General features: G+C 53.5%; 3 protein-coding genes across 4 annotated transcripts in view; 2 read left to right on the top strand and 1 right to left on the bottom strand.

Annotated features, from left to right (window-relative positions):
• Window positions 1–22059: 22059 nt before the first annotated feature.
• AP2S1 (adaptor related protein complex 2 subunit sigma 1) lies at window positions 22060–28759 on the bottom strand. 2 transcript variants are annotated; one of them, XM_056137087.1, is made up of 5 exons: window positions 28537–28759; window positions 26243–26392; window positions 23959–24115; window positions 22605–22664; window positions 22060–22397 (listed from the first exon to the last, which is right to left on the bottom strand). In XM_056137087.1, the coding sequence occupies exons 2-5, from the start codon at window positions 26287–26289 to the stop codon at window positions 22296–22298; spliced, it is 366 nt and encodes a 121-aa protein (XP_055993062.1). In that variant the 5' UTR covers window positions 26290–26392; window positions 28537–28759; the 3' UTR covers window positions 22060–22295. The 2 variants fall into 2 exon arrangements, with proteins under 2 accessions (XP_055993062.1, XP_055993061.1); XM_056137086.1 differs by having other exon boundaries at window positions 23959–24072; window positions 28537–28744.
• A 12708-nt stretch (window positions 28760–41467) lies between these two features.
• On the top strand, window positions 41468–124151 carry ARHGAP35 (Rho GTPase activating protein 35). The gene is made up of 7 exons (XM_056137072.1): window positions 41468–41920; window positions 77736–81589; window positions 92416–92560; window positions 120060–120137; window positions 120880–121011; window positions 123501–123606; window positions 123676–124151. The coding sequence occupies exons 2-7, from the start codon at window positions 77906–77908 to the stop codon at window positions 124031–124033; spliced, it is 4503 nt and encodes a 1500-aa protein (XP_055993047.1). The 5' UTR covers window positions 41468–41920; window positions 77736–77905; the 3' UTR covers window positions 124034–124151.
• A 10132-nt stretch (window positions 124152–134283) lies between these two features.
• Window positions 134284–140843, top strand: part of NPAS1 (neuronal PAS domain protein 1) — a 15810-nt gene continuing 9250 nt past the window's right edge. Inside the window, exons 1-3 of the mRNA XM_056135545.1 lie at window positions 134284–134440; window positions 135392–135579; window positions 136086–136321. Of these exons, the coding sequence (XP_055991520.1) occupies window positions 135458–135579; window positions 136086–136321 (358 nt within the window). The 5' untranslated portion in view covers window positions 134284–134440; window positions 135392–135457. The remainder of the gene's footprint in view (window positions 134441–135391; window positions 135580–136085; window positions 136322–140843) is intronic.

Below are 140843 nucleotides of genomic sequence, written 5' to 3'. Positions count from 1 at the left end.
ACTGGTAGGGCCCACAACATCCAGCCAACTAGCATCAGGAGAGGCCCCTGGGTTCTTGAGCCTTACTCAGAAGGGCCCCCATAAAACATTTTTTTAGTGCCAAGTATGTGACTCAGTGAGTTCTGGGTTCCATCCCTGACACCACAAAATAAAATTTATTTGCTTAGATGCATCTAGAATGTCAACAAAACAAATGCAATTGTGTGTGTGTGTGTGAGCATGCATGCATGTACATGTGTAGGTTGATGGAACATGGAATCTAATACAGGCAAAGCAAATGCTCTGGAGGGGAGTCACATCCCCAGTTCCTACAATACTATGATGATGATTTTTGGGGTTTGATTTTGGGCCACACTCAATGATGCTCAGGGGTTACTCCTGGCTCTGCATGCAGGAATCACTCCTGGAGGTGCTTGGGGGACCATATAGGGTGTCAGGGATCAAACTCAGGTCAGCTTTGTGCAAAGAAATGCCCTCCCCACTGTACTATGGCTCCAGTCCCAAATAATGCTAATCTTAATATAACTTGGACATGGCTATCGAAGAGATTTGAGTAGAAGTCATGGATAGACTTCTCCATTGCCGTTCTGGAGGATGTGATGGATCCATCAGGACGTCGGAGGGCAGTCATCTTGGCCTTGTAGTTGGCGAAGGACAGGTGGGTGTTACGAATACTTTTCCCGGCTTCTGCCGCATCTACCAGCACTTCTGCTCTTCTCTCTTTGAGGTCTTCCTTGATCGCATCTCTGCACTGCTTTGCGAGCTCGGACGTTTGCTTGCGGTTGCCTGAGGCATGCGCCAAACTACGCTGGCAAATAAGCTCAAGAGTTTTCAAAGACAGGCATTTTTTTGTGGCTCTCTCTCTCTTGGCGTTCTTCGCACAATCATGGAGGTGCTGAACCAGTCGATCCTATTCGACCTGGGCCCTATGCAAACAGGATGAGAACGTTATTCGGGTCTCCCAAAGAGGAATTGAAAGAGCTATGCTTGGAATATCACGTTTCACTCAAATGAGAGAAAGAATCCAGAGTTCTGACCTCCGTCGATGATCAAGAATCAGGGACGCTGTCTCGTTTGCCAAGGCATCAAAAATCAGATGGGCTGGTCACGTAATGAGATTTAAAGATGACCGCTGGACTAGAGCTGTTGCCGACTGGATTCCACGGGATGTCAAAAGACCACGTGGCCGCCCACCTAACAGATGGTCAGACTTCTTCATCAAGATCATGAACGATCGGTTTGAGGCTCTTCATGTTCCTAGAGCGAACAGACGCCATTGGGCTACACTAGCACGCGACAGGGACAAATGGAGACGTTACTGGCGCCCGCTCGAGCAAATCAACGATTAACGGGAAGTCAAGTGATCAAGTGAATATAACTTGAAGATTTGTTTCACATTTTTGGATTTTGTGGGGGTGTTGACCCATCCTGTGATGCTCAGGGGTTACTCCTGTCTCTGACCTCAGGAATTGATTCCACAGGGACCAGACAGAACGCTGGGGATCAAACCCCTGTTAGCTGCTTACAAGGCAAATGCCCTCCCCACTGTGCTACTGCTCCCGTCCCCATTATTATGATTTTTCATGAGATGATGACTAATTTTCAGTTACCGAGTGGAATTCCATGAATGGGAGGATTTCTCCTCTACACTGCTTTAAGGACGCTGAGAGACCACCATATTCCAGTAATTCCTTATGCGTTAACCAGGACCTATGCTGCATTGCCCAGTCCATGGCCACCTCCATCCCAGGCCAGGCCAGATCAGAGGTTTGCCAGAGACCCGTGGGATGGGGCAATCCAAAGACACATTCCAGGCAGGCTGTGAGGCCAAGAAAAACCCTATGCAAGCTGGCAGCAAACCACACATGCCTCCGTATCCCTTTCATTCCTGAAAAGGAATAAGTTGTGTGCAAGGGAGGGGATGTTCAAGATGATTTATAAGAAAAACAAAAGGTAACATTGCTAGGGGCTGGCGCCGTCTACTGCTGGGAGGGCATGTACCTCTTGCCTTCTCCCAACTGTGGTTTGGTCCCTGGCACTCATGAAGTTCCCCAAGTACCACCAGGAGTGATCCCCAAACAAAGAGATAAGAGTAAGCCCTGAGCACTGCCAGGAGTGGCCTCAAATCTGAAAATGAAAAATAAATATTGGGGGGGAAAATACCCACAAAAACGAATGGCAGGGGCTGGAGCGATAATATAGCGGGTAGGGTGTTCACCTTGCACACAGTCAATCTGAGTTCAATTCCCAGCATCCCATATGGTTCCCTGAGCACTGCCAGGACTAATTCCTGAGTGCACAGGGTGTAGCCCCTGTGCATCTCTGGGTGTGACCCAAAAAAGCGAAAAAAAAAAAAAGAATGGCAGGACCAGAGAAATAGTACAGTGGGTAGGGTGTTTGCATGGTACACGTTCAACCCAAGTTCGATTACTGGCATCCCATATGGTCCCCCTGATTCCACTGTTCTGCCTGCATTAACATACGCCGCCCTGAACACAGAGCCAGGAGTCAGTCATGAGGACTGCAGGAGTAGCCCAATATTTCAAAAACAACTTTTTTTTTTGCTTTTTGGGTCACACCTGGCAATGTACAGTGGTTATTCCTGGCTCTGCATTCAGGAATTACTCCTGGCAGTGCTCAGGGGACCCTATGGGATGCTGGGAATCGAACCAGGCTCGGTCGCGTGCAAGGCAAATGCCCTACCCGCTGTGCTATCACCCCCCTCAAAAATAAGTTTTCTTTTTTTTTAATTTTGTGGGGGTTGACCTGGCCATTCTCAGCAAACACTCCCAGGAATCAGTGATGGGGGACCAAGTGGTCCCAGAGATGGAGTCCAGGCCGCCTACGTACGCAGCCTGGACACAATCCACTGAGCCCCTGCCACCTCCCCATCTCCCCGCTTTAGCCCCCCATCCAAGGGCCTTCAAAGACAGGGCATGTTTGATGTGAAATTCCCACAACCCCAAAATAAGTTGTTTCGTGAGGTCCTTGGGGAGCAGAACAGAGTGTCTGTGCGCGCGTGAGGATCTGGGCTCTGTCCCCAGCACCACGCTGAGTAAACAGAAGCATGGACACAGCCCGCACAGAAAATCAGTCCCAGTGTTGTACAAGATTCCGGATCACTTCCTCATTCCCAGAGGAAACGTCACCCCATTAACCAGCTCCCCCCCACCCATATGCCCTAGCTCTTGTCCCCGGGATTGGCCTCATCTGAGTTTTGTCCCCAGATGCAATTGTCTGGCTCAGGACTTTGAAGTTCTGAATGTGTGTCCCTTACACTGCCAGCCCAAACCCCATTTTAGGGACTGAAACCTCGGCCCCAAGGGATGCTTGCGTGCATGTGGGATTCTTTAGGAAATGATTCATTTATTTTCTCTTTTGCTTTTTGGGTCACACCCGGTGATGCACAGGGGTTACTCCTGGCTCTGCACTCAGGAATTACTCCTGGCGGTGCTCAGGGAACCATATGGGATGCCGGGAATCGAACCTGGGTTGGCTGAGTGGAAGGCAAAGGCCTTACCTGCTGTGCTATCGCTCCAGCCCCCAGGAAATGATTCTTTTCTGGAGCCTTTGTAAAGGGGCCAAAGAGACAGTACATGGAGTGGGGCACTGGCCAGGCACCGGGCTGAGATCCCTTCCATCCCTGCCACCCTACATGGTCTACCAAGCACCACCAGGAGGCGCTCCTGAGCACAGAGCTTGGAGTGAGCCCTGAGCGCCGCTGGGTGTGACCCCCAAACTAAGACAAGCTCCAAGGACTAGAGAACATACTTTGCATATGGGAGCCCCATGTTTGATTCCAGATGCACTGAGTGAGTGAGCCAGGAGTCAGGCACTACTGGTGTGTGTGGCAAAAATTTAAAAGAGAGGTTCCGGGGGGCTGGAGAGAGAGTACAGCAGATAGGATGCTTGCCTTGCACATGCCTGACCCAGGTTCGATCCCTGACATCCCATATGGTCTCCCAAGCACCACCAAGAGGGATTCTTGAGTGCAGAGCCAAGAGTAACCCCTTAGCATCACCAGATGTGAGCCTCCTCCCACCCCCACCCCCCATAAAAAGAGGTTCCAGGGCTGGGGTGATGGCTCCATGGAAAAATACATACTTGTTCTTTTTCAAATGTTGGTTTGGGGGCCACATCTGCAGGTTCACAGAGCTTACTCCTGACTCTGTGATCTGGGATCATACCTGGCAGTGCTCAGGGAACCATACTAGGTGCCAGGGATTGAACCTGGGTCAGCTGCATGCAAAGCAAATGCCCTACCTACTGTACTGTCACTCTGGCCCCGCACAAACTTTCTTTTTGGATTTTGTTTGTGGGCCACACATATTGATGGTCAGTTCTTACTCCTGGCTCTGTGCTCAGGGATCACTCTTGGCGGTACTTGGGGAAATACTCTGGGGTGCTGGGTATAGAACCTGGGTTGGCCATGTGCAAGGCAAGCGCCCTTCCTGCTGTCCTATTGCTCTGGGTCCTCCTCCTCCTCCTTCTTCTCCTCTTTCTTCTCCTTCTCCTTCCCCTTGTCCTTCTTCTTCTTCTTTCTTCATTTCTAATCACCTTTCTTGACTCCCCACTGGGGTCTGAGTCTGCTGGTCTGAGTAAGAAAAGTACGAGGTATAAAAGTACAGAAGTGCGTGGCTGGCCCAGAGGACATCAAAACCTCTGTGCTTCCCTTTAATGAATGATCCCGGAGAGCACCAGGTTGCTGGAGACCCAGGGCCCCCAGGGGCTCGAGGGAGAGAGCGGGCAAGGCTTTCTCTGCACCCCTTGGAGCCCATGCCTCATGCTCTTATTAACAGGCACTTTTTCTCAGGGTGCCTTTTGGAAGTGCTGTCTGGGGCTGTGGCGGGGAGGAGAGAGGCTGACAGGGGTGTTGCCAAGCCTTTGCAGCCGGTCCAGAAGGTCAGGCCCTGGAATGTTCTACATGAAGCCCTGAGAGGCCTTCAGGAGGCCAAGTCCTTGGCTCATGCCCCTCCCTCTGGCTAGGCCTCAGCAAACCAACCACCCGCATCCTGAGTAGCCTACAAAGTCCCTCAGCTTACCACTCCCACCAAAAGGAAAAGCCCTACAAAGATCCCCACTGCCTCCTGCTGTCCAGGCAAGAAACCTCCTGAGGGTTCTTCATGCCCTGAGTGGTCTACATGAACCACTGAGTGGCATCCCATCCTCCTCAGCCCTTCCTGGACCCGCACTCCTCCCTCTCCTCTTCCCTTTCCTCTTCTCTCTCCTCCTCTCTCCCCTCCCTCCTCCTTCCCAAGCTATCTTCCTGGTCCCCCTTCCACTCTTTCTTCTTCTTCTCTGATCCCTGACTTCCCCCAGGGCCCCCCGGTTCCCTTCCTTTGCCATGCTATTCCCCCCTTCACTGATGCTGTTCCCTCCCTTTGTTGTAACCGAGCCTTCGCTGAACCAAACACCCTAAGTCAGTCTAGGGTGGGTGAACAAGGAGGTTTGATTTCCCCAGCGGGCAGCGTCCAGACAGCAAGAGTGTCTGTGAATATCAGCCAGAAGTGGCGATGTCACAAGCCTTTTTATCATACATTATTGCAAACTCATTATTACTTTGCTTCGAGCTCAGGCAACGTGGCAGGGTGGCAGGGTGTGTGTGTGTGCTTGATGCCTGCATATCACTCTGGTTCCAGGGAGTTTCCTGCTTTGTTGTTCTTTCAGCTTAAAATGGGGAAGTTCATCCTGAGCGCAGACAGGATGGACATTTGAAAAACGTGCTACCCAGGGGTATGGTGCCACCAGCAGGTCAACCTGTACCTGTGAGGCGAGTGCATCAGCAGCCTGATGGCACCTTCAGACTTCCAGATACTCCAAAATTGCTGCTGTGCCTTTGGCCAGACCCCAAAATCTTGGGGAAAAGTTTACCAAGAAAGTAAACGGCCAAAAGTTGGGTATGTGGGAAACACACCCACAAACCACCTCCGGCTCAGCTATATAATTGGAGGCATGGCCTCTCTGGTTTCTGATTGAACTGCTTAATGGCCATAATCCCAGAGACTCAGAAACAAATCTTGAAACCCAGCGGCTTTTGGCAGAAATGCATCCAGTCCCTGCAGTAGGTTACCGGCGCTGGGCCAACCCAGGTGGGAATAGGTTTCATGCCTTGGCCTGTTCGCCCCGGCAGCCCAGTGGCCGCCATCCTTCAGAGGCCACTGGACAGTCAGGTATGGGCCCCCAGTGACGAGACACGCAGGGCCTCACGGGATGGGGATGGAGCCGGTCCTGTCCTCCCCACCCCAATGAGACCCCAAGTCATCGCCCACGAATGGCCTCTCTGGCTCCTGATCAAGCTGCTTAACGGCCATGATCCCAGAGACTCAGAAACAAATCTCCAAACCCAGTGGCTTTTGGCAGAAATGCGTGCGGATCCCACAGTACGTTATTGTCGCCAGGCAACACCAGGGAGGAAGGGTGTTGTCCCTCCACCTGCTCCCCCTTGACGGCTCAGTGGCCGTCATCCTCCAGAGGCCATTGAACAGTCAGGCTTGGGCCCGCAGTGACGAAACTTGTTGGGCCTCAGGGGATGGGGGTGGAGCCGGGCCTGTCCTTCCCACCCCAACAAGACCCCAAGTCATCGCCCACGAACGGCCTCTCTGGCCCCTGATCAAGCTGCTCAACGGCCATGATCCCAGAGACTCAGGAGCAAATCTCGAAACCCAGTGGCTTTTGGCAGAAATCCCTCCAGATTTAAGTGTTAAAATTCAGAATTTCAAAATCACATGGCCCTACTGCAGCCACACGACATCATATGTTATTCATAACCAGCAACAGAACACAAATTGCCTACTGTTGCCTTTTCAGCAGATCTGAGTATTGGGGTAAAATCTCAAATAATAATGGTGGGTCTGGTGTCGAAATATTGAATGTGATCAAAGTAGAGAGAGAGAGTAATGTGGAAATCATCTGCCCCACAGGTAGGGGAGGGTGTGGGATGGGGGTATACTGGTGTTTTTGATGGTGGAGAATGGGCACTGGTGAAGGTACGGGTGTTTCATTGTACGACTGAGACTTAGACCTGAAAGCTTTGTAACTGCTCTCATGGTGATTCAATAAATAAAATTATAAAAAATGAAAAAAAAGAAAAAAGAAAAACGTGCTACCCACAAGCGAAATCATCTTTCTCAAAGCATAAGCTGAGACCTATCATAAAGGCTGGAGCAATAGCACAGCGGGTAGGGTTTGACAATCAGAGTTTGGCACCCCCTCCTCCAAGAAGCCCTCCTTGATTACATCAGACTCCCCACTTCACCCCCACTTTTGTTCATTCTGTTACTCTGGTCATTGACCTATCTACCCCACTGTTCTCCAAAGGCAGGAGCAGCCACCACTGTGCCTTGTCTCAGGTACAGAGCAGGTGTTTAGTAGCCACCCTGTCTGCCTCCCTCCCTCTAACTTCTTACCCATCCAGTCTCTTTTGCTCGTTGTGTGGTCACTCATGATGGCTTCGGCCCAGCCCCTTTCATCCCAGCCTCAAAGGCTGTCCTGGGCGGATCCCAGCGTGGTGTCTCTGACAGGGTGCAGGCCCAGGGAAGATGCTCTGAAGTGGCCACATCCAGTGAGTCTGCAGGTGTCGTGGGTGGGTCAGCATGGGGAGGATCAGAGGCTCAGCTTTGCCCAGCATGAGTGTTCAGGGTGCAAAATCATGAGAGCCAGGCAGGGCTTGGGCCAGCAAGAGCACCCTTTCACCTCGCTCACTGTCCAGTGAAGCCTCCCTGAGCTTATTGCTACATTATTACTTTTTTTCTTTTTGGGTCACATCCGGCGATGCTCAGGGGTTACTCCTGGCTCATGCATTCAGGAATTACTCCTGGCGGTGCTCGGGGGACCATATGGGATGCTGGGAATCAAACCCGGGTCAGCTGCGTGCAAGGCAAACGCTCTACCAGTTGTGCTATCGCTCCAGCCCCCTCAATTCTGTTGTTTGTTTTGGGGTTTGATTCCCAGCATCCCATATGGTTCCCTGAGCACCGCCAGGAGTAATTCAGTAACGCCTGTGCATCACCGGGTGTGACCCAAAAAGAAAAAAAAAAGAACTGAGAGACCAGTGACATGCTCAATGGGCCAAATGAAGCTGCCCTGGGTTTAATTCCTGTCACTTTGTGGCCCCCGGAGCACCAACAGGAGCAACCATAGAGGACAGAGCCCCCCACACTACCAGATGTGGCCCTTCCAAAAATAGACAAAACAACAGTAGCCCAGGGGCCAGAGCGATAGTCCATCAGGCAGGGCATTAGCCTCGCATATTGCCCACCTTGGTTTGGTCCCCGGCATCCATAGGGTCCCCTGAGTAACGCCAGGAGTAATTCCTGAGTGCAGAGCTAGGTGTAACCCCTGAGCATCACTGGATGTGACCTGAAAGACAAAACAAAACAACAAAAACAGCCCATGGACATGCTTTTCTCATATGAAGTCCTGTGTCTGAGCTTTGGTTTATTTATTTTTTTTTCTTTTTGGGTCACACCCAACAATGCTCAGAGGTTCCTCCTGGCTCTGCACTCAGGAATTACTCCTGGTGGTGCTCAGGGAACCATACGGGATGCTGGGAATCGAACCTGGGTCAGCTGCATGTAAGACAAACACCCTAACCGCTGTGCTATCGCTCCAGCCCCTGTGTGTCTAAGCTCTGGGATCAGTACCCCACACAAAAAAAAAATTACTACATTCTGCAGATGGGGGTACACAGCGGTGCTCAGCTCTTACTCCTGGCTCTGTGTTCAGGGATCACTCCTGGCAGAGCTCAGGGGACCAACAGGGATGCCAGGGTTCAAACCCAGTCAGCCACGTGCAAAGCAAGCGCCCTCTCCACTGCACTCTGGCTCCCCAAACAATGCTTTCTGGAGCAGCTACTCCACGCCAGCCGCTGACCAGCAGGCCAAGTATGTGGTGGAACAGAGCGGCGAGATCGCAGGTCCCTGGAGCCGGCCCAGGCCATTCTCAGCAGCACCCGTGCTGGCTTCTCGGAAGCTGGGAGGTAAAATGAGATGAGGTGCAGGCTGCCAGAACTGCTGTCCTCTGCTCAGTGTCAGAACGGGTGACATGTTGCACCAGGGCACTGTTGTAGTCATCCAAGGCTTCCCGGATTCTAAGAAGCAGAGATGAGCACCAAACTGGGAGCAGAGGGCGTGAGCTAAGTGGTAGCATTATGATGGAAATAGACTTTATGTATCTTTGGTTTTAGAATTGGTTTATAGAGTGTACTGTAAAGAGATGATGATGATTTTGCTTGTGGGGGGAGGTTTTTCTTTTTCTTTCTTTTTTTTTTCTTTTTGGGTCACATCCGGTGATGCTTAGGGGTTACTCCAGCTCTGCACTCAGGAATTACTCCTGGAAGTGCTCAGGGGACCATATGGGATGCTGGGAATCGAACCTGGGTCGGCCACATGCAAGGCAAATGCCCTACCCGCTATGCTATCCCTCCGGCCCTGGAAAGTTGAAAAAAGTTGCCCAACTTGTCTGCGCTGGGGATAAACTTCCATATTCAAAGCTAAGAAAAGGCTGAAACTTTTAGGGGAAATTTTTTAGGGAAACTCCCTTAGTCATACCCATAAGCTGCCATCCTGTGCGTGTGCCCATGTGTTACTTGAGCAGGAAGCAAAGTAATGATGAGTTTGTGGTCATGCCTGATTAAAAACAGATTCTGGGACCCCTGAGCTTTCTCTGAGGCCCAGTAGTCTGGTCAGCTGGTATAATAAAGACCTTCTTCCCCTGTCACGATTGTCCCAGTGAGCTTGGTAAAGGGAATGCCCTGTTACAGCAGTGGAAAGTCTGTGGGAGGGTGAATAAATGTGGGGGCGCTGGTGAAGGGGCTGAAGAGTCAGGGTTTTTTTGTGAGGAACCATACGCAGCAGTGCTCAGGGTTTATTCCTGACTCTGTACTCAGAGATCGCTCCTGGTGGGGCTTGGGGATCCCTATGGGGTACCAAAGAGCCAGGGACCAAACTGGAGTCAGCTTCCTGCAAGATACACTGTATCTCTTTTCCTAGGTTTGTGGGCCACCCCCAATGATCAGGAGTTACTTCTGGCTCTGTGCTCAGGGATCACTCCTGGTGGTGCTTGGGGGAACCTATGGGATTCCTGGGGATCGAACCAGGTCGGCCACATGCTAGTACTATTCGCTATACTGTCTCTCGAGTCCCAACCTGTACCTCTACCTCCCCGTATTCCTCCCTTCACCCCCTTCCCCCCCCCCCACACACACCTGCCAGTGCTCAGGTGCTTTTCTTAGTTTTGAGCTCAGGAGCTACCCCTGGTGGTGGTCAGGGGATGGTGTGTTGCAGGGATTGGTGGAGAATGGGGGGGAGGGGGAGGGGGGGTGAGAAGTGGGTGGGGATCGGTGAGGGATTGAACCAGAACCGGCTGCATGCAAGACCATTCATTGTCTGTCCTCCTGTGCCATCTCTCCATTCTGTCAGATCCGAACTGCAATAAGCAAGCGTGGTTCCTCTGGCTACTTAGAGGTTATCGCTGTTCACTGAGCCAGTGACGCTGGGAACTGGGAACTGAGACTTCAGTCTTGTGGTTTCCCTGCGCTGATGCCCAGCTGGCAAAATGAAGCAAGAGGAGACAAAGCAAAGACAGGTGGGGACAGAAACAGGGCTCAAAGGGCTGGGAAAGCCGGGAGGGAGCTTGCCTTACACACAGCCTACCTGGATTCCATCCCTGGCACCACATATGGTTCCCTGAACCCCTCCAGGAGTGATCCCTGAACAAGAGCTAGGAGTACGTTCTCAGCACCTGGGTGTAGCCCCTCACAACAACCCCTCCAAAAAAAACAAAAGGGCTGAAGGAGCCGGAGTAATAGTACAATGGGTAAGGTATTTTCCTTGCATGCGGCCAACCTGGCTTCAATCCCTGGCATGCCATATGGTCATTTGAGCACTGTCAGTAGTAATTCCTGAGTACAGAGCCAGGAGTAATGCCCAAGCATCTCCGGGCGTGATCCAAAAAGCACTGTAGCACTGTCCTCCCATTGTTCATCAATTTGCTTGAGCGGGCACTGGTAATGTCTTCATTGTGAGACTTGTTACTGTTTTTGGCATATTGAATATGACACAGGGAGCTTTCCAGGCTCTGCTGTGTGGGCGGGATACTCTCCGTAGCTTGCTGGGCTCTCTGAGAGGGACGGAGGAATCGAACCCGGGTCAGCCGTATGCAAGGCAAACGCCCGACCCGCTGTGCTATCGCTCTAGCCCGACCCAAAAGGCAAAATAAATAATCAAAGGGCTGGAGCATAGGCTTTGCAAGCGGGAGCAGCATCTCATAGTCCCCCAACCATTCCTGGAAGCAACTCCAAACACCAAGCTGGGAGTAGCCTCCTACATTGTGGCCCCCAAAGCAAAAGACAAGTGCCTAAGGGGCTGGAGCGATAGCACAGCGGGTAGGGCGTTTGCCCTGCACGCAGCCGACCCAGGTTTGATTCCCAGCACCCCATATGGTCCCCACCCCCCCACCCCCGAGCACCACCAGGAGTAATTCCTGAGTGCAGAGCCAGGAGTAACCCCTGAACATCGCCGGGTGTGACCCAAAAAAGAAAAAAAAGACAAATGCCTAAGAGGGAAATCCTGGACTTTGGACTTGGGGACGCACCACCCACAGACAGGGAGGTGTCTCTGAGAGAGAAACAGGATTGATGTTGGGGCCCGAGGATTTGTGCAGGGGGGAGGACACTAGTCTTGCATGTGGAGTTTAATCCTCCCCATTTGAGCCCTGATGTGGTCCCCTGAGCATTTCTGGGAAGGATCCATGAGCTGGGGGTAGCCCCTGAAAACCATCGGGGGGTGACCTTCCCCATAAAGGATCAAAGTTATGACCACCTGCTCCCGCGGTAGATGAGCTTACAAATATTCTGCCCCATGAAGCCAGCCAGGCACAGGCAAATATTGCAGAGTCCAGAAGGACCTAAAGAGGCAAATTCACGGAGAAAGTAGATGAGAGGTGACACGGGCTGGGGCAGGGGGAAGGAAGAGTTTCCCTCTGCTGGGGCTGATGGGAAAATTCTGGGTATGGACAGTTGCACAATGTAGTAAGCATGCTAAGTGCCAGGAAAATGTGCATTTTGAAAAAACAGTCCCAAAAGGCAAGTGTAATATTAATAAGTGAAAGTGCATTGTAGCACTCTCCTCCCGTTGTTCATCCGTTTGCTCAAGGGGGCCCAGTAACGTCTCCATTGTGAGACTTGTTGTTACTGTGTTTGGCATATTGAATATGCTTGCCGTGCAGGCTAGATACTCTCAGTACCTTGCCGGGCTCTCTGAGAGGGGAGAGGGGTGGAGGAATCAAACCCGGCTCGGCCGGGCCAGCCGTGTGCAAGGCAAACGCTCTACCACTGTGCTATTGCTCTGTATTTCTGTTCTGCTTTTTTTGTTTCGAGGCCACACCCGTTGGTGCTCAGGGCTTACTCCTAGTTCTGCTCTCAAGGATCATTCCAGGCAGGCTTGGGAAACTTTGGGATACTAGGGAGGGACTCAACCTGGGTTGGCAGGTGCAAGGCAAGTGCTCTTCCTGCTGTCAAATATACTGGGTTGTGTTTTGTTGGATATCAACCCAAAGTGTTTTAGGCTTCACCAGTGAATTGCCCCTTTCCTCCTCCCAGAGAAGCTTACCATGCTCTTGGCTAACATCCCTAATTTGGTTAAAGTCTATCTTCAACCTTTCCTTTGTGTTGGATATTGATCCTAAGTGCTTTAGGCTTCATCAGTGAATTGCCTCCTTTCTTCCTCCCAGAGAAGTGTAACATGATCTTGCTAGCATCTCTATCTTAAAGTTTATCTTTAACCTTTCCCTTATATTTTACCTCTCATTGTCACAGTTCCCCAAGTCAGTCTTGATTAATTGTAAGCCAAAATGTTCTGGTAATTCTGAACTTGTATTTGTACTGCTTTGTATTTGAAGTGCTGTGTATTTGTACCTGCTTTTCTATTTCCCCTATAGCCTTTTTATATTTTACTATAGAGCAATGTTCTTTGGTTAAACACAGAAAGACCATTAATGCTGTGCTTCTAATATTTGGGAGTTGATTGATTCTGAAAAACATCTGTTCCTTGGCATAATTACTTACTCATAATTACTTGACTCAGGCTTAAGTTGCTGCAGTACCTAACACCCCAAAAGGGAGGTCTCGCCGTGGGACTGGGATGGACCTGGGGCGAGTGGCAAAGCTACCTGGCATCAAAATGGGACAGTCTAGAAAACATAAATACATGGTCTTGATGCAAGCTGTTACAATTTAAGAGACAGGACCCCCATGGGGAAGGACAAGCTGAACTGGCCTGAGGACTTAGTCTGAGATTTACGGTAAAAGCCTTGCTTGCTCTCAGAGTCCAGAGAACTAAGTGTTAAAAACCTTGTTTGCTCTCAGCCCAGAGAACTAAGTGTTTGGATTTTTGTCTCTTACTGTGTTTATCCAAACAACTGCAAGTATTGATAACTTGTACAACTAGAGGGAAAGATAAAAGCAATGTAGATGTCCCTGGGAAGCAGAATATCTTCTTGATTTGATCTCCTTGAGAGAACTTCCTCTGCTAAATGTTTATCTATGTAAATGACCAATCACACCAGTCCTTACCTCAACCCCCCTTCAGATGTTCTATAAGTATGTTAGCAACTCTGCATTAAACGGGCCATTCTCACCATCAGGCTGTGGGGGAGGCAGCTCAGGGCCACTGAATGCACAAGTGTGTCGGAGCAGCAGCACCTGCAGTTTATTGTGTGAACTCACATTTTTTTGCTTGTTTGTTTGTTTGTTTGTTTTTTCTTTTTGGGTCATGCCCAGCGATGCTCAGTGGTCACTACTGACTCTGCACTCAGGAATTATTCCTGGAGGTAGGGATGGAACCTGGGTTGGCCCTCTGGACTATCGCTCTAGCCAGGAGTGTACTGTACTTTTGATGATCATGTGTAAAGTCTATTGCAGGCAGTTCAAAGGCTGGAGCACAGACTTTGCCTGCAGGGGGCTTGGGTTTGATCTCAGCATCGTGTGCTCCCCTGAGCACTACCGGGTGCAGCCTCCTGAGCACTGAGGCTGGGGTCTCCTCTGAGCATGGTCAGTGTGGTCCCCAAATTAAGAGTAGCAATGTGGCTCCACATAGACTGCATGCCTGAGGAATGTGAAACCAGGGGTTTGGTCCCTGCCAACACACACAAATCAGAGGTTGGTGGGGCCAGAGCGATAGTTCCGCCATGAGGGAACTTCCCTTGCATGCAGCTGTCCTAGGTCTGATCCCAGCATCCCAGATGGTCCCCTGAGGACTGCTAGGATTAATTCCTTAGTGCAAACTCAGGAATAACCCCTGAGCATAGCCAGATGTGGCCCAAAAACAAGACAAAAAAGTTAAGGGTAGTGGGAGAGTGGAGGGGTAAGAGGGTTAGAGGGAAATGTCAGGCACTTTAGCGTCCCCTAGAGCTTGAGGTTCCAGAAGGCCAAGTGAGGAACCTGAGCGATAGTCCAGTGGGGAGGGCATTTGCCTTATACACATCTGACCCAGGTTCGATTCCCAGCATCCCATAAGGTCTCTCGAGCACTGCCAGGAGTAATTCCTGAGTTCAGAGTCAGGAGTAACCCCTGAGCACCACCAGATACGATGCAAAAAGGCCAACAACAAAAAAACAAACCAGAAGACCAAGTGATCCCCGTGTGTGTGTGTGTGTGTGTGTGTGTGTGTGTGTGTGTGTTTCTCCTAGCCCTGTGGGGGCATCTTTTCCTCAGATGGGGGCTGAGGCCACGAGGAGTGGGTGCAAAATTGCCCGTTGCCCAGCACTCTGTCCTGGGCGAGGGCCTGGGCGGGTTGGGCCTGCAGGAGGGCTCTGAGGCTGGGCCCGCCAGCATCTGGGAGTCAGGACACCAGCCAGACCCATCTGGAGAGTGCCAGAGGGTGGTGCCGGCTGTGAAAAGGGTGGAGGTCTTGGAAAAAGTGAGGGAGGAAGTCAGCTGGGACCAGGGGCCTGTTTCAATGACGGGTGAGTGAGAGCAGTGACGTCAGAGGCCGGAGCCTGAGGGCAGTGGGGAGATCCAGGCTCTAGGGGCCTGAGCTTTTCTCTGATCCACCGCAAGGCCTCAGAAGCAGGATCGGAAAATCTGAGAAATTGAAGGCCTAAGGGCTGACAGCTGGGGTCAACCCTGCATCAGGGGCTGGTGAGGCGCAGAGCAGGCTTTGCTCTATTTTTATCCCACATCAGTCTAATTCCACCCAAAGGGCATCTGGCAAGAATAGACCTTGGTTCTGGGATGCCACATCACCATGGCGACCACATCTTCATCACTTTGGGCTGAGGGTGGGGCCTGGCAATTATCTCCATGGCAACAGCCAGGCCTGCCTCCTGGAGGGGGATAGCAGTATCTTCACCTGGACCAGCTGGGGTTTCTGCTACCCACTGACCCTCCTCCCTCCTCCAGGAAGTCTTCCTGGATTGTTCCCAATTCTCTCCTCTTTCCCCCCAGTGTGGCATCTAACCTGGACCCTGGCTCAGGAGCAGAGGGGAGCCATGTGGGGGAGGTGGGAGTAGAGGCTGTCCGAGAGATCATTCGAGAGCTAGAGCAGCAGAAAAAACATCTATACGATTTGATTAACTCAACAAGCATGTATTGAGCCCTCCTCCCCCCACTGCCAGGTACCATGAAATACTCCAACACTAAACACAGTGATAAAGAAATACACCCCAGGGGCCTGGACATAGTTCACCTGCCTGCAAATGTGAGGCCCTGAGTTTGATCCCTGCTGCAGCCCACATGTGCTGAGGATGGTCCTCAAGGGCCAGTAGCTCTACAGTGTGGGACCTCCCAGCCCTGCTACAAAAAAGTGTGTGACAGGGGGCTGGAGCGATAGTACAGCGGGTAGGGCGTCTGCCTTGCACACAGCTGAGCTGGGTTCGATTCCCAGCATCTTATAGGGTCCCCTGAGCACCACCAGGAGTAATTCCTGAGTGCAGAGCCAGAAGTAACCTCTGTGCATCGCCGGGTGTGACCCAAAAATCAAAAAAAAAAAGTGTGTGTAACAGCCTCACCCCTGGAACACTGCCATCAAGTCTGTGACTGCAACAACCGGGACTGCTCTGGGGTATTACAACAGTGTGGCTTCAGGTTATTGCAATAAGAAGAGCAGCAAAGGGAAGGAACAGAAAAAAAAAGGGGGGGGGGGAGAGAGAGAGAGAGAGTAAGGGGCAAGAGATGGGACAAAGGGTAGAGCATTTGCCTCACAGGCAGCCGACTCAGGTTGGAAGCCCAGCACTCACCTAGGGGCTCCTGAGCACTGCCAGGAGAGGTCTCTGAGCACAGAGCCAGGAGTAAGCCCTGAGCACTGCCAGGGGTAGTCTCCCACCCACCCACCCCCAATAAAAAACAAAAGAAATGAGACAGAACCCTAGTCTTCTCAGAGCCTATACTGAAAGGGGGAGGTCGAGAGGCCACAAAAAAAAACAAGCAGTGACTACATTTTTTTGTGGGGGGGTGGGGGGTATCACACCTGGCAGTGCTCAGGGCTTACTCCTGGCTCTGCACTCTGGTGGTGTTCATGGGACTATATGGGATGCCGAGGATGGAACTCGGATTGGCCACTTGCAAGGCAAATGTCCTCCCTGCTGGACTATTGCTCTGACCCCAGCGGCTACTGTTTTGACAGCAACACTGAAAGAACACGAAGCAGGTGAATGGGAGTTTGAGTTACATTTCAGCCAATTATGGTGAGCAGGATAATGGCCCAGATGTGCAGAGGCTGAATCCCCAGCTCCGGGGAAGGTTTCCTAAGATGCCCAGGCCGTCTTTGCTGCTGCGATTAATTTAGGCTCAGGAGATAGAGCTCTGATCCCGGCCCATGAGGCAGCGAGAGGTGGCTGAGGAAGGAGAGGTTGGTGCAATTCGAAGGCAATGTCGAGTCCAGGCGTGTGGGTGGATTCTAGAATCTGGAAAAGGCCAGAATGTCTGCCTTGAGTTTGAGCGCATGGCTGTGTAACAGAGCACAAGCCCTGCTTCCTCCCAGGCTCAGCATGGCCAATGGCTCAGGTCGCACACTGTACAACACAGCCCAGCTCTGGCTGCTGCATGTAATCATATTTTTAACCATTGTCCAGCAGATGACACTGAAATGTCTTGATGAAATAAAATTACTACATGCTGACCCTTTCCTGAGAACAGAGGTCTGGCATCTTGAGGAAGGAATATCATTTTAAAAGTGCTTAAAGAGCCATCTGCTTAACTACTCCAAAAGGCTGGTGCTACTATCTATCTGGAATTACCACAGCACTGAGTAACAAATGGCCTCACCAAAAGAGAATCCTGACAAGAAAAAGCAGGCTCTGTCTTACTGGGAGTGAGTTTTTCTCTGAAGTGGAGAAGCCAGAATTTGAAAAGACAGATTTTCTTATATTATTATTTTATTTGTGGGGGCCCTTATATAGTGCTAGGAAACAAACTGGAATCATCCACATGCAAGATAAACGCTTGATTTGCTCTGTCCTGCATTCATCTTAACCCCTGAAACTGAAAATGTTCATCTCTATTAGAAATTATCACTCTGGGGGCTGGACCGATAGCACAGTGGGTAGGGCATTTGCCTTGCTCGAGGCCAACCTGAGTTCAATTCCTGGCAACCCATATGGTCCCCTGAGCACTGCCAGGACAAATTCCTGAGTGCAGAGCCAGGAGTAACCCCTGAGCATTGCTGGGTGTGACCTAAAAAGCTAAAAAAAAAAAAAAAAAAAAAAAAAAGTGACCACTGATTACTCTGGACAAGAACTGAGAGTTGAAACTAGGTAAAGGAATATCCATGACAATTTTTCAGTATCTGTATTGCAAACCATAATGCCCTAGCCAGAGAGAGAGAGAGAGAGCGAGAGAGAGAGAGAGGAGAAAAGTGCCTGTTATAGGAGGGACAGGAGGGAAACTGGGGACATTGGTGGTGAGAAATGTACACTGGTGAAGGGACAGGGACAGGTGTTAAAACATTTTATGACTAGGGGCTGGAACAATAGCACAGCGGATTTGCCTTGCACGCGGCCGACCCGAGTTCGATTCCCAGCATCCCATATGGTCCCCTGAGCACCACCAGGGGTAATTCCTGAGCACAGAGCCAGGAGTAACCCCTGTACATTGCCGGGTGTGACCCAAAAAGCAAAAAAAAAAAAAACAAATTTTATGACTAAAATCCAATCATTAAAAAAAAACAAAAAACCTTGTAACTGTGTATCTCACTGTGATTCAATAAAAAAAAATTTTTTTTTAAAGTTCATCTCCAACTCTAAACCTGGCCACATTAAAACAGAAAACAAGGGTCAGGGAGATAGTACAGAAGTTAGGGCACTTGCTCATGGATGATCCAGCTTCCATCCCCGACACCCCAGAGGGTCCCCTGTGTCCCACCAGGAGGAATCCGTGAGAACAGGGTCAGGAGTAAGCTCTGAGCACAGGCAGATGTGGTTCAAACTCCCCCAAACAAACGAAACTCCACAAAAGCATAGATTGTGAGCTTCTCAAAATTAGTAAGAGAAAAAATTCAGAGGAAATGTGGAGAGAGAGCCAAGAGAGTTGTTAGGTATCTGTGTGTATCTCCGGTCTGGGAGTGGAGCAATGGAACAATGGAAAGGACACCTGTCTTGCAAGTGACCAATCAGGGTCAACCCTGGGTACCAAGTAAGGTTAGTTCCTTGAGTCCCCAGAGATAGGAGTGAGCCCAGAGTACAGCTGGTGTGTCCCTCAAAATTAATTTTTTTCCTTTATTTTTTTTGCGGGGGGGGGTCACACCTGTCGATGCACAGAGGTTACTCCTGACTCTTGCACTCCAGAATTATTCCTGGTGGTGCCCAGGGGACCATATGGGATGTTGGGAATTGAACCCAGGTTGGCTGCGTGCAAGGCAAATGCCCTCCCCGCTGTACTATAGCTCCAGCCCCTCAAAATTAATTAAAAAAAAAATCATGAGTCTGGGAAGACATGCTCTTTTTGTATTTATTTATTTATTTAGGGTTTGGGGCCACACCTAGCTGTGCTCAGGACTGACTTCTGGCTCTGCTGAGGGGTCACTCCTGGCAGACTCAGAGAACCGTATAGGGTGCCGGGGATCAAGTGCCCTCTGTACTGCAGTTACTCTTTCTCTGGCCCCAGGACATGCTCCCTCTTATCTCCTCCCATACGGTACCCTTTGTACTTGGCCATTTTGGGAGAGCAACACAGACACACTGGCATCATCTGTGGCTCAGCGGGACTTGGAGGCTCACAGGCTCCATCACCATTTGGGCTGGAGCCCAATGCAGCTTCTGACCATATTTGACCTCTTAGCCCCTTTCCCTGTTTTTTATTTATTTTTTTGGTGGGGGAACAACATCCCTGAATGCTGCACGACAAGCCTGTTTTCCAGTGCTGCTGCTTTGGGGTTGTTTCTGAGCCACACCCATCTGTGCTCAGGACTTCCTCTTGGCTCTACCTTCAGGAATCACTCCTGATATGGCTCAGGGGACCGTCTGGGGGGCCAGGGCTTGAACCAGAGTCAGCTACCTGCAAGGCAAGTGCCCTGCCTACTGACCTATGGCTCTGGCCCCAGAAACTTTCTTTTGAGATGCCTGTTGTTGGAGTCATCGACAATCTCGGAGGGTGGGGGGTAGTGAGGAGGGGAGCAACAGGATGGCGGGAAAGTCGTTTGCATGTGGCCAACTTGCTGGGTTTAATCCCTGGCACCCCATATGGTCCCCTGAGCACTGACAAGAGTGATCCCAGAGCACAGAGCCAGGAGTAAACCTTGAGCATTGCTGGGTGTGGCCCCCAAATTCCAAAACCATGTTATAGGAGAGGTGGGGGCTCAGGTAGTGTTTGGGGTAGTGCCTAACACGGCTGACTGGGCCTAGCTTCAGAAGCACAAAGTCCCCTCAGGAGCTGGAGCGATAGTACAGTGGGGTGGGCATTTGCCTGGCACGTGGCCAATCTGGGTTCAATCCCCAACATCCCATAGGGTCCCCTGAGCACCGCCAGGAGTGATTCCTAAGTGCAGAGACAGGAGTAACCCCTGAGCATCACCAGGTGTGACCCAAAACAAACAAAACCCATAAAGTCCCCTGAGCATCTCCAGTGTGTTGGGCGGGGGGGCGGGGGGGGGCGGGCTGAACCATAGGCCTGAGCAGTTCATTCCTTGGCAATGAACTGACCAAGAATCTCCAGTGGGTCCCCTAGGTCTCCTGAGCAACAAATGGGAACTCCCCACCCCACAATAAGAGAGAATGTCATGGGGTAGGAGAGATAGTACAGTGGGTAGGGCACATGCCGTGTCTCTGGCTGAGTCTGATCCCTGTCACTGTATATAGTGCCCCGAGGCCCTCCAGGAATGAGCCCCAGGTGCAGAGCCAAAAGGGATCCCTGAGCCATGGCCAGAGTGAGGGCCAAAAAAAAAAAAAAATCACAAAAGTAAAAAAATTGAATGAAGGATTGGAAAGATAATACAGCAGGGAGGGCATTTGGCTTGCATGCAGATGACCTGGGTTTGACCATAGGGTCCCCCAAGCACTGCCAGGAGTAATTCCTGAGTGCAGAACCAGGAGTAAACCAAAAATGACAACAAGCAAAATAAATAAATCAATAAATAAAAGAAGAGACATCTTCCACATTATAGCTTTGCTCATATACATTGTTGCTTTTCTTGTGATTCTGTCTAGCTACCTTGTATCAAACAGATGTTGCTTTGCTTCAAGTATATTTCCATTTAAAGACACTTTAGATAATATACATTGTTATTTTTCACATATACAGTGTTGCTTTTTTTCATGTATGTTTCTATTTAAAGATTCTTCATATGAGGCTGGAGAGACAGTATAGCCAGGAAGGTGCTTGGTTTACAGGCAACCAATCTGGTTCAATTACTGGCATCCCACAGGGTCCCCTGAGCACTGCCAGGAATAATTCTGAGTGCAGAGCCCAGGAGTCAGCCCTCAGCAACCCGGGGTGTGGTCCAAAAACTGAAAAAAAGTCTTATGAATCATATTGTTTCTTATTGCTGTATTTCACAGTTCTATTTAAAGGCTTCTATTTAAAGACTTATTTGAGGTATTGCTATTTTGCTCACATATACATTGTTTCTTTGTTTCATGTGTATTTCTATTTAAAAGCACTTTATAGGGTCAGGGATAATACAGTGGTTAACTGTGGTTCCATCCCAGCACTCCATATGGGCCCCCTGAGCCCTGCCAGAAGTAATGAGTACAGAGCTTGGAGTAAGCCCTGAGCACTGTGGGGTGTAGCCCCAAAGCAAAACAAAAACAAAACCAACTCTCACTATTCAAGTGCTCAGACTGCAGCTAGGCCACTGCCTCCCTTTTGAGGAGGGTGACAAGCTTGAGGAGGGTGACAAGCTTGTTGTTTCATGATGAGACTATTCACAGAGAGCAGAGATGGAGACTCTCCAACGAAGATCACTGAGTGGCCTCCCATCATCTACCCACCCACCCATCCCCCCTCCCACCCCCCCATCATCCATCCACGCACCCACCTACCCTTCCATCCCCCCATCATCCATCCACCCACCCATCCATCCACCAAATACCACTATTCCATTCCCCTGTCTAATGAACATAACAGTCACCTGTCTGGCCACCTGACTTCCCACCCATCTCTCTCCATCCTCTCTTCCTGCTTCCTTCCAGGCCTCGTCTTTCTGTGCTCTCCTGTTAAGGTACTCAGGCAAATCCCCACACTCCCAAGAAAGGCAGGGTATCTCACCACTAGTGTGATGTGAGGTGTTGCCAGGTCCCTTTGGCTCATGGGGGCTGGGTTGTTTTCTTAGCTATGACATGGGGGCAGGCACTGTCTGAGGCGCTGCTGCAGGGATAGTCCCTCCCAACAAGGGGATGACTCCATGGGGACCCGAGGCCACTGGGCACTGACAGATAATGGCTTCAGGCATGAGTGCTCTGGGTGCCTCTGAGCGGCCCCGAACTGGGAGTGTGGGGGCTATGGGGGGGACTGATGGAGGGGAGCTGTGTAGTCAGGTTAGGAAGGAGGGGAGTTGGGGGATTGTCTGTGGATGGGGGGCGCGACAAGGGCTGCAGGGTCCTTGGGGGACACAGGCAAGGGTGCAGAGATGCGACCAGGCAGGACCACGGGTTTATTGGGGGCTCCACGCAGCACATCACGGCATCACACCACAACGGCACAGCGACTCGGCACAGACAGGGCAGCCTCGGCCCACTCGGGGCGGGGGGACCCCGACTGCTCCCATGTGACCCAGGCCCAGCTGGGATCCCTCCTCCGGGGCAGCTGAGGGAGGGGGAAGCAGGCAGGCGAGTCTGGGCAGGGGCGGAGGTGGGGGGGCCCCGGCGGGTCACTCCAGCGACTGCAGCATCAGCAGCTGCTTCAGCACCTTAGTCTGGCTCGTCTCGCGGATCTCGCCCGCCAGGAACATCTCGTCCACGACCGTGTAGACCTGGGGGTGGGAAGACCGAGGGGTGCGCGTGCCTGACCGTATGCCCGGGCCTGCACCATCCCCGGCACTGAGCCACCTGTCGGCCGGGCATGATCCCTGGGCCCCCTATTCGGAAGACCCCCATCACCTCCAAAGACATAAAAGTGGCAAACCCAGGTGGGAGGTGACCAGCACCCTACCCAGCCACCCCTCTCCCCAGATGCCCACCTTGTAGAAGTTGAAGACCAGGTCCAGTTCACAGACGTTGTGGAAATACTCATTGAGGACCTGTGGGAGGAAGGGGTAGGAGGCATGAAGAGGGGAGGGAGAGAGGGAGAGGGTAAGGGAGAAGGGGGGGGAGAGAGAGAGAGGGAGAGAGAGAGAGGAGAGCAATGGGCAAGGGAGGCTGGAACTCAGCGTGCGCGAGAGAGAGTGAACAAGAACGAAAGTTACCCTGAAGGAGAGCCAGGCAGAGGCCTCAGGGAGAGAGGATGTGAGAACCCCGAGTTTGACCTGCACCAGGGGCCCCCAAGTATCACCAAGGAGTGACACCCCCCAAAAGGATACTGCCATTGTCCTCCCGTTGTTCATTGATTTGCTCGAGCGGGCCCAGTAACGTTTCCATTTTGAGACTTGTTGTTACTGTGTTTGGCATGTTGAATACATCATGGGTAGCTTGCCAAGCTTTGCTGTGCGGGTGAGATACTCTCGGTAGCTTGCCGGGTTCTCCGAGAGGGGCGGAGGAATTGAACTCAGCTCAGCCGGGCTGGCTGCCTGCAAGGCAAGTGCCCCACCGCTGTGCTTTTGCAAAAGATACAAAAAGATACTAAAAGAAAAAAAAAGGGCCAAAACAGGGCTCTCTGGAGAGATAGTACAGGGGTTAAGACTTTGCCTTGAGGATCCAGAGAGGTAGTGTATAGAGAGGAAAGCACTTGCCTTGCACACGGCAGACCCGGGTTCGATCCCTGTAGGGTCCCCTGAGCCCGTTTGAAGTGATCACTGAGTGCAGAGCCAGGAGTAAGCCCTGAGCACTGCTGGATGTGACCCCAACAGATAAAACAAGGGGCCAGAGTGATAGTACAGCAGGGAGGGTATTTGCTTTGTGTGCAGTTGAGTTGGGTTCAATCTTTGGCATCCCATACAACCCGGGTTTGATCCCTGACACCCCATATGGTTCCCGAGTCCCACCAGGAGTAATTCCTGAATGCAGAGCCAGGAGAAATCCCTGAACACTGCGAGGTGTGGCCCCCCAAACAAAAATCAAAAAGAGACTTGCCTTGCAGGAAGCAGATCCCGGTCCCCCCGCCCCTCCAGGGGCTCCTACTGAGCCTGCAGTAGCCCCTGAGCATAGGCAGGTGTGACCGAAATTAACCCAGGTCCCCATCCCAGACAGTGAAAAAGAGACTGAGGCACAGGGAGAGAGGCTGGGGCAGGGGGCGAGAGCACTGCAGGCAGGAAGGGGCACTGTGTGCAGGCGGGAGGAGCAGAGGTGCAGGCAGGGAGCACTGTGCATACCGGGGGAGAAGCAGGAGTGCAGGCGGGGAGCACCCCCCACACAGGCGGGGAGCACCAACACACATACCTCCACGAAGTTGTGGATGGCCTCCAGGTAGGCCAGATTGTTGTCATTGACGTCCACACAGATGCAGAAGTAGAGGCCAGCGTAGCGGCGGTAAATGATCTTGAAGTTTCTGAACTGTGGGCCGGAGAGACTGTCAGAGGCAGGAAAGGACCAGGACCTGCCGAGCCAGGCAGCGCGGGGCCTGAGGACAGAGGCCTGCTGTCCTCCTGGGCTCCCAGAGGCCTGGCCCTGCGTGTGGGATCTGATAGGAAGGGAGGCTGTTGGGGCCCAGGACCCTGCTCTCGTGAGATACCAGTCCAGGGGAGTTGTCCAGGGACACTGGCTCCACTCCACCTAGCCTAAGCATCTGGGAGGGCTTTCTGGAGGAGGGGGCATCTGAACTGAGTTCTGGACACTCAGACAGGAGCTTGGGAGCAGGAAGACCCTGAGCAGGGTGATCAGAGCCTGGGGTGGTGCAGGTAGCAGGTGCAAAGACAGGCTGACTGACTGCCAAGGCACAGGGTCTCCCACTAACATCTGAATGAGAAGCCAGAGTGATAGGACAGTAGGGAGGGTGTTGGCCTTGCATTCAGTCAACCTGTGTTCAGTCCCCGGCATCTCAAAGGGTCCCCTGAGCACCACCAGGTGTGATTCATGGTGCAGAGCCGGGAGTAAGTCCTTAGCAACACCAGGTTTTGGCCGCAAAACAAAATAAATAAATAAAAATAAAATTTAGAAAACTTAAATTAAAAAAATTGAAACAAAATCTGAACCACAATCACTGTTGCTTGTTGCCACCTGGTGGCCACCACAGGAGCCAACATGCATCTTTAAATCCACCACGGGTGGATGGTGGGAGTGCTCTTGAACACGCTTGGGGGCTAGATATCACGCATAGAAAGTGGGAATCAGTCATGCCGGAGACCCCAGGGCCAGCTCTGTGGTACTCAGGGACTTTTCGCTTTTTTTTGTTTGGAGGGTTTTGGGGTCCTACCCAATGTGGGAGACTCTAAAGTTTCAAGGGATGGAAATTGGGTGTCCCACGTGTAAAGTCTGGCTAACTCCAGTTTGATCCCCGGCACCACAGAAGGTCCCCTGACACAGAGTCAGTAGCATGTCCTCCCCCAGCTCTGGTGATCACCGTAACCTGGCAGGCAGCCCCAGCGGGAGCACTTCAGTCAGCCGGGCGCAACCCCCCCATCAAGCAGCCCCAGGGGCAGGGAAGGCAAATACCCTAGGCTTAAAGGTGGGACCTGCTCCAAGGAAAGTGGGGGGGCTCCCAGGGCCTCTGCCTGCAAGCCTGAGGCTGGTGAGGCTGAGCTGGGATGAGTCAGCTCTGGGGTACCGCCACCCCATGTGACCCCGGCAGGGAATCAAGACAGGATAAAGAACAGACAGGACATCTGAGAGGGGTGCAGGGAGCCGGGCGTGACTGCTGTGACATCGAGGGGAGGAGACAGTGAAGGTTCACATCGGGGCTGGAGCTGGACCCCAGGGCCCCACGGTCTCAGGGGGCCTGAGACAAGGTTCAAAGGACAAAAATGTGGACCAGGCATGTGGAGACCCTGGGTTCCATCCCTGCATCGAGCCAAGACTTTCCCCTAACTCAGGGCTGCCATATGTGACCACAAATCCAGAAAGTAATTGTGTGCGTGTGAGTGTGAACCTGGACAGGTACCACCATCCCACATTTCACCATGGGAGACCCCCAAGCTCGCAGGCACCACTATGGGAGGCCAATACCCCCTCAAAAAAATAAAAATAAAAACCACATAGAAATGCTGTGTGCATGAGTTTTCTGTGTGCAGGATGGGAGGGTGATGGCAGTTGGGACCTGGACAGGTGACCCGGCGCAGGGGTGCGGGGCATAGTGGTTCAGCAGACGTGGTGTGGGGCACACAGGGATGGGGGTGACGATGGAAGTGGCAAGGGGCATCCCTTGGTGAGCACCAGGAGCAGGGATGGGGGTGGCACGGGTGCAGGGGTGTACTGGCAGTGGGGGTGGAGGTGGTGTGGGGCACAGGGGTGCACGGGAGTGGGGATGGGGTTAACACAGGGCACAGGGGTGCACCAGGGGCAGGGATGGGGGCAGCACGGGGCTCAGAGGTGCACCAAAAATAGGGGTGGAGGTGGTGTGAGGCACAGGGGTTCACCTGGGGTGGGGACTGGACGGCGCAGGGTGCAGGGGTGCACCGGAAGTAGCGGTGGAGGTGGTGTGGGGACACAGGGGTAATCCTGGGATGGAGACTGGTGGGTACGGATGCAGGGGTGCGCCGGAAGCCGAGCCGGGGGTGGCGGGGCTCACCTCCACAAAGTTGGTGTGTTTGGCGTCCCGGACAGTGACCACCGCATGCACCTCCTCGATGAGCTTCTGCTTCTCGTCGTCGTCGAACTGCATGTACCACTTGGCCAGGCGTGTCTTGCCCGCCCGGTTCTGGATGAGGATGAAGCGGATCTGGGAGGGTGCAGCAAGGGGTGGAAGGCATGATGGGGACAGGCCACATGGGTGGGGCGGCCTCACCCCCCAGCCCCACCCAGCCTAGCCTTTCTAGCATGGTCCTGATGGCCAGGGGAGTCCCTAAAACTCCAGGGGAGCACAGGCCACAGGTGGCCGAAGCCCGTGCCCCAGCCACTGGACGAATGGCCTCAAGCAGGAGAACCTCCCCCCAAGCGTCTGTTTCCCGATCTAGCAAAACCAGGTTCCTTAGAAGGCCCAGGACCCTCACCCTGGCACGTGGCCTCAGGCTCAGCTCTCCCAGGCCATAGTACAGCAGGGAGGACGTTTGCCTTGTACACAGCTGACCCAGGTACCATCCTTGGCATCCCATATGTTCTCCCGAGCACCACCAGGAGTAATTTCGGAGTGCAGAGACAGGAGTAAGCCCTGAGCATCCCTGGGTGTGACTCAAAAAGCAAACCAAACAAACAAAAATCCCTAAGTTCTCCCAGCTTTGCACCACACTTGATGCAGAGTTCTGAAGGCTGACTCACTTCACAAACCTTGTTCCGTAGCTCATCCTTTGCAGGACTTTAAAAAAATAAGTGCCTTGGGGTAGAAGAGAAAGGGCTCAGGGCTTCCTCCTGGCTCTGTGTTCAGGGATCATTCCTGGAGATGCTGGGGGAGGGGGGGCTATGGGATGCTGAAGATCAAGTCTGGGTCGACAGCAAGTCTGGAAAGCATGCCTTGGGTACAGTTCTGGTTGAAGGCTCTGAGGAAAGGCGCCCTCAGGAACAGAGCTGGGAACTGCTCCAGAATGCCCCACTGTCCTCCTGGGGGAAAGTCCCATCCTTCCCTGAGCCTCAGGCACTTTCCCAGCCTCATTCTCCACATACTCGGGCCTCCCCTCCCCCAGCAAGAAACAGGAAGTTACACTTGACTTCCAAGAACCCCTGAGCCAGGGAAAATGCTGAGCCAGGGGAAAAGTTCTTCCTAGCAGACCCAGGCATGCTGGCCAGGAAGGAAAGGGCATGGATTGGGGCAGGATGGGTGACTGCCTGGCTGCAGCAGACAAACGCACACAGAAGACAATCACAAGCACGACTGCAGAGATAGCATAAAGGGGGGCTCTGTATCCTGCCCCCCTCCATGGCTTTTGCTCCCCTCTTCCTGCCTCTCTCCCAGTCACTGACTCTCCACTTCAGGGTCTCTGTCCTGAGAAGCCTCATTCCTCCCACAGCCTCGGGATCCAAGGCCCCCTGCCCTGGGATGGGTTCCTTTCCACCCTCTGCTTGCTGTTTCCAGCCGTCTCTCTGGGCTCAGAGGAGCGTCTGAGCCCCGAGATTTTATGGTGCTGGGGATGGAGCCCTGAACCCCCTGCCTGGCCCTCGATCAATTGAGGCGCTCCCTTCTCTGACTTCAGGCTTGCCTCCCCACCCCTCGTTCCTGTCTCAAAGGTCACATCTGGCTTCCAAAGACCAAACTTGAGGAGACTTCCCCGTGTCGTGATAAACTGCCCCGTTCACCCCTTCTCCCGGATCCTTGATCAAAGAATCCTTTCTCCAACACCGAGGGGGGAACGAGGGTACGCATGCCAAGGCAACGTCCTGATCTTCGAAACTGCCCCCTTAGCTCCTTTCATGTCTGCGCCTCAATCTCTACCTACAGCCTTCCCGACCCTGGTCCTGGGCCCTGCAACTGCTACTTCCGGTCTCCAGTGCCCACCTGGCTCCTCCTCCGTGGATTCGAGATCTAGCCACTCTCCCGCCCATCCCTGCTTTTAGCCTGCTTCGCGCCAACCCGGGGTCTGCCATCCTCCAAGGTTCGGGCCACACACTTCTGGGGGTGTCCCCTCTTCTCCGTTTCCTCCGGTTCACCCCCGGGACCCTGCCTCTCACGTCTCCCGGCCGCCCGGCCTTGCCCCCCGCATCGGCATCTGGTCTCCAATGTGCCCCTCGCCTCGAGGCCCCCTCGGGGCACCCCTGCGTCCCAGAATCACCGCGCAGTTCCCGGCCTTTCAATGGGCTCCGAGCCCGAGAGCCCACGCCCGGCCACACCAACGCACAGCGGCAGGGGGGCTTGTCCAGCAGCCCGCAGAGTTTCGGGTCGCCGCACGTGGACCCACCCTCTGCCCGTCCCCGGCGTGGGCGCGCCCCCGTTACCATGGCGACCCCTGTCCGGACCCCAGCGGCCCAGGTCCCACGGCTTCTGGGCGGCTCCGGCTCAGGCTGCAGTTGGGGGACCCGGGGCTAGAGCGGACTTCCGACAACGGAACCCGCCGGCCTCTGGCGCACAGCCCTCTGGGAATTGTAGTCTCAAGGATGGGCGCGCTCGTTGGGCTGGCGCCTCGGGGAAGCTGCCCGACCCCACTTCCCAACATGAAGCGCGACAGTCTCTGCCCACCTAGTGCATGCTGGGGGTTGTGGCGGACGCTCTGCTCAGGTCAGGGGCGGCCGCCGGCCTGGAGTGCGTTGCATTCTGGGAATCGTAGTTCCCATCTCGTCTCCCGGACGATGGCACGCTCCGAACTCTACTCTTTTTTATTTCTACTTCTTTTTAGCTTTTGGACCACGCCCGCTAGTGCGAACTGTAATATTAAATAACGGACATGGTCCAGGGCGATAGTACAGTGGGTAAGGCTTTGCATCCCGTATGGTCCCCCGAGCAACGCCGGGAATGATTCCTGAGAGCAAAGCCAGGTATCTCCCTGAGCATCTCCGGGTGTGGCCCCAAAACAAAAAACTAACTAAATAATTAACAACTGAGAAATTGAGATTGGCATTTTTCTGCTCACCCTACACTCTCTGTTCTCCTCACCTCCATTTTTTTTTTCTTTTTGGTTTTTGGACCACTCCCAACTATGCTCAGGGCTTACTCCTGGGGCTCGATGTTCAGGGATTGCTCCTGGCTCTGTACTCAGGAATTACTCCTGGCGGGTCGGAGAGATATTACAGCGGGTCCGGTGCTTGCTTGGGTTCAGCTGACCTGGTTCGATCCCCAACACCTTTTAGGATGCCCCCAAAACTTCCAGGAGTGATTCCTGAGCAGAGAGCTGGTAGTAAGCCCTGAGCATTGCCTGGTGTGGCCAAAAAAATTAACCAGTAGCAAATACTTAGCAAAGAACAAAAGCATGTTAATCATGCCGTACTACTGCGGGTCAGGAATGTGGGAGCAACGTAGCTTGGTTGTGGCTTGGAGTCTCTCAGGAGTAAGCTGTCAGCCAGCTGTCAGCTTTGGTGCAATCACTTATTTTTTAAAGGGGCCACAGCCTGGCACTATCAAAATCAAGATCTTGCAGGTATTTGACATGTACTCCAATATTTGAGCCCCCTAGCGGGGCAGGAATAATAGTACAGTCGATAAGGCACTTGCCTTGCGTGCTGGGTTTGGGTCCCCAGCATTCCAGATGGTCGCTGAGCACCACCAGGGAGTGATTCCTGAGCGCAAAGGCAGGAGTAACCCCTGAGAGAATCCTGCAGAGATTCTCCCCTTTGCAATGTCATTGCAAAACATGCTTGTCATGAGAAACAAACGGAAAGAAAATAGGGCAGGAGTGATAGTACAGTGGGGAAGGTTGTTTGCCTTGCATGTAGCCAACCTATGGTTGGTCCCCGGCATCCCCATATGGTTCCTGAGCACAGCTTAGAGTAATTCCTGAGTGCAGAGTAACCCCTGAGCATCGCCAGGTGTGGGCCAAAACCAAACAACCGCCACTGCCACCTCCCCCAAAAAAGAATGGTAAGAGACAGAAATTGGTCAGAAGTAAGTACTTGGGGGCTGGAGTGATAGCACAGTGGTAGGGCACTTGCCTTGCATGCAGCCGACCCAGGTTCGATTCCCAGCATCCCATATGATCCCCCTGAGCACCGCCAGGAGTAATTCCTGAGTGCAGAGCTAGGAGTAACCCCTGTGCATCACTGGGTGTGACCCAAAAAGCCAAAAAAAAAAAATAATAAGCACTTAATGCAATACTCAGCAATTAAAAGGAATGAAAGATATGTAGGGACCAGAGAGATAGTATAGGAGGCAATGTGCTTGCCTTACATACTGCAGACCCTACGTTTGATCCCTGGTACCACATATGACTCTGAAGCACTCCCAGGGTCACTCTTGAACACAAAACTAGAAGGATCCTTTGAGTATCACCAGATGTGACCCAACATCCTACCCCCTGAAAAAAGAAGTATCAGGGGCTAGAGCGATAGAACTGTGGGTAGGGCATTTGCCTTGAACGTGGCCAACCCAGGTTTGATCCCCAGCATCTCATCAGGTTCCCTGAGCAGCACCAGGAGGAATTCCTGAGCGCAGAGCCAGAAGCAATGCCTGAGCAGTGCTGGGATGGCTCAAAAACAAAAATGAATAGAAAAAGAAGTATCTATGCATTGGCATGGAATATCCCTAAAATATCAAAAGCAGTTCCATAGTGATACCTACCTTATGTCTGTCATGTGATTTTTCCTCCCTTATCTATATTTTTGTGGGGGGGTTGTTTGTTTTGTTTTATGGATTCATTCTCCAGTGCTCAGGGATCACTCCTAGTAGAACTCAGGTATAAAACACAGGTTGGCCTTGTGCAAGGCAAGCACCCTACCCAATGTACTAATCCCTGCAGTCCCTTTTTCTTTATCTCCGCTAAAATTTTGTTTGTTTTTTGTTTTTTGTTTCTATCCCGTTAAGCTCAGGTTTTACTTCTGATTCTGCACTCAGGAATCAGCCCTGGTGAGGCTCAGGAGACCATAGGGAATATTGGGGATCAAACTTGTATTTGAAGTCAATGGAAGGATGAAATCAATGTTTTGAAATCAATGTTTGGCTGGGTGCAAGGCAAGCACCTTACTCACTATACTAGTGCTCTTGCTTCTCTGTCTAAAAAAAAGGGGCGGCTTGTTGGACCACACCTGAAAATGATTGAATAGATGATAATTCTTTTAAAATATAGAGAGGGCTGGAGAGATAGCACAGCGGGTTGGGCGTTTGCCTTGCACGCGACCGACCCGGGTTTGATTCCCAGCATCCCATATGGTCCCCTGAGCACCGCCAGGGGTAACTCCTGAGTGCAGAGCCAGGACTAACCCCTGTGCACCGCCAGGTGTGACCCAAAAAGCAAAATAAAGAGATAATAAATATTTTTGTCTACACAAGAGCCTTTTTTTGGCACCATGACTCACACATCCAGCTGTGCACTCAGGCGCCAGGCAGTGCCAAGGCTTGCGCTCCATGTACCCTAGGTGTCACTCTTGAGCACCAAACAAGGAAAGTCCCTGAGCACCACAGGTCAGTTCCAATCCCACTCCACACCCAGTGATGCTATTGAAATGACTTGTGTGAAGTTGAAGGATTGAAGTCATAGTCCAGCAGGTAGGATATTTGCCTTGCAAACGGCTGATCCAGTTTTGATCCCTAATATCACATATGATCCCCAAGTCAGGAATGATCCCTGAGAACAGAGTCAGGAGTAAGCCCTGAGCATTGCAAGGTGTGGCCCAAATACTCTCCCTTGAAGATGGATGAAATCAATGTTTAGAAAAGCATGGAACAGCGAAAAACTTGGGATTAGGGAGGTTTGGGACTCATCTAGGGGGACCAAGGAGTTACTACTGGCTCTCAAATATGGTTCACTACTAGTGGTGCTTGGGGTATTCAACCTGGTCTGCCGTATGCAAGCAAAGTGCTATACTACCCCTTTGGCCCCGAGAAGCTGAAATTTGGGGGGGGGGGGCGAAGAGACCAAGTTATGCTCAGGACTTAATCTTGGCTCTGCACTCAGAGATCACTTTTGGTGAGTTTGGGGGGCCATATGGGGTTCCAAGAATTGAGCCCAGATCAGCTCTTTGCAAGGCAAGTGCCCCCTATCTCTGTACTATTGCTCTGGCCCCTCAACAGTTGAAATTCTTTTCTTTTTGGGTCATACCCGGTGATAAACTGGGGTTACTCCTGGCTCTACACTCAGGAATTAACCCTGGCAGTTCTTGGGGGACCATATGGGATGCTGGGAATCAAACCATGTGCAAGAAAAATGTTCTACCTACTGTGCTATTGCTCCAGCCCCAACAACTGAAATTCTTTTTTTTTAAATTTTATTGAATCACTGTGTGATAGTTACAAGCTTTCATGTTTGGGTTACAGTCACACAATGATCAAACACCTATCCCTCCACCAGTGCACATTCCCCACCACCAATATCCCCAGTATACCTCCCCTTTCCCACCCTCCCCCTGCCTCCATGGCAGACATGATTCCCCATAATCTCTCTCTACTTTGGGGCATTATGGTTTGCAATACAGACCCTGAGAGGTTATCATGTTTCGTCCTTTATCTACTTTCTGCACACATCTGCCATCCCGACCGATTCCTCCAGCCATCTTTTTCTCAGTGATCCCTTCTCTATTCCAGCTGCGTTCTCCCCTTTGCTCAGGAGGCAGGTTTTCAGCTATGGAGCAATCTATCTGTTCTGTGTACCTACTATCCTTAGGCGTCAGCCTCAGGTTATGTTGAACAACTGAAATTCTTTTTTTTTTTTTTGCTTTTTGGGTCACACCCGGCAATGCTCAGGGGTTACTCCTGGCTTTGCACTCAGGAATCACTCCTGGCGGTGCTTAGGGGACCATATGGGATGCTGGAAATTGAACCTGGTTCAGCCACGTGCAAGGAAAATGCCCTACTCGCTGTGCTATTGCTCCAGCCCCCAAACAACTGAAATTCTTTTTTTTTTTTTTTTTTGCTTTTTGGGCCACACCCGGCAATGCACAGGGGTTACTCCTGGCTCTGCACTCAGGAATTACTCCTGGCAGTGCTCAGGGGACCATATGGGATGCTGGAAATCGAATCTGGTTCAGCCGCGTGCAAGGCAAACGCCCTACCCGCTGTGCTATCGCTCCAGCCCCATAAACAACTGAAATTCTTATACCTGAATCAGGAGAGCTGATGGTGACGTTCACTTTAGGAAACTGCTTGGGAAAGTTGAACACACATCAGTCTTTTGTTTGTTTTTGGGCCACACTCAGTGTTGCTTAGAAGTTACGACTGATTTTGCACACAGTAACCAGAAGTTACTCCTAGTTTTGCAGTGGTGGTTCTTGGGAATTATATGGGATTCTGGGATTGAACCTGGGTCAACCATGTGCAAGGCAAACACCCTACCTGTTGTATTATCTCTCCGGCCTCCATACTTCAGTCTTAGCTGCATAAATCAAAGGTAGAATTTGTGTGTATTAAAGGAGAATATTCATCTGAGTCAAACGTAAAAACTAACCAGATGCTCATCAACAGTAGAATTGGTCGATACATGGTCCATGCACACAGTTAAGCCAAGAATTATCTGCATTTCTATTCAATAAAACGGACATCTCTTTTGTGCTGAAAATAGATAAAGGACCAAACATGATGACCTCTCATTATCTGTATTGCAAACCATAATAACCATAAGTAGAGAGAGAGAGTAAGAGGGAAATTGCTTGCCACGGGGGAGGGGGGTTGTGTTTGGGGGAAGATACTGGAGATATTGGTGGTGGAAAATATTCACTGGTGGACGGATGGGTATTCAATTATTGTATGACTGAAACTGTAAATGAAAGCTTTGTAACTGTAGCTCATGGTGATTCAATTTAAAAAATTTAAAAATTAAAAAAATTTAAAAAACAAAACAGACATCTTCATTTTTGTTGATGAAAATAAAACCACTCACTCTATAATTCAATTTAATAAAAAGTCAGAACTAGAGCCATAGAAATCAGAATCTGGAGCTGGAGCGATAGCACAGAGGGTAGGGCGTTTGCCTTGCATGCAGCCAACATGGCCGACACAGGTTCGATTCCCAGCATCCCATATGCTCCCTCGAGCACCGCCAGGAGTGATTCCTGAGTGCATGAGCCAGGAGTAACCCCTGAGCATCAAAAAGCAAAAAAAAAAAAAAAAATTAGAATCTAAGTTCTCCTAGTGGAGGTTGGGCTGGACTCACAATGAGGAAACTGGGGGATTTCTCAGACACTAATTATGTTCTTCATTTCGTTTTCTTTCTTCCTTTCCTTTTTTTTTAAGGGGCCACACCTGGCAATGCTCAGAGTTTACTCCTGGTTTTACATTTAGGAATTACTCCCAACAGTGCTCTGTAGACCATATGGAATGTTAGAGGTTGAATCCGTGTTAATCATAGGCAAAGCAAACACCCTACCTGCTTTACTGTCACTCCAGCCCTTATATTTTTTCTTGTTTGGTTTATGTTCGGGAGGGCATGCTTGGTAGTGCTCAGAGTTTCCTCCTGGCTCTGTGCTCAGGGTCATTCCTGACTGGACTCTGAGGATCATATGGGGTGCCAGGGACCCAACCAGGTCGGCCAAGTGCAAGGCAAGCTCCCAAACCGCTATACTATCTCTCCAGCCTCTGATTGTATTGTTTCTTAAACTGAGATCTGGTTGCAGAGGTATGTGGTCTTTGTGGATACGAACTACTGAGTTGCAGGCTTGTGCACTTTTTGGACAATATCACTTTTGGGGGGATGTGGGGTGGCTTTGGAGGAACACGTGTTGATGCTCTGAAATCACTCATAGGGCTGTGCCTACGAAACATAAGCGGTTCTGGGGATCAAACAAGGGCCGGCCCCATACAAGGCAAGCGCTCTGAACCACGTACTACCTCTCCGTCCCAGCACACTCCGTTTCAGTGATGGCATTTGAGAGATTCATCAACAATAGGACAGTGCACCAGCTATTTAGCGTTTGTTCCTTCTGTGTCAAGCCTCCGCCAGGCCCGGGAATGAGGTAGAGAATCCAAGCATCCCCGCCTCCCGTTTCTTCCTCGTGATTGGCTGCCCATCTGGCCAATGACAGAGAGTTCACAGCTCTGACCACGCCGCGGCAGCCACGGACTGCACGAACGCCGCAGTGGCTTTGCTGGCGGCGCTGTTAGTCTACCACCACCACCGCGGTCCATCGGTCCATCGGGTCGCAATCCTCTCTGATTCTTCTTGATTCTGAAGAAGGAAGCGAGATTATGCTCCAGCATTTTTTTTTTTAGTAAGACAATTTTGTGTATTGTTCTGCCAATGCATCTCTCCCATGAGGGTTCATACCTCCTGGGCGGGACTCTGTAACTTATCCTGCAGTTGATCCAGACCATCAGGACCCCAAGTGCGATACTTGGGAAGTCTTAATAGGTCCAGGCTGGCGGTCGGTGCTTTGCTCAGTGGGCTGATTGTTTTTGTCGGTTGTTTATGTATCCTGGAGTGGAAGCTAGCCGACTGAGCTGCGGGTGGAGAAGACTGCTTCCTGGGATCGGCTGGCTCTGTTAATGACCCTCTTCTTGCACGTTGCAAAGAATTGTCGAGCTGGGAAATCCCTCCTGGCACAGTCCTTTCTTCTAAGGGAACCCTGCCGCCCCCAACCGCTAGTGCCACTCTGCTTTAGGCCTGGCTCTGCGCTGTGGACATCAGCAGGGACTGACACAGACCTGCACCAGAACACACAAGGCTCATAGACCAGTGGAAAAGGCCTGCACCCACAGGGCCAACCCAGGCCGGTCTGCATGGATGACTCCTCAGGATAGTGTAATGCCGAAGGATGCAACTAATCCAGTTTGGAGGACGTCCTGGAAGAGGTGACATATGCACTAACACCTGAAAAAGGTGTAGGAGTTGGTCATTGGCCAAAGATGATCTTTGTTTTTGTTTTGTGGGCCACAACCAGTGGTGTTCAGGGCTTACTAGTGGCTCTGTGCTCAGGAATCAGTCCTTGGGGGTGGGGGTGGGGCTCAGGAGACCATATGTGTTGCTGGGGATTGAACCCATGTTAGCTGCATGCAAAGCAAAGTGCCCAACCTTCTGTACCATGGCTCTGGTCCCAGAGATGTTTTCTTTGGGCTACATGGTTGCCAATGCCTTCTATCCTATTTTTTGGGGGGGGGGGTCATTGGGACACATATTGCAGTGCTTGGGGGCTATTCTCTGCTTGGGGGTCAAGTTTGTGCTCAGAGACTCTGGGGATTGAACCAGGTTCAGTGGCACATAAGGCTGGTGTCTTAAGTCCTCTCTGGCCCCATCTGCTGTTACCTTTGTTCAACGCTGGATTTTCTCATGTGTGTTATCTAGTATTTATTGTGGGCCACTGGCCAAACTGAAGAACTAGCTGGTGAACCCTTGCCTTAAAGAACTCACATACAAAATGGTGAGACCAATGTAGACTTTTGACCCTGGATAGAGTACTGTGAAGTGCTACGTATGTCCTCATCTGATCCTGGGAGAATGGGTTTAAATTATGTATCTGATATTTCCTTGCTGTGCAACCTCTCTGAGCCTCACTCCGTTAGAATAGCAACCACAGCTTACTCAGATGTTGTGAGGGAGGCTGGAGCGATAGTACAGCAGGGAGGGTGTTTACCTTGTACGCAGCTGACCCCAGGTTTGGTCCTTGGCATCCAATATGGTCCCCCCCACCCCAGGAGTAACACCTGAACATTATTGAGTGTGGTAAAAAAAAAAGGTGTGGTGAATATTAAACAAATGAATGAAACTTTGGGATCCATACCCAGTGTTGCTGAGGGGAGCAGCACAATGCTGGGGAGGGGGTCACTCTGGGCAGAGCTCTGTGACCATGAGATGCCAGGGATCAAAGTATGTTTTCTGAGTGCCTTGCACACAGCTGACCCAGGTTTGATCTCTGGCATCCCATATGGTTCCCTGAGCACTGCCAAGAGTGATTCCTAAGTGCAGAGCCAGGAGTAGGCCCTGGCCATCACTGAGTATGGCCCAAGAACCAAAGGGAAAAAAAAGAATATTGAAAAGAAAAAAAAGAAAAAGAAAAGAAAGAATATTGCCTTTATTTGGTTGGGGGAACCACACCTGAGGGTGTTAAGGGGCTCTGTGCTTAGGAGTGATCCCTGGTGATGCTCAGCAGGGGATTTGAACTACAGTTGGCAGGATGTGTACGTACTGTCTGTACTATCTTTTCAGGTCAAAGGTACCCTTTTTTTTTTAACCTCTGTACTAGCTGGAGCAATAGCACAGCGGTAGGGCGTTTGCCTTGCGAGGCTGGCCCTCTTGGAGAGCTTGGCAAGCTACCGAGAGTATCTAGCCTGTACGGCAAAGCCTGGCAAGCTACCCATGATGTATTCAATATGCCAAACACAATAACAACAAGTCTCATAATGGAGACATTACTGGACCCGCTCGAGCAAATCAATGAACAACGGGAGGACAGTGCGACAGTACTACAGTGCTACTATCTCTTCAGGTCAAAGGTACCCAGTTTTTTTTCTTTTTGGGTCACACCCGGTGATGCACAGGGGTTACTCCTGGCTGTGCACTCAGGAATTACTCCTGGTGGTGCTCGGGAGATCATATGGGATGCTGGGAATCGAACCAGATTGGCTGCATGCAAGACAAATGCCCTACCCTCTGTGCTATTGCTCCAGCCCCTCAAAGGTACCCATTTTATTAAAGAATCAGAGGACAAGAAAAATCTAGGGACAGGAAAAATTCTGAAAAAAAGTAACTTCCAGCAAGGTTTGCAAAAGTGGGGTTATCTAGGACCAATCTTTTCTTTTCCTTTTTCTGTTTTGTTTTTGCTTTTGTTTTTGTGTCACACCCAGTGATGCTCAGGGTCTACTCTTGGCTCTGTACTCAAGAATTACTCCTGGAAGTACTCGGATGAACCATATAGGATGCTGGAAATTGAACCTGGGTTAGTCTCATGAAAGCATATGCCCTCCCCTCTGCATTATCTGTCCAGCCCTCAGTAGTCTCTTCAAAAATTTTCAATGGGGAAATGGGCCAGGAATAGCCTTCAAGCACTGCTGGGTGTGGCCTCCACCCAATTTCTTAAGGCGGAAGGACCTAGGATATTGCACTAAAGTTATAGGGACATGTTAATTTCAGGTAGAATGCAATGTGATATTCCCTCCCTCGGTCTTCCTCTGCTTCCCTAAAGTCATCTCAAAAGTTACAAACTAGGGCTTTCAGTTTAAAGAAAGAAAAGAACATGACAGTTGATTTGTTTGATCCAAAGTGCTTACTTTTTTCTTTTTTTTCTCCCTTTCTTTTTGGGTCACACCCGGTGATGCACAGGGGTCACTCCTGGCTCTGCACTCAGGAATTACCCCTGGCGGTACTCAGGGAACCATATGGGATGCTGGGAATCAAACCAGGGTCAGCCACGTGCAAAGCAAACGCCCTACCCACTGTGCTATCACTCCAGCCCCCCTTTTTTCTTTTGAGGGCCCACACCTGGATGTACTTAGGGCTTATTCCTGGCTCTTCACTCAGGGATCACTCCTGGAGTGCTCTGGGTACTGAATGTGATGCTGGGGATTGAACCCAGGTTGGCTGCACGCAAGGCAAGTGTCCTATTCACTCTACTATCACTACAGCCCAAACTGTTTAAACTTTAAAAAATGTTTGTGGATTCAAACTGAACAGTGGCTTAAAATATAGTTATTTAATAGGTTTTTTTAAAAAAATATTTACTTTGGTTTCATTTTGGTTTGGGGGCCACACCTAGCGATGTTCAGGGGTTTTTCTTGGCTCTCCACTCAGGAATTAGTCCTGGCGATGCTCAGGGGACCATAGGGGATGCCGGGGATAGAATCTGGGTCAGCTGAATGTGAGGCAAGTACTATTGCTCCAGCTCTTAATAGGTGTTTTTAAAGTTTGAGAGCTAACAGTGATGTAGAGGTGTAGTACATGTAATATCTAAATCACATATTTGGACATGTATGTCATTGTCACTGTCCTCCCGTTGTTCATCAATTTGCTCCAGTGGGCCCAGTAACAGTGTGAGACTTGTTACTGTGTTTGGCATATCGAATACACCATGGGTAGCTTGTCAGGCTTTGTTGTGCGGGCAAGATACTCTTGGTAGTTTGCTGGGCTCTCCAAGAGGGGCGGAGGAATTGAACTTGGGTCGGCCATGTTGGCTGCGTGCAAGGCAAACGCCCTACCCACTGTACTATTGCTCCAGTCCTTGGACATGTATATATCTAAATATACATATACAGAGCCACTAATATTTTAAGCATGGAGCACAAATCACAATAATTAAACTTAAAAATGTGTCTGGGGTTGAAATGATAGAACAGTGAGTAGGGTGATTGCCTTACACAGGGTTGACCTGGCTTTAAGCCCCAGAACCACATATGGCTCCCTAAGCCCTGCAAGGAATGATTCCTAAGCATAGAGCCAGAAATAAATCGTGAGCACCACTGGGTGTAGCTCCAAAACAAAAAACTCAAACAAATAACCAAAAAGGAAAACAAAAAATGTTCCTGTTAAGGAGGCTGACTGGGGGGTGGGAGGGAACCTGAGGATCATGGTGGAGGAAAATTGACACTGGGGGAGGGGTTGATTCAGGAACATTGTATGCCTGAAACTATTATGGGCACATTTGTAAATCAAGTGCCTAAATTAAAAAAAAAAGTTTGGGTTTTTTTTTTTTTTTGCTTTTTTGGGTCATACCCGGCGATGCACAGGGATTATTCCTGGCTCATGCACTCAGGAATTACTCCTGGCGGTGCTCGGGGGACCATATGGAATGCTGGGAATTGAACCGGCGTTGGCCGCGTGCAAGGCAAATGCCCTACCCGCTGTGTTATTGTTCCAGCCCCCTAAATAAAAATATTTTGAAAAAAAACTTGAGAGTTGAAGAGGTGTTAGAACACTGAATGAAGACATGTTCTGCAAGCAAGAGGCCCAGGTTTGATCTCTGGCACTGCATGGTCTTCTGAGCATCCTTGGGAGAGATCAGTGAGCCCAGAACTGGGAATAGACCCCAGTCTAAAACCAGTAAGCTTGAGTACACACATGTGATTTTTTAAATCCCCAGACATAATTTGCAATGTCTTACAAATAAAGCATTTATTTTTTTCTTTTTTGGGTCACACCCAGCAATGCTCAGGGGTTACTCCTGGCTCTGCACTCAGGAACTACTCCTGGCGGTGCTCGGGGGACCATATGGGACATATGGGATGCCGGGGATTGAACCCCGGGTCGGCCGCATGCAAGGCAAACACCCTACATACTGTACTACCGCTTCAGCCCCATAAAGCATTTAATTCTTATAGAAACCCTGAGAGCAATAGAATGATTCCGTTTTACAGATAACACTGGGAAAGAAGAGCAAAGGGCGATCTGAAATCCAGCCTTTTTGTGTATTCCATATACATTGACATGGGACCCTGAACGTTCATCGCCCACCATCCATACTTCCGGAGAGGGGGGCAGTCCCAGAGGAAGCTCTCCTAAATTCTGCGGAATTCAAGGGTTAACCTCGGGCACCCCAGCCCATCCCTACCGTTTCCCTCCCAGGTGTCTGAACTGGCACTTGACTTGCAGCTGTTTGCAGCCATTGTTTAATGCTGACTTGGAGGCCGGGGCTGCACCCAGGAGTAGCCCTTCGCCCCTCTCACCGGCAAGAGGCGATCACACAATCAAGAGAAAGTTGTATTAACGCGCGTGATGCCCGCAGATTTTCTTCCCTGCCAAGGGGAAGGAGCACGCGCTCCTCGACCCCGCCCCTTCTCCCGAAACGACCAATGGCGAGGCCCCGATGGGGCTGAGGCGGGCCACGCCTCCTCGTGCCCCCCAATCAACTCCCTTGCTGGGTGCGCCCCCCACCTCCTCTGCCCCTTCCCACCGCCCCATTTTACGTCCTTCCCTCTCTCCTCCTCCGTTATCCCGGGGGCCGCGGCTCGCGCCGCCATCCCACCTCCCCTGGCCTTCTATTGGCTGGCCGGGTCCCGCGCGAGCGGGATCGCGCCCCGCGCCCCCCGCCCCCCAGGCCGCCCCAATTCTCTCGCCTCCCGCGTTCTCGCCGCGACTCGGTGCCGAGGAGGGGGCTCGCTGCTACTGCGCTCAGCCTGCCAGACCCCCACCCCCCGCCGCTCCGCCCGGCGCCCGCGGCCCACAGCAGCCCCCGCGCCCCCTGCCCGCGCACGCGCACGGCCCGCCCCAGCCCCGCGGCTCCCGGCGCGCCCGCTCGCGCCGCAGCCGCCGCAGTTTCTCGGGGCGCACGCGCACTGCGGTCTCCGAGCCCGTGTCTTGGCCCCCCTCCTCAGGCTCGCCGGCGGCGGCGGGGAGCGCCCCTCACCCACCCCCAGTCCCGGGCTCGCCGGGCACGCACGGGGCAGGCCCCTCGCGGCGCGCGCCTCAGGGGCCGTTATCCCGCGGGCCACGCACGCGCAGCAGTGAGGGGGCGCGCGCGCGGGAGCGGCGGCCGCAGGAAGGAGGCGCCGCCGCCGCCGCCATTGCGAGCAGGCGGCAGGCGGGGAGCGCGCGAGGCCGGTCCGCCCGCCCCCCGGCGCCCGCCCCTCCCCCCCGTCCCCTCCCCGCCCCCCGCCCCGAGGGAGCGCCGCGGCCGGCGGGAGGAGGAGGTGGAGGAGGCGGAGGAGGGAGCCCGCGAGGGAGGGTCCGCCCGGCCCCCCGCCGCCGCCACCGCCGCCTCAGCCGCCTCAGCCGCCTCAGCCGCCGCCGCGGGACGACGAGCCGCAGAAACATGGCGCCGGGGCCGCCGTCGCCGCGGCCGGGATCCCCGCGGCCCGGGCCGCGCTGAGGGCGCCCCGCCGGTGAGTGTGCGAGTTCGCGGGCCCCGGCGGGCGGGCGGGCGGGCGGGCCGGGCGCCGCCCCGCTGCGGGGTCCGGGCGGGGGGAGGCGGCGGCGGCGGCGGGGCCCGGAGCCCGCGAACAATGGAGGAGCCGGAGGGGGAGGGGAGGGAGCGGTCCCCCCCGGCCCCCCGGGCCCCGCCGGCCCCGCCGCTCGGCGCTGCGGCCCGACGCGGCGCGGGGCCCGCCGGCGGCACCCCCGGCCGCCTACTCGCGGAACCTCGGGGGTCTGGCGCGGGCGCCCTGCCCGTCCCCTCCCCTGCAGCCACTCTGCTCCCAATTTTGTGTCACCCCCCCCCCCCCCCCCCCCGCATTCCCTCTTCCGCTGCCCGGCAATGCCCTCCGCCCCTCCTGGACTCCGCAGTGCGCGCGGGACCCCACCTCCTCCGTTGACCCCTCCGCGCATCGTCAGATTCCCAGACCCCTGTTTGGCGATTCGGGGGCGCCTCCTGCTTCCCCCATCCTGCGATCGGGGCTCGGCTCCCCTGGTCCTCGCGGCCGGCCGGGCGCTGTCTCTCTGCCTCCTGCGGTCCCTTCCCCGGGGAACAGACCCCCCGACCTCCACCCCTCCCCGACATCCCGTGTCTTGGACCGCCGCCCCCCCCAGGTCTCCGCCTGGGACTTGCCGCCTCTCTCGCCGCCCCGAGCGGGCACCGGCTCGATACCCCCCCGCGACCCTTCCCGACCACAGTTCACGCCGGGCGCTGGTTTCCTCCCGCTGCAGCATCCCGCGCCTCCGTGCCATTCACACCCTTCCAGACTTTTCTGCCCGCCAGCCCTGCGCGGCCCCGCGCCCGGGTGGCTGGCGGGGTGTGCCTTCACCTGCATTCCCGCTCTACAAGGGCTGCCCCCCCTCCCACGCTCCCCGCAGCCCCTGCCCTTCGCTTTGCTGCCCTGCGCTTGCTTCTCCTACCTCGCCTCTGCGCTGCCCTGACCCCACCCCCCCAGCCCCGCGCCACCGCCCTTCGAGAGAGAGTTCACCTCTGTTGGTACACTTTTGGGGCCATCGTAGGCACTGGCTCTCCTGCAGGCTTTCCCTTTCAGCCCCTGTTGGCCCTGCCTATGACCTCATGCAACCAAGTCACTCCCTTCCCATCCCTTCCCTGTTCCCGTTGCCTGTATCTGCAGGCACGTTTGGCCTCTGACTCCTGGTTCAGTGCTGGGGAAACCTCACCCCCCCCCCCCAGCTCCGCTCCATTTGGAGCTGTCCACTTGCCTCCTTGATTTCTTGACCCACTGAGCTCTTGTGCTGCTGGTAGCTCTTTGGGGCTACCCTCTGCTCTAGTGGGACTCATGACCGTATTCCCCTCCTCCCCTCCCAAGCTCCCCATGACCATGTGGATGCTGTTCTCAGCCTTCGTGCTCACCTTGCCCTCCCTCTTATTAACTCATACCACCTTTCAGCTCTGCTGCCCGCGCTGCTAAGGGTCTCCTCTCATTCATTTCTGACATCTCCCTGAGTGCCTTCCCAGGCTGGGGTCACCCACCTGCTTCATTTCTCCTGCTCTTCTTTCTGCTCTCATCTTGTCAGCCCCCCCTTCCACTCTGCCAGTTTTCTCTACCCAGTTCCTCTCCCAACTGCCCCCTGGCCTGCACTGGTCCTGCCTTCCCTTCTCCCCCTTTCTGGGCCTGGGTCGGGCACTGCTGGAGGCGCAGTCTCTCAGCGTGCCTCCTGAGGCTCTGCCCCCTAAGGAGCCTATGAGAGCTGCAAGGTAACTTGAGGCGGGGTTGCCTGAATGGTAACTATCCTCCTCGGATCTGGGAGTGTCACCCCCACTTCCCCCCAGCATCCCCTGGGGGGTGTGGTCCAGGCATGCGCTCCCTGGGCTTTGCAGCTGCTGGACCGCTTTCGTCTCCGCCTGCTCCCCGCTCTCCTCCAAGCCCTCAGACACTTGTACCTTGGAGCCGATACCTCAGATACCTCAAGGGACTACTCAGGCCTGTTCTTGCTGGGTTCCTTCCAGCTGACAAATTGTCTCTTTGGGCTACTCCTGGCTGGTGATGTGCCAGCTCGCCAGAGCTCCTCTGTCCCACTGGGGTGTGGGCCACACTTGGTGTTTATTTCTCTGGGTCTGCGGATCCCTCGCCCCTATACTTGTCTGCATTGTGGCCTCCTGGAGGACCAGTGGGCTTCTTGCCTTCTTTCCCTGTCTACCTCAAGGAGGCTTTGCCACCTGCCCTCCTGGTGAGGACTGGGTCTGGCTCTGTCGGCTGTCACTCAGGTTTCTGCTCTCTGGTACTACTCCAGACAGCTGGGCTGGAAGGGGAATTGGGGAGATCAGCCCTTGGTGTGTGTGCGGGGGAGAGGTGGGTGGGAGGGGGCTTTCAGCTGCCTGAGTGATCCTAAGAAAGGGACTTGGGAGTTTGGTTCCATCCTTGGGACCCCATACCTTCCCTGGGAGTTGGGCTTGAGGAAATTCATTGATTCAGAGGAGGTAGTTTGTTTGTTGTTCTGTGTTTTTGGGGTCACACCTGGAGATGCTCAAGGCTTACTCCTGGCTCTGTGCTCAGGGATCACTCCTTGTGGGGTTAGAAAGGGAGAAGGGGTGTCAGAAATTGAACCCCGGTGTAAAGTAAGCACCCTCTATGCTGTACTATCTCTCCAGCCCCAGAGGAGGTGGTTTTCACTGTCAGCTTCCAACCTTTTTCTTCTTTAACTTGGAAGAAGGAAATATTTTGCATGGTATTAGTTTATTTATTTTATTTCTTAAGTAAATCAGAAGTCTGATTTCCCCCACCCCCTTCCTGTGGCCTAGGGCAATTGCATATTAAAGTGGCCGGCCAGCTGTGAAGGGGCCTTTACTGGAAATACTCTTTATTTCCTAACTGGACTGCCATCAAACTTTGTTTACTTAGCACTTGTGTAGAAATGGTTCTTTGTGGACAGATTGGAAATTGGGGACATTGGTTCTCCTCCTCCATCATCGTTGGACCCTGGAGTGGCCAGACACTAGGGCTTAGGGGTAGGGCCCGGGCCTGTCACCATCGCTAGACTCCATTACTCTAGGCTGTTCTTTGAGTGAGCTCTGACCCGTGTCTTCACTGCTGGTGCCTGCAGGAGTTAGGATCCTTCCTGTTGCTTTTTGACCACTGCTGTATTTTAGCCTTGCCCATCAGGGTCCACTCATTTCAGGCTTCTCAGTGTGCAAAAGAGTAGGGATGATCTGAAGTCAGGGCTGGGGCATGCATGCAGTGTGTGGGGCTGCAGGCCCAGTGGCCGAATTGACACCAGAGAGAGAGAGAGACGACAAGGAAAGAACAAAGAACCACTTTCTCTTCCTAAACTGGGAAGTGATGTGCTGGAAACTGTCAGCTTTCTTGGTCGATGGCAGAGGCCCCAGTGTCAGCATGTGCTGGGCTGATGGGATTGGGGGGCTGCAGAAATCTGAAGTGGCAGCCTTGGCCTTCTGGAGTGGTTCATGTGCCAGTTGGGGGGTGGGGAGCAGGAGCTGGAGCCAGACAACTGTTCACCTCCTCCCGACGCTCTCCCAGGTCCGTTCTGAATTTGTGAACACGGGTCCTCACAGTCCTGCACTCGCTTCTTCGTGGTCCTCTCCTCTCCCTGATCGTCTCCACCCTTTTCTCAGCATTGAAAACAAAGCATCAGGGTAGAGTTTTTCCTCAATGTCAGCCTTGTGGAGCAGGTTATCCTGGGTGCAGGTGCCAGGGTGAGGGGGCCCTGTGAGGTGCCCTATGTGGCGGGGCACAGTTGCCTTCTCCCACCTTCAAGTTCTTCGGGGCTGCTCTCCCCCTTTTGCTGTGGTGGACTGGGAGATGTGGGACCCCTTACAGGGCTTGACTGTTACCTGCCTGACCACTCTCTGTCATTCACCCAGTGGCAGGCCAAGTGGTGTTTTAATTGACCCAGTTGGTATCATTTGTGGTGGTCATCTGGCCCAGTTGTTGCCATTTCTTTTTTTGCACACAAATAGATTATTGGCGTGAGGAGGGAAGGGAAGGAGCGGACATTCGTGGGGCTGGAGCAGGGCAGTACTCAGGTGACAGGCTTCCTGTCCTCATTGGCAAAGTGCTGGAGGTCCAGTTGGGATTCTTGCCCCTGGATGAGCCACTGTACTGTGACTCTCAGCTCCTAGGAGGATGCAGGCTGGATGGGGAGGGGTGCTGCTGCCCCTGTGCTCTGGTGTCGGTGGCCCAGCACTTTTGGGTGTGGTGTTGTAAAATGAACATGTCACCTCTGTCCTGTGTCCGCTTCTCCAGATAGAAAATAACACTGCCCTGGGGCTGGAGTGATAGTACAGTGGGGAGGGTGTTTGCCTTGCATGCTGCCAAGCTGGGTTCCATCTTGACATCCCATGTGGTCCCCGAGCATCACCAGGAGTGATTCCTGAGTACAGAGCCAGGAGGAAGCCCTTAGCATCACTGGGCGTGACCTCCCAAAAAAGAAAAGAAAAGAAATGGTGTTCTGTTTACAGTCATTCATGAGCAGTAGAATTTATAATGGGGTGGTGGGGAGTCCCAAGTGCATTGGTTACTCGCTCAGATCAGGCACCTCCAATGCTGCATTTCCCAGAGCTGAGTCACTGTTGACCTAGGAGCTCCAATAGCAGTGGTCTGAATTGCTTTTGAATTGCTGGTATTAAGAAATGCAAACAAATCGTTCTTGTTCATCTTCTCAAAAGTTTATCTTTTATCATTTTCTTTAAAAAAATGTTTTATTAGGCTTCATCTGTGGTGAATGCTTGAAAGTCACTTGGCATTGTATAGTCGAATTTGCATCAAGTTGAAGCTCCGATGTTCAGTGGCGGTCAGTGCCGAGAGACAGACCCTGGTGCCTGGAGCTCCCAGGAGAAGTCTGAATGGAGACTAGTCCGAGTTGCATGGCCCTCTCAGCATTCTCTGTTGAAACATGCACCTTCATTTGATGAACTTCACAGCTGGGGTTGACTTGGATCCTGCATCCCGCTTATGTTGTGTTTCTGTTTTCCTTGACTGTCTTTGTTCTCATTTCAAAAGTGTCTTCTTGCTGACCACTGTAGAGATGATTTGTACCTGGGAATTGAATTTGTTTATCCAAGAGGCATCTTTCTATGGTATAAAGAGAATTGGAATTGATAGTGGAGAATCATGGGTGCCATGCTGGCCCTGCCCTTTGCTGTGACTGCAGCCAAATTCTTCCTCTTTGGGTTACTGTTTGTTTGAAAAATGAAAGGAAGGGGCTGGAAAGAGGACAGTGGGAGAGCGCTTGTAATGCACATTGCCTACCTGGGACCTGTTTAGTCCCCTGACACCCTGTTTAGTCCCCTATGTACCACCAGGAGTAAACCCTGAACACTGCTGGGTGTGGCCCCCCATTTCCCCCTCCCAAATAAAGGGAAAGTGTGATGAAGGGATTATGCTAGTTGGTACTTATTCTGCTTGATGGTTGTCAATACTCATTTTCTCTGGAGCTAGTAAATACCTTTGAGCAGAAGGCCCCTCTCATTTCGTTTTTATTTTCCAGCACGTCTAACAAAACACCTACATGTAGTAAACCCACTTCCCACATTGTTGGTTGATTAGACCCACACAAGTGCCAGAGCAGCCTGTGTGTTGGTGGGTGGGGAGAGGAATCGTGTGCTCCAGCTGCAGTGGTCACGGCCGCATTCGGGTGCTGACCTCTCAGAGGGCATCCCCTCTGGGCTGGCATTTCACTCTTGTTCTTTCCTTGGCGGGGGGCCATCTCAGGCGGGGTTACCCAGCTACTAGTGGGCGAACAGTGTTACAGCTCTGAGTCGGCCTGATTCCAAAATGCATGTGTTAGTAGGCGACACAGTGTGCTCCCTGAGAAATCACCAGCTGGAAACAGGGTTGAGAGTGTCTGTCTGTGGCATCAGCCGGGGCCAGGGAGTCAACGATGGCCAGCCTCTTCTGATTTTTTGTTTCTACTTTTGGGCATACCTGGTGGTGTTTAGGGCTTACTTTTGGCTCTCTGCTCAGGGATCATTCCTGGGGGGGGTGGCGGCACCCCGATAAGGTGCCAGGGATTAAATCTGCACATACATAGTAGGTGCTGCCCCCACTGGCCTGTTCCTCTGGGCTCCCCAGATCATTCTGATGGCCTTCTAGTCTTTGGAAGGTGCTCTCAGAGCCATCAGAAAGATTTTCCTCTTCAGTGGAACATGCAGGAGTTTTTCTTCCTGACACAGTATCAGAGAAGACTCTAAGCCACAAGTACCAGCTCGCCTTTATAGTCAGTTTATAGGAAAAGTTGAGCATTTTAGCTCCTTTTTTTCCCCTTTTTGGTTTTGGGGTCACATCTGGTGGTGCTCAAGGGTGTGGGATGTTCGGGGGACCTTGTGCCAGGAATCAAACAGGGGCTGAACTCATGCCAGGCAAGTATCTTAACTCTTGTACTATCTCTGTCCCTTCATTTCTGACTTGGGTTCAAACCCAGGTAGAATGAAACTTATATACAAGTTAACTTGGCCAACCGAAAGTAGATGGAAGTATTTGATCGTAGAATGATTCCTCAAATCTTCCTTTGCTGTGGCTGGAGAGAGTGTGCAGTTGGCAAGATGCTTGCTGGCCTTCCATCCTGGCACCATGGAGGGTCCCTAGCCCCACCAAGAGTGATCTCAGAGCAGAGGGCCGGAAGTAAGCCCTGAGCACAACCAGTGTGCCCCCCCCCAAAAAAAAAGCATATAAAAACACCTTACTTTCGTGGCAAATAGGAAAGTAGCTGAGTAGCTTTCAATTGTGAGGTTTATTGGTCTGAGGAAACTCTTAGAAACTAGAAATGTGTGGCTAAAAGTACCCTCTGCTGGGACTGAGGGACTAAGAGACGTGGTAGAGATGGGAGCATGAGCCTTGCATGTGGTTGGAACCAACGCATAAGGCTCAGTGGGCACAAGAGTAGGCCCTCCCCGAGTACCGCTGGGTTTGCGGCCTCCCAAATATGCTTTGCTCCTTGACTTAGTAATGTGGAGCTCATGATAATAATATTCAATGAATTTTCGTATGGCAGTTTAAAAAAGCATTGCAGGGGCTGGAGCACAGCAGGTAGGGCATTTGCCTTGCACGCAGCCGACCCAGGTTCGATTCCCAGCATCCCTTATGGTCCCCTGAGCACCACCTGGAGTAATGCCTAAGTGCAGAGCCAGGAGTAACCCCTGTGCATCGCTAGGTGTGACCCAAAAGGTTAAAAAAAAAAAAAGCATTGCAGTAAAAAAGTAAGGGGCCAGAGTGATGGTGAACTGTGGGGAGGGCTCTTGATTTGTACGCAACTGATCCAGGTTCAATCCTTGGCACGCCATATGGTACCCCAAGTCTGCCAGGAGTAATGTCTGAGCACAGAGCCAGGAGTAAGCCCTGAGCACTGCCAGGTGTGGTTCAGAAATCCAAAACAAAAACAAAACAGAAAAAAAAGTAAGTAGGCCAACTGCAGTTAGTAGCCTTCTGAAGTATTTAAAAAAAAAAAGAGAGAAAAATACGTTTTAGTTTACATACAACTTGCAGTTGCCTGGTATTTCACTTGAAAGAAGGGTTTAAACCTATCTATTGTAGCATGAACCACTTCACAGTAAGACAAAGGAAAATGATTACTGTTAATTGCCACACACAATTAAAAAGGATTCTTTGTTCAGTAACAAATTGATTATGTACAAGTGAAAGTCGGCATTGCATTAATACAAGATTATTTGATTCTTGAAATCTCTTTAGTTAGAGTAGCTTTCACTTCAAGGGAATCTGCTCTCTGGGAATAGAATACCAGCTTAGCAGTAAAGCTTAGCAGTAAAAAGTATTTATTTTTATTTCCCAAAATTCTTGTTGAACTGCTTTTGTCATATCATTTGTAATGACCTGAATCATTGAAGATTTTTGTTGTTGTTGTTTGTTTTTGTGCCTAACCTGGCAGTGCTCAGGGTTTCTCCTGGCTCTGTGCTCAGCAGTTATTCCTGGCGGTGTTGGTGGACCATATGGAATACCAGCGGTCAAATGCGGGTTGGCCACATGCAAGGCAAGCACCCTCCCTGTCGTCGTACTGTCTCCAGCTTTGTTGTTGTTTGGGGGCCACTCCTGGCTCTGCGCTCAGGGATCACTTTTGGTGCTGGCCCTGTGTGGTGCTGGGGAATCCAGGTCGGCAGTGAGCAAGGCCAGCACCCTACCTGTTGTCTCTCTGGCCTCTTTGAAGAGTTTCTAATGTGACAGGATGCCTGACAGTTGTGGCCTCTGCTGTGTCAATTAGGGAATGCAGATAGAACCTTGTGCCGGAAAAGGGGGAAAGGCCCCAGATTGATCTGAGAGTGGGGCCTCGCACTTGGTACGTGCCCGGTTGTGGGTTTGAAGAAGATATTCAGGGGGCTGAAGCACAGGCTTTGTATGCAGGGTCCTGACTTCCATTCCCAGCACCTCAGGGGGCCCTAACATGGCTGGGGTAGTAAAACAATTTTTTTTCCTTTTTGGGTCACACCAGGCAATGCACAGGGATTACTCCTGGCTCCTGCACTCAGGAATTACTCCTGGCAGTGCTTGGGGGACCATAGGGGATGCTGGGAATCGAACCCAGGTCGGAAGCGTGCAAGGCAGACGCCCTACCCTCTATGCTATCGCTCCAGCCCCGGTGATAAAAAAATCTTTAAGATAGACTTTGGCGGGGGGGGGGAACCCTAAGGTGCAACTTAATGTGAAAAGTGTCTAAGTCTAAATGTAAATATCTCACTTTATGTCAGACTCATCTTTTCATATAGTTTCCTTTTCTACATAATTTTCTTTTGCTTTTCTTTTTTTCCTTTCTTTTACCTTTTTCCAAGCTACCGAGAGTATCTTGCCTGCACGGCAAAGTCTGGCAAGCTACCCATGATGTATTCGATATGCCAAAAACAGTAACAAGTCTCACAATGGAGACATTACTGGTGCCCGTTCGAGCAAATGAACAACGGGAGGACAGTGCTACAGTGCAGTGCTACCTTTTTTCACTTTTTGGTTCATACCCAGCGGTGCTCAGGGCTTGCTTACTCTGTGCTCAGGGGTCACTGCTAACGGGCTCAGGGGACGTGTGGGGTGTTGGGGCTTGAACAACCACACCTGCTGTACTATGACTGCATGTCTTCCACATAGTTCTCTTTTTTTGTGGGTGTTTTTGGTTTAGTTTTGGGGCCACGACTGATTGTGCTGATGGGTTCCTCCTGACTTTGCACTCAGGAGACTCAGGGGACCCTATGGGGCAGGGGGGGGTCAAGTCCACGGTGGCAGTGCTTAAGGCAAATGCCCTTCCCTCTGTACTACCACTCTGTTGCCTACACACAATTCTTAGTAAATTGGAAATGATTGGATCATTCAGATGTAAGTCTCTTCCATCTTGATTTTAATCTCCAAATGTGAATGTGTCTGACTTATTTATAACCTGTCCAAGGTCACTTGAGGTCACATGCCTGATAAGGAAGGGGCTCATTGTACAAATCACCTCAGGGGTTGAGAGCATTCTTTCCACAGCAGGTCTTCCCTGTTTGTGCTGTAATTGCCGGTGCTTTGGGTCTGTTTGCTGGGAGCAAGAGGAAATAGTTAGATCAGGCAGTGAGATGGTGATGAGGCTGAGACTGGTGTGAACTTCCTGAAAGGCTCTGGGCTGTATTTTGGGGACCTGTGTTTTGAAGACCCGTTGCTTACCCGGCTCTCTGTGAGGGGTACAGGAGGGAAGGCACCAGCCTTACATGTGACTGTGGTGGCTAAGACCCAATACTGCATTTGGTCCCCTGAGCACTGCCAGGGGTTACTCCTGAGGACATCTGGGTAGGGTGTGCCTGCCCTCCCCACCGCAAGTCTATATTGGAAAGAAACAGATGAGGATTAAGATCGTATACAAAGCTGCAAACTAGAGTAAGGTGTGCTTGCCCCCAAAAAGCCAAAGTACAGAATCTGCATAAGTGTTTAAACCTTAGGGAGATATTGTTTTGTAGAAAAGAGGAAAATTATTTAAAAAAAGACAAGTTGGGCGGGGGAGTTCCATTTTGTAGGTTGTACCTCGTATACATGGGGACCAGACTCTTGGCTTTGTCTGGGGTGGGGGCTGTCACTTCCTGAGATGCTTATGGAATGGTTTGGTGGCAGGTAGTGAGCCAGGACCCCCTACGTGCAGAGCCCACACACCAGCCTTACCAAGCTGTTGGTTCAACCCTGGGGGCGTTTCTGAGGGGAGAGCCAGAGAAGATATGTGCAAGATAGTTATGCAGATGCATACTGGATTACAAACGGTGTGATCCTGCTGGTGTGATCCTGCTTAAGCGTGGGAGGGGGCTGGAGAGACAGTGCCAGGAGCCAGCCTAGGCCGGAGCTGACTCCAGACCTGGAGAGGCCCCAGCACTTGGAGCTGCAGCTAAATTCTCCCTCCTTCTCTTTCCCCCCTGAGTTTTCCACAATGATTTTGATTCAGAATAAAGAATGTTAAATCATTTGTGGGGCAGTGTCATCTCTCTCTCTCCTTCTCTCCCCCATCCTTCTCCCACTCTCTTCCTCTCTCCCTCCCTACCCCAAGCCCCAAGCCTAAGGGGGAAACTTTGAGCTGAAAGGAAGGAACGAGATGGCCTAAGGGCTGGGATACATTGAACACCAGGTTCTCTGAAGGTGCTTCCGGAAACTCCAGGTCTGTCTTGTGGGTTAATAGCAATTTGTCTCTTGAATTCAGATATGCTGCTGAGTGTCCCCCCCCCATCTCTTCATCATGGTGGCCCTCCGAGCCAGGTTCTTTTTCATGGCTTTTTCAAGTCAGTGACTTCCAGAGGGCACTTGTCCAAGGCCACAGTGCAGTCCAGCAGCCTGTTCAGAGCCTTTGCTCTCTGCTCCCTTCCACGGTGTGTTTGCTGCCCTGCCCAAACCTGTTTTCCCCATACCCTCAGATTTCTCTGCAGCAAGGTACATACCTCCATCTGCCTGCATCTGTGATTTTTCTGTGTTTTGGAGATTATGCCCAGAGGTGCTCGGGGGTTAAACCTGTACGTAAAGGCAAGCACACACACCCCTGGGCGCTCTGGGACTCTCCACCTGTGTGTTTGTTTCAAGAGAGAGAAGCTGGTAGTGTGGGCTGGAGAGAGTCCGGGTTAGGTGCTTGCGGTGCAGTCAGCCCACTGGCCTACGCTTGACCAACTCAGGGCCACTTCTTTCTTTCTGCTCAGGGGTCACTTCTGGCAGGGCTCAGGCCCTTATGGGGTGCTCGGGGATTGAACTTAGGCCAGCTGTGTGGCAGGCAAGTCTCTTACCCCCGTTCTGCCTTGCCCCTGTACTGTTTCTCTGGCCCTGTTCAGAATTTCTCTGCCATTCCTGCAGCAGAGGCAGTTCCTGTCATCCAGGGAACGCGGGCCACAGTGTTTCTGTCTGTGCCAGTGAACGCTGCAGGTCAGCTGCCTAATGTTTTCCTGATCTGATCTTCAAGAAGGAAGTGTGACTGCACGTCTGTCAGAATGCACTGGCAGGGCGATAAGATTCCAGAGCGTGATAAGTAGGAACCTCTAAGGAAAATGGTCCAAGTTTGTTTCATCTTGAAAAATAGTTGGAGATTTAAAAAAAAAAGTTGAGGAGCCAAGTGACAGTACAGCCACTTAGAGTGTTTTACCTTGCATGTGACCAACCCTGGTTTGATCACCAGCACCACATAAGCTCCCTCGAGTCCTGGCCCTGAGTGCAGAGCCAGATGTTAGCCTGAGCACTGTCAGGTGTGGTTCTCCCCCCCCGCCCAGAAAACCCCAAAAGTTGTTGGGGGCTCCGAAAAGCAGTTCTGCAGTGCTCAAAGGTGTTGAGGCTCTTCTTGCTCTTGCTTTTTTTGTGGGGGAAGGTGGATGACTTGGGGCCACATCAGGGTCAGATCATTGGCTTACCTCTTCCCACCTATTCCAACTTACCTGTTAAACATTTCCAGAATGATCTAGCTGTTCATCTCATTTTCATTCCCCTTCTTGCTTTTTGGCTTTTCCCTAATTAAGCTTGATCATTGTTGGGTGCTATTTTAGGGTATTTCCTTCTCACCATCTCATCCTTTTCTGGGGATGACCGGGGCTCATACTCACTGGCTTGTGCTATTGGCTGGGGTCAGGACACACTTTGTAGTGGGGTGGCAGGGGAGCAGGGGACCCCGAGTGGCAGTGCTGCTCGGTGCCAGGTTCTTACTGGATCTCTGAGTGGTGCTGAGTCAGGTCTGCTGCTTGCCACCAAGCTCTCCACATAAGAACCCAACTCACAGTTCAGTTCCGTAGGGCCCACTCTTAAGTATTTTTTGTTTTGTGGCCACACCTGGTGGTGCTCAGGGTTTATTCTGACCCTGTGCCTAAGGTTCATGCTTGGTGGAGCTGGAGGTACTATATGGGGTACCAGGGATCAAACCTGCATCGTCCATGTGCAAGGGAAACACCCCACCCTCAGTACTACTGCCCTAGCCCCAGAACTTTTTTGCCTTTTGCTTTTTGGAGAACAGGCTTGGAAAGTTTGGGATTTCCTCAGACCCTGAAGGGCAGGATCAGTGGCTTCTCCTGTTTGTCTTTCCTGTCTGTTTTGGTTGCAGGCTGTTTAGAGGCCTTCCTGGAGCCTCTGTCTCTTCTTTGTAAGCATCTGGACTTCTTTTGAGATCATTTCTTTTCTTTCTTTCTTTTTTTTTTTCTGCTTTTTGGGTCAGACCCGGCAATGCTCAGGGGTTACTCCTGGCTCTGCACTCAGGAATTACCCCTGGTGGTGCTTGGGGGACCATATGGGATGCTGGGAATTGAACCCGGGTTGGCTGCATGCAACGCAAATGCCCTACCCACTGTGCTATCGCTCCAGCCCTTGAGGTAATTTCTGTTGAGTAAATCTTTCTTCACTGTTCCTGACAGTCACTTTTGAGATCATTTTTGTAGAGCTTTCTGTAGAGCTTTCTATGCTGTTCTTTACAGTTGCCATGGATTGCATATTTCTGCTTGAGATGTAGCTAATGGAGATTTAGAAGTTGAATTTTATTTATTGGTACTCAGGGCTCACCCCAGTGATACTTCAAGGACCATGCTGTGCTGGGGATGGAGTCTGTCCCTCCTTCATGTAAAGCTGCATGCCAGCCCTTAGTGCTATCTCTCTGGCCCACAGACTGAGTGTTCAAACTGTTCAGTTTTGATTAAGCCTCAGCTGACTGGAAGACTGAGAGTAAAGCGCTAGACTGTGTACCTCATGAGTGAGGTTGTCCTCCCCTCAACTCTCACATAGAGCTGTGCTCTCTGTTTTTTAAATAAAGAGCCCAAATAGTTGAAATATGCAAGTAGAAATATATGGGTACAATAAAGTCTTTAATAAATTCTGCATTTTTGAGGATGGGGCAGTAAATAGTGCAGCAGGGACGGTGCTTGCCATGCACATGACAGACTTGGTTTGATTCCTGGGAGGACCAGAGCAATAAATAATATCGCAGGTGGGTGTTTGCCTTGCACGTGGCAGACCGGCTTGGTCCCCTGTACTATATATGGTACCTTGAGTCCTGCCAGGAGTGATCCCTGAGCACGGAGCTGGAGGTAAGCCCTGAGCACCTCCGGGTGTGGCCCTTACCCCACCACCTCCCCCTCACCACCGCAAAAACAACAAAACCCAAAACCCTTTACCTCCTAAGTATCACCATTATTGACAGTTGTGTCTAATTATAGAAAAATGCAAGTTTTTCTTGACTTTGTAGTGAGTTCTGCTTAGGTCTTGACCTCCTTTCTTCCATTCAGCCTTCATCAGGATTTTTGGGGGTTTGGAAGCTCAGGAGAGAGCTGCTGCCCCTAAGTGTATGGTGCCGAGTGGACCAGTACGGAAATTTGGGGTACTGTGGGCGCCTAACAATTGGAGCCCTTCCAATCAGCCATCAGATTCAGTGTAATGCAGCCAGCAATCTGTATTCAGTTGTGTGATTTTGGCTGAATTCCTTCCGGTGGTTGGGGTATTTGAAGAGACTGACTTTGGGGGAGAGGAGCGGGAGGGGTGATATCTTGCTCACAGAACAGAGCAGGGGCTGGTCATCTAGAGCTTCTTTCCTCTTCATGGTAGGATCAGCACCTTCAGTGACTTTATTTTTGGCGACTGGTGTGTGTGCGCCTGTGCTTGCCTGCCTGCCTGCCCGCCCGTCTGCTTGTGGCTATCCCAGTGGTGTCACTGCTTACGGTCTGGGACTTTTTTCCTTTCTCTAGTTTTTGGGCCACATGTGGCAGTGCTCAGGGGTTGCTCCTGGCCAGGCTGTGGATGTTGGGGATCGAACTGGGAGTGCACCTTCAGCCCCGTCTGAACTCTGGCCCCTAGATTTCCCCTCTTGCAGAAAGTCTGCTCTGCCCATCACGGGTGAGCCTCTTGCCTGGGTGTCTCTGGAGTCTTCCTGCCTGGCGCCTCATGCTCTGCAGGGGAGGGGCCTGCTTTCTCTTTCTAGCCACGGCATGAGCTTTCATCATTTTCTCCCGGAGTGTGTGCTCTGGGCGCCTGGGCATCACTCGTGTCTGCAGAGCTGTTTCTTTCATAGGGAGCTTGACTCCAAGAAGTGGGACTCCTGCCGCACCCCGCACATCCTCAGCATCAGTGGAGGGAGTGTGCTGCGACCAAGGGCTAAAGACAGGTATAGAAAGACTGATGGCCACTGGACTCCGGCCGGTCAGTCCAACTGCCTGCAGGGGCAGGAAAGTGGGAATGCTACTGGAGACATTGTTTTTGTTGGGGGAGGGGGGGCCACACCAGCAGTGGTCAGGGTTTACATCTGGAGGCTTGGGGGACTGTATGTGGTGCCGGGGTTCAAGCCCACGTTGTCCTCCACGCAAGGCAAGCGCCCTCCCTGCTACCCTAGCTCCAGCCACACTGTCGGGTATTTCTTTCCTCAGAAGGGGCCAAAACTTTCTAGAAAGAGACCAGAATGGTAGAGCTGAATATGTGCGTTTTTAACAGACTTTTTCTTGCTTTCCAGGTCCCAGGGGCCCAATTTAGGAAAACAATTTGTTTTAAAATTTTCTGATTATGTAATGTTTTCTTTACCCATCTATGTAAACTAACCTTCTTTTGCCATCAGAGCTTGTGTGTGGGTTGTTTGAAATCTGTTCTTTAGGAAACCACTCAACAGGTAACTGTGGATGTGTGTGACACCAGGTGGGAACTCGGCTGGTACAGCTCTGCTTTGAGTTTCTTGTGTTGTTATTGGGACAGGTAGACTATCCTGCCTTAGTTTTTAATTTTGGGGGGTTTAGGGCCATCAGTGCTCAGTGATTACTTCTGGCAGTGCTCGGGGAACCCTATGGGATGCCGGGGATCGAACCTTTTTTGGCCTCTTGCAAGGCAAATGTCCTCCTTGCTGTATTATCAACTCAGGTTCCATCCTGCAGGGCAGAATAACATCGATCAGAGAGTGATGAGACTTGGCTCATGCTGAAGCCATCTCCTCTGTGTCCATTGCCCCGTGTGGGGGGTTTGGCTTCTGCAAAGCAAAGTGGTTGATGAATTTGGGTACCTCCAGGTACACCCATGTGACCTGAGACAGTTGGTTAGCACGGTTTTTTTTTTTTTTTTTTTTTTTTTTTTTGCTTTTTGGGTCACACCCAGTGATGTGCAGGGATTACTCCTGGCTCTGCACTCAGTTACTCCTGGCAGTGCTCAGGGGACCGTATGGGATGCTGGGAATGGAACCCGGGTCGACCGCGTGTAAGGCAAACACCCTACCTGATGTGCTATTTCTCCAGCCCCTGTTAGCACCAGTTTTACCTTGCAGGTCTGTGGGGCCCTAGGGGTGAGGGTGACTGGACGAGCAGGGTGCTGTCACGAGTGTGTTCTGGATTTCATCCCTGCCAGACAGAGGATCTGTGGCTTTCATGAAATTCTCAAAGGAACCCCTGACCCAAGAACGGTCAGAACCCCAGGGTTTAGGGTTACATTGAAACCTAGGGCCTCTGTAGTCCTTTGATCACTGTTTGCCCTTGGGCATTACACTTTGTTTTACCTGATGCATATTTTAGAGGCACCCCTGATGCTCCACATGAAAATTTTCGTCTTTGTTTTTCGAGTCACGCTCAGTGATGTGCAGGGGTTTGTTTCTCCTGGCTCTGCACTCAGGAATTACTCCCAGCAATACTTGGAAGATGTATATGGGGTACTGGGGATTGAACCCAGGTTGGCTGTATGCAAGGCAAACGCCCTTCACTCCCTACTCCAGCCCAACCTCTACATGAACATTTAAGGGAAGAGTGTCTCAAATGTCTTTTGAGTGTCTGGGGGTGTGTGTGGGGGGCTGGGCTCCCAAGCAGTGCTTCTAGAGGACTGGGTGTCCTACTTGTGATCCTCAGCCCCCAGGCAGGTAGGTCAATGCAAGGGCCCAAGGAGGCACTGCTCTGCCTCCCTGGTGGTGCTGGAGGTCCCCCAGCCAGTCTAGGGGCACCCTGTTGGTCTTGGAAGGGAAACTGGGTTGGGCTCAGTACAGGGCATGTGCCTTAACGCTGCACTATCTCCCAGCCCCAGCGTGTGTTTGGAATCTTGATATTCTGGCTCTGAAGGCTTTAGTCTTCCATTTCTTTGTAAAAAAGTCTTTGTTTCTGAGATAACCTGCTGTGGTTATATAAGATAAAAATGACTAGGTCCTGGCAACATAGTGCAGTAGATAAGTTGGCTGCCTTGCAAGCAACTGGCCCCCATTCCGTCTCAGCTCCCCATATGGTCCCCCAGCATTGCCAGGAGAAACCCTGGGAATAACTGGGTGTGGCCCCAAAACAAAACAAAACAAAAAATGACTAGGTCCTGGGGCCTGAGAGGTAATAGAGGGGTTAAAGTGCTTACCGTGCATGCAGCCAACCCTGGTTTTATCCCTGGCACCTCAGAGTGTCCCCGAGCACCACAAGGAGTAGTGACTAAGCACCTCTATGTGTGGTCAAACTAACCTCCCTGCTACCAAAAAACAAAAACATAAAACAAACCCAGAAAGGATGAGGGAGAAAATAACTAGGTCCTAGTTTCAAAGAGACTTTTGATGATACAGAATTGCTTTGTTGATATACAGTTGGTACTGATGATACCCAATAATCATTTGTATGTTATATAAGTAATATAAATCTTTGGAAATGATAGTTGGGAGCATGCTCAGCAAGTGACCACCTATCTTTTTGGGGGAGGAGGGTCACACCTGCAGTGCTCAGGGCTTACTCCTGGCTCTGGTCAGGCTAACTCCTGGCAGTGCTGGGGGTACTCTGTATCATGCCAAGGATTGAACCTGGGTTGGGTGCATGCACGGCAAGCATCTTCCCAGCTATACTGTGACGCCAACCTTGTAAAGCACCTGTATGTGAGGCCTTGGGTCCAAACCCTGAGCCTCGCACAAAGAAGCACAGCTCAGCTCAGCATTTGCGTGAGGCAGCTCAGGTGCAGAGGCACTTGCCTTGCATACGTCAGACCTGGGTTCAATTCCTCGCCCTGGAGAAGTAAAAGACATGGTGTTATGGGAACAGTTCTCGGAGTGGCCTTTCGACAGTGTGCAGGAGCAGTGTGGGTGAAGTGTCCTGACGTGTCATGCTGATTGATCTCATCCCCTTGTTGAGGTGTGGTGAACCTCTCATTGGCAGGTTTAGCCCTTGCTGGACTTAGGACCTTTGCTAAGCTGAAGAGGTCCGGTTGAAACCTGGCAGTTATCAGGGCCCCAACTTTGACACATTTTCTGCACGGTGTCCTTACAGACAGCTGAGGTCCTGATCCTCGGCCTGTGCACCAGGCCGCATGGTTCCCTTTGCCCGTCACCACTCAGCAGCTATTTACGGTGTACTCCAAGGGGGTGTAGGGCTGTCCCAGACCCTTGGACCTGCCTGTTGACTTATTAGTAGGAAATGGCAGCAACTTTTGATCTCTCCCCATGATCAATATGGTGACAAGGTCTCCTCTTCTGGAATTCAAGAGTCAGGACTTCCGAGTTCCTGACCCAGCTCTGCCCTTTGCCCTGTGGCTTCTGTCTCCTTCTCCATGTGGGCCTGTGAGGGGGCGCTGCTTATTGGTAGCAAGTGGGGAAGCCCCTTCATTTTATCCTCTGAGGGTGGTTAGTGTGGCACTCTGAGAGCAGCCTGAATGTAGAGAATGGATCTTCATAGTTCTCACTGCTTCTAGACACAGTGGCTGAATCTTTCATAAAGAGGCAAGTGGCCTAGTCATTGCAAATAGAAACCAGAGGGACCTGAGTGACAGTACAGCAGGGAGGGCCCTGGCCTATCATATGATTGACTGGGGTTATTCCCCAACACCCCACATGGTCCCTTGAGCACCTCCAGGAGACACTTGCCTTGCATATATCAAACCTGGGTTCAATTCCTGGCCCTCTGAGTGCAGAGCCAGGAGTAAGCCCTGAATATCGCTGGGTGTGGTCCCCCAAATTGAGGAGAAAACAAAACAAAAAACAGTATGTAGGCGCAAAGTTTCTAAGTCTGGGGTTCTTAAATTTTGTGCATGATTTTGCGGGAGAGGATTGGCATTTTTACAAGATTGTTAAGGAACTCCTTGATGACCCATAGCTGAAAACTTGGCTGATTGAGGGAGATCGTTCGTGGGGCTGCAGTGTGCTGGGGAAGAGCACAGTACCCTGCTTGGAAGAACCCCGGAGTACCAAGAGCTGTGTATCCCAAACAGAAAGGAGTGGCTAACTGCCAGGTTTGCGGGTCTGGGCCACAACTGTGCCCTTAATTCTGCAGTCAAACACTCGGGTAAGGGAACACTGAAACCGGTTTTTCCAAATAGAATATAATGGAAGGGCTGGAGAGGTCATGAAAAGGGGAGGGTGCTTGCTTTGCTCCTGATTGACCTGGGTTCGATCCCCGGCACCCCATCTGGTCCCCTGAGCAATGCAAAGTAATTCCTGAATATAGAGACAGGAGGAACCCCTGAGCACTGCCAGTATATCCCCAAAGTAAAAAAAGACTAAAAATTGCAAACTGATGAGCTCTTAAGTTCTCAGTTTTTGGTTGGTAGAGTCTGTCTGTTGAGGAAAATCAGACTTCTCTACTGATTTGGGTTGATAACTTTTTAAAAATTTTTAATCACAAATTCAGGGAGCACTTGTTTCCCAGGTGTTTCCAACTTGTGGTTAGGGTGAGTATTTTTAAGCACAACTTCTTGCTCTTACAATTGACCCCTGTGTCCTCAAACAAAGAGCAAGTGATGCAATTAGCATGCAATCCATGGCTAGCGGACTCAAGAAAGATTATCTTTGCACAGTTTGGAAGCTCCTGGAGGAGGTCAGGCTGCCTTTAGATCTGGGAAAATTCATGAAAAATGACTGGCTAACATGAAATTCTGGCTCTGAGGTTAGGTTTGCTTTTTTTTTGGGCCACACAGGTGATGTGGGTAGTGGGCAGAGCTCCAGCTCGGCTCTTTACGGAGGAGACAGCTCGGGGTTTCACACACAGTGCCAGTGCTGAGCCTCGTCTATGTCCCCCAAAGGACTACTTTATGTTGTTTGTTTTGGGTTCACACCTGGCAGTGCTCAGGCCTTACTCATGGTTCTGTGCTCAGGGACCACTCCTGGCGGACGTGAGGGACATACCGGATGCTGGGGACCCAACCCAGTTGCCAACACCTGCCCTTCTACTATTGCTTGAGTCCACCCTCAGAAGGCTTCATTAAAGAGCGTTTTTTCTCCCTATAAACTTGCAGCTTGATAACTAAAGAAAGATGCAAGTCATCATTTCCTCATATTTTATTGCTCAGACAACTGCCACGATACTTATTAATTGCCAATTAGTTTTCCAGGTGTTCATTTTTCATCAGATTACTGGTTGGCTCAAACTGGTAGGAAAATAGCTGTGGTGGAGTTTGGCTGGAGCCCTCTGACCTCAGGCTCTACCTGAGGCTGCTGTGTCATCCCAGGCTCTGGGGAAATGAAGTGTGGGATTCACATTTGCCTCTAGGTAGTTAAGGGACTGCGGAAATTAAGTGGGTTCCCATGACCAGTTTAGTTTTCTCCAGAAATCTGGAGCCTCATGCTATTTGTGCACAGTTGTCCTTGTAGTGGGGCCGCGAGAGCTGTAGCCCTGTACATAGACCTCTGAGGTGGCTACTGAGAGGGGTGTGGAGCTGGAGGACTCTGGTGCCCTCACTGACCTTTCTGGGTCTGGATCCTTCTGTAAAATAGGGTTTTCACCCAGTAGAACTTGCTGGTTGTATGAGGGTGCTGATGACAGGTGAATCATGTATTGGGGCTCTTTGGCTTTTCAGATGATGGTCTGTGGCTGTGGATTTCCCCAGAGTAAAAGCTGCCGGGCGTGAGTGTGCACAGGTGTGTGTGAGTGAGCACGGTGTGTGTGAGCCTCTGCTGGTGTGTGTGCATGTGGGCAGAGTGCCCTCCCTCCCCGCCTTTAAGTGACAGATCCACAGTAGACCTGAAGTGCCCACTTCATTATCGGAGGACGATGAAATTATTTTCCAAGGTACCTTTTTGTTTCCTCCTATGCATTGGGAACTTTTTAAAAAAATCTCTGCGGCGTTCAGTAGATCTTATATTAGTAGAAGTAGCCTCTGGAAGGTTTTCAGTCAGGACTGATATTTGAGAAATGCTTTTGGGGCTGGGGGACATAGTTTCCTAGGGTAAGGCAGTGAGAAGTGGGCACAGGCCCACTCCTTGAAAGGGTTCCGACTGATAAACAGCATTCATGTTTGCTGAGTTCAGGGTGGGACAGTGATGTGGAAAGTAAGTCCATACCCGTCAGTCGGCCCCAGACTGGGCCAGGAGAATGGAGAGTTTGCATCTTCTGTTCACGGGAAACATGGTCAGTAGATCCCAGGTGCTGAGGGGCCATTGGGGGGCAGGAGGGCGTAAGGCAGTGAGTGGCCTGTGGGCTGCTGCTGGACATCAGGTGTAAAAAGCTTGAAACCTACTGGTTTGAAGAGTTGTTGACCTCTAAAGTCAGCAGTTTTTACTTTGCTTAAAAGAGTTAGGCTCCCAGGCTTCGCCCCGGCTCCAGGCCTGTCCTCCTGAATTGATAGAATGAATTTAAAGACAGAACCCCAGCTGTTGGTCCAGGGCAGTGGTTCTGTGTTAGGCGCTGGCATGTCCTGTACCGAGTGGGCCTGGAGCAGGCAGGAGCTGACTACCCACTCTGCTCTCCAGGGCCTCCTTCACACCCGTGGACCGTGACTGTTTCTGTTTGTCCCAGTTTCAAGCAAGATCTGGAGCCCACTGGCCCAGCCCTCTCAGGTACGTGGAGCTAGGCTTGCCAGGTGCCAGGTGGGTATGGCACTATGGAGGCAGGAATCCTGGCTCACTCTGTGCCACTCTCCACCTCTCCTCAGAGGCTGTTCTCTGGGACTGAAAGGCCTTGGGAATCCTCCATGCTGTGCTTTGAGATGGGTGTTCACGGAGCTTTTGACAGCAGGAATTTCAAGTTTCTACTGATCATCAGCTGGGCCCCAGATTTTAAAAAGTATCTTCTGTGGGCAGGGTTGGTGGAGGGGAGTCATTGGGGAACATACACAGAAGGCCTCTCCCGTTTCCACAGAAACCCAGAGGTGCAGGCTCTCAGAACGAAGGATGGGCTAGAGTGTAGGCTTTGCATGCGGGAGGCTAGATTCCATCCCCAGCACTGTGGGGTAGGACCCTGGAGCATGAGCTGAGGACCACCCCCCCCCCCCCCAGCACCATCAGGGTTGGTCTGTATCAGTGTGGGATTTGGCTCAAGCTCCTCCCCTTCCCCCCATAGAGTTGTATAGCTAAGCTGTACTTTATTATTGTGTTTTTATTTTGGGTTTTTTTTTTTTTTGGTGTCACACCTGGCAGTGCTCAAGCCTTATTTCTGGCTCTGCACTCAGGGATCACTCCTGGTGGGCTCAGGGGACTCTGTGGTGTGTTGGGGAACGAATCCATGTCCTATCACTTTGACCTAGACAGTACTTTGAGTAAACAGCTAGGTACACAGCCAGACTGGCATTCAGAATTTTAGAACTGAAAAGTCACATTAGAATTTACCTGGGGGAACATTTTCCAGGATTCTGTTTCATGGATTTTCAAAAGAACTGGCTCCCAAACCAACAGTAAATCAAAAGAATTCTAGCTATCATTATTTTGCTATCTTACATTCCATCTTCTTAGCTGATATCCCCATTTTTATTTCCTCCTCATGTCCTGTTGTTTCCATTAGTGGCCCGGTTTGAAAAATAGAAATGCGGTGGCACCTGAGGGAGGGAGGGCCTCGGGCCGGGGGTGTAAGAGAGTTGCTGGCGGTTCTTGGAATCTCAGAGGGTGGCGCAGGCACTGCTGCTTCTCTGATAAGGTTGGTGTCACAGCTCAGCACAGGGGCCAGCACCCCGCGGGGCCTGGCCTAGGGCTGGGATGGAGCCCTGTAGCCTGCTTCCTGCCATCTTACCACCAGCCCTTGGCCCGACCCAGTGTGGCTGCATGCTCAGGAGTCTGGGAAGTGGAGTTCGCCAGCTCTGAGTCCTGGTGCCACAGAAGATCTTGCAGGGGTCCGGGCCTGTGGCTGTGTGAATGAGCAGAGTTGCACTCTGGAGCAGGGCACAGGCAGACAGGTGCCCGGGGCAGTGCCCATGTGGGAGCAGGTGGCAGCGTTGCCCAGGCTGTTCAGGAAACGGTTTGTCTGGAGCATGGAGTTCTTACCAAAGGAGAGGGAGAAGGAAACAGAAGGGAGGGAAGGGCAGGTTGGAGTTGGGGGTATGGACATGGCCTTGAGTGCGTGCTCTGGCCCGGGAGAGACTAAGACCCTCAAGCCCACAATAAATATTCTTTTTTGGGCAGGGTTGGGGTGTCACACCCGGCAATACTCAGGAGTTATTCCTGGCTCTGCACTCAGGAATCACTCCTCGCGATGCTCGGGGGACCATATGAGATGCTGGGAATCAAACCCAGGTCGGCTGCATGCAAGGCAAACGCTCTACCTGCTGTGCTATCACTCCAGCCCCAAAATAAATATTCTTCATATTTTTAATGTTAATGTCCTATATCTGAAGGAGAGAAAGCCTTAGGACCAGGACATTAATAGTAATAAAATATTAATAAATGAAAAAAATACAGCCATCTTTCTTTTGCTATCTTAAATTTCATCTTCCTTCTTAGCTCTTGCCCCCATTTTGATTTCCTCATATTTCTGTGCTGTTTCCTGGTCTAAAGTGATGAGCTTTGTCATGACTTCTTTCCTCTTTGCTCGTGAGCATTTCATGGCCCAAGGGGGTCTTTGATGGGGGTGGGGGGGAGCTGTACTTAAAACCCCATCCTCAGGAGCAGCCTTCTGGCACAGCAGGAGAGGGCAACCCAGTGGGGCAAAGAATTGAGGTTTTCTGATAATTTTCTCCATACTGATTATGATCCCTGAAAGGTCTTTGTTGTTAATTTTTCTGTTTCTACCTCTGTCGCTATCTGACTGTTAAGTACTATGTCTGACTCTCTGTCTCATGCTTTGGCCTTCCTAGCAGTGCTCAGGGGTGTGGGACCATTCCTGACAACACTTGTCCAAACAGGCCTTCGATGCAGTGGGTTTAGAGGCTGCCGGGTCCCTGCTGGTTGTGCTCTGGGCTGTGTAGGACAGATTCCTCTCAACCTTGGGCGCCACTGTGTTCAGGGAACTTGGGGGCTTTCTTGGTAGTTCTCGGCCATCCAGACCAGATGACTCACAGCTGGGGTCCCAGGAGCAGTGCTGCCCACATCCTGCAGTGCTGGGAGCATTGGGGGGCACATCCAGTGATTTGGTGCTGGGGATTGAACTCAGATCCTAACTTTCCTTGACCCCTTTTAAAATTAATTTTCCGGGGCCAGGAAAAATAATACTGCAGGCAGGGAGTTTACTTTGCATGTGGCAACCCAGGTTTGATCCAGGCACTCCGTATGGTCCCCCTGAGCCCACCAGAAGTGAGCCCTGAGCATAGAACCAGGAATAAGCTTTGAGCACCACCAAGTGTGGATCCTCCCACTAAAAATTTTCCCTCTTCCTTTCCCTTGTTGCCTTTGTTGTCATAGCCAGAGATCACACAACTGGCTGTGCTTACACGCTCGGCCCTAGAACTTGTCAGAGGTAGCCCATGTTGGTTGGATTCTATCCTCAGCACACCCCATATGGTCCTCAGAACATTGCCAAGAGTGATCCCTGGGTGCAGGGCCAGGAGTGAGCCCCAAGCACTGCTGCATGTGGCTCAAGCCCCTCCACCCCCATGGAGATCTAAAAACTATTTTTACTTGTTTTTGGACCATACTTGGTGGTACTCAGGGGCTATTTCTGGCTTTGTTCTAGAGATACTGTGCTTGGGGGACTGTAGGTGGTGCCAGAAACTCAACCCACGTTGGCAGTGTGCAAGGCAAGCACCTTACTCCTGTACGTATCCCTGACCTGCTTGTTTGACTTCAGATCAAGATGGTATTGGCACATGTGATTTAATATTTGTATTGTTGCAGAGTGATTCCGATACGCGTGACTGACATCTGCCACCTTGATCATATGTTTGTTTTTCTGATGGGAACTTTGCAAAGTTCTGAAATACAACACAGGGTTTATAGTCACTTTGATGTACGTCACGTCTCCAGGACAGACTTCAGAACATGAGGTTTGTCCCTTTCACTTCTACCCATGTACTCACCTGCCCTTCATTCTCACTGGACTTCTTACCCCTCTTCCTGTGCTCTGCAGCTTACTTCCTCTGTGCTGTTTCTTAATCTATGGGGATGTACTCTGTCATGACTTCTTTCCTTGCTGGAATGGGAGGGCAAAGACATTTCTCTTCTTTGCTTGTTGCCGTATGCCCAGTCCCTGCTGCATTGCTGGCACATACAGTTCAGAAACTCTGTTCTTGTTTGTTGAGTAGTAGAACAAATGACTAAGGCTTTCAAGGGGACTGGAGGAAGGCAGTAGTGGCTAGTGAGAAAAAGGTGGAATGACATGATGAGGTCACTTTGGGGCTCAGCTTCATGATAGGTATTTAGGGTTTTAATAGAAGTGCAAATTGAAGGTCGGAGTGGAGTGGAAGTTGCCATGACCAGATCTTTTAAGTGTAAAGGTAATTTGCAGGGCCAGAGAACTCAAATATTCAGGTTCATGCCTGGTGTGTTTGAGATCTTAAGTTTGGTCCTCTATACCACCAGCCCTGGTGCCTCCCAGGCATGGCGGGCTGGAGACAGACAGTACAGTAGGTAGAGCATTTGCCTTGCATGCACTGACCTGGGTTCAATCCCTGGTACCATATATAGTCCCCAGAGCAAACCCTGAGCACTACTGTGTGGGACTCCCTCAACGAAAACAGGAAAGAAAGAACAGGAGTGGGAGAGAGTGTCCCTCAGGCACGAGCGCAGGCTCTGCACGCCATCATGCTTGGCTGCCTGAGCACTGTGGGCAGGCAGTGTTTGGAAGGGCGTGGGACTATGGCCGTTTCCTGGCAGCAGCAGGATTGTGCTCCGCTATGCAGTGACTCAGGACATCCAGGGGCAGGTACTGCACCATTTTGGTGGGCTCAGAACCCCTTAGCTCCTCCTGTCTCCTGATAACCCCAGGAGCCTGCCAGCTGCGTCTTGACTCACGTGTGTCTGTGGGCGCCTTCCCAACCCCACCAACCTAGTTTGGTCAACAGTCCAGACTGCTTGGCTACACCCCAACTAACAGGACAGGACTATCACCTTCCTCAGGGGTCCATGGAATAACTTGCTGGCGCGGTCAGTGACTTTGAAACTTTGATCTTTGCTACTTCTGAGCTTGTTTATCCTGGTGCTTCGTCCTGGAAAGCTCCGACTGGCTCTGGTGACTTGGTGGCGGTGTGATCTTTCCGGTGCCCTTTGCTTTGCCCAGAGCTTGTTTCTGTCTCCTGACAGGTCAGGGCAGCCCTTGGCAAAGGTCGCTTTGGAGGACTAGCAGGTACTTAGCATTCTTGGCATTCCTGGGGTTCTGGCCTGGATATTGGTAGTGTTATTATTTTTAAGTTCTTTGCACGGATGGCCTTTAATTAGGAGAAAGCCCCCATGGAAGCCTGACTCCTCACCACCCTGAGCTGACTGTGTGAGGACAGGGCGTGCCATGGGACTCCGTCAGATTCCATGGGGCTGTGGTGGGCACAGAACAGGCCGCAGGGATCCCATCCAGGCCCGGGCTCTGCTCTGTTGCTGCGGAATGTGGACCCACGGCTTTCGGCTGCAGTCCCTCTTTGATGGCTCTGAAGCTTCAAGTGGTCATGATTGAACTGGTTGAGTGGAGCTCATTAGCCTAGGAATTTTTCTTCTGTTCCTTCGTAGTGCCCAGGAGGACCAAACCCAGGCCTCTTTGTGCCAGGTGTTCACTTTAGCCTTAAGTCACATCATTGTCCTCTGTCCCCAGCTTTTTGGATCTCTAACCACAGCCAGCCATGATCCATATTTTAATCACAACTTTTGAAGTGGCCTACACAATTTGATGTTTTAAATAAGATGGTTGGGGTATAAGTAGCGTTTAAGTAGAATCAAAGACTGAAATTCCCCCTCCATTAATAATTTTTTAAAAAATCACCAAAACCAGCAACAATCTATTGAATTTTTATTTATTCTTTAAAAATCTAAAGAATTTTTATTTATTTATATATTTTTGCATTTTGGGTCACATCTGGTGATGCTCAGGGGTCACTCCTGGCTCTGTACTCAGGAATTACTCCTGGTGGTGCTCGGGGGACCATATGGGATGCAAGGCAAGTGCCCTACCCACTGTAATCAGCAACAGCAGAAAGATCTTGCCTTGTTCTGTTGGATGTGATTTTAATTTTTTTGGCAGGGCAAGGGGTGTTCAAGGGAGATTTGGGGCCACACCCAACCAAGGCCTTACTCCTGGCTCTGCATTCAAGGAGCATCACTGGTGGTGGTTAGGAAACCCTTCGGGGTGCCAGGGATCCAGCCCGAGCTGGCCGCGTGGTAGGCACGCACCCTTCCCTTATACTATGGCCCTGAGCGGCCCTGTTGGGTGCAATTTTTTTCTGGGTCACGGGCAGCTTGGGAGAATGTGTGTATCTGTGTGTGACCTGTGATGTCATGACAGTCCTGGAGCAGGGCCTGTGTGTGTGACGGGATGTCTGGGTACGAACCAGTTGTGTGAGTCGACGTGCTGACACCTGCACTGTGCTGGCGGTTAGGAGGGCTGGGTGTGTGCTGGGCGGCGGAATCAAGCCCCTGACAGCTCACCTAGTGGGTTTCTGAGCAGAAGTTTCTTATTCTGAGCAAAATAATTGACTGCGGCAGGGGCAAAGGGGTGAGGCAAGTGAGTGTTCTGAGGAGCTGGGCAGGTGTGTGGAGGTGAAGGGGCTGACTTTGATTCCCCTTAGCTCTCCCCCCAGATGCTTTTTCTTACACAGACTGTGGAATCATTTTGACTGCACTCAAGTTTTCTCTTTTGGTCACCCCCCCTCCCGGCTTTGTTTTATTGGTTTCGTTTTGGGGTCTGCCCAAAGGTTCTGAGGGGCTATTTCTTGTTCTGTGCTCAGGAGTGACCCCGGAGGGTGCTTGGGCGGCCTTATGCTGGGCTCAAAACAGAGTGGTCTGCATGCAGGGCAGCGCCTTGCTCCTTGTGCTAGCTCTCTGTTCCCTTTCCCTTAGTTTTAGATTTTGGTTTTTGGGCCACACTGGCTTAGCCCTGGCCCTGTGCTGAGGGATCACTCCTAGGGGAACTCAGGGGACTATATGGGGGTGCTGGGCATTCAACCCAGGTCCACTGCATGCAAATCAAACACCAACCCCGCTGTGCTGTCGCTCCGTCCTGCTGATAAGGTTTTACAGTGAAGGTGCAATTTTCCATCCCGTCCTTTGTGAAGTGAGTTAGAAACTGGCAGCATTTGCTTGTTGAACGTGGGTCATTAGACTGACTGACTGAAGCAAAGTTGCTGTGAAAGAGCCCCAGAGCTGCGTGCTTCTGGGGAGTGACAGGCGAGGTCAGCGGGGCCCTCAGCAGGCCCTGGGCCGGGCTGTGCACTAGAGCGGAGGACGGTGTTGTGGCCACGTAAGGGGAACATGGGTTTGATCTCTTGAACTCTGCGCCGCGGCTCCCTGAACTGCAGCCAACTGTATGAGGCCAGGGTGGAGCTGCAGTCACGGGAGAGTGGGCCGGGCCGAGATATGCCGTGACTCAATCATCACCAGCCCAGGGCTTTCGAAGGAATGCTGGTGCAACTCAGTTACTCTGGTCTCCTCCGGAAGGGACAATCGTCAGGTGGCCACTGAGAGAACATCATGGAGGGAGCGTCTGAGAGAAGAGGTCACTTGTAGAATGGAGCTCAGTGGTTAGAGCACATGCGTTGCTGGTGTGAAGCCTTGTATACCCCTCCCCCCCACATACACACCCAACCACCACACACACACACACACACAGAGTAATCCCTGGAGTCACATGTGCACATGCAAAAACATGCGATTAAGTTCCTTAGAGGATCACAGGGGCTAGTTTTGAGCTCCCCAAGAGGACATACTTACACAGTTTGCAGTTGATCTTGATATGGGTGACAGATGTGGAGGTTGCAGGAAGGTGCTCATGAGGAGGCATGCTGTATCGAGGGGATACTTACCTAGACACACCCAGACCTCCCGTGTCACTGTTTGGGCTTCAGCCCTTTAGCTGTGCTCTGGCCCAGAGCATCCTTGTGACTGTGGAATCTCTGTCTCCCACGCACGGCTCACATGGGCCCCACTGGACATTACCAGTTCTTTTGGCTCTTACTCTCCAGGGAAACCCCAGAGATTTAGATGGGTCAGTTTTCTTCTGAGTTGCAGCTGACTTGTCTGCCCTTTCCCCTTGGCAGCCTCCCCTGACAGGGACACAGTGGGGCTGCAGGTGGCAGCCTGGGAGGGAAGTGCCTGGAGTCTCCGCTCATCACCAGGGCTGCTTGCTCTGCAGCTCTGGGGCCGTTGGGGGCCTCATTCCCCTGCCCACTGTGGCTCAGCTGTCTGCCCGCGTGCACTTGTTCTCATGGTGAGGCATGCAGTAGGGGGCTTCTGGACTGCAGCAGAGACTGCACCAGTCATTCTTGGTCTCGCAGACTCCAGAGTATGGCTGGCCCCGCAGATGGATGCTCTTCTGCGTGGTGGGGAGGAGCTGAGGTGCAGGGTAATAAGCGAGAGGACAGTGGATTGGCCCAGCCACCTCTCACTGGCTGACTCGTCCTCCCTCTGTCCAGTGATCCTTAGTCTGGGAGGGCCCTGATTGAGGAGGGGAGAGAGCGGGGACGGATTGGGAGCTGCTTTTTTGGTTTGTTGGTTTTTGGGCCACTCCAGGCAGTGCTCAGGGGTTGTTCTTGGCTTTGCACTCAGGGATCATTCATCATGGGCTCGGGACCATATTTGGTGCTTAAACCCATGTCAACTGCATGTAAGGCAAAGGCCCTACTCGTTGTACTTGTTTTGCTTGGGTTTTTGTGCCACACCTGACAGTGCTCAGGGCTCACTCCTGGCTCTGTACTTAGGGATCACTCCTGGTGGGACTTGGGAAACCCTATGCAGTGGCAGGGATTGAAACCTGGTTGGGTTGATATGTGCAAGGCAAGCAGCCTCCCTCCCTGTATTGTATCTCTCTGACCCAATATAATGTTTTCTAAACTAATAAGTCACTTAAAATGTGGCACCCCGATGTATAAAATAAGCCCCTTGTTTTGTTTTAAGGCTGAAAAGTCAGATGAATGCTTAGCCTTACCCATGTCCTCAGAGAATGGCTGCTTCCATTTTTGGGCTCACTGTGCCCCCAGAAGCAAACCCTCGCTCACCTGGTTAGCAGTGCCAAACACATGTCTTCATTGCTGAGAATTGTACCCTCTTAACCAACTGTAGTCAGAGTGATCCCTGAGTATAGGACCATTAAATAAGTCATGGGCACAGCTGGTTCTCACTCCAGATCTCGCCCCCCCAAAAAACGAAGGTAGAATAGGAGGTCTGCTTGTGTGATTCTGGCCTTATCTTGGGAGTAGGAAACAAGACATTTTTCTCTTCAAATATTGAAGTGATAAATATTTGAACAAGAAATGTTTTTCGTGCTTGTCATAAATAGTGCCTACATATGTCAGTTTTTTATTCAGAAAATCCAATTTGTTATATGTTCATCTCTAGATAAAGATCGGAGTAATTCCCCTTGGTTAGCAGATTTTCAAATACTAGTTGGAAGGTCTGATTTGGGGCTGATTCCTGGCCCCTCCCATAGTCAGTCTTGTTGCTGTTCATTTTTCCTCATCTTGTATGCCTCTGTGTTTAATCAAGTTTAGTATGTAAATGTAGAAATGGAGAAGATGAATTTGAGTATTGATTTTGCCTATGTGAATCCTGAAAGTTCTTTATGCTCTGGTTCTTGATTCTTTACTGAAATGTGCTGGGTGTTAAAGTGGGTTCTGTTTTGTTTCTGTGACACCGTTTTTATTATTACAGGTAATTAAGTAGAAGACAATCATATGTTCTTTTCTCTTAAATGTTTATGCTTGTGGTAAAAGTTTTACTACTTTCAGTAGCTCATAAGCCTGGCAGTTTATAGAACAATGCAAATGAGGAGTGAGAAATAATTGGAAATTACGGGCCGCCATTCTCTTGTCATCTCGAATGCCACCGGGGAGCAGAATTGTCAGGCGCACTGCTGGGCAGTCCCGCTTTCCCCAGTGGGCAGAGATGCCTGTGCCTCAGCTTGGGCCTCTGGCCATGAGCACCATAGGCTGTACAGAGCCCCGTTCTCCCTGCGTATTCTGAGTATTTTTTATAGAATTGCCCTTTCAAGAGGGGGACTTTTTCTTTTTATAAATGTTTTGGGGTGTACTTAGTGGAGCTCAGGGGCTTACTCCTGGCTCTGTGCTTGGGGTTACTTCTGGCAGGGCTCAGGAGACTCTGTGGGGTGCCCAGGATTGAACCTGCATCAGCCACATGCAGGGCAAGTGCTTTACCTGCTATGCTATCAGTTAGGCCCCAAGGATGAGTTTTTCCGCTGAGAAGTTAGAAACAGACCAGGTCATTAGTTCTCAGAGAGAAGTGTGGTGATGACAGCATGGGACTCACCCAGCACTTCTGAGTCCAGTGTGGATGGGTTCGAGCACCTGACGGTTTGGACATGTAGTTTGGCTGTGGCTGGCGGTGGGTTTGCCCAGCATCTCAGCTCCCTGGGGCACTGGTACTCAGGCTTAGGACAGGGCCTTCAATTTTGAATTGGCCCAGGTTTCACATTTCCTTCAGCATGGAATATTCTTACAGCTTATCAGAAATCCTGTTTTGTTGTTGTGTTTCTTAATATAGGTAATCCCAAGCAATTCTGCTGCCTCAGTGAGAAAGGGTTTTCCGCCTTGGGTTCTGCCTTTGTCTCTAGCTGCTCTGCTCAGATGGCTTGATTAGAGCTGGCCCTGAGCTCTCCCGCACTCGGAGAGAAGCGGCTGGGGATCAGGTTTAAGGAAGGACTTTGGCAGAAAAGCAGCCCCCTTCATTCATCAGGGGAATTCGATTTCATCCTGTGAATAATTGGCTTAGAAATTTTGTGTCTTTGGGATGGGCCTTAGAGACCTGTAAGCCCTGGAGCATGAGAGCTGTGTCTGGTGAGTAGTGGGGTGCTTGCTGCTGTTGGTGCGGGCAGCTAGACTGGCAGAGGGCAGTGCGGACTGGCAGAGTTCTGTGCGCAACACATGCTTCTCAGGTATGAGGCCCTCGGGTCCTGTCCCTGGCCCCATTCTCCCCACCCCTTCTATCCCCACCCTCCACCCCCCGAAGAAGGAACAAGGAACATAGTTGTTTTTTTCTACCCTGGAATCCAGAGGTTCCTTTGCCAAGGACTAAAGGAAAATGAATCAAGAGGCATTAAAAGGGACATTTGCAAAAAATGGTATATGAACTGTCAGAGAATCTATCTTAGCTGCTCGCTAAGAGAGTGAGATAGTACAGTGGAGAGGGTGTTTGCCTTGTACGTGTCTGACTTGTGTTCCATCCCTGGCACCCCATATGGTCCCTTAACCCCCAGACACTGCTGGGTGCGGTCCCCCTACCCCCAAAAAAAGAGTCTGTTCATAGACCGAGACAAAATGAGACCTGCTGAGTCATTTGGCCCCAACCTCCTGAGTCAGTATGCTGCGTCCTGTACATTAGTTTTTGGTGCCCTTTTAACTCCTGTTTAATTGCGGGGCGAGGGCAGTACCAAAATGTGGGGATCATGTAAGATTTGTTTTAAAATAAACTTATGGGGCTGGAGAGAGAATGCAGTGGGTAAGGGGTCATTAGTGGAAAAAAGTTTCAGATGCCCTTTGAGCTTTGCTTACTAATATGAAATTGTTGTCAGTTTACAGATTACATTGTTTAAATTCAGCTGTTCTGTAGACTAGGGCAACCACAACTCTTTCCATTCCTTTTTGCCCCAGAAATGCAACCAGGGTGAGCTTTACATTACACAGATTTGTTACATGGTTATTTTTGAGTTGATCATTTGTGCATTCAGAAACCTTTGATGGGGAGCAGGGTTTCCAGACTCCCGTGTTCAGTGACACGAGCTCCTGAGGCCGCCAGTTTCAGGAGTCGCCGTGGAGCAGTGCTTGACAGAGCTTCTGTCTTGGTCTTCTGACCTATTTGGAAAATAAATTCCCCTGCAAATGTCTGTTATGGGGAGTGTTTTCCAGTCACAACTACTCCTTTTACTGTTGTTTTCTGTCCAGAAAACATTTTAACCAGCCACTCTTGGTCATTCATCGCTTCCAAAACCCATGTAGAAATTTGAGGCGTTAAGAAGTAGGAGGTAGTAGGGTGAGTTGGGCAAAGCTCTTAGCTCTCAGTTACCATGCATAGTTTCATTCTGTGGTCCTGCTGGGATTCCGAAAAGATTATTTAATGATTATTTTGCTTCCTTTGAACAGCATCCTATTTTCTTGCTATATTCTTATATAATCATCATATTGTCATGCTGTTGGTTTCATGTCCCTGGTGGCCTGAAACTGAATGTGTTTTCTTTCAGTCTTTGTGGACCAGGCTTACAGGACATCAGGAGGCCGGTCTTAGCACCGGCTCCTGAGGAGAATTGTGTGTTGGCTATCATGAGAGCCCAGAGCCTCGCAACATTTCCTCTCGGGTGGGGGCCAGGAAGGGGGGCTGGACAGGGAGGGAAATACACAGTGACAGCTGTGCAGAGGAATGCTCTAGTCCCAGCAAGACTGCATCCCAGAATACCTCTGTGCTGTCTTGGAGTGTCCCATGTCTTGCCAGTCTGTTCGGCAGAGGTGCGCACAGAGCAGATGGCCTCTTCCAGCAGCGGCAGGATGCTGTGTCTCGGTCAGATCATGGGGGCGGCCCTGGCAGCCCAGCGGCAGGTTCTCAAAGCCCTCAGATGCTTGCATTCTGTTTTAGTGTGTTCTGTATTTGTGAGAAGTGGTGGCAAATCCCCTCACACGTTTTTTCCTTTATGAAGTAGTTGACAAGGCATAAAATTTGTTTCTGCGTTCCTATATTTTGCCTTCAAAAACTCTGTCAAGTCAAAGATGAAAGGGGTCACTGCTCCAGATGCGAGTTTCCTCACCTTTGGTCTCATGCCTCTCTTCTGAAAGGGTCAAAATTGGCCAGCATGGACCCCAGAGCTTGCTGTTTAAGTCACCTGGTTGCTGTCAGCCCGGCGCTTAGAAGGCGCCTCAGTCTTGGGTGTGCCCTGCCTTTGACTTTCTCTCTCACTGTGGTCTCCAGCTCGTCACTGTGTGACTCAGCTCATTCCTCCCCACCTACCTTGCAGAACAGTTGAACGTGCTTGTGACCAAGCACTTGGGGTTATTTCCTCTAACCAAATGTCTGAGGCATCTTTAGATTTCTAACAGTCTTTGTTTACCATGTAATTCAGCGCCAATTGAGGAGCTAGTAAAACTGCATTACCGAGACATCAAAGAGCAGCAGGGGTAACAGGAGCACCCTTCGCTTGTCAGGGAACCTGTTCGGTTTCTAACAAGTGGGAAGTACCCAGGTGGCCGAGCATTAACCACTCTTGTGCCAGGCAACTCTTCTGTCGCACAGTGTTGACTGTGCCAGCTGACTGGCTGTGTTCTGGGTTGGAAGCAACCACCGCCTATTTGTGGCTCTATTTTGGCCTTTCCTGATGTCCGACGCTGATGGTAGTGAGCTCAGTGAATGGTCATACGGTTCAAGGGGCCCCTAAGCCTGGATGCTCAGTGACTGCCCGTTTCTTTGATGAGGTTCAGGAGCAGGTTGGTGTTTTGTTTCCCTGTGATTTCAGTGATGTGGTTTTTCCGCTTTTTGGAGAAGACTGTCATGAACCCACCCGCCAACAGTGACAGCCAGCAGTTCCTGAACATGGGAGCCCTATCACCAAGTTGCATTTCAAGTTCATCGAGTAGGTGGTCATGATTCCTCGCAGACCCCAGGAGGAGGGGTAGCTGGAGAGAGAATGCAACCTTGGCCTCCTTCAGCTTTCACCTTATCTCCTCCTGGCTTGTCAGGCTTTGGTATACCCAAGCCCTTGCGTGGCTTGGGGTGAACCAGTGTGAATGCTCCACATACTGGCAGGCAGACACTTGTGCTTGCCAGCGCTTTCTGGGGGCGTGGGGGATACGCTGTGGCATTCACAGGTCTGTGGGATTTTCTCAGGTTCACCTGAAGAACTAGGGGATGGGGAAGGATTGTGCCCCTCCCTCCACTCCCTTTTGCTCTTTAGGGGCCCGCCATTAGGGTCTTGGAAGCAAGGGCTGGCAGTCTTTTGGAAAATGGTCCAGGGCCAGGAGAGATTGTACAGTGGGTGATATGCTTGCCTTGCAATGCAGCTGATCCCCATTTGATCCCAGCACCACATGTGGACCCCCAGGACTGCCAAGGACATACCTGCACACAGCCAGGAGTAGACCCCGCGCAGAGAGTCTGGCAGTGCTGTGCTTAGGGGTTACTCCTGTCCATGCTCGTGCTGGAAATCGAACCGCCTGTCTAGCTGCAGCCCGTGTGTTCTCGCCAAGCCCTTGACCGCCAGAATCCCTTTATCTCATCCCCTGTTCATAGTCCAGGATTGACTATTGATCTGTGATGCCACTGATGACTCTCCCAGCCTGCCCTGGGTACAGAATGTAGTCTAGGGCCTGCTAATGGCTCTGAGTCATGGTGTGCCCAACCCTCTGTCAGGACTGCTGATGTCGCCACTCTCAGCTCTTCTGACCTTTCAGACCACAGCGCAAGGCCCCTTGGAGCCTCACTTGTGTAGAGTCTGTCAGGTGTCCTTGTGCTTGGTTGGAATATCGCGTGCAGTGATGTCGTGGCCTCCAGGAGAGTATCACTTCTTTTGTTACCTGAACTGTGGTCCAACATCTTTGCTGTGTGGTCTCTGGTCTTTCCTCCTTCCCTTTGGATCTCTGAGTGGCCACAAGGTGAAGCCTCAGCTTCAAGGCAGAGCAGTGCTGTGGACTCAGCTATTTGCCCTGGACTCTAATTCTTTTTTTGTTTGTTTTTTAGTTTGGGGGTGGGGGTGATGCTTAGACTTGACTCCTGATTCTATCCTCAGGGATCATTTGTGGTGGTGCTCAGGGAACCACATGTGGTGTGGGGCTGAACACGGGTCAGCCATGTGCAGACATGAGCTCTCTCTGGCCCATAGGCTCCAGTCCTTTGCTTCACTTTGTCGCTCTGATGCTCACATCACCACAGAAAGGGAGCTGGACCTGCCTCCTCGGTGCTGCTGGCATTCTTCCAGCCACCTCCCTTAGGCACCCAATCTTCTTGGTCACCTGTCTCCCTCCATCCAGTGGTATTTGTGCCTCTCTGAGCGAGTGTGCCCGATGGTCTTATTTACTCATGTCTCCAATCTGCATAAGGCCTGTCACATTGGATGTTTATTGCTCTTAAGTACTAGCTGAGTAATAAACTTGGTTTTCCTACAGCTCAGTGATGAGAATTGCATTTTGAAATGAGGGTGCTGATGGACTTTTCTTTTCCCTCTGTATCTAGGAAGAAATGTTGGCTCTCTGGCGATGAGAAGTGGCCAGAACTGACCCCGTCCTAGTGAAGCTACACAATGGGCAGCCGGCCCCCACTGATGGTGTCAGCGAGCCGGTGGGGCCCCTGGGGAACACGAGTCTGATCCCGGACGTGGCCGACTGCGGCAGGATGTGTCGACAATGATGATGGCAAGAAAGCAAGATGTCCGCATCCCCACCTACAACATCAGCGTGGTGGGCTTGTCCGGGACCGAGAAGGAGAAGGGCCAGTGCGGCATTGGGAAGTCTTGTCTGTGCAACCGTTTTGTGCGCCCGAGTGCCGATGAGTTCCACCTGGACCACACTTCGGTGCTCAGCACCAGTGACTTCGGGGGGCGGGTGGTCAATAATGACCACTTTCTCTACTGGGGCGAAGTTGGCCGCTCCCTGGAGGACTGTGTGGAGTGTAAGATGCATGTGGTGGAGCAGACTGAGTTCATCGACGATCAGACCTTCCAGCCGCACCGCAGCACGGCCCTGCAGCCCTACATCAAGCGTGCGGCTGCGACCAAGCTCGCATCGGCCGAGAAACTCATGTACTTTTGCACTGACCAGCTGGGGCTGGAACAGGACTTTGAGCAGAAGCAGATGCCGGATGGGAAGCTGCTGATCGACGGCTTCCTCCTGGGCATCGACGTCAGTCGGGGCATGAACCGGAGCTTCGACGACCAGCTCAAGTTCGTCTCCAACCTCTACAATCAGCTTGCAAAAACCAAGAAGCCCATCGTGGTGGTCCTGACCAAGTGTGATGAGGGCGTGGAGCGGTACATTCGCGACGCACACACTTTTGCCTTAAGCAAAAAGAACCTCCAGGTCGTGGAGACCTCGGCCCGGTCCAACGTGAACGTGGACTTGGCTTTTGGCACCTTGGTGCAGCTCATCGACAAGAGCCGGGGGAAGACGAAGATCATCCCGTACTTCGAGGCCCTCAAGCAGCAGAGCCAGCAGATTGCCACGGCCAAAGACAAATATGAGTGGCTGGTGAGCCGCATTGTGAAGAGCCACAACGAGAACTGGGCAAGCGTCAGCCGCAAGATGCAGGCCTCCCCCGAGTACCAGGACTATGTCTACCTGGAGGGCACCCAGAAGGCCAAGAAGCTCTTCCTGCAGCATGTCCAGCGCCTGAAGCATGAGCACATTGAACGAAGGCGGAAGCTCTACCTGGCTGCCCTGCCACTGGCCTTTGAGGCGCTGATCCCCAGCCTCGAGGAGATCGACCATCTGAGCTGCAGCAAGGCCAAGAAGCTGCTAGAAACCAAGCCTGACTTCCTGAAGTGGTTTGTGGTGCTGGAGGAGACCCCATGGGATGCCACCAGCCACATCGACAACATGGAGAACGAGCGCGTCCCTTTCGACCTGATGGACACGGTGCCTGCCGAGCAGCTGTTCGAGAGCCACCTGGAGAAGCTGCGCAACGAGAGGAAACGGGCTGAGATGCGGAGGGCGTTCAAGGAGAACCTGGAGACATCGCCCTTCATCACGCCCGGCAAGCCCTGGGAGGAGGCCCGCAGCTTCATCATGAATGAGGACTTCTACCAGTGGCTGGAAGAGTCCGTCTACATGGATATCTACGGTAAACACCAGAAGCAGATCATTGACAAGGCGAAGGAGGAGTTCCAGGAACTGCTTCTGGAGTACTCAGAGCTGTTCTACGAGCTCGAGCTGGACGCGAAGCCCAGCAAGGAGAAGATGGGAGTCATCCAGGATGTACTAGGGGAGGAGCAGCGATTCAAAGCACTGCAGAAGCTCCAGGCAGAGCGGGACGCCCTCATCCTGAAGCACATCCACTTTGTGTACCACCCCACGAAGGAGACATGTCCCAGCTGCCCCGCCTGCGTGGACGCCAAGATTGAGCACCTGATCAGCTCCAGGTTTATCCGCCCCTCCGACCGGAATCAGAAAAACTCCCTCTCTGACTCCAACATCGATCGGATCAATCTGGTCATCCTGGGCAAAGATGGCCTCGCTCGAGAGTTGGCCAATGAGATCCGTGCACTCTGCACAAATGATGATAAGTACGTGATCGATGGGAAAATGTATGAGCTCTCACTGAGGCCCATTGAGGGCAATGTCCGGCTCCCCGTGAACTCCTTCCAGACCCCGACCTTCCAGCCCCATGGCTGCCTCTGCCTTTACAACTCCAAGGAGTCACTGTCCTATGTGGTGGAGAGCATCGAGAAGAGCCGGGAGTCCACCCTGGGCCGGCGGGAGAACCACTTGGTCCATCTCCCCCTGACACTGATTTTGGTGAACAAGAGAGGCGACCCCAGTGGTGAGACTCTGCACAGCCTGATCCAGCAAGGCCAGCAGATTGCCAGCAAGCTGCAGTGCGTCTTCCTGGACCCAGCTTCTGCTGGCATCAGTTACGGCCGCAATATCAATGAGAAGCAGATCAGCCAAGTGCTGAAAGGCCTCCTGGACTCCAAGCGGAACTTAAACTTGGTCAGTTCCACAGCGAGCATCAAGGATCTGGCGGACGTGGACCTGCGGATCGTCATGTGTCTGATGTGTGGGGACCCTTCCAGCGCTGACGACATCCTCTCCCCGGTCCTGCAGTCTCAGACCTGTCAGTCGGCCCAGTGTGGAAGCCACAACTCTGTGTTACTTGAACTGCCCGTTGGGCCGCACCGGAAGCGCATTGAACTGTCAGTCCTTTCGTACCATTCCTCGTTCAGCATCCGGAAGAGCCGGCTGGTCCACGGGTACATTGTTTTTTACTCCGCCAAACGGAAGGCCTCTCTGGCTATGCTACGTGCCTTTCTGTGTGAGGTGCAGGACATCATCCCCGTGCAGCTGGTGGCCCTCACAGGCGGGGCTCTTGATGTCCTTGACAATGACCTCAGCCGGGAGCAGCTGAGTGAGGGGGAGGAGATCGCGCAGGAGATTGATGGGCGGTTCACGAGCATCCCCTGTAGCCAGCCCCAGCATCGGCTGGAGCTCTTCCACCCCTTCTTCAAGGACGTGGTGGACAAGAAGAACATCATTGAAGCGGCACACATGTACGACAATGTTGCTGAGGCCTGCAGCACCGCCGAGGAGGTGTTCAACTCGCCCCGTGCTGGCTCGCCCCTCTGCAACTCGAACCTGCAGGACTCGGAAGAGGACCTCGAGCCCCCTTCTTACAGCCTGTTCCGGGAAGACGCGTCCCTGCCGTCCCTGTGCAAAGACCACTCAAAGCTCTCCATGGAGCTAGAGGGCAACGACGGGCTGTCTTTCCTCGTGAGCAGCTTTGAGAGCAAACTCAACAACAAAGTACCTCCACCAGTCAGACCAAAGCCTCCCGTCCATTTCGATATCACCAAGGGGGACCTGTCCTACCTAGACCAAGGCCACCGAGAGAGCCAGAGGAAGTCCGTGTCGTCCAGCACCTGGCTCCCTCCTGATGGCTTTGATCCTTCTGACTATGCTGAGCCCATCGATGCGGTGGTCAAGCCCCGGAATGAAGAAGAGAACATCTACTCAGTGCCCCATGACAGCACCCAGGGTAAGATCATCACCATTCGGAATATCAACAAGGCCCAGTCCAATGGCAGTGGGAACGGTTCTGACAGTGAGATGGATACCAGCTCCTTGGAGCGCGGCCGCAAGGTCTCCATCGTGAGCAAGCCCGTGCTGTACAGGACGAGATGCAGCCGGCTCGGGAGGTTTGCTAGTTACCGGACCAGCTTCAGCGTGGGCAGCGACGATGAACTGGGGCCCATCCGGAAGAAAGAGGAGGACCAGGCTTCCCAGGGCTTCAAGGGGGACAGCACCGTCATTCCTTACGAGACTGACGAAGACCCCAGGAGGAGGAACATTCTCCGCAGCCTGCGAAGGAACACTAAGGTCAGACTTGTCTTGGGGAAGGTGATGTGGGAGCAGGGTGCCTATGTGGGTCTTGGTGAGCATGGATGTGGCCACGCTCTGTTCAGTTTTTTGGGGGCTGTATCTGGCCATGCTGGAGGTCTGCCCCTGGCTCTGTGCTCTGGGGTCGCTACCTGCAATGCTCAGGGACTGTGCCGTGTCTAGGATGCAACCAGGCTGGCCATATAAGTGTAAGGCAAGCACCTTAATCCCTATATTCTCTCTCTGGTCCCAATTATCATGGTTTTCAAAAACAACTCACTCCAGTGTTAATCACCCCACATACCCCTATCTCTCTCTCTCTCTCTCTCTCTCTCTCTCTCTCTCTTTCCTTTTTGGGTCACACCCGGTGATGCTCAAGGATTACTCCTGGCTCATGCACTCAGGAATTACTTCTGGTGGTGCTCGGAGGACCATATGGATGCTGGGACTCGAACCCGGGTCGGCCGCGTGCAAGGCAAATGCCCTACCTGCTGTACTATTGCTCCAGCCGCCACCCCCCTTGTGTGCATGCGCAGGCACGCACACCTTGGAAAAGGAAACAGAATCTTAGATAGCTGTTACTGGCCACTCTCAAGTTATAAGGATGTTAGGGAACTAGCCTGAGTTATCTTTGTCCATACAGTAATTACCAGAATGAGCAGGTCGTGTAGAGCTTGTCAGTGCCCTGACATGTAGCCAGCCAGGTCAGTGACAGCACATTTGCCCCCAAGCCCCAGGATTTAGGACCAGAGGCATAGCTTTGCTATCGGGCACTCACTGGCCTGAGTGAGGCTTGACCCCAGCACCATAGGAAAAGAAGGAAACAAACACCAACACACACAAAACACAGGATTCAGAAGTGGGGTTGGGGGATGATAACCCCAGAGTGTCTGGTCAGAGGGCTCTTGAGTGCAGGCTGCCCCACACTGTCACCTGGGTGCTAGTCTGTGGCCCTTAGGGACCGAGAGTTGTGCTGCAGGACCCTTTCCAGAAAGACATAGCTACTGTGTTCCCTAGTAGCATGCAGGAGCTTCCAGAACATTCTTACCTATGCAGTGTCAGAGAGGCCAAGGCAGTGTCCTAGGCAGTGTTCCCCTCCCCCTCCATGGAACACAGGTGGGGTCTCTGAGAAATTTCTCGGGGTCGATTTTCCTTTTCCAGTTTTTTTCAGCTTTAGGTGGGATTCGGGTGTCCCCGAGGTAGGGAGCAGCAGGTGTGTGTCCTTGGTTCGGTAGCCTGAGTGCAGCCTGCCTGCCTGCCTCCTCGGGTTTCCCCAACTCTCCTGGAGAATCACGCTGCATGCAAACATCTCAAACATTGTGACTTTGTTCTCTCCCTCTCCGTTCCCGTGCAGAGCTGTCAGAACACTTCTCTGGGGGCTGCCAGTCTTCTGCCTCTGGGGGGTTGGGGGTGGAGATTCTCCCAGCACACTGTGAATGAGAAAGGTCTTTCTGACTTGCAGCTTTGTCAAACACTGGGTGAAAATAGTGCTTTTGGGACACCTCAAACAAGCATGCTTTAAAGCATGACAGCTGCGTGCTCTGCAGGAGCGGCAGGGCGAGCCCTGAGCTCAGCTTGTAGGTCACCTGCAGCTCTCAGCTCGCCGTGGCTGGGCCGCCCCCTATACTTCAGATGAAATGATCCTCAGGTCCCGAGAGCAGCAGCCTGGCAGGCATGAGTGAAAATCACTCTGGAAATCACTGCTGTTTGGGCCGCAGATGGACACTTGTTTTACTGGAATGGTACCATGCCATGGGCTCAGGAGTGCCCGGCCAGAGCCCAAGTGGGGGATTTGGCCTGTGGTTTCGAGTAACACTGCAAAGCTGTTTCTGTAGAGCCTATGGGGCACACTGAGTGCCTTCGACTTGGCAGACCCCCACCAGAGACCTGGCACAACTCTACTCATCCACAGCACACCAGGCACTCGGGTCTGCCTGCCCGGGTGGACTGTGGAGGTGAAGAGGTGCAGGGGATGAGGCCGGGAGCTGAGACTACAGAATCTCAATGTGTCCGCTGCTCTCCACAGTGCTGGCAACAAAGGAGGGAGCCAGCGTGCCCCACCCAGCCCCTGTGCATGCGGAAGCAGGTGGAGTGATGAGAATGAGGGAGGGGGGCAAGGATCTGCGAGGCCTGAGGGTTGGAACAGGCACGTTCTCGGAGAGGAAAAATGTGGCCAGGGCTGGTCTCGAGAAAGGATCCTGGTAGCCCTGCCCTTTGTCCCATTTCATCCTGGGTGTCGCTGGGCCATTTTCTCAGCACTTACCCTAGCAACAGCCCTCACAGCAACAAGGGCAACTCTGCTCCGGGTCCCCATGGGGTGGGGACAGAGAGGAATCGCCCCGCGCCCGAGGTTTCCGTGCCAGCGCGGCTCTCTGCTGTCCAAGTGGGGCTGGGAGTGAGGGGTGGCTTTCATTCCCGCGCATGAAAGTGCAGCCTGTGAGCGGGTTCTCACTGGGGCCTCTTCCCAGCTGAGCCATTGAGCAACCCATCCTCATCGTGGGTGCCTTCCGCACTCGGTGAATGAAACGCGCAGCAGCGCTCACGCTGGAGCGGGGCCCTGAATGGCCGCTTTGTCCGTCAGGAGTCGCCGTGGCACATACGTGGTCCCTGTCCCCGGGTGCTGTGAGTTTGCAGAGATGAGATCAGGACCAGCAGGGTCCGAGGCGAAAGCCAAGAAGCAGGCCTGGGAGGCTCGCTCCACAAAAGGTGCCTGTGGGACCAGCTCGAATCTGCAAACGGAGCAGGTTCCACCAGGGACTTTTAAAGACCTTTCTTGGCTCCTTAGTCTTCTGCCTGATGTGCTCGTATTTTTCTGTGAAAACACACACACAAAACAGAACAATAAAGAAAATCTTTCACTCACAGCAGCTACCGCATGACAAGACAACCTATTGAAAAACAAACCGATTCAATCACTCATTGTTCGGCCTCTGAGAAGCCCAGTAACCAGTTTGACAGTTTGTGAATCGGCTTATTTCATTGGAGCCTGTGAATTGGCTGGTTGTTGTGGCTTTGTGTGGGACACAGCTCTCATTTTGTGAGGCCAAGGACGGAGTTAGGGTTCCTGGTGTGAATAAAAACCAGCTGGGGAAAGGGGGCGTGCTTTGTCGAGCTCTGTGACACCCCGGGTGCTGCAGGCGAAAGAGCCCTCAGACATGTGCTGGGGTGCAAGTGACCAAAAATGTTCATCATTTATGTTTGTCACACCCAGCAGTGCTCGGGGCTTGTTCCTGGCTCTGTACTTGGGGATCACTCCTGGCAGGACTTCATGGGACCCTCTGGGATACTGAGGATCGAACCCGGGTCGGTATGTACAAAACAAGCACCCTCCCTGCTGTGCTCCAGCTCCCAAAAGTTAATCTTTTTAAAGAAATCTTTGGCCCCAGAGCCCATGCTTGCCCATCCCTTGCACGTGGCTCATTCCAGTCAGTGCCTGGCATCTCGTGGGCACTTGTGTGCTTGGCCATGGTGGGGGTGGACGGTTTGGAGCCTACACTTTAGTGCATTTTGCAATGTTACTAGAGTGCAGAAAGTAGGTGCCAAGTAAGCGCAGAGCTTCCACCTGAAACGCAGCTGGCCATGGTGGGGAAGCTAAGTATGGGGCTTGAAGAGGGAGGCAGGCAAAGGCTGTGAGGTGCCTGGAGGACATCTCAGACAGCAGCGTTGAGTTAGGGTTCAACAAGACATAATGCATCCAGAGTGCCGGGGTGCAGGGCCCCCAGACCACACAGGCCCCTGAAGCCCTTGTGGGGTGTCCCCCACACCCTGCTTTGACATTCTTACCGTAGGCATTCCTCTGGTTCTCTTCCCAGCCTGGATGATGTGGGGTTTGAATTTTGGGGCCATGCCTGGTTGTACTCAGAGATCACTCCTGGTGGGGTTCAGGAGATTCTCTGTGGGGCCCGGGACCAGACTCAGTATGTCTGCGTGCAGGGCAGGAGGTTACCCTACTTGCTCTCCAGCCCCTGGAAGGTTTTTCTCCATCCTGGTTTTGGAGCCCAGGCACTCGTGACTCAGCATGCTGGGGCGCCCTACTCAGCCTGGTCCCCACACGGAGGCACTGAAGCTCCCCAGCTTCGGTCCCCGGGGGAGCCCCATGTGCTGGGACCGCTCCATTGCGTCACTGTCCTCTTCAGACAAAGGGCTCATGCTCTGGTTGTCTCCGCACACGCTGCCCCTGACAGCAGCATGGTGCTGTCCGTGTCTGGCCTGAGAGTCTCCCAGCATAGAGGACAAAAAAGGCCTGCAAGCAACTGTGGCCCTAAGAAGCGGTTCCGAGCTGGTGCCATTCATTTCCCAGTTTATTTCAGGCCCAGAAAAATGCTGCACTGTGTTCAGAAAATAGACCATCTTTGCCTCTTGGCCTTGACTTACAGCACACCTGTTCTTGTAAAACAGAAAGAGAAGAAAGAAAATGACATCAGCACCCCCTCCCTCATGTTCACAATTTTGCCCTCTCCCACTAGCAATACCGAAGTGCCTCCATTAGGAATCAAGGTCTCGGGGGCTGGAGAGATAGCACAGTGGGTAGTGTGTTTGCCTTGCATGCGGCCGACCCGGGTTCAATTCCCAGCATCCCATATGGTCCCCTGAGCACCGCCAGGAGTGACTCCTGAGTGCAGAGCCAGGAGTGGCCCCTGTGCATCGCCAGGTGTGACCCAAAAAGCAAAAAAAAAAAAAAAAAGGAATCAAGGTCTCCCTGCTCTTCCCTAGCCAAGCCGAGGGGTGGTACAGAGCGCCCCAACCTGCAATCGGGCTGACCAGATTGACCAGATGCAGGCTGGGCTCAGCTTGGGCATCTGTAAAATGGGGACTTGCCCCCCCCCTTGCTAAGCCCCCTGTACCCGGCCAAAGGCTGAAGGGGTGGCCCCAGTGCCGTGCTTCCAGCCCATTCCACGGGGCTAGGGGCCTGCCTATGTTTTCCCACCATGCCATCGGGAAGGGTGCCCATAGACGTGGCCACTCATAGTGGCCTTCCTCTTGGGTTTTCTCTCACTGTTTGCAGAAGGAGAATGGGGGGTGCCACTCAAGCCAGAATATTTGGCCCTGGTGGGTGTTGGCCAGAGAGACAGGACTGGTGAAAGGCACGCTCTGCATGCAGGAGTTATGTGTGGTGTCCTGGGCACTGTCAGGGGTCACTCCTGGCACAGAGCCAGAAGTAGCCCTGAGCATTGCTGGTGTGGCCCCCAGCACTCCTACGCCCCCATAAAAAGACATTTTGGGGCGTGAGTGGATGATTTGATGGAAGGATCCCATTGAGGCTCTGCTGGGAATTGTGAGGCCCCTTTGCAGGCAGACAGCAGTGTCAATGCCGTGGGATGCACATGCTAGGGCCTCTCCGCCCGAGTGCCACTCCTGCCAAGAGGGCAGAGCCAGCACGCAAGGACAGTGCTTCATTTCCTGAACTGGCCAGTGGGCCGGCTCCAGTTACCTGTGTTTCCCCATTAAAATCTGCACAAGTAAAGATGTGTGTAGCGCCCAGAGAGAAGGTTGGCAGTGGACAGTGGGGCAGCACTTTCTGTTCTGGGGGAGCCAGGACATGTTTCATCCAGAAAGGGCAGCCCGGATGCTCCCTCACCTGTTGGCTGGCCCCATCACCTCCCTTATGTGGCTCTTACTCTTCTCATGCCCCATTCGCTTGTAAGGTCATTGCGGGCAAGAGACCGTTGTTTTGGTCCTAGTGTTAGTTCTGACCGCTGTGCTATGTGATCAGATACTGGGATTCTTAAAACTAAAAGAAAAAATGCCAGTGCAGCCAGAGAGATAGTACACAGGTAAGGCGTTCACCATGCTTATAGCTTTTCTGGGATTGATTCCTGTAATTCTATGTAATCTCCAAGCCCCACCAGGAGTGATCTCCGAGTGCGGAGCCAGGAGTAAGCCCTGAGCACTTCCATTTGTGGCCCCCCCTCAAAAAAAAAAAAGAAAAAAGGAAGAATACCAAGATCCTGGCCCTCCAGGAACTTCCCAGTAGATCACGTGTGTGTTGCTTCTGTACTTACAGCTCACATTGTGGCAGAGGGAACTGGGGTACCCATGGGACACTGTATGTGGTGCTGGGATGGAATCGAGGTGCACACAGTAGTGCCTTCCCTTGTACTGTCTCAGGCCATCCTCACTGTGTCAGCACCTGTGATACGGTACTGTTGGTACACGCACCTCAGCCCCCCACTACACACACAGCCATGGCTGTGCTCAGTGCCCACTCATCTGCCGTCTGTCTACCAGGCTCTAGAGCCTTCTTGTCCAGGGGGCTGCTGGAATGACCCTCCTTTTGCTGCCATTTTCACCTGTTTCTTGCACACAGGTGTGGAGGGGGTTGTGGGCTGGGTGCCTAGGCTCCACGCCCAGACTGTTGCTTCCTCCTCTGCTGAGGTTGGGGGTTTCCCCTTTATTTGTCCTCTCCTTGTTTCAGACAAAGCCCCGAGATCAGAGCGCTGCCAGTAAGAGCCCTCCCTCAGTGCAGCCCGGGCCTTGAATACTGGCCTGGGTCGTTTTCTTGGCCACCTGGGTCGGGGTGGGCTCAGGCACATTTCTAAAGGAGAGGGGCAGTGCAGAGGGCTGTGACTCGTTGGAAGGGGATCCACAGAGGCCAAGGTGAGGATGAGGGTGACAGCCCCCTCCTTTTTCTTCTTTCCCTTTGTAGTGTCAGAAGTGTTTCATCATGGAGGTGGGCATGGGAGGCACAGAGCGAGAGCTCCTGTGTCCCCGACTCCTGACCCGCCTGGTGCCAGCCATACTGTGGGTTCTCAGCTGTGCTGTGGCACCAAGCTCTCACCTTGCTCCTGGGTAATGGCACAGACCTGGGCCCCAGGGCCATTCCTAGTGATTGTCCCCACCCAGGGTAACCTGAAGCTTTGAAGTTCTGGAGGTGATGTGGTAGACAGCGTGCCCAGTGGTGCTGGGAGGCCTCAGGGAGGGTATCTGCTGTCTTATGCTGGGGCCCCACTTCGGGGTGCTGTCCCGGCCCCCAAAACTTCATAATTGGTAGCCCATGTCTAAACTCAGAGAGGAGACGTTGGACAGGACCACTCCAGGGGGACTCAGGGCAGTGTGCATTGGCCCTTGACTTTCCACGAGGGAGCTTTTGCTACCTGCGGGAGCGATGTAGCCTCACCACCCTGCAGCTGTGCTGTCCGTGCCAGCCTGGGCTCGCCATCAGGACCGGACAGTGGGCAGCTGGTTGACATGCTCTAGGACTCAGCTTTTCCATCTGTGAAAGGGGACTCTCGGTGAGATTGATAGCACAGTGGGGAGGACACTTGCCTTACATGCAGTTGACCCGGGTTCAATTCCCAGCACCCTATAAGGTCTCCGGAGCCCTGCTAGGAGTGATCCATGAGCGCAGGGCCAGGAATAAGCCCTGAACACTGCCAGATATGTCCCAGAATTTTGAAAAGGGGGGCTGTTGTGCCTGTACTGCCAGATTGAGTCTGGAGTGGGGAGGTGCCTGGGGAGAGGAGGCTAGAGCCTGGCCTTCGGGAGTGCTGGAGGCTCACAGTTGCATGCTGGTCTGTGAATGGTGCAGCCTCTCCCTCGCTACAGGCTCTAAGGTGGTTACAAATCACTTCCCTGATGCTCCAGGTTCCAGTTTCCTCCCGGTCTTGCTTCATCAGGCTTGGGTTCAGGTGGTCTCTGGATATTCAGGTGCCTCAGCCAGCGGTCCAAGGGCATGGCGAGCCCCATGAATCTCTGGCCCTGGGTTGTATGTCAGGCTGCATCTCAGAGCGGGTGAGGGGGCGCTTGCTTGGTTATGCTTATGCACATTCGGGTTGGGAGTTTGCCAGACATGCGTTCTCATCAGGTTGTTTAACCACACCAGCAGACCATCAGGCAGTGCCTGGGCGTACCACATAGCAGAAGCACCAGAACTGAGTGGACGCAGGTGGCACCGGGGATCAAAACCGTGGCCTTATGCTCACAAGACAGGTGCTTTTAGCCCCCGAGCTATGTGGGTCCCCCACCCCCACCTCATATGGCATTTCTTTTGCTTTGGGCATCACTTGGGAGCTGCTCCCTGCTGTGCTGGGTTCCCCAGGGCCCCATGTGCTCCAGCCCTTTGAGCCAGCTTCCTGGCCCTTGTGGCCTTTTGTTTTTGTAAAGAGCATCCAGTTGCCTCATCGTTCACAGCACCGTGTTGAACTACATGAACATTCAACCCAAGTCTTCGGTGGCATTCATGCTCAGGGAGCCCGCTGGGTGCCTCATCAGCCCGAGCATCGCACCCTCAAGGCCACTGTCTCATGACTAAGGGACTGAGGCGCAGAACTTGTCAGATTTCAAAGTTGCTATTCGGCGTGTCTTTCTACACCTAAGAAGCTGGTAGAAGGGCACCGGTCTGGGTGCTATAGTTCCATACAGAGACGCAGCCTTTCTGAATGTCTCCCTCTCATTTCTGCACCTGTCTGCAGAGCCAATGGTTTGAATGGAGCGGGACAGGCTCCCAGCCTGCCACTGAGTCACAGAGCAGGCTACACGGAGGCCTTTGCGTCTAGGTGATTCCCTCCAGTCACCCAGAATGGGCCTCTTCCTTCCTTTTCTCATGGACATTTTCATCTCAGCTGGGTTGTGCACCCCCACCCCCACCCCCCATGTGTTTGCACAGGAAGTTCTCATAGAGCCTCAGACTAAACAGGAAGTGATTTGTTCATCTCCAGAGGTGCCCGAAGGTCTGAGGATGAGCAGGGTGAGAAAGGAAGGCAGCCGTCCTGGCAGCTCGTTAGTCGCCCTCTTCTGTGGCTTTTATACAAGGATCCGTAAATACTTCCAGTCCTATAGGCTGTTGGCATCAGTGGGAAACTGCCCTTCATTTGCCTCAGACCCTTGGAAATGAGAAGGTACTGCTCACATCAGGGACCTTGGTCTTACATAAACAAGCCTCCTCTTCAGTATTTTTTTTTCTTTTTGGGTCATACCCGGCGATGCACAGGGGTTACTCCTGGCTCTGCACTCAGGAATCACTCCTGTCGGTGCTCGGGGGACCATATGGGATGCTGGGAAGCTGGGAATCGAACCCGAGTTGGACGTGCATGCTAGGCATATGCCCTACCTGCTATCCTATTGCTCCAGTGCTATATATATATATATTTGCTATATATATATCGGGGGTGGGGGGCTTTTTGGGTCACACCCAGCGATGCTCAGGGCTTTCTCCTGGCTCTGCACTCAGGAATTACTCCCGGCGGTGTTCAGGGGACCATATGGGATGCCGGTGATCGAACCCGGGTCAGCCATGTGCAGGGCATACATCCTACATACTGTACAATCACTCTGGCCTCTTCAATATATATTTTATTTTATTTATTTTTTACTTTTTGCGGCGAGCCCGGCAAGCTACCGAGAGTATTCGATATGCCAGACACAGTAACAATAAAGTCTCCAATGGAGACGTTACTGGGCCCGCTCGAGCAAATCGATGATCAATGGGAGGGCCTTTACTTTTTGGGTCACACCGGCGATGCACAGGGGTTACTTCTGGCTCATGCACTCAGAAATTACTCCTGGCGGTGCTCAGGGGAGCATATGGGATGCTGGGAATTGAACCCGGGTCGGTCACGTGCAAGGCAAAAGCCCTACCTGTTGTACTATTGCTCCAGCCTCTCAGTATATATTTTAAAGAAAGGTCAAGTGTTTTGTGACTTTAGGAAATTTGCCAGTTACTTTTGTTTATTTTAGAGCCACGTGCAGGAGTGCTGGGGCTACTCCTGGGCTGCTCCAAGTAGTGTGCAGGGGACCAGTGGTGCCAGGAAGGGAACCCAAACTTCCCAAGTGCAAAGCCTACACTTCCACTGAGGTTTCTCTCAGACCCTTGAGCATCTTTGTTTTTGTTTTTTGGGGGGGAGTGGGGAGGGCACAACTGGCAGTGCTCAGTGTACTTCTGACTCTGCAATTCAGGAATTACTCCTGATGATGTTTGGGGGACCATGTCAGGGATTGAACTCAGGCCAGCCACATGCAAAGCAAGTGCCCTCCCCACTGTACTATCTCTACAGCCCACCCTTGAGAATCTTTTAAATATAAATCAAGAAGTGAATAATTCTAGAGCAGAATGTCTCAAGAATAGTTATGAGACAGACCCTCGTGAGTTTTTGAAGCCCAGCATTGACCACTCACTAGTTATGTCCTGCAGGCACTGAGGACATTTTCCGTTTTAGCTGGTGACACTGAGAGGTTGGCAGCAGTTTCTGACTTGAGGCTTGCTGGGTATATAGTAAGCCAGGGCTGCTGTTTCCAGTACTGTGTGATGTGGGGAATGACAGCGATGGAGAAACAAAGAACTCTCTTAACTGTCATGTTCAGTTCCTTAGTTCTGCCCTTCCTAAGGGGGAAACCTGGGCAGCTAGCCCGGCCTCGCGAGTGTTACCCAGGGCCCTCGGCCCTTTCAGCGTGCGGACACTCTCCTACGCCAAGCGGAAGCCATCCATTGCCACTTCACTTTTTATCTCTCTGAAGAGCTCAGCCATCTCTCATGTACATCTCTTATCCAAATGGGATGTTTGGAAAACTTCCTGTTTGCCCCCTTGCGCCCGATCAAGGATGTGGATAGTCATCTCCCTGTTATTAGATAAACATGACTGGCTTCTTATAAACACCTTTGTTCTCCAAAGCAGTTGATGTGTGACTCTGTGGCAAATTGCCGGTGTCCTGTGATGTTCAGAGGCTCCAAAGAACCGAGTGAATGAAAGCAGCTCTGGCTGCATATGCGTCCCTGTCCCGCTGGGGTCTTTGCGGCAGCCCCTGCATCTCCAGGACTGGGCTGTGCTGACACTGAAGTTGGCATGTGTTGATACTCACTCTTCTCATGCTTTCGTTTCTCTCCTGGACAGAAACCAAAGCCTAAACCTCGGCCATCCATCACAAAGGCAACCTGGGAGAGCAACTATTTTGGAGTGCCCTTGACCACTGTGGTGACTCCGGAGAAGCCCATCCCTGTCTTCATCGAGAGATGTATCGAGTACATTGAGGCCACAGGTAAGAAGATTTGCCATCTGCCGGGGAGTCTGTCCACCGAAAGCAACATGGGCGCCTCCCGTCCTCCACGTCACCGTGTGTCCAGGATGATGTCCTGGATACGCTGTGGGCAGTGATGGGAATGGTCATACCTTCTCATCAGGTAGCAGCTGATGGTCAGCCCCTGACATTATGGGGGTGATGTCCGTGCAGGATGTTCTCAGAATTTTTTTTTTCTTTTTGGGTAATTAATATGCGACCACACTCAGAGATCACACCCTGGCGGGGCTCTGGGGACCCTATAGGATGCCAGGGATCGAACCTGGGTTGGCCCTGTGCAAGGTGGATGTCCTCCCCACTGTTCTATTGCTCTGGTCCCTGCCCTCAGATTTTATGAAACCCACATGCAGGAGCAGGAGCCGGCTAGGGCCACACCTTGTAGTCCTTGGGAGCTACCCTTAGCTCTGTGCTCAGGGGTTGCTCCAGCAGTGCTTAGGGGCCGATATGCCATGCTGGGGACCAAACTAGAGTAGACTGTGTGCAGGGCAAATGCCTTGGCCCTAACCCCTGTAGGATCTGTTCCACCCCAAGTGACAGCATTTGACATGTGTTCCTTCACAGCATTGTGTTACCCGCAGCTCCCATAGAGTCTCTCTGGCTTCGTGAAGCCCCATGAGCTCCCATTTTTGCCCTTTTCTTTCTCCTGGACTCTCTCCAAGCTGGGACTTTGAGGAGAGGAGGTATCTCGGACGCACGTGCATTCTTAAGCATTAATAGTCGAGCTCAAGAAGATAGGCTTATCCAGGCCCCAGAGAGAACCCAGAGAGTCCCAGCACTTTCTCTTTGTGCCAGAGGCCCACCCCAATCGTGGTCCCCAGTACCACATTGCCTCCATGCACCATACAGAGTGTGGCCCCTGAGCTTGGCTGGATATGGCCCAAAAGCACCCAGAAAAAATAAGACCACAAAACCAAAAAAATATTGATGTAGGGGCTGGAGCAATAGCACAGCGGGTAGGGCGTTTGCCTTGCACAGGGCCGACCCGGGTTTGATTCCCAGCATCCCATATGGTCCCCCGAACACCGCCAGGAGTAATTCCTGAGTGCAGAGCCAGGGGTAACTCCTGAGCATCCCCGGGTGAGACCCCCCAAAAAAAAGAATATCGATGTAGCCCATCTGAAACCAAGGCAGGGGTGGTCAGAGGAAGGATCCCCCAGGCCTGACTTGTTGCCCTCCCGCGTATACATACACATATAAAAATAAAAATAGTTTGTGTCCTTTGAAGAGGGGAAAGGATACCTAAAATCACATGCTGCAAGAGATCAAGCTTTGGGGAAGGCTATACTTTTCCCTGTATGTTTTTTAAATTAATTTTTATTAAAACACTGTTACTTACAAAGTTGTTCATTACACATTTGTTTCAAGCATTTAGTATTTCAACACCACCAGTGTAACCTTCCCTCCACCAATATCCTCAGTTTCCCTCCTAAGCCCAATCTGCCCCCTTAGGCACATAACGAATTTATATTGCTTATTCCATCCAAACTTAATTTTTTTTAATTTTATTTTCCTCTTACACTTTATAAACACTGTGATTTGCAAAGTTGTCCATGATGATTTGTTACAGGCATTCAGTATTCCAACACTAATCCATCACATTACACCTTCCCTCTACAATTGTCTCCAGTTTTCCTAACCAGCCCTTAAGCCTATCCCCATAGCAGCCCCCGGTAATTTATTTTATATTGCTTGTTATCAATAGTTTGCTAACAGAATGATCAAAAGTTTCCTTAGAAGAAAGTTAGTGAAGATTGGTGTATCTCACCGTGGAGCCATTAAGGCTTTGTATAAGTGTTTACTAAGATGTTGCTGCAGGTTAAGCCTTCTGTGTTTCTGTTTTGTGAATGGAGATTGGAGATTGCCTGCCTTCTACATTCCATTCCATTCGATCTGGTGTGCTACTCCTAGTTTATCAGTGTTGTAAAGTTTGAGATGTCTCTGGCCAAGCGTTCCAGAAAGTCTAAAAATTTCAAATGGGATGATACAGCTAAAGTTAAGTTAAGTTTTTGACTGAATGATGGTCGTCGTCCGTCGTCGTGTTGTCGTGTGTCCGTCCCCCTGTCCCCGTTCCCCCCCCCCCCCCATTTGGAACCTCCTCAGTACTTTGTATCTTTTCTTCTGAAATGTATTACAGTTGCTGCTGTGATACCATTGAACTTATCTAAAGTAGTCTAATTTTTCTAAACACTCCCTTCCTGGCACTGTGGCCTTGTCAGCCTCAGGGGAGCAGCTTTCATCTTGTGGTGACCTGCCTATAGTAGGGGCTCGCTTTTCCAGCTGTCCCCAGTCACATCCCTTATTGCAAAAAACAGATTAGGGGTCCAGGAGCATTTGCTGTCGGGTCTCGAGCTCCAGCACATTGTTGACTCTTTTATGAGCATGCCTGGAAGTGCTCAGGGATCACTCCTGGCAGGGCTTAAGGGGGCCATGTGGGGTGCTGGGGATCAAACCTGTGTCAGCTATGTGGGAGCAAAGTACTTGCCTTAACCTCTGTGCTGTCCCCTGGTCCCTTTCTAAGTTTCACTTCTCCGTATTCTCTCAGTCTCTCGATTGAGATATCTTTGGTTTCCAAACCTAATGGTTTCAGGTTCTAGAACCCACTCCCAACTGGCAGCATGGTGACTGTTGCTCCGTCGCCAGTCACAATCCACTCTCTGTGAGTCTTGCCCTTGGTGTGGGTCTGGTGCTGTCTGTACCCGCCCATCATCTTCAGTCCCCCGACGTCAGCCAGACTGCCTCATCTTGACTCCTGTCTGAGCTGAGGGCTGGCCCACTGGGTGGTGGGAAGTGGGCAGAGGGACTGTGGGGTGATCAGTGAGTGAACGGACTGGGGGTCCTGTCCTGTGCTGCTCCTCGCTTCTGACTCGGGTCCCCCTCGCACGTATGCAGGTCTCTGTGCCCCAATGTCTCTGTGCTAGTCCTGCAGCCCGTTGGAGCCAGTGGGAGCAGAGATGCGGGAGGGAACTGGTCTGCACAGCCCACTCCTGTGGTTGGGATTTGAGACACGCCTGGTCCCTGTGGGACAGTTGGCCTGCACTTGTCCTGACTCACGAAATCCAGCATCAGCCCTTGCCAGGGTGGCACCAAAATCTGCCAGTGGGCTAGACCAGCACTCCCGCATCCTTCCGTTTCGTGCTGTGGTATCCTGCTCCTGCCCATCTGCCATGCACAGCCAGAGAGGCAGCACTGAAGGCTGGCCAGGCTGAGGGAGTGGGCGGCATGGCCATTAAGGGCCGGGGCTACCTGAGCAAGCTCATTGCCTCAGAAAGGCATTTTCCAGTCCCCTGGGGGTGACTGAGTGGCAAAATTCCTTCCTGCCTTGCAGTCTTGAGCCTCAGGTGGGATTCCCTGTTCTGTGCACACCACCCACGCATGGGTGCTGCAGCCAAAGCACAGACAGGAGGGGGAGTCGTGTCTGTGTCGCTCTGATGACAAGCACCACATGCACCACGGGGGGTGCATCCTGGGTTACCCCAACTCCTGGTAATGACAAGCATCAATGACTGAATAATTCACCTGCTAGTACTGCTCCCACTCTCTTTACCCCCATTTTTATCGAGGTACATGGTCTATGTTTTCCAGCACTGTGATAGTTCTGTCCCGTCCAGTGCTGACACCACACTGACCCCCAGTGTACCCGCTTCCTCCACTAGTGCCAGGAGGCCCTTCTCCTCCACTCCCCCTGCTGTTTCAGAGTATGAGGTTGTGTGGTCTCCATGTCACGGTGTGGACACCATGCCACGGTCTGGACCCCTTGTACCTCTTTAGTGTTGCCGCACAAGTAGGTGTGGCATTGCCACACTTGGTTGTGTCACTGGGCATCCCAGACCTTAGCTGGTAGAGTGGTGCCAGGGATCAAACTTCAGGCTTCACACACACAAGGCCGGTGCTCTGTCTCCAGGCTGCTGCATTTGACTCTGACCAGGGAAGAGTGTCCAGTAGAAGGAGAGCAACCAAGTCCAGAGGAGGCCTGTGACTCACCCCTTCCACACAAGGAGGTGGCCAACTCCTGGGATCCCAGATCTCAGATCCCAGGAGAGGGTCTTCGTCCTCTTGCCAGCACAGCTGCTGCCCAGGGTGACCAAGGCTGTTGGAGGGCCTGCCTCAAAGGCTTGAGCAGCACATAGCCACATATGTGGTGGTCAGCTCCGCTCCCCCTGAGCTTCTGCCCAGTCCCCCCACTTCTGTGGGACCCAGAATTGGAACAGATTCTTCCCAATCGCACCAGTGACAAGAACAACACCCGGTTGATTTGCAGATGGTTTAGCCAGAGCCGGGCCAGCCCCTCTGCCTGCTGGGCTAATGCATGTGAGATTTTCACTTGCTCCCCTTCGGGGCTGAGGCTAGCAGTGGCACGCAGTCACACCGGGCTAAGTTACTGTCTTGGCTGCTTTCTCTTCCATTGCTTGTCCGTTTGGGCCTTCATCGGGACAGTGGAGTCACCAGCCCTTCCTGTTGCAATGATGTGTGCACTGCACCCTTGAAGCAGCGCTTACCAGCCTAGGCAGAGCCCGCCATCAGAGCAGCAAGGCAGAGCCTTCAGTTCTGCCCACAGTTGATATGGCTGGATGAGGATCTTTTTCTTTCCTCACTTTCCTATTTTGAAATAGTTGGGCCACAAATGACCATGCTTGGGGTCACTGCCAATGATAGTTTTCAGGGGTCCTGCAGGTCAGGGCTGGACCCTGGGCACCTTGCATGCAGTCTGGGCATTGGCCCGAGAACCCACCCCATCTGAGGGTCTCCAGACTGTGGGCACTAGGCACCTGTTGCTGACCACAGCACTCAGGTTCCCAACTCCTGAATCAGGCTTCAGCAAAGTCTGTGGGTACTGGGGCTCAGTGACGGGCAGTCCCCAGACCTGCAGCCACACTTCTCAGCACCAAACTAAAAGTACTGTTCTCCAGGGCTGTGCCTTTATTCCCTCCCTCCCTCCCTTCTGCTGTGATGTTTAACCCCCTCTTTTCTATCATGGCATCAATTTATTTGTACGAACAGCTCTTTGCATCATCACTGTGACCAGTCCTGGCACCTCTCGGCCCATGCTTGAGGCCGCTGCATGTGGACAGAAGGTGACCTCGACTTCTACCCTGGACTGCAGTACATTCATTGCATCGGTCCCAGGACCAGGCGGGACAGGGGAGATAGCACCAGGGCGAAGCACAGGCTGGACATGTGTGGGGCTCTGAGCATAGCCCCTGCACTACAGGGCACCTGCATCCCCCACACTGCTCGAAGTAACCCCCACAAACAAATCAGAAGTCATGATGCCACCATGTTGGTTCTCGTGCTCTGCTGTGACCCAGGCATTGCATTGGGCCCTGGGCAGCTGTGAGTTCAATTCACCAGAGCTTGTTCTGCCAACCTCAGAAACCGGGTGGGCCATCCAGATGGGTTGGGATACATCATGCTGCTTTATGGTTGTCGGGCCCTCACCTGGGGTCCAGCAAGAACAGGCCCAGCTGGAGAGAAGCACTGAATCATTGATCTGCTCCTCACTGGCTCTCAGGGGGATCCGGGTGGCCACCTTCCTGGGCAGCACTGTAGCAGGGACCCCGCTTGTTTCCTCGCCTCTGCAGCGGAGAGGGGAGCTGTGCAACCTGGTTTCGAACTTTTTCACCGTCCACAGTGAAGGGGATCTCTGTTTAGCGGTTTGGGGGCACATCTGCACTAGGCAAAAGATCCTATTTACCCAACTCGCCTCTGGTCATTGAAAAAATTTCATGTCCAGCATTGCATCATCATAGACACAGTGCGCCTGGTTAGTAACTCATTTATGGATCTAAAATGACTTTGCTGAGGCCAGAGCAATAGTACAGCAGGGGAGGCATTTGCTGTGGCCACCCGGTTTTGATCCCCTGAATCCCATATGGTCTCCCAAGCACCACCAAAAGTTGTTTCTGAGTGCAACCCCTAAGCACCACCAGGTGAGACCCAAAAAAGCCAGAAAAGAAAAAGAAAAAAAAAAGGACCGCACCATCTTTTTTTTTTTAATTCAATATATTCCATGTGCCCGCCATTGTGTGCCCCTCAAGTTGCCTCCCCACGATGTTCAGAGGTTTGGGGGAGCATCTTAACCACATATACACATAATTGATGCAGGGAAGGAACCACTGGAGAATCCAGCAGCTGACAGGGGCTAGTGTGGCCCATTTAAAGGAAAGGAAAGCTGGTGTGTCCAGGGGAGACAAGGCACTAGTCAGAATGCTCAGAGCCCCTGCCCTCTGCTGCCGGTGCTGGCCTGCCGCTGACTCGCTTGAGCACCCTCTTTGGCAGCCCGCGAAGAAGTCAGACACAGACCATTTCGAGCCTAGTAGCTGCCTGAGAGAAAGGGAAACGTTCATGCAAAGATTAGGCAGTTCTGTTCACAGAGCCCTGAGGCCATCCACAGGTGAGGAGACAGCCTGGCCTGCCCAGACCCACTGGATAGCATCGCTGCTGCCATGCAGGGTCATGGTAGAGCCTCACACTGATCTGCTGGGCAGTGATAGAAACCAGACACCAGAGGCGGCCAATTATGCTTCCATTTATATATAGCTCTGGAAAATGCAAGCTAATCTGGAGCAACAGGAAGCAGATCAGTAGTTGCCTGCAATGGCAGGATTTGATTGCAGAGGAGCATGGGAGCCTTTTCCGGCTGATAGAACGAAAGTCTGTCCTGAGGCAGTGAAGGTGCGCTCCCGTGGGCAGAGCTCAGTGCTCTCCAGTCCTAGGGGGCAGAGTGATGACACAGCGGAGAGGACACTTGCCTTCTGGGTTGATCCGCAGCATCCCACAAGGTCCCCCAAGCACCGCCAGGAATAATTTCTGAGCACAAAGCCAGGAGTAACCCCTGAGCATCGCCAGGTATGGCCCAAACAGACAAAAATTGCAGTTGATTTTGTAATAGTTTCTTTAATGTGAGTATTAAAGGACTGGAGGAAGGATTTGGGGTTACTTGAATTACTTGAATTTGTAATGGTCTCGAAGTATCACCCAGTGCTTCCATTACTGACTCCAGAGGGGAAATGTGCCTTTCTCATGGAGAGGTCTGGGAAGTCAAACCTCCGAGGGGTCAGACACAGCACCTCCACATGTGGCTCAGCCAACATGAGGTGTTGTGCCCCTTAGTCAGAAATCGCTCATCTCCCCAGTCAGGAGTGATAGTGCAACAGGCAGGGCACTTGCCTTGCACAGGCTGACTTGAGTTTGATCCCAGGCAGCCCAGAACCCCATCATTCACCTATCAAGCTCCTCCAGTCATGATTCCCTCAATGCAGAGCAAGAAACGAGCCCTGAGCACAGCCAGGTGTGGCCCCAAAACAACAGAAAAATAGCTTGTCTGTGTCTTTTTTAGGAGAAAATAACCAGAGGGGGCCAGGAAGACAGTACAGAGGGGAGGGCACTTGCCATGCACACAGTTGACCTGGGTTCATCCCCAGAACCCCATACAGTCCTTGGAGCCTGCCAGGAGTGATCCCTGAGCACAGACCCAGGAGTAAGCCCTGTGCACAGCCCAGTGTGGCAAAAAAAAAAAAAAAAAAAAAAATTAATCAGAAACCCAGAATGTGGGACATTTTACAAGGAAAAAAACCTCGCCTGGGCACAGTTAGAGGTCTTGTCATGAAGCAGAAAGCAGAGTGGGGCTTTCAGCAGCCTCTGAACTCTGCCAGCGCGCCCTTCCCTGCGACATGGCAGCCAAGCATCCCTGCGCCTGGAGTCCTCGGGTCTCCTGGCTTGCCTTAAACTCTCAATACCTATTTTCTTTTTGCTTCAAATTTGAGAATCAAAATCATGGTTTGGGGGGCTAGGGAAATAGTTCAACAGGCTGAACCCTCTGCATTGTTTCTGATTTCATATATTGTTTTTGTTGGTTTGGGAACCACCTCTGGCTATGTTCAGCAGTCACTCCTGGCAGGGCTCAGGGACCATTCTTGGTGGCAGGGTCAAACTGGGCAAGCACCTTTCCCACTGTCCTCTCTCTCCCACTCCAGCTGGGCATGTTGGAGGTCCAAGTTCGATCCCTGGCACTGCCTGGTTCTCCCAGGCACCACTGGGTGGGACCTAAAAGCCATAAATTAAAAAGACACTGTCCAAGAGCACAGTTGGTATATGTGGCTCCTCTCATTCAGCCTTGTGTATGCGAGTCACCCGTTCCGCAGTCCATAAATGCACGCATTGGCAGTATGAACAGCTTCCTGTTGTTCACCCTCCAAGCCACATGCCAGCCTGTCACGCGAGTAGCCTCCTGTTCCTTCACTCCCTCTGCTGTCCAGTTCGGGGCTACCATCAGGGGTGCTGCCGTGCCTATGTATTTCGGTGCCTTTGTGTGCACCCATGGACATGGTCTGTATGCCCAGGAGTAAGACCGTTTTCACAGTGAAATTTCAGCCTGTTGGCTGAAGTTCGAAGTTGTCCCGAGACCCATCCCAGTCTCCAAAGGGCAGTAATCAGTGAGGCTGAGAGTTAAAGCTGCAAGGGATGGCCGGGGGGGTAGGGGGGAGGGTTCCAGTGCTCCCCATAAGGACTTTGTGTTTTGTGTCATGTATGTCCTGTTTTCTTTCCCTTTCCCCCCCCCTTTTTGGGTCACACCCAGCATTGCTCAGGAGTTACTCCTGGCTCTGCACTCAGGAATCACTCCTGGCAGTGCTCAGGGATATGGGATGCTGGGAATCAAACCTGGGTCGGCCACGTGTAAGGCAAACACCCTGCCGTCTGTGCTATCACTCCAGCCCCCATGTGTCCTATTTTCTAAGGGTTGTGGGGTACACAGCATTGTCCTCCATATTCTTGCACTGCTGGAGCATTCTCATATACGGGAGCCTTGAATTCTCCAGGTACCCTGTGGCATGGTTCACCCTCTGTGGCTGGGGGGTTGATGGCAGGGTCCTCTCTGAACTCCTCGGTCCACTGTGAGGCCTGGCCTGCATGGCACAGATGGCAGGAAGGGGCTGCTCCTGATACCACCGTCTCACAATACCAGAATAAAAGGCTTGATGGCGGCCCATGGGGAGTGGGGACTGGGGGGCAGGACGAGGAGGGGAGGCTCTGAGCTGTGGTGTGGACCTGCAGGTCTGCTCCATTCCAAGGCTGGGGGTTGCTTCCCAATGCCGCTCATTGGTCAGGTGAGTGTGTGTGGTCACCCCCAATTGAGAGTAGTGTCTTGGAGGAAAATGCCCTCTGGGAGGCCAGGCCATCGGCAACCATCACAGTGCAAGGAAGCATTCAGCCTGTGATTCGCTCTCGGCCGCGATGGAAGAAGCCATGGACCCGTAGGGACCGGGAGCATGTGTGTGCATGTATGTGGTATGTACTTTGGTGGCTCCGCCCCTGCTGGCTCACTTCTCATGGAAGTGTCCTGAAGGTTGTGCAGGATCAGTGAATTTTTGTTGACATATTGGTGTTATCGAGCTGAACCTTCAAGCCTGCCATGCCCTGTGAACCAGACAAAGTCCAGCCCCTGTACGGGGACACTTGACCTTCAGAGCTCTGCCTGGGCCTTTCTCTGCCGGCTAGTGACTCATTCCCCTTTCTGAGTTTCCAAGGGCCTGGAAACAGGCTGGCTGGCAGAGGTCACACAAGGACTTTGGAACCAGGTATATTTGATTTAAAATCCCGGCCCTGCCCCTTGGGACACCGCACCTCTTCACCAGCCCTTCTTCAGAGAAGCGGCCCTTTGTGCATTTCCTTCGTTATCTCTCGGCCTGTGTCCGGGTACCCAGCCCCAGGAGGGCGCTGCCTTTTCAGCCCTCCTACACATTGACGTCACCACTGAGTCATGTGCCACACCATGTGCCTCTGGGGTGCTGGTGAGGGTCTGCAGAGGCCATGCCCAGGGAAGACACTTGCCTTGCATACAGCTGATACCGTGGTTCGAATCCTCAACACCATATACAGTCTCCAGAGCACAGGGGCAGGAATGGCCCCTCAGCACCACTGGGTTACATGTCACCAAAAAAACATAACATCTCCCAGTAAAAAGATTTGGTGGGCAAAAAAAGGGGAGCATGTGTGCAGATTCCTTGCCCTTCGTAGCATTTGTGCAAGCTGGCAAGGACTTTGACAGTGGCTGGTGCTGTCTAAGCGATGTAGGGGTGAGTGGTCACAGCTTCAGACCCTGAGTAGATGCAAGAGTGACGGGGTATGCAGAGGGGAGAACGTGTCCGATGGAAGAGACAAGGGGGCTGTGCCATTACCAACGAGAAACCCCCAAAATCCCCACAGGAGCACTCAGGACAGCCATTCTGGCAGCCACAGGGGACAGGTCTGACTCCAGGGGGTGTGAATGTTCCCCATCTTGCCATCTATCTACCTGAGGTCCCTCAACTCCATCTAATCCAACAGTGCCGACATGGTTCATCCTGGCTTTTAGACTGGATGGAGCAGTGGGTGGGCACCAGGCATGTTACCCAGCCTACCCCTCCTGGCAGCCCTGTTTCCCCTCGGGTCAGACTTGAGTGGGATCCTGAGAGCGGGGGTGCCTGGCCTGCTGGGATGGGAGCCCCTTGAGGCCGACACTGTCCAGGAGAGGAGGGTGAACACGGGCACATGAACTTGGGACCTGTGAGGTAAGGCACCTTCCAGGGGGCAGCCAGGGAGCGTCCATGCAGGGTACAGCAACTGGGTCGGCGGGAGTGGCCAGGAAATGAGGTCGATGGCAGCAGGACCAGCTGCCAGAGGAGCCGGGCGACCTTGAGGCCCCAGGGCCCAGGGTCTCGGCTTACACCTTTGTGTGGCCACAGGCCTGTCTCCTGGGCGGTTGGTGAGTTTGAAATGTAAGATGCTAAGGCTCTCAGTGTGGCAGTTGAATGCCACTTTCTCCAATAGAGACGGGGTGTGATCGCGCCCCAGTTTGCGTTCTCTCTCTCTCTCTCTCTCTCTCTTGGCAGGGACACTGGGGCAGTTTGAGTCAGGTGACCGACCTAGAGCTTTCTTTAAAAACACACAATTTCTTATTTCACGTGCGCCGCAGGTCAGTGGAAACCAGATCTCACGTTTATGGTTAAGGGGCGCCTGACAGCTGGTGTTACCTACAGGATTTCTGTTTTGTTTTCTGGCTTTATGGGGGTGGGCTTCAAAGCCACAACAGAAAACTCTTTTCTTCTTTTGTGGATGTTTGTGGCCAGCTTTTGGGCTTTGGCAGGAGAGGGGTTCTGTGGCCATTTAATCTGTACAGAGGCTCTTGGCATCCTGGCTGGCCTGTGTAAATAGAGAACCCATTCCCCTAGAACTTTGGGGGGCACGGGCATCCCTGCCATGACCAAAACCAAGTGGACATCAATTCCTAAGTCTTCTGAGCCTCGAGAACTATAGCTTATGTATTGTTATTTTAATATTCCTAGGACTCAGTAGGGAATCTAAGATGAAATTACCAGCCTGAAGTGAGTGCAGTACAGTGATTCTTGGTTTTGGGGGGCATTTTTTGTGAGCCACACCCCGCTGTGCTCAGGGTTTACTCCTGGCAGGTTCAAGACACCCTATGGAGCCTAGGTCAGTCCCTGTAAAAAGCAGGTGCTTTACCCTTGTGCTCTCTCCCGGCCCCCCAAATGGTTGTCTCTGACAGAATGGAAATTGCATATGTTGTTGAAAGAGGGAAAAGAAAGTGAGAATGAGCTATGAGGCTCATCCCCCAGCTCAGTGAGGGGCGAGAACAGGACACAAAGCCACCCAAAACCTCTCTCTGCTGCTGCCTGCTGTCTGATTCAAGGGCCAGAGCTATAGGACAGCAGTAAGGGCACTTGCCTTGTACACGACTGACCCAGGTTCCATCCCCTCATCCAAACCTGGTCCCTTGAGCACCTCCAGGAGTGATCCCTGAATGTAGAGCCAGGTGTGGCCCCAAAAAATTATAAAATGAAAGTGGGATTCAGACCATCAGACCTGTGATGGGTGGTAGGTCATCCCCTCAGCCTTCCTGGGCGCTCTGCAGGTCAGAGGCTGGGCAGGGGCAGCATTTTGGTGAGGCAGCAGGTGGTCGATGCAGGCCCCCAGTGTTCAACATTTGTCCTGATCTGCTGCACTCGTGGATGGCCTTCTTTGGTGGTCCCAATGTAAGACAGGGCAGGGCAGTGATCAAGAGGCCCACAGGTGGGGTCAGGACTGAGCCATGTCCCCTTCTGGGTGCTGAGCCACAGAGAGAGATAGAGAGTGCTGGGGTTGAGATTTGCCTTGAATGCAGTGGAACCCAGTTCTATCCTCAATACTGTATAGGGTGGCCCATGCAGAGCCAGGAATAAGCCCTGAGTCCCCTGGGTGTGGCGCTAAAACCAAGGAAGGGATAGAGTAAGAGACAGAGAGAGAGGAGAGAGAGAGAGAGAGAGAGAGAGAGAGAGAGAACAGAGAGAGAGAACAGAGAGAGATGCAAATGGAGTGTGGCCCCTGGCATTGGCAGGGGCCTTGCCATCTCGCTGATGCTGCTTACACGAGGACATTTATTAAGATTACTGTCTCCTGACCCCCCAGACATTGCTTAAGAGGCACAGAGCGACTCACAGCCGCACTTGACCCATCCAGCTGGATGGATTACTCCAAGAACCTGGCAATGGAGTGCACCCCAGGTGTGGTGGTGCCAGGAATTGAGTGGGGTCCTTGTGCCTCCCAGGCATGTGCCTTGACACTTGAGCTATCTCCCTGCCCCAAGGTCATTGATTCGAGGAGAGTAACTGCCTTCTGGCCTAAGAGACAACACAGCCCATCACTTGCACCAGGGTGGCGAGCTGGTCTGAGAAGGTAGACGGGCAGACAGGTACCCACCAGTACATGGGAGCCACAAGTCTTCAGCTGCCAGATCTCTTCTTTGCCGCTGATGACCACTTTCTTCCGCCTTGTTCAGTTTTGCAGTTGAATTCAGCCTCCCGTTGTTTCTTCTGGCTCCTGAGTCCTTGATAGAGTAGAAAGAGTTGCCCCACTTCCGAATAATTTTTGGAAGTCCAGCATAGGTTTTTCCCTCTTAGTATTTAATGGTTATATTTTTATTTCTGATCCGTAGTCAGACGCGTTATCCGTTGCGCCACTGGCCCCGTACTGGGGAGAACATTATTTCAGTTGTGACTTTTTTATTGCACGATCTGTCTTCCTGTCACTTGATTGAAAACTGGAATGCACCAGGACTTCCTGAATAAGGAGGACAATTGGGGGGTGGGGACTTTCTATACCCTCTCTTCTTGTTTGTTTAGCTCTAGACCCCAGCCCCCGACCACACAGCTATAATTACCATGATTTTGTAGGTAGGCACTTGGGAAGAGCCACTTGGCTTTTTGGTTTGGGGGCCACACCCAGCCTGCCATCCCCTGACTTATTCCTGGCTCTGTGCTCAGGAGTGACCCCTGGTGGTGCTCAGGGAACCCTCGCATGCTGGGGATCAGAACTGGGTTGGCTACATGCAAAGTAAGCACCCTCCTCCCCATCTCACCTCTCCCGCCCCAAGAAGGGTCTTTTGGGATAGGCAAAGCTGATGCTTCCTGCTCTGCATCAGTGGCCTGTTTAGCTCATAAGTCCCGGTTGGCTTCCATGGGCTGTTCCCAGGCCTGCCTGGGTTCCCAGATGTCTCTTTTCCATGTTTCACATTTCTGGCATGAACAGGTATTAATTTTTCTTCTTCTCTGAGTACTGTCCCTGATGTCACTCCCCTTTGATTGTCCCCAACCTTGTCTAAGTGCCTGTGTCTCCACTCCACACAATCGCTCAGCTTCGTTGGAAGCCCCAATGAAGTGTTAATTTGGCACTTTTTTCCCTCCTCATTTGTTTTTTTCATCAGAATGTATCTTCCTGAAGCCAATCTTTTTGGATGAATGATCTTTAAGGTTGGGTTTTCCTTTAACTGTTTTTGCAAGTGATCTTCCCCAATGTCTTATGCTGAACCATTTTTAAACTTGCAGGGTGCTGGTTCTTTGGAGACTGTCACTTGCTGGATGTAGCAACTTCTCTCCTCACCTGGCAGTTCATAGATGGTCCTTTGGGGAGGGCAAGCAGAGGGGTAGCCTGGCTTGCCCTGGGCACTGTGGCTGGCAGACAGTTGTCCCAGCCCCTGCACAGAACCAGCTTTGCGGCTCTGCCCAGACTAATGGCAGCAGTGACGGTTTAGAAATGGACTCGCTTAGCCTGACAGCTGTGACCCGGCCTACTCGCCCTTACCTTCCCACGCTCCTGTTTGACCCCGACAGCACTGAGTGCTTCTCGCTCTTGGGGTGCAGGGTCACAGATGTCTCCAGTTTTGTCAGACGGGATGTTCCTGCTTCTCATTCTCTGGCCTGCTTTTGTGCAACGCTCTCCAGAGACCCATGGGTAGTAAAGTCTTTTATTTTGCCACTTGAAACTAAGCACCACCCTAATTTAAAGCAGTACTTAAAGCATGCTTAAGAAGTGCACTTTGGGAGGCTGGAGCTATAGTACAGTGGGTAGGGTGTTTTCCTTCCACGCAGCTGACCCGGGTTCAATCCCTGACATCCCATAGGAGTAATTTCTGAGTGTTTACTTTTTGCCTGCTCACAAGAACTTGCTTCCTACTGTGGGCTGGAAGTTGTTATTTGTCCTTGGGGAATAGTTTTAGCTTAGGATTGGAGGCTTGTCACAGCAGTGTAATAAGGTTCTTGCCTTGCATGCAGCCAAGCCCTACTTTAATCCCTGTGCTACATATGGTCCCTTCAGTCATTCCAGGAGTGATCCCTGAGCACAGAGCAAGGAGTAACCCCTGAGTATCACCAGGTGTGGCCTCAACCCTCCCTTCCCCCACCCCCAAAAAAGTAGCTCAGAATTTTCAGGGAGTGGGTTCAGGGTTGCTAAGCGGGGGGTACTTCCTGCCCTGCAGCAGTGGCCTATTTGGGCCGTAGGTCCCATTCAGTTTCTGTAGGCCCTTCCCCTGCCTGCCTGGTTCCCACCATTATCCCCTTGCTTTCTTCTCCCTGTTTGCTCTTTCTGTCCCTTGGGATTTTATTCACATTTTGTTTTTCATTTGTTTGGGGGCCACATCTGGTGATGTTCAGGGGTCACTCCTGGCTCTGCACTCAGGAATCACTCCAGGCAGTACTTGGGAGCCCAGGTGGGATGCCGGAGTATGAACCCCGGGTCTGCCGCATGCAAAACCAACATCCTTCCACCTTCCCTGCTGTACTATCTTTCTGGCCCGTTTAGTTTTGTTCTTCCTGCACACTTGCGAGTGTGTGTTCAGGTCTGAGGCCCGTGTGTGTGACCTAGTGCACACATGCATTTGTGTATGCATGCATGTATCTGCTAAGCGACCTGAGGGCCCCGGGGCCATGCAGCCCACAGGTATGAGAACACAAGAGGCTGATGTATGAGACCCCACACACCCCACGGCTTTCTTCTGTCACACATGAGGATTTCCTGGGTTTTCATTCTTACAACCTCCTGTCCCACTGCAGCCTCCATTATTTAGCATTTCCTCAGCTCAGTAGTTTTGGTTTTCGTTTTAGTTGGCCAGTCAGGTGAGACCAGGCCAGTTGGCGTGGCCTGGGAGATACAAGAATTGTGTCTCCCCCCAGATACTTGTCCTGGCTTCTGCTCTACATCATCCTCAACTAGGAGCCCTCTGGAAGGGTGCTCGGCAGAGGGATGGCACTTTGAGGGCTTGCTTCCCACTCCGCCTCTTCTCACTTGTCATTGTCGGAAGTGGGAATGCAGGTGTGAGGACCAGGCCTCTGCTGCCCCTTCCAGTACCAGCCAAGTACAGGAATGTCTGTCTTGCAGGGGAGGGGTGTTCTGAGCCGAGCTGGCTGACCAGCTTGTGGGGCTGGAGATGCTCAGAGCTAATTCTTGTCTCTGAGCTCAAGGGTCACATCTGCAGAGATTGGGGTGGGGGCATCGGTGGTGCTGGGAGTCAAGCTTAGTTTGGCTATGTACAAGGCCCTCCCCTTTCCCACACACCTGCTCTCTGTCCCAGGATCTTCGTCATCCCCACCCCACTGGGAGTTGGCAGAGACAACTGTTTTCCCCTTCACAATCAGGGGAATGAAATCATTTTCCCAAAAGCAGCTTCACTGATGACTTGCAGATTTAGCTGAAGCTCGTGATCACATTCATCTGTATCTTGACGCTTGTGTGTCCCCAACTTCATGAAGAGGAGCGTGAAGAGGCGGGGCAGGAGTGCAGCACTTGCTCGCACAGGGCCAACCCTGGTTCCATCCTGGGAATTCCATGTGGTCCCCTGAGCACCACCAGGACTGATTCCTGACTACTGAGCCAGGAGTAACCCCTGAGCACCACCAAGGATGACCCCTCCCCCCCCCCAAAAAAAAGGAACAGCAGCAAACAAAACACCTTGTGACCTGTTCCTGTATAATGGGACAGTGGGGTGAACTTCTTGTGCCCTCTGACCCAGGGCGTGGGCGTGACTGGGGCTTCTGCTCTGGGGTGGTCACAGTGGCAGTGCCCCGTCTAGAGCCAGGGTGCTGACGCTTGCCGAGGCTAGTTGGCCGTGGCTGGCGCTCGGAGAGGCTGTGACCATGCTAGTGTCTCACCTTGAGGCTCCTGCAGCTCTCAGAAGGCTGGGGAGCCAGCTGAGGTGGCACACAGAGCTTCTGGGTTTCTAGCGGGGACCTCAGCTGGGAGGACCCCCACACCTCATCTCACACTGGCAGGGGTGGCTGGCACCTGCATCTGAGCTCTCAGCTGACACTGCACCTGTGTGCCCGCCGCTCCATCTCCCTCCCTGTGCTGCCCCAGCTCAGGGCCTCTAGGGGAAGGTTCCTGTGTCCAGGTTTTATTTGCTTGGGGGCGTTTCCCTCTGAAGATGCAGACCCAGCTCTGGGAGCCCCTGTGGGCCCAGGGGTTAACCGTGATGAGCTACTCACAGTGGGTAGGGTGTCCATCTGTCCATGCATCCTGACAGTGCCACAGAGCCCTGGACTCGGGGTGGTAGCAGGGGTGCAGACCAGCCTCCTGGGCTCCCCGAGGGAGCTTGCCATCCCTTACCACCTCCCACCTGCTCTTGGCTTGTCTCCAGCCCTACAGAGCTTGTCCTCGGAGAAGAGAGGCCGCAGACGTGCCCTCAGGGACCAGGGTGAAGCAGGAAGTTCACCTGCTTCCATGCTTCTTTGACAAGAGCTCCTGTCAGGGGTCGCTGCCCACTGCTGTCCCTGCAGTGAACATTCAGGCCTCAGCACACACTTGACGCCTTCCCTTCATGTGACGTGCATGTGACACGATTCATCAGCTGAGCCCAGAAATTAGGGCCTTTTCTAAGATTTGTATGGTTTGAACAGATTCTGCTTTGTTTTTGCTTTGTTTGGAGGCCACCTGGCAATATTCAGGGCTTACTCCTGGCTTTGTGCCTAGGGATCACTGCTGGTGGGGCTTAGGAGACCATGAGGAATAGAAGGGATGGGACCTGAGTTGGCCCCCTGCAAGGCAAGTGCCCACCCTGGCCCCAGGTCTGGTGATTATTTAAAAACACATTGTGCCTTTAAATGATTCCATTAGTTTTCTATTTGGTTTATGCTAAAATATGGTTGAGCATCCTTGTAAAATATAGTCTTTCAGTCCAATATCCTGGAAATCCAGTTTATCCTTCTCTCTTTTGCATATAATCGAGGCCTCTGTCTGTTCCCCCAGAATTGACAGTGTGATGTCAGTTAGTTAGACAATGCAGTTTCTGCACCGTCATGGAAGAGAGAGAGAGAGAGAGAGTGTGTGTGTGTGTGTGTGTGTGTGTGTGTGTGTGTGGTGTGTGTGGGCGCGTGCGTGCACGTGCGTTATGTGTGTGTGCGCGTGTGCGTATTGTGGTGCAGTTTCTGTGTCGTTGTGAAAGAGGGTAGCGGAGCAATAGTACAGCAGGCAGGCAGTTTGCCAACCTGGGTTCTGTCCCCGGCATCCCATATCATATCACCCCTGAGAACTGCCAGGAGTCATTCCTGAGTGCAGAGCCAGGAGTAACCCCTGAGTATCGCCAGATGTGACCCAAAAAGGAGAGAGAGAGAGAGAGAGAGAGAGAGAGAGAGAGAGCGCTCGTGCGCTCATGCTCATATGCAGCCCAGTGGTTGCAAGGTGATGGCGGAGATCTCTGGGCTGAGGGGTAGGGGAAGCAGTGAGGGGAGGGGAAGGGGATCCCCGCAAGCCCGCTTGGTCCACATCAGGTCCAGGGTCTCTGCTGAGATGAGGTGTTTCTAATAGAGGACCAGGCAGACTCTCGTGGGGAATGTGGGCTCGTGAGCTGTGGAGCTCCAGTGTTTGTGTGGGGACATGGAGGACAACCACGGGGTTAGTGGGACCTCTTGCCGGGTGCTGGGCTAGTCGGCAGCAGAGAGAAGAGGTGCGGGTAACGGAGGCCTCCCCTGGGGCCCATCACTGCTGCGAGTGCCCTGCCGCTCCAGGAACAGCCTCAGCTCTGACGAACACATCGCCAGGTGCTGCTGCCTCCCCTCCCTCCCTGCACCCTGACTGCCACACCTTTTTTAGACACCCCTTCCCCACCCTATCCCAGTGTCTGAGCTTGCTCGCCCTCTGGAAAGACTCACACGCTGCGCTCAGACTGACCTTCCCCAGTAGATCTGAAGTTCCCTGAGGGACAGGCAGGACTGGGGCCTTGTCACTATGGGTATCTGGATGGACATTCAAGAACTGCACCCCACCGCCCCGCCTCAGGAGTCCCATTCAGCTGGCAGGGGGAGTGGTGGACACTGGAACTTCGCTGCAGACTTGGGCCAGGAGGTCACACAAGGTTCTGGGTAGGAGCAGAATTCCCTGTGTCAGTGGGTTGCGGGGGGACTGCCATGAGTGAACCCTGAGCCCCAACACACCAGACTGACAAGCCAGTATGACAGGAGTGGGCATGGCTCAAGGGGTCACTAGTGGGGAAAGGCAATTGTCAGTGTGAGGAAGGCTCCACACTCCTGCTGTGACTCTCAGTAGCTGGGATGCCAGCACACCCTTGTCCTCAGGATATCTGACACAGTGAGGGTAAACAGCCTGGCCCCGGGCCAGGAGTGGCTCTGCCACTGTAAAGTGGCCAGTGTCCTTCTGTCCCTGTCATGGAGTGTACATGGGGCCTCCTCTCGGCTTCCAGCGCCCCCCACAACCTCGTCCCCTACTCACACAGACCCACGATGGCTGGAACTTGCAGCCTGCAAGCAGGAAAGTGTTGCTAAGCGAGGTCATCCCATGGCTGTCCCTTAACACCACAAGCAAACTACAGGGCTGCCTTGAAGGGAGAGAGCAGGAAGACAGAGGCCAGGCGGATCCTCAAGCTGATTCCCTGCGCTGTCGGTGGCTCCCACGTTGCTCAGGGTCCCTGGAAATGGCTCTGTGCTGGGCCCGAGCAAGCCCCCACCATAGCTGGTCTCAGCCTTCTGACAGGTGCGGGCAGCGTCCCTGCAGGCATCTGTACCCCCAGGCAGGATGCCCACCCCAAGAAAGTGGTGGGTCCAGGACTCATGGGGATCATTGTAGTCCTGGCTGGTTCATCTCTCTGCTGGGGAGGGCTCAAAGCCTAAACAAGGAAGTGTCAGAGGGCCCCAGCCAGAAGGCACTGGACTCAGCCCCATGCAGGCACTGTTGGAGTTGGGGGTCTCCAGCTCTCTGGCTCCGGCTCCCCGGCTTAGTCTCACCCCTGCCACTTACAGGCTGTGCCTCCAGACAGCCCCCACTGAGGCTCCAGGGACAAAGATGGGGACAGACAGGTGGGGCTCCCCAGACCCTTCCCACAGGTCACTTGTTTGTACTACAGATGACCAGTGGGACAGACACACAGGGCAGAGGATGGACTGTGGGCAGTCCCCCAATCTCCCTTCCTGTTCTGCAAGGCGCTCAGCATCAAGAAGCTCCTCACGCCCCAAGGCCATGTGTGCTGGGTCTGACCAGTGCACCTGTGACCATGGGTAACAGCAGCAGCTTGGTAGACCTCACTCGGGCTGAGCCTGACAGCCCCGACTCTGTTGGATGTGGCTCTATAGGGACAAAAGGTGGGCAGTGCAGAGAGAGCTCAGTGGGCTGAGAAATGCCTTTGCATGCAGGAGACCCAGGTCCAGTCTCCGTCACTACGAGCAGCAGCCCCTGAACCCCAGTCTGGGAGCAGGCCCTGAGCACCTCTGGGTGTGGCTAAAAAATGGTGATGATAATAAGAAAAATAGCTAAAGAAGCACTCAGAACTATGGTGCATATATGTGATGGAATCCTCTGCTGTCAGCAGAGAGTTGTGCAGTTTGCTGCTGTGTAGATGGTTCGGGAGAGGGACAAACATAGAATGGTCTTCCCTGGGCAGGTATATAGAAGCATAGCTGGGGTCGGAACCATAGAACAATGGGGAGGGCGTTTGCCTTGCATGCAGACGACTCCAGGTTCAATCCCCAGCATCCCATGTGGTCCCCTGAGCACCACCAGGAGTAAATAGTGAGTGCAGCTCCAGGAGTAAGCCTTAAACATTGCTGCTATGATCCCCCCTCTGCCGACCCCCAATTTTTTTTTCTTTTTGGGTCACACCCGGCAATGCACAGGGTTACTCCTGGCTTTGCACTCAGGAAATACTCCTGGTGATGCTGGGGATGATGCTTGGGGGACCATATGGAATGCTGGGAATTGATCATGAATCAGCCGCGTGCAAGACAAACGCCCTACCCGCTGTGCTATCACTCCAGCTCCAATTTTTTTTTTTAATAAAGTATAGCAGGGTAGTGATGAATGCCCACGAGCAGCAGAGACTGAGGTCAGGGAGGGCATCAGTAAGAAGCTCCCCACTGGAGAGGGGGCAGGGATGGGGTGTATGGGACACTGCTCCGCGGAGTTCGTAGCTCTTTTCCTTCCTCATTGGGAAGCCAGCCCCGGGGTCTCGGGGACCTGCCAGCAGTCTCCTGGCCCATTTGGAACCTTCCTTAGGCCCCTGCCCCCTGGGAAGAAGCAGCTTCCAAAGGCCTGTTTGCACACCCTGTCCACACGCTCCGCTTTGCCCTGGGGACAGCTGCCCCGCCATCACTGTTCTCCCGCTCCAGCCAGAGCATCCTGGTGGTGGCTCTGAGAGACGGCGGCATCATTCCAGCCTCAGCCACCCCGCCTGTCACACCAACCGTTTAATAGGTACTGTTACGGCTCGGGCTCACCAACTAGGCTTTATATGCCTAATTGCCATATTTATACTGCTTTGAATTGATGATAAAGGGCTAGAATAGGAGGTGTGTGGTTTCCTCAGCTGTGACTTTTATAGGGGCGCTGTGTTACTTAAATCTCACCCTTCCTCTGTGCGCCTGGGTTTACTAGCAAGTTGCTTTTCTGTAACCCACATCGTCTTAAGACAAAGCATCCCCCACTGTTTTAGACTTCCTCCCGTGGGCCCATTTCCAGCCCCTGCACCTACGCACACGCGCGCGCTGTCTGTCACTCACTCTGCTCACTCAGGGCAGGCAGTCGACTCACTCCTGCCTCTGCAGATAAGCAGTGACTGTGACTCGGCATTGCTGGCGGGTTCCCCCCCCGGGCCCCATGCCCGGATCGGAACAGCAGGCCTGGCAAGCTGCCTGCAGGGCGCAGCAGCCAAGGAGAAGTCATTTCTCAGCATGATCCTGCCCTGGCATCCAAGACAGAAATAGTCTGAGTGCAAGGCCAGATCCCCGCCATGGTTCCGCCAGGTCTGCCTGGCACGGCCCTCCCCTCACGCTTGCCCTCGGCCACGGGACTCAGGCTGGACGTGCCTCCTGAGCGCCTGGGTGCCAGGCATGTGCTTCAGCCTATAGGGCCTCAGGGACCGGGAGGAGGCCCAGGTTCCAGGCCTGAGCTGGGCGTCATCCCTGCCCCCTCCCATTAGGGTCACACGGTGGGGAGGGGCCACTGTTGTCTCCCAGGGGCTTCCCCCAGTCCAAGCTTGTAGCTTAGCGCTGTGACAGCAGGAACTTCGTGGAGTGGGGATGGGCGTTCTGCTTTATCGCCCCTTTTCACCTGACAACCCTGGAGTGTAGGGGTTGGGATGTTGTTTCATAGGGGCTGGGGAGGAGGCGCTTAGTGCAGGGATGGAACTTGGGGCATACATGCTGGCTCGGCTCCCACAGTGAAGACGTTTGCCACGGTCATCAAGCTCACTCTCCGCAGCTGGACGAGCCTGGGCGGCACCAGTGTGTCTCAGGGACGAGCTGGCCAGTCATTGGTCAGTACCTGTCCAGCTTCTGGGGAGAGGCACATCCTTCCAGTGCTAGTGATATGCTCAGACCCCAGGCCAGCCCCTCCCCTGATGCCAGCCCCCTTTGCTTTTTTGCCATAGTGCTTAGGCTGTTTGTTTTCCTGTCTGGGTGGAAGAGCCCTGAGCAATGCCCTGGAGGCCCAGGGCCCCTTAGGACCCACAGCCTGGGGCTCAGTGGGCCACACCCAGTGATGCCCAGCGCTCAGTGGCGCCAGTGTAAGACCAGAGTTCGCCACATGTTGTGCATTCCTGTCTCTGCCACCTCTGTTCTTGTGTGTTGTGTTCTGACTTGATATAGGCAAAACCCAGGCCTCCTGCAGGGGCTGTGGAGTAGTCAGCCTGGGTGACCCACTGGCTGCGGAAGAGAAGCCGGACAGGTGTGTGTGCGTCTGTGTATCTGTGTGTATGTAGGGAGGCCTGCATAGTATGTGGGCTGCGGAAGAGAAGCCGGAGGGAGGGAGGGGTGTGTGTGTGTGTGTGTGTGTGTATGTGTGTGTGTGTGTGTGTGTGTGTGTGTAGGCCTGTGTAGTGTGTGGGCAGGGTAGGGCTGGGTTCTCTCTTTGTGGAGCCATTGGGCCACCCCCAGTCACAGCCCAGGCTGCTGGCCTGCAGGCGTGAGCTCACCAAGTCACACTTGAGCACCCAGGGCCGCCCTGGGCCCTGTTGGGTTGGCAGGAAACTCCCACAGCTGCTCCGACTGGGCAGACGCCTGGCTGCTCTGCAGGGCACAGTCTGCTCACCCCCAGCCGCCTGTGAATCCCCAGGCCAGTGTGGCACCATCCGCCAGGCTCCTCGCCACCCGACAGTCAGGACTCAGCGGGGTCCAGACCTCTCTCAGCTGATGGCAGCAGACCCAGGATCAGCCAGATGCAAGAGCCATCTGACACCCAGACTCAGTGTGAATTGCTCCCCCCAGACAGCAGCGGGTGGGGTCTGACACAGCCAGAGATGGGCCTAAAAGACAGCGAACAAAGAGACACCAGCTCCTGCAGGTGGGGTTAGACCAGGGGATAGCGCTGCACAGTGGGTCCCCACTTTCCAGGGCTTGACTCCCGGCACTGGAAGGAGTAGCCAGCCTGGGGCCACAGGGACCCGGCTCAGAAAGGGTCCTGGGGGATGCTGAGGAGAGTGGCCCCATTCTGGGGGGAGGAGCCTCATGTCCCCACTTGTCCCTGTGCATGTCTCAGGCAGTTTCTCTGCAGACAGGCTTGTCGCGACCGGGCCTTCACACAGACCCTGCCCACGGGGAGAGCCGCTGTCAGGGCTTGTTGGGGTGTAACGAGCAGAACAATCCGAGGGCTGCACCGTGCACCTCCTCCTGCTCCAGGTGCTGAGACGGTGTGGGCCTGGGCCTGGGGTCTGTCCCCGAGTCTGCAGCTCCCTCTGACCCTGAAAATGAGCTGCCTGCCTGTCTCTTGTGTGCGTGAGCCTGGGCAGACCGCCTCAGCCACAGCAGCGCCCACCCACCATTTTGTTCCAAGTGGCCATCACCAAACATGAGAAGTTTGGAGCCAGTTGGTTCACGTTGTCCATCAGGAAGTATTGACCAGTCATTTAGAGGGAAGCATGAGGGGGTTTTGGTGGTTGGGCCCAGGAGGTACCACCCAGGCAGAGACCTCTTGTTGCCGACCTCCCCGGTGCCACTTAGCTATGACCCCGCCCAGAGGCAGCAGGAGGAAGTGAGGCTGTACCTGCCGCAGGGGGCACCCTGGAACCAGCTGATGCTTGCACAGTTGGTGGTTTAGTGGATTAGGGCTTGGTAGGATACCATCAGGGGTGGCCAGGCGGGGAGGGGGGGTCTTGGAGGGCGACTCCCCCGCTCTTCCATATGTATGCCTGAGATTCGCCCCTTAGTGAAAACGTCCCCACCTAGGAACTGGGGTTCATGGTGCCGTGAGAGCTTAGGGAGAAGCACCTGGAGACGGAGCGTAGACAGGAGGCCAAGTTCTAGTCCCAGCACCTCGGAGCATGGCCCAGAAACAAATGACACCAGGCATGCTTAGGAGTCTGTCTCACACATAGTGAGCCTCCAGTGTCCAGGTGGTTTGGTTTGCTTGAGGACCACCCCTGGCAATACTCAGGGCTGACTCCTGGCTCTGTGCTCAAGAATCACCCCTGATGGGGCTCCAGAAACCATATGGGGTGCCGGGGATGGAACCTGGGTGGACTGCATGCAAGGCCAGTGCTGTAACCCTTGCTCTGGGGGTGCCTCCTAGACGTGACTACAGCGGAAGAGGGGCGGCAGAGGGGCGCCATCCCCTCGAGTGCCGCCGTGACCTGGCTATTTCCCACACTGAGAGGATAGTCACTTGCTTCTGCATTTCCTTTCCCCTGCCATGGCACAGCTATCTCAGACTGCCCGAGGAAGACGATGCTAAGGGTCCAGCATTGTTCTGCTGTTTCAAACTGTCACTTTGGCCATTCTGAACCCGACCTATTGCTCTGTTCCCAGAGAATAACTTGAAACCTAAAAGAAACTTTTGAAACCTGTGGGATCCTGGGGGTGGACCTGAGGACTCCACTGTACTAGCTTTCCAACCCCATTGGTTTGCTTGTGTTTGTTTTTAGAGGAAGAAAAAAAAGGCTGGAGCTGGAGAGATAGTACGGGGGGGGGGGGGGGGGGGCCTTCACTTGCATGCACCTAACCTGGGTTCCATCCCTGGCATTCCATGTGGTCTCCCGACCACCGACGGGAGTAACCCCTAAGTACCACTGGGTGGGGCAAAAAATAAGAAGAAAAGAAAGAGACATCCAAGGCCGCTGCTTAGCAGATCTCTGGAGGTTTCTCCTAAGTCTGGAAGCTTCAGGAATTAGGGGGAGGTTCTCAGGCAGGTTTCGGGGCTCCCTCGTAGAAGATGCTGCTTGTGAACCAAGGGTATGTTGGGGAGGGGTATTCTGGGCCCAAATGCCCGTTGGGCTCCCACATTTCTGGCCTCCCTCTGCAGTTTTCCCTCTGCTGTCAGCACTGGGTTTTGTTTTCATCAACATCTTAACGAGTAGTTGTGACAAATGGTAACTGGCCCGAGCAAATGATGCATTTCCGAAACGAAACGATGCCTGGCGCGGGGCAGAGCAGTGGCCCTGCTATTTTAAAATGGGATTTTGTAAAATAAACATGCGGGCCGCTTACAGGAAATACTAAGTTGATGATTAATTGGTGCTGGAGCTGGCCTTGCACTTAACAAATGCGCCTATGTCGGGGAGCACTCACTCCAGGGGTGAGGTCTCTGCGGGCGCCCCATTCATTGCTGGGGGAGGGGAGAGGAGGGCACTTCAGTGGCTTGTTATGCCCTGGGCGTGGGCAGGTGTGGGCCAGGGTGGTGGATGGCCCCAGGCCGGCCCGGGCCACACTCCCTGCATTGCTCAGTAATTGTTCCACTCCTGCTCTTTCTCTGAGTGTCTAGAAAATAGTCACCGTTCCAACCTCCCTGTCCAGGAAGGTGGTGCCTGCTGGCACATCCCGGCTTGCCAAGAGGCCGCTGAGTCATGAGTCAGCACATGAGCTGCTACCAGAGCTGCAAACCAGGGAGGAAGTCGAGACATGTCTGAGGCCAGTTTAAGAAAGCCACTAGGCAAAGAATCCATTGTCCCCTGGCACCACGTTGGCCTCCCAGGAACCACCCTGCCCCCTAGGCAAGAACAAGGCCCCCGGCATAATTGCTCGGGAAACACAAATCCCCACCCCCCAAAACAGAAAAAGACAAGACTCCGTTTTCTAATTACAGAAACTGCTCATTGTTACCAGGGACATTACTAGGCCCTCCCTGACCTCTGACTTCTGGAGGGGCGGGCAGCAATAGGGGCCCAGTCGCTGCTGCAGCTCCCCTGAGTTCCAGGAGCCCGGGAGTTCACTCTCATGTGTCACTCCTCAGGGGTATCCTATCAGGACCCCAGCCTGCTGGATGGATGTCGAGCATCTTCCAAAATCTTCTGGAGGGCCTGGACACTCGGCCCCATTACCTCTGGGCTATGTGTTTTGGGACCAGGAACCCCCTGGGTGAGCCTCTCTCTCTTCATCAGAGAGGAGCCACCCTGGGCTGTGTGTCCATCCCCCACACCCCCAGGTCCTGGAGCCTGCGCCCTTAACCCCCTTTCCCCTGGGGTAAAGGCCCGCGTGCAATTAACAGCTTTTAAGCCCTGGAACCGCTGGCTGGTGTCCCCACTCCTCCCCACTCAGCAGCTTCCCCCACCCGCCACCCTGGCTGCTTTCACTTCTCACCAGCAGGCCTCAGCCCCCCAGAGGCAGCAGCCATCCCAGCGCAGCTGAAGGCAGAGCTCTGGGCGTCTGGGGACGGGAGGATGCCTGTTAATTGGCTTCAGGGCCATGGCCTCTCACCACTGCCCACCTGCTTCCCTCCTCAGTGCCCACAGACAAGGCTTGAGGGGAGCAGTGTGGGTTTGGCAACCAGGGCACAGCCAGAGTTCCCATGGATGCCCCGTCCCTCAGCCCCTCTGACCTAGTCAGGCGGTGGTAGGCTTATCAGCACCCAGGGGTGCTGGAGGATTGGCGCTTACCAAGCAAGTTCTGGAAGCATTGCCACCTTCAGTGTAAAAAAAAAAATCTCATGACAGAACCAGAGCTTTATAGTAGAAGAAGCGGGGCAGGGCACTGGCCATGCACACAGCTGCCGAGTGTGACCCCTCAGCACCCTACATGGTTGCCCCCGTTCTGCAAGGAATCAGCCCTGAGCTCCGCCAGGTATGCCCCCCCCCCAAAAAAAAAGAAAAACTTATTAGGAGACGGAAGGAATTTTTGAAACCGAACATCTTTTTTTGTGTGTGTGCCGAAACCCAGGAACAAGCCAGAAACCAAACATCTTGTCTGGAAATAGGAAATCCTATTTATTCTAATCACGTGAAGGAAGAAGGGTTGGGTAGTAGAGCTGGGGGGGGGGGGGGTATGACAGCAGTTTGCTCTCATGGGGCCAGCCTGGTTTCATCCCCAACCCTGAGCACTTCGGGTTAAGTCCCAACCCTCTCCACATCCCACTTGGAAAAAAAAAAAGACATCAAAAAGAAATGACTGGTCTCAGATTTTGGGGGTCAAAGTAGTAGTGCATGTGTGCTGTGGACTGTTTGCAGACCAGAGCAGGATTACAACATACTTTGGTAGTGGGAAAGGAGAGTAGTTAAGACTTTATTTCCAGTGGGGAGGACACTTGCCTTGCATGCAGCCGACCCTGGTTCCATCCCAACACCCCATATGGTCCCCCAAGCACCGCCAGAAGTGATCCCCGGAGCACAGAGCCAGGAGTCAGCCTTGAGCAGCAGTAGGTGTGACCCAAAAACAAGCAAAAAAAAACAAAAACAAAAATTGAGCCCAAATGGGTTCAAGCGTCTGAGCCCAAGTGTTTCTCCTTCCCGCAGGACTGAGCACTGAAGGCATTTACCGGGTGAGCGGGAACAAGTCGGAGATGGAGAGTCTGCAGAGACAGTTCGACCAAGGTACGACCAACCCCTTAGAGCCGCCACGGGGGAGGCGAGGCCCAGGGTTGGCATCTCCCGGGCATCCCTCAGGACCAACCAGGTTCTTAAGTTGGGTCTTGTTCACATGTGGCCTGGCCAGAGCAGCCCCTCGAGAACATACGCACATGTGTGCACACATAAGACACGTGTGCTCCCTCTCTACAGCTGGCCGTGGGGAACAAGGGGGGAAGGGAAGCCCCACTCCATCGTGCGGGTAGGATTCAATAGTGCTACACACTGAAGGGCCAGTTTCACATGTGCAGGAGCCACTTGGTAGTGGGAGAGACAGCCCGGGGACAAGGCACCAGCCTCACACAGCAACCGGGGTTTAGTCCGCGGTACTCCCTGGTATGATCCCTGAGCAAAAAACCAAAGAGTTTTGGGTTTGTACCCCACCAACAAGAAGCCGTGACTCTTTCTCAGTAGCTGATTTCTTACAAGTCAGGAATGCAGTGAAGTATGTAAACAGAAACTGGAGCCGAGGTCAGGGCGCCAGGCGGGAGGGGCAGAGGGGGACATGCTCCAGCGGGCCTGCTCCCTGGGAAGGCCAGGGCTGGCTGTGGGCAAGGTGGGGGCCGTGTTGGTCACCACTGTGAAGAGAGCCCTGGGGGGCTGTCCAGCTCTTCCCCGAGTGGCACCACAGAAGACATCCCTCGGGTGTCTCCCCGGGACCCGGCCCCCAGGCTGCGTCTGTGTTCACCCACCCCCGACTTCCCTTCAGACCACAACCTGGACTTGGCCGAGAAGGACTTCACTGTCAACACCGTGGCCGGCGCCATGAAGAGCTTTTTCTCCGAACTGCCCGAGCCCTTGGTCCCCTACGGCATGCAGAGCGACCTGGTGGAGGCGCACAGTGAGTAGGGCATCCCTCAGCTGGGTTCCGGATGAGATCGGGGTGCCTCTGCGCCTGTCACCCCTCTTCTCCCATCTGTCACTGAAGAGTGTTAGCATGTGGCGGGGGGGAGGGGGAAGCGCCATGGCCCTGGCCAGATGGCCACGAGCTGCATCTGCCCCACTGTCCCCTGGGGAGCCTTGGCTGAGCTTCCCACGTGGGTACCATCTCCCATGTTGACAGCAATCCCCCACTCTGACCCGCGGGAGCCCAGCCCCCTCGCCTCATCTCCCCTCTGCCCACCAAGCTCCAGAGGGACTTTGAGCAGCACAGCACACGCTCAGGCTAACCAGAGGCAGATGCAGGGGGCAGGGGTGCTCAGGAGGCTGGGAGGAGGACCGTGAACCCTGAATCACTGAAGCTGCAGGCACCCCAGCCCCGCCACCTCCCCTCAGCCCCCAGCGGGGGATGTCTGCACACCTTGTTGGGAAGAAGGGGAAGCAGGAGCCCGGCCGCATTTCTCTGTGCTTGGCGCCATCTAGAGGCAGCCGGAGGTCATGCACCCGCAGAACCCCCATTGCTTCTTGGGGAGTTGCTGAGGGAGCATCTTTGTGTCTGCAGGGGCTGGGGCCAGAGCGGAAAATGCACCGAGGGGGGGTCAGCTGCCTTTCCCACCGCCTGCTTCCTTCCGCCTGCGTTTCGGCCCTAGGCTGGCAGGGGTGGGGACTCATCGCTTCCTCTTCCCATTGTGTTTCCTGTGCCCGGCCTTGGCTGGATTCTTCAAGTCTTGAGGGCTGGTGGGGGTGGGGGGGTTGCATCTTGCTAACTTGGCACCTTCCCTCCTGAGTAGGGAGTAAAGGGGGGAGGGGCGCACCATGGGCTAGTGCTGAAGGGCCAGGGGACGAGGAGCCCCAAGCCTTGAGCCATGGTTCAGGCTGACTGGGTTTCCATGGCAACGGTGCCTTGCCCCCCTCTTTCCACTTAGTCCCTCGAAGCTGTTATGTCTGTGTGTGATCAGAGCCAGGATGTGGCTTAAATGCCAAGGTCACTGGCAGAAGGTGGTCCCACGCTGGGACCAGGGGCACGGGTGGAGACTTGAGCAGCAGTGACACCCTGACCCAGCCCTGCTCTGCCCCTCCTGTGTGGGTGGTGCCCATTGTCATCTAGGTGGGACCCAGGGCCCCTGTGTGCAGAGCTGCCTTGCAGCCCTTGTGAGCTGCCCAAAGCTCCTTGGCCTTATTCATTTGTTTGGTTTGGGGCCCACCTGACAGTGTTCTGGGGCCCCTGTGGGGTGGTAGGATGGAACCCGGGTCAGCCGTGTGCAAGACGAATGACCTTAACACCTGTGTTGTCCCCCAGCCCATCCTCCTGCTGGGTCACTGAGGTCCAGTGGGTACCCACGACCCCAGATAGGGGTGTCCCCTGAAGTGCTGGGGCTACCTCACCCTGGGAAGGATAGAAGTGCCATTGTGGTGCCCAGGAGAGGAAGGAGACAGTGGCCCTGCGTCCTGCGCCCCGGCAAGGCACCCGCGCCTCCTCCCCCCACCCCCCACCTTGAGTCTTGTGTCAGCCATCTTTTATTTTGTTGTTTTGTCTTGCTTTGTTTCTGGGCCACACCCAGCAATATTCAGGGGCTTCTCCTGGCTGTGCGCTCAGGAATTACTCCTGGCGGGCTGCGGGGACCATAGGGGATGCTGGGGATCAACCCTGGGTTGGCTTCATGCAAGGCCAGCGCCTTCCCCTCTGTCCTGTCACTCCGGTCCCGTCATTGAAGATCAACAGTTCCGGGTTTTGGAGCTCAAGGCCACAGGTTGTGTGTGTCCATTGGGCTGAATCCCAGTAAATAAATTGAGATAAATCTTGGGTTCCAAGATAGGAAGGTGGGGGCCAGAGAGGCTGCTCAGAGATCAGTGCACAGGCTGCGCGGATGGGGTGGGGAGGGCCCAGAAACAGAAGAAGAGAGAGGAAGCCCGAGTGGCCACAGAGGACTGTCAACTAGATGTTTTCTGAGCGGCCTGCTGGGGGGCCCTCCCGGCAGCAGCCCCTTGTGAGAACGAGAGCTCTCGGCTCATTCACCTCAGGGACGTACAGCATCTTCCTACATGGCACCCTTCCGAGGAGTTTTTGGGTACCTGTCAGTTCTTCTGGGAGCTCCTGTGGACAGGTTCAGTCCTGAGACTGGTTCCCCAAGAAGCCTTGGAGCCCTTTTGTCTGCCCCAAAATCCCAATCCTGACGGGGCACCTCTCCCAGTGCTGGGGGTTGGGAGACCCTTTTGGGTGTCAGGAGACTCCCGCTGTCCCCAGGAGCCCCTGTAGTCAGGAGGTACATGAGCAGCCCTGTGTTCAGGGAGAGGACAGTCCACTGTCTGCTCAGGAGGCAGAGCCCAGCCCCAGGGGCAGCCCCAAGAGTAGTGCCTTTGATGGTCGTGGCACTGGACAGCCTTACCCCGGGTGTGGACAGTGCTGAACACCCCCCCAGATGGCCGTGACCCGTGCCCCTCCCCCCACAGAGATCAACGACCGTGAGCAGAAGCTGCACGCACTCAAGGATGTGCTCCGGCGCTTCCCGCGCGAGAACCACGAGGTCTTCAAGTATGTCATCTCGCACCTCAACAAGTAAGTGGGGTCAGAGCTGGGTGTGGGGGCGTGCCCGACAGGGATGCTGACACGCCTGTCGCCCCCCAGGGTCAGCCACAACAACAAGGTGAACCTGATGACCAGCGAGAACCTATCCATCTGCTTCTGGCCCACGCTCATGCGGCCCGACTTCAGCACCATGGACGCGCTGACGGCCACGCGCACCTACCAGACAATCATCGAGCTCTTCATCCAGCAGTGCCCCTTCTTCTTCTACAACCGGCCCATCAGCGAGGCCCCCGGCGCCGCGCCCAGCTCCCCGTCAGCCCTGGCCGCCGCCGTGCCCTTCCTCACGTCCACCCCGGTCACCAGCCAGCCCTCCCCACCCCAGTCCCCGCCGCCCACCCCGCAGTCCCCGCTGCAGCCCCTGCTCCCCACGCAGCTGCAAGCCGAGCACACGCTGTGAGCCCCGGGACTGGTGGGCGCGGCGAGGTAGGGTGGGGGGCCGCCCCGGGATTGGGCGCCCCGCAGGACTGAAGGGCCGGTCCCAGGTGCGCACCCCGCTCCCCACCCACTGGACAGAGCCCGGGGTGCATGCCCCCAGAGAACATGCCCCGTCTGTGGGGTCGGTCCCTGCCCGGGGCACAGCCTGGCCGGCCCCTCCTGGGGAACACTAAGTCAGCCGGCGCCGTGCCCCCCAGGTACGCTGCTGAAGGCGCTAGCACGGTGGGGGTGGGGGTGGGGGGCAGCGGGGTGCCTGGACCGGAAGAGTGCACGCCCCCGGCCCCCCCCAGGCTTCGGGACACAATCCCCTCCAACAGGAACACTGGAAGGAAAGCAAGAGCCCCCCGGGACCCACAGAAGGAAGAACTGCAGACCTGGGGGGCGGGGCGGGCAGGCGTTTGAGAGCAAAACTGGGGTGCCGGAGGCTGCCCGCCACCGACCCTGGCTCGGGCGCCTGCTTTCCACTCACTACAGAGCTACGGAACGTTGCTGCTGCTGCTGCTGCGTGTGTGTGTGCTGCGTGCGTGCCCACGCGCCCTGCAGGCAGGGTCCGCCCGGGGACCGCGGGGAGGGTGCTCGGGGGTGCCCGGCGAGCTGGGGGTGGGCTTAGTGTTGGCTGTGTGGGAGTGAATCCATTTTCTTCACTGAAGCCGGGGGCAGGAAGAGAGGAGCCCTGAGGTGTGGGGGCAGCCGGACGCCCCAGCGTCCCCCTAGCTCCCCCCTCCCCAAGCTGCTCACCGCGGAGAGGGCGGGGCCGCGGCCTGTGGGTCCCTTTGCACTTTACGCAGCAGCGCCTGTGGCCCTGCGCCCCCAGCCCCCCAGCCCCGCACTTGCGCCCTGCTGCCGGCAGGGGGTGCGCTAGCCTCCCGTGACTCTCCTGCAGCCCACCAGGTGCTTGGAAAATGGGGCTCTCATCCCTCACCCCCGTTCTCCTGCAGGGTTCCCCAGGGGTGGATTCCTGCTGCTGGCGCTGTGCTGGCCTGGCCCGGGGACTGCCTGGCTCTGCTCTGCCCTAGGACCAGAGAACAGACACCCATGCTTGTTCCTGCCAGCCAGGCGAGGGGTCGCTCTGTGTGGGCATCACCACGGGGGGCAGGCGTCAGTCCACAGGGACCCCCGTCCTTGCACGCACACAGCCCTGGGAGCTGGTCCCAGAGGGCTCCCCGCCCCCACCTCTAGGTGAATGGGGGGTTTCCCCAGGTGCCAGAACCCTGACCTGGCACGGGGGGCTCACGGGGCCAGTCCTCCACAGGGTGTTGTGAGGGCGCAGGGAATAGTGGGGAGCAGCCCTGAAACGAAACCCACGAGCACACAAAGAGCAGAGGGAGCCAGGTGCCCCCCCGCCCTCCTGGGGGACCACACTACTTGGGGGGTCATCTGCTAGGCAAAGGGCTCCCTGAGGGTCCCCTTGCTCGTCCCAGTATGCCCTCTGACCCCGGCTGCTGTGGGACCTCTGCAGGCCCCAGGCACACGTGCTTGGGAAAAGGACCAGGACCCTCCATCCAGGCTGGACCCCAGGGGTTCCACTTACTGCCTCCCAGGGGTCCCGGCCGCTGCATCGTCCCACGTCGCAGTGACAGGGCGTAAGTTATTGTTTGCATAAAAGAATCATGTCTCCTGTGTACATTTAAGAAAAGGAAATGTGGGATTGTCTGGGAATAAAACGTCTGAAAATTCGGAACAGTGCTGCCGCCAGCTTATTTTTCTGGTACTTGTATTTTTCACCTGTTAAATGCTCTCTCTATATGTTGAATAATATATTTTGAGTTTCCTGAGAACAAACACACACATGAATGGGACTGATTGGTGTTTGTAGGCTGGCCGCAGAAGTGGAAAACTGTCAAGTACAACAAGTATTTCTTTGTATTTGGGGGGTTCGAATCCGGACGCAGAGCCGGCGTTAGGAATGTTCGCTTCATTTCCAGCCTTTTTTGTTTGGGCTCTTTTGTTTTGTTTTTTTTGGACTCGTCGTGGGGTTGTGCTGGAGGGCTGAAGCCAGGCTTCTCGGAGAGGTGTTTCTGTTTGGTTTTGTTTTTGAAAATCATGTATTTGCTACCAAGTATTGTACTTGTCTCGATGGGAACGGTGTAAAGAACTGAAAGGCCTTATGTGACATGTATCATAGTTAATAAATCAATCTTGTACAAAATGCCCGGAGAAGTGAAGATCCCCCCCCCCCAGGCTTCCCTCAGCCTTTGTTAGCAGAGGAGGAGCACAGTGGAGACTGTCCCCCGCCTGCCTTATGTGCACAAGACCCCCCACCCACCCTTGCAGGTATCACATGACCCACAGGCCAACTCTATCCCAGTGATCCAGGATGCCTCCAGCCCCAGTTTGACCCCCAGCATCCTGTGGTTCAGTTCTGGAAGCCCCCGACCTCTGGTGGGGTGACCTACTAGGCCGGTGCACGAGTCTCCTGAGAATCTGAACACAAAGTGAAGTAAGTCGGGGCTACAGGGGTGGCTCTAGTGGTGTCACCCAGTCCCCACATTGCCTCCCACACACACTCTGTGGCCCAAAGAAAAACCCCAGGGGACCAGAGCCATAGTCCAGTGGAGAGGGTGTTTGCCTTGCACATGGCTGACCCTGCACCCCATATGGTCCCTGAGTCTGCCAGGAGTGATCCCCAAGTGCAGAGGCAGATGTCACCCAAAAGGGCAAAAACCAAAAAAAGAAATAAGGGCCAGGGTAGGGGCTTTCCGCAAAGCTGCACAGTGGCCCTCTGGAGTGCAGGTGACCTTGTGAGGCACCCGGGGAGGCACTGGAACCCCTGCCTGGGCTGTCCCCTGGCCTCACTCTGGACGCTCCAGCTCCCAGCACTCCCATCTGCCCCACATTCTCGGTCCCCTGCCCCCTAGCCATGCCACTATCCGTCCCCTCCAAGCCAGAGGTGCCACAGGGTCCCCCGGCTGCCCCACAGCCTCCTTTTGCTTCCCCCTGAATCTCAAATCCCATTTTCCTCCACACCCAGGTCTCCGTGGCTTCAGGTAACCAAAGTAGCCTTCCACAGTTGGCATCATGTACCCCGCAACGCCTTCCACAGCTCGGCTCTCATGTGCCCCCAGCACTTTCCAGGGCTCTCCAGGGCCCATAGTGGAAAGTTACCTCCTCTTGCTGTTGCCTCCCCTGGCCCAGTGCCTTCCCTGACACCCACATCCCCGCTGAACCCCTCCCAATCCCTGCATAACTGGCTTCCTTGGAAGAGGTCTGGACCGCACTCCCCAGAGCCCACTGTGAGATGGGGAGTTTTGCCGGCAGTGATGATGTGGGCTCCCCAGACTAGCAGCACACTTGGTTTTTTCGTTAGTTTGTTTGGAGGACCCCAGCTCAGGAGTCTCTCCCAGCCAGGAACCTGTAGTGCCAGGGATGAGCCCCGGCCCTTCGCCCAGAATGCTACCCCCACAGGGACACTCACAGCTCCATACCCGAACCCTCGTGGGAGAGGTGACATAGGTGTGCTGGCAGTACCTGGTATGTGGCCAACCTCGATTCCATCCCTGGTACCAGGAGTAACCCCAAGCACCACAAGTGGCCCAACCTTCAATACCAGATCAGGTACCCCAATAGTAGGTGTGCCCCAAGGCATACCCTAGTAACAGATCATGTTCCCCATTCACACATTTCCATAGCACCCCAGACACACCTGGGGTTGATGTTGAGCCAAATGGGATGTTGGGGGGTGAGGGAGCATGTGGGTTGAGGGGAGCCAAGCTTCCCTTAAGGATGTCTGGAAGACTTCTTGGAGGAGGTGCTGCTGCAACAGACCAGTACCAGGAGATGAGTGAGGTACTTGCTACAGGCACAAACCAGGAACCCAAAATCAGGGGTCAAGGTTAATAACGGGAGAGATAGTAAAGGAGTAGGCCATTGTCTCACATATGGCTGACCCAGGTCTGATCCCCAGCACCACAGTGGTCCCCCAAATCCTGCCAGTAATGACCCCTGAGCACAGAGCCAGTATTAAGTCCTGAGCACATCAAGTATGGCACAAAAACATGTTTCAAGAACATGTTTGTGTAGGGTTTTCTTTGGGAGGGGGATGGGAATTATTTGTCTTTTGGGGTCACACCCACTGATGCTTAGGGCTTACTCCTGGCTCTGCACTCAGGAATTACTCCTGGCAATGCTTGGGGACCACATGGAATGCTGGGGATGGAACCCGAGTCAGCCACGTGCAAAGCAAATGCCCTCCCACTGTACTATTGCTCCGGCCCAATGTTTTAAAGATGTTTATGTTTTAAAAAATGTGGGGCCAGAGCAATAGTCAGCCAGGAGGGCGCTTGCCTGGCACATGGCCTACACGGTCTGATCCCCAGCATCCCATATAGTCCCCTGAGCACTGCCAGGAGTAATTCCTGAGTTCAGAGCCAAGAGTAAAATCGAGTATATATATGTACTTTGAAAACTGGGGGTCAGGGAGGGAGCTCAAAGTGGTAGTAGAGTGGGTAAGGCACTTGCTTTGCATCACAGACCTCAGTGGGAATATCTGGCATCTCATATGACCTTCAGCACCACCAGGGGTCATTTCCAAGCACAAAGCCAAGAACAGCTCCTCCACACCTTGGAGGAGTAGCCGCAAAAAAGGGGAGATGACTTAGTGGGCTGGAGCTGCAGATTCAATCCTTGCCACCACCACGTGGTCCTCTGAGCATGACTGGCTTGGGTCCCCCACAAAAATCAGAAACAAAAAGCAGAGGGTCCGGGCCGGAGCGATAGCACACGTTTGCCTTGCATTCTGCTGACCCGGGTTCGATCTCCAGCATCCCATAGAGTCCCCTGAGCATCACCAGGACGATAACTAAGCACAGAGCCAGGAGTAACCCAAGTATCTCCAGGTGTGACCCAAAAACCAAAGGGTCCAGGAGTGTGGCACATGCCTTGTATTGCGAGGCCCACAGCAGGACAGGAAAACTCCACAGTGCTCAAGCAAGGACAGTCACAAGTCACCGCAGGACATACAGCGGGGACAGTGACAGAGGTGGGATAGCAACGGCGCCTGGGTGGGAGTGCCTGGGTTTTCTCAGCCCGCAGCTTAGAAGAAGGACAAGGGTGTTTGGTTCCTACTCAGCCCCACCGCCCTGCCTCGGGTGCTCAGCCGCGGGCCCGGGGTGCAGAGCGTGGTGATACTCTGGCCAGCCACCAGGGGTCAGCAGAGCGCCACCTTGACCGCCTGGGGTTGGAAGCCGGTCGGTGGCAGGTCAGCGCGGGTTTAGAAAGCCAGGGTGGAAGGTTGAGTTCCTGTCACTTTATATCCAGTCATCCACACCCTCCATTTATTCTTGAAGTCCAACACAGTATGTTTGTCCGGAAGGGCTCAGAGGAGCCACAGAGTTTATTTATTTTGCTTTTGGGGTCACACCCGGCAATGCACAGGGATTACTCCTGGCTCTGCAGTCAGAAATAGTAATTCCTGGTTGTGCTCAGGGGACCATATGGGATGCTGGGAATCAAACCTGGATCGGCCGCGTGCAAGGCAAATGTCCTACCTGCTGTGCTATCGCTCCAGCCCCACAGACAGAGTTTAAACAGGGGAGAGACTGGCCACCATTGACAAGAGTAGACGAGGAGATGCTGGCCCCATCACGAGCACCTCATCTGGTCCCTTGAGTCTGCCAGGAGTGATCGTTGAACACAGAGCCAGGACTAAGCCCTGAGCATCACTGGGTGTGGCCCAAACAAGCCAAAAGACAGAAGGAAAGGAGGTGCTGAGAGATAGGTCTCCGTGACTCCCCACGTGAGGGGCCGAGGAGATGCACATGTCGCAAGACAATATCAAAAGTCACATCTTGGAAGGACTGAGGGACAGTACATGGTTAAGATACTTGCCTTGCATGGCACCAACCAGGTTCAGTCCCCAGTACCACGTATGGACCTCTAAGCCCACCTGGAGTGATCCCTGAACCAGGAGTAAGCCCTGAGCACCCACCAGGTGTGCCCTGGAAACATAAAGATGGAAAAAAAAAAGAAACTGAGGAACAAAGGAGCCAGGTGAAGCCCACCCTGTGGACAGATAGGGAGCCGGAAGCTCTCTTCATCAGCCATGGGAGACCCCGAAAAGTGCTGTTGGTCCCATGAAGATGTGTCCACCAGCTCCCACAGCCTCCATCTCCTCTGGCCCTGCAACCTCCTATCCCCCACGTCCCCCTTCTCACAGGTCTCAGCAGACTGGCCATCTGGGTGAGAGCACTATCTGTTCCCCGTGGCCTCGCCTCCAGATCGCATCATCTCAAAACCCTCACATTCAGGCAAGGACAGAGATGTAACTCTGGGGTACCGCTCACCAAACCTCGCAACTCCCCCATGCACTGCTCCTGGTTGACTTTCCTTGCTACCCTGGTTCTTTTACCCTGAGGCATTGTGGGGGACAGGAGGGCAGGGTGCACAGCGCAAAGACCAGCAGACAGGGCTGGGACGGAAGGCAGGGTGGGGACACTTATTAATGGCAGGGTGCTCCCTTGCCCCTGGCCCTGCTGCCTGCAGACCCTCATTCAGCTCTTGTGTCTTTTCTGAGAAGTCAGCAGGGCTGTGGAGTGTAGCATGCATGTCCTTCTCTCCAGGGACTGTCACCGAGGGTCCCTTCCTGTCCCCCCAGCGATGCTAGGTAAGTGGGAGGCACTGAGGTCAGAGTGACCCCGGGCTGCACGCTGAGACTATGGCCTCACCTGGGATCCTTGGGGACAAAGGACACCCCTGTGGGCTGGGGAGGAAGGTAGTGACACATGTCCACTTTGCATCATGGAACTGGAGTTCCTTCTGGAGACCTCCTCCCTGACACCTCGGGGACCTGCGGGGATGCAGTTGGTGGGAAGTCCTTGGGCAGTAAGCAGGGGAGGGGGCAGCCACAGAGTGATGCCCAAGTGTCAGGTCCAGTGACTGGACTGGAGGGAGCATCCCTTCCCTGTCCTTAAATTGCAGACACTGCCTGACCTGAGATCGAATCACCCCGTGAGCACAAACATACACACACAGTCGTGCAAGCACGCGCACACACATGAACATACACATACATGCTACCTCGTACAAACAATATATGCACATACATGCATTTGTGTGTCCACACGCATTCATGCAGATACACATGTCTGCACCCATTCAATCATGCAGACACGTGTGCAATCCATGCATGCACATGCATGCTTTTGTGCAGGCATTCATGCATGCATATCCACACACATTATGCATTCATGTAATTCCACATGCATGCAAAATGTATTTGTGCAGATGCTCATGCATGTACATCAATTCACTCATCATACATGTGTGCATTCACATCCACGTGCATATGTGCATTTCTAAGACACATGCACTCATGAAGACACACATACACATATCTATGCACTCATAAGTACATGCATGAACTTGTGCATACACATATTTATGCACACATAAACACTTGTATCAACATGCATGCACACATCACATAGCTGCACGTGATACTCTATACATGTGCGTCTGTGCAAGCTCATACACTCAGACACGTTCACATACATGTACACACAGATGTGGGCAACTACAAACCTATGCCCATGTACACACACAGGCATGCCACAATTTCTAGCATCCTTTTTGTAGGTATTATGGCAAAATTTTCGCAAAACAATGAGCTGTGACCATTATGTGATGCTTTTTGGGGGAGGGGGAGGTTTGGACCACACTCAGTGGTGCTCAGGGTTTTCTGTGCTCAGGAGTGAGTCCTGGGGGTGTTCCAGGAACCATATGTGGTACCACGGGTTGAACCTGGGTTGCAGCTAACACTGCTATATACAGGCAAGCCCCTTCTCTCCCACAGTATCCCTCCAGCCCTGATGTGAAGCTTTCTTCATTGCACCAGGCTGCTGTGGCCCAGTAAACAATAGGACTGTAGCACTGTCCTCCTGTTGTTGATCGATTTGCTCGAGCGGGCCCAGTAACGTCTCCATTGTGAGACTTGTTGTGACTGTGTTTTACGTATCGAATATGTCACAGGGAGCTTGCCAGACTTTGCTGTGCAGGCGAGATACTCTCGGTAGCTTGTCAGACTTTCAGAGAAGGGTGGAGGAATCGAACCTGGGTCAGCTGGGTCAGCCGGGTCGTGCTGGCAAACAATACAACAGTAAAAACCCTCTACACCTCTACCCCCAATAAAGCTCTTTCGAGGTTTTCTAGTTCCCAGCCAGGACTCACTGGGACTGGGTCCTGCCCTGAGCTCTTCCTGCCCCTCCAGACTTCCTGGTTGCAGTCAGAAGTGCTGCACTGACTGAACCCTATACTCATTTTACAGAAGGGAAACTAAGGCCCCTCCCCCACCCAACACGTGTGAGTCAGAGAGTGTCCTGGTGCAATACCCCAGCAAACTCCTGTCCTCACCTCCCCAGGGATGCTCAGGAACTGCTACACTAATGTGTGTGAGCTGTATCTGAATGTAAAATTAAATTAAAACCAAAGGCAACATAATAAATCCATTCTAGGTTAGCTGAAGTAATGAGCTTAGGGCTGGAGAGATAATACCGTAGGGGTTGCCAGCCTTGCACATGGGGACCCAGCTTTAATACACAGCACCTCATAGGGCCCCCTGCACTGCAAGGAGAGACCTGGGACACAGAGCCAAAAGCCCTGAGCCCAAAAATAATAATGGGGAATTCTTTGGGGACCACATTTAACTATGCTCATGGTTACTCTTGGCAGTACTTGGAGGGCCAGCTGTGATGCTAGGAATTGAACCCTGGTCAGCTGTGTGCAAAGCAAGTGCTCTAACCCCTCTACTATTTCTCTGCCCCTGGAGATGTTTTTTCCCCAATATAAAAAATTGGGGGGAAACCAAAGCGATAGTACAGCAGGGAGGGCATTTGCCTCGTACACAACCAACCCAGGTTCAATTCCCCGCATGTTATATGGTCCCCTGATCACCACCAGAAGTAATTTCTGAGTACAGAGCCAGGAGTAAGCCCTGAATACCACCGGGTGTGGCCAAAAAATAAAACAAAAGGTTTCAGGGCCAGAGCAATAGTACAGTAGGTAAAGCTTTCAGTCTTGTATGTGGCTGATTCAGATTTGCTCCCCAACACCCCAGATGATCCCCTGAGCACACCGGGAGGGATCCCTGAGCAGAAAGCCAGGTGTAAGCCCTGAGCACAGGTGACTGTGGCACAAAAAAAGAAAAGTTTCAAGAGTGGACCTGGAATAGGCTCAGCCGGAGAGCTTACGCCTGCTGCACGGGGGTCCTGATGCATCCCTAGCAGTTGCCAGAAATGTTTTCCTGAGGAGACTGTGAGTCAGCCCCCCGGCTGGTCCATGAATCTGGCTCTGGGGAAAGTGTCTAACGCCTGTGTCCAGCTTAGCACCTTCCGCGCTAGCGTCCCAGGAAAACTCCACGTACAGGTGGACAAACGGAAAGGCAGAGAATCTGGGAAACGAGATGCGGGCCTTGGGACCCTTGAGGTCTCACTCTGACAACTGGAAGCCGGGTTAACACCCTTAGGCATCCCCTGAGGTGTGGCTAGACTTATGGAGAAGAACAGAGAGTTGAAGCTCCTTGACCAGAGTCACACAGCATGTAAATTACAGGGCTGGGACTTGAACCCCAACAGGCAGTTTCTTTCATTGTTGTTGTTATTAATTTGGTTTGGGGCCCACAATCTTGAAGCTTGGAGGCTACTCCCAGTTCGGTGTTTTTTTTGGGGGGGGAGTGGAGCCATAGCGGGTAGGGCGTTTGTTTGCCTTGCACTCAGCAGACCCGGTTCAACTCCCAGTGCCCCATAGGTCCCCTGAGCATTACCAGGAGCGATTCCTGAGTGCAGAGTCAGGAGTAACCACTGAGCTCCACGGGGTGAGGCCCCCAAATCAAAATAAAACAAAATTTCTTGGTGGGGGAGGGTGCCTCCAGTCAGTGCTCAGAGCCTGGGGGACGCTTCTGTTGAGTCTGGGCCTCATGGTGCTGTGCTGGGGGGGGAGAATCTTGCGGTGACCGGGATCGAACTCGGGGGTCTCGCGGCTGTGGGGACCAATGCAACCTTCGAGCTCTCTCTGGGACCCCATCCATGGGGTTTAGCGATGCTGTTTCCAGTGTTCCCTCGGGGACGGACGGGGTTGGTCCGATGCTGAGGTTCTCACTCCAGTAGGAGAGGACCAGCACCCAGAAGCTGCCTAGGGTCGAGGGGGGGGATCTCCCAGCCTGGAAGCCCCCGCGGCGGGCCGCACACGGGGCGGGGCTGGGGGCGGGGCTCCGGGAGGCCCCGCCCCGCCGCCCGCGCCGCTCGGAGGCTGCGGGGCCGAGGGGAGCCGCGCGCCACCGCCGCGCCCCGCCGAGCCGGCCGCCCCGGGCTCTATGGGGCCGCCCCTCCGCGCCGCCCGGCCGGCCCCACGCCGCGCCCGGACTCAGCCCTGCCGCCAGGTAAGCAGGCCGAGGGGTGCTGCCCCCCGAGGCCGGCGAGGGTCCCGGGGAAGTGCGAGGTCCTGCAGAAGAGGGTCGAACTCCGGGGAGTCAGGGGCTTGTCCTTTGGGATCCGTTATCCCGGCGGACCTGCGGGGCGGGGGCGGGGGGCGCCTAGAAGTCAACATCTGGGGCATGTGGCCCCCTGGCTGGGGAGGCCGGGCCAGGAGACCAGCCCGTCGGGGCGAGCGCCTGGTTCCGGGGGACCGGCGCCCCCAGCTGCCTGGGCCCCGGGGGCCGGCTCCATCCGGGGGCGTCCTGGGACGGAGGCTCCGGGCGCTGCGTCGCGGGCTGGGGCTCGCACGCCCGGAGCTTCGGGGAGGAAGTTGTGTTGGCGGGGATTTGGTGGCCTGGACACGTGGCACCACCCGAGGTCCGGGTCGGGGGTCCGCGGGCAGGGCCTGAAGCGACGCCCCCGCCCGCTGTCCCTTGCCCCTTCTCCGGGCCGGGAAAAACAGGCGCACCGCGGCCGCGGGGAGCTGGACGCAGGGAAGGGCCTGGAGGGGGCGCCGGGGCCCGGACCGCGGGCTCTGGGGGCGCTGGGCCCCCGGCGAGGCGCCCGCCCCCTGCCCACCTTGGGCATGCTTGGCACGCAGCGCGCGGGCCGGTGGATCCGTATGCGCGCCGCGTGCGCCCATTGGTATGCGGGAGCCGGCCTGGCGCGGGCGTGAGGCGGGCGCGCTGGCGGGCGGCGCGGGGGAGGCGACGGCGGGGCACGTCCGCGCCCGGAGCCCGACGCTGTAGGAGCGCCGGGCTGCGTGCCCGGGCCGTCGGGGTGGGGAAACTGAGGCACTCTGCAGCGGGGGTCTCGCCTCCCCCTTCTCCCAGCACCTTCGCCGGGATCCCGCGTCCCGCGCAGTTCCGCCGGACTCTCTCCCGCCCCCGTCCCCGCGCCCCTCCGGCTCTTTCCAGCTGCAGGAGACGCGGGGCTCGAGCCCCGCAGGCCGCTCCGAACCCGCTTGAGCCCGCCCCGCGGAGATGGAGCCCCCCTACCCCGGCGGCGGCGGCGGCGGCCACTCCAAAGGCGGGGGAGGTCGCGGCGGCAGCGTCCCGTGGGACTTTCTGCCGGGACTGGGTGTCAAGGCCCCGCCGGGACCCTGGTGAGAAGCGCCGCCCCACCCCACGTCTGGGCCCACCCCCGTCAGCGCCCCGCGGGGTTCTCACGCTACCGCCGTCCCGGCCCCGCAGCACCGTTTCTGTCCCTAGACCGACCCCTGCGCAAAATGAGTTCCCAGTATTCCTGATAAATTGTCCTACCCGGAGGGGCTCCGGGACCATGTGGTGCCGGGGACCAAACCCCGGGCTCCTGCATGCGCTCCGGCCCCTGGAGCTGCCCTCCCGGCCCTTTCCCCATCATTCTGACGCTTCCTTCCTCCCAGAATTCACATCCCAGGATCTGTCCTCACGACAAGGGTGAGAGTTCACACTCAACTCTGGCCCCTGCCTCCAGTGTTGCGTCCCATTGGGTCTCCCTCACCCCGACCCCTGTGACTCCAGCAGATGGAATTTGCCCCCTGGCTCACCGACACCCCCTAATCCTGGTGGTGGGGAGGGAGGTGGAGGAATACGCGCCCCAGCTGACGCCTCCTCCGCGCCGCCCGCCCAGCCTGCAGGCGCAGCGCAAGGAGAAATCCCGGAACGCGGCGCGCTCGCGGCGCGGGAAAGAAAACCTGGAATTCTTCGAGCTGGCCAAGTTGCTCCCGCTGCCTGGAGCCATTTCCAGCCAGCTGGACAAGGCGTCCATCGTGCGCCTCAGTGTCACCTACCTCCGACTGCGCCGCTTCGCTTCGCTCGGGACGCCGCCCTGGGGACTGCGAGCCGCGGCGCCCCCCGCGGGTCTCGGTGAGTGCACGTGCTCGGTGCGGGGTGCGGGGTGCGGGCCGGGCAGGGTCCCAGGTCCTTGCTGCTGGTCTTCGCTTAAAACCTGAGACTCGAGCTCCCGGGGTGGCCCAACCCCGGGAACAAGAGGCAGCGCAGGGTCTGGAGTCAGCCTGAGACAGGCCGCCAGACTCCCGACCTCCGTTTATTCATCTGTGAAGTGAGCGCAAGTGGCCGCCTCCTCTTGGCTCTGGCAACCTCGGGGATTAGACCTCTAGTCCACCCACGTGGCCCTCACGGGTGGTGGGATCCTGTGTAACAGTTCAGTTCTCGCAGTGGCCACCCTCCTTGCCTTCCCGGCTGCCGGCATCTCACACCTTCTGTGGGCCAGAGACCCTGCCCCCATCCGCAGGACCCCAGGAGTGGGGACACCCAGGTGGGAAGAGAGGGTTGGGGCCGGAAATGGTGGGGTCAGGGAGCCGATCACCCCCAGCATCATGACACCCCTTAGGGTCGCACCAGGCCCGTCTTGGTGCCTCTCTGGGGCGATGACTCGTGCAGAGGGGGGGTCTGGGCAGAGGATGCGGGAGGCACAGACCTGGGGGTCACCCCTGCACCGCCAGGGCTGACCCCTGAGCAGGGAGCCTCTGGCTGGCAGATGGTGACTGAGGGGTGCTGTGCCCCGTTTCTTGATCATCGACTGCTGCCCTCTGGAAAACCATGGCAGGACACTGACCAGAGGGACAGGGCACCCCGGAAATCCACAAAGAAACGCCTGTGAGACGGCGAGAGACACACAGCACAGATCCAGATGATCTATCTGGATTATTCCGGCTGTTAGTGGGTCCCAGGAAACGCTCAGTTATTGTTACCCTGCCTCTCATCGCCTCTCCTCTCTTTTACCTAGAGGGAGCGAATCCTGTACCCCCCCCCATCCGCCCTCCTCCCTCCCCAAGAAGGGGCGGCTTTGGGGTGGCGTTGGAGGGGCTCCACTTCCCCTCCTGCCCTGGTCCCAAGAGAGGAGGGGGGAGAGAAAATAGCATTGATTAAACTCGCAATAAATCACCATTTAAATTTAAATAATCCGGCTTCCCAGGCGGTAATTAGCTGAATTGACTGGCGCCGAGAGAATGCGGCATTAGCCGGCTGATTACTGTCATTACCCCGAACAACATGTGCACGCCGGGATAAACATCTTGTCTATTGTCCCAGAGCCTGGGGGAGAAGGATGGGGGATGCTGAGAGCCCCCCACATTGCCTGGCTGGGCAATTGAGGGGAGCAGGGACTTGCTGGATTTCATAATCGGCACCTTCTCTCTGCATGAGGAACGGGCTCCTGGACAGCAGGAAGAGAGATGGACGGAACTTCCTGGCCTCCTTCCTCTGTCCCCCAAATTGGGGAGTGAGGGGTATCCCCACTCTCCCAAACAGAACCAAGCACCTGCTTCTGTAGTGCAGATCGGGAAACTGAGGGAGCCATCCATGCCGACATAACCCCCCTTTTTATTTTGTGGGAGCATCATACCTGGCGATGCTCAGGGTTAGTGCTAGCTCTGCACTCAGGAATGACTGGTGGTGATTGGGAGACCCTGTGGGATCGAACCCAGGTCAGCTGCCTGCAACGCAAACGTCCAACCTGCTGTACTATGGCTCTAGCCACACCCCATTCCACCACTTCCTAAAGGACACGAGCCTCAAGGCCACATCAGTTCATTACAAGGAGGAACGAACTGAGAGAGGGCTGGGCACTCCACTGCACCAGGGGTTCAAACCCTGGTACTGCATGGTCCCTGAGTCTTGCCAGAGCGACCCCTGAGCACAGAGGCAGAAGCAGCCTCTGGGCGCAGCAGGTCTGACCCCCAAACCCAAAAACAACAGACTTTTTTTTTTTCCATCCTGGAGAAACCAGCATTCTCTTGAGCTTGTTATTTTTGGGGGAGGGGAAGGCAGGGGCCACACTTGGCAGTGCTCAGGGCTTACTTCTGGCTCTGTGCTCAAGGATCACTCTTGGTGGGCCCAGGGGACCATATGAGGTGCCACAGATGGAATCCAGGGAAGTCACGTGCAAGGCAAGCGCCCTCCCTACTGTCCTATGGCTGAGTGTCTCCCTATATACCTTTCTCCTTCCCTCCCTTTATTTCCCCAATAAACTTGTTTTACTTAAAAAAATAATAATATGGGGCTGGAGCGATAGCACAGTGGGGAGGGTGTTTGTCTTGTACACGACTGATCCGGGTTTGATCCCCAGCATCCCATATGGTCACCCGAACACCACTAGAAGTAACCCCTGAGCATAGCTAGGTGTGACCCAAAAAGCAAAAAATATTAATAAAAATAATAAGATAGTGCACATCGAACATGATATATACAAATGCACCTACTCTCCACCATCCTGGGGAGAGGATATTCTGACTCCCCATTTTATAAAAGTGGAAACTAAGACACCCCTCCCCCTTGCCCAAGGTCACACAACTGAAACTCATAGTCAGGGTGGAGGGCTGGGCGCCCTCAGTCTCCTAAGGGTCCTGCCTTGCAGTTCTCCGGCCCTCCCTGGGACTCAGTCTCGCGTCCATAGACAGGGAGCAGCGAAGTCGTGGAGGGGTTATGGTGCTTGCAGTCCACCCCAGTTGGCTCCCCAACACCGCTAGGGTCCCCAACTCCCATCCAGGCGTCATGCTAAGGACAGAGCCGGGAGTAAACCCTGAGCACCCCCAGACACCCTCCCCTGGGCCCAGAGTGGCTCACAGGGCGGCGGGAACAGGAGCATCTCAAGGCCCACTGAGCACTGCCAGGAGTACCTCCAGCTCATTTATCCCCCCTGCTTCTGTTTCTGCTTGACCAGTTGGCCAAGCCTGCAGTTGTGTTGGGGGACTGGGTGCCCAGGAGGGGGTGGGGCGGCTCTGGGTCCCCAGGTCAGGCTGGCCTCCCCGGCAGGCTGTGAGAAAGGGCAAGCAGCAGCTTAGTGGGGCAGGGGGCAGGGTGAGAACCTGGAGGGGCAGCGTGCGTTCAGGGAGGCCTGCTGAGGGGCTGAGGGAGGGACTCAGGCGGGATATGGAGTGGGCACTGATGTGGGGTACAGCCATGGGACTTGCTGAGCCTCTGCTGCCTGAAGTCACTGCGGGAGCAGCCTGGGATCACAAATGTTCTTTTTTTTTTTTTTCCAGGGTGGGGGCGGCATGGCCACACCTAGAGCTGCTCAGCGTTCATTGCTGGCTCTGTGCTCAGGGATCACTGTTTTTTTTTTTTTCTTTTTGGGTCACACCGGGCAATGCACAGGGCTTACTCCTGGCTCTGCACTTAGGAATTACTCCTGGTGGTGCCTCAGGGGACCATATGGGATGCTGGGAATCGAACCTGGGTCCGCCGCATGCAAGGCAAACACCCTACCTACTGTGCTATCGCTCCAGCCCCTGGGATCACTGGTTTTTTGAGTCACACCCAGCAATGATCAGGGGTTACTCCTGGATCTGCATGCAGAAATTACCCCTGGTGGTGCTCAGGGAACCATATGGGATGCCAGGGATCGAACCCGGATCGGCTATGTGCAAGGCAAATGCCCTCCCTGCCATACTGCTTCTCCAGCTGCATCAGGTATCACTCTGAGCCGTGTCTGAGGGACTCTCCTCGATGCCAGCGACAGAATTGGGGTTCACTCTGTGCCTTTACTCCCATAGTATCTCTCTGGCCCTTTAAGGAGTATTTCACACCCACCCTTTTCTGCTTTCTCACTGAACCCACTTCAGATGGACAAGTCGAGGCAGTATGGTCATTCCTTCCTCCCTCAAAGAGATTGGGATTAGGGAGATCATTGATCGCTTCACCTCAGATACCCCATGGAAATTCAGAGTCAATCCCTTGACCCTCTCTCTCCCTATTTATTTTGCTTTTTGGGTCACACCCGGCGATGCACAGGGGTTCCTCCTGGCTATGCAATCAGAAATTACCCCTGGCGGTGCTCAGGGGACCATATGAGATGCTGGGAATCGAACCCGGGTCGGCCGTGTGCAAGGCAAACGCCCTACTCGCTGTGCTATCACTCCAGTCCCTCTCCCTCTCTCTAAATAGCAAATCTCTTAGGGTGGTTGAGCCTGGGGGACAGGAGGAGGCTTACTTTCTCCTCCATTCTGGGGAGATCCCTGAAGATCCCTGATGACTCTAGCAAGGTCCCCCCTACCCCCACCCATGTCTTTTCCAGGGGAGCACAGCAAGTGTTTGCCGGAGTGAATGATGGACCTTTGGCAGGGGCAGGTGTGGGGACTAGAAGGAACCTAGGGCAGTGGCCCCGGAGTTGGAGTGGGCAGGTATGGGGGGAGGGGAGCATGGGACATCATCAGATGGGGTAGAGGCAGGGGACAACGACCCAGGGGGGTGGGGACAGCCAGGGACTGAGCCCCCCACTCCACCCTCCCCGACGTGCCCATGAACACGGTTGAAATTGCAGCCTTTCCGTCTGACCCGGGCTGATCCCGCGAGGGAAAATGAAGGAATTAGCAGAAATGACAGGGAAAATTGCGACAATTAGCAAGAGGCATTGTTCCCGCCTGTC

The sequence above is a fragment of the Sorex fumeus genome, unplaced genomic scaffold (assembly GCF_029834395.1).
Source record: "Sorex fumeus unplaced genomic scaffold, SorFum_2.1 ptg000122l, whole genome shotgun sequence".
Classification (NCBI taxonomy): domain Eukaryota; kingdom Metazoa; phylum Chordata; class Mammalia; order Eulipotyphla; family Soricidae; genus Sorex; species Sorex fumeus.
This window is presented reverse-complemented; position numbering and strand designations above follow the sequence as displayed.

Coding starts and splice junctions, on each gene's coding strand:
- AP2S1 (XM_056137086.1), bottom strand. Junction 24,073..26,242: donor AACACACCAACTTTGTGGAG/GTGAGCCCCGCC, acceptor TCCGGCCCACAG/TTCAGAAACTTCAAGATCAT. Junction 22,665..23,958: donor CCATCCACAACTTCGTGGAG/GTATGTGTGTTG, acceptor TTCCTCCCACAG/GTCCTCAATGAGTATTTCCA.
- ARHGAP35 (XM_056137072.1), top strand. CDS start 77,906: ATGATGATGGCAAGAAAGCAAGATGTCCGCATCCCCACCTACAACATC. Junction 92,561..120,059: donor CGAGTACATTGAGGCCACAG/GTAAGAAGATTT, acceptor TCCTTCCCGCAG/GACTGAGCACTGAAGGCATT. Junction 120,138..120,879: donor GCAGAGACAGTTCGACCAAG/GTACGACCAACC, acceptor ACTTCCCTTCAG/ACCACAACCTGGACTTGGCC.